Below are 121,896 nucleotides of genomic sequence, written 5' to 3'. Positions count from 1 at the left end.
CTGCCTTGTCGGGCTGAGCCCGTGTCACCCGCCGCCGCCATGGGATGTCGCCACATCGGAGCACCCGCTTCCCCGGGGCTGCCACCCCCCCCGCCCGCTCCAGCTGCCTCGCCGGGCGCATCCCCAGCGGCACCCAGGCATGCGAGGCCAGCCCCGGCCGGCTGCTCCCCCTGCCGCGGAGGAGGAGGAGGAAGAGGCGGCAGCGCGGAGCCCTCCGCCCCCTGCGGCGGAGGCGGGGGGGAGGAGGGGGGGCGAGGCGTTAGGACCCGGCGGCGGCGGCTGGGCGGTGCGGGGCCGGGGCCGGTGCGGTGCGGGGACAGCCGCCGCCGCCGCCTCTGCCTTCTCCCCTCCTTCCTCCCGCAGCCGCCTCTGCCCGTCGAGGCAGCGCTCCCAGGCTCCCCCGGGGCGCTCGGCATGAGGAGGATCAGGGCCAATGCCATCGCCATCCTGACCGTCGCCTGGATCCTGGGCACTTTCTACTACTTATGGCAGGACAACAAGCCCCGCTCGGCGGCCGCCGGCAGGTCCGCCGGCAGCGGCGGGGGTAGCGGCGGCGCCCGGGGCGGGCAGAGGGCGGCCGGCCGGCTGGAGCTCCGCCGGGAAGAGAGGACCATCCCCCTCATCGTGAGTGCGCGGCGGCCGCCGAGCATCCCGCCCTGCCGCGGCGGGGAGGGATGCTCGGGGGGGGGGGGAGGGCGAGCGAAGGGGAGCGAGGAGGGTTTCGCTTTGCCTTCGGGTTGCTTTGTATTTATTTTAGCATTCGTGCCTTGTCGCCATGGCAGCCGTTACAGTCGGGGAGCGGGGTGGGCAAAGCTCAGGGGAGTAGAGTAATGCCGCGGGTAAAGTATTTGCGAGTTGTCTCCGCCGCCGGCTCGCCCGGGCTCCGCTCCGCCGGCTGAGAGCGGCTGCCCTTGGCTGAGGAAAAGGGTGGGTGAAACAGCTGGAAGGTTTTTGGTTCGCGTTAAAGAGGCGCATATACACACACGCGCGCGCACATATATATATATGATCGCAGTTTTTTCCTATCAGGATGAGACAAGAGCCATGGCCTCTCACAAGCCCTTCCTCTGGCCAGCTGGCTGCTGGGCATCGGGCCGGGGGATGCGAGCGGCACTTGGAGTGGGGAACTGTGCAGCTGGTACCAGCCTCTGCCTCGGCTCCCCCTGCTTTGCTGCCAAACGGGAGACCTGGGCTCAGCTCCCGAGTTTTGTCTGTTTTAAGCTGGAGATGGCAGTCTGCGAGTCGGGCTCGGGCAGCGTTTGGGCAGGGTGGGAGATGGGGGAGCTCTTGGGGCTCCTTGCTAACCCAAGGGGTGGTAGCGGTGCCCTGCTGTGCTACTTCAAAATTGCTTTCAAAACCCCACACTCTGCTCACCTGGGTATCTGTGGGCTCAGTAGGGCGATAAAATTGAGCTCCTGACTTGAGGATGATGAGGACGTTTCTGCTCTGTCAGTGGAGGAGGTTTGTGCTCCATCAGCCTGTATCATTGCATCAATATAGCTCTCCCAACTCTAGGCAGTAGCTTCATAAAAAATAAACCAGCCCCTGGAGCAAAAGTGGCCCAGCAATACCATTCCCCGGAGTGATCCAGCTGAAGCAGTTCGGGAACTGCACTGTGTGTCACTCTTTGGCTGCAAATCCATTTATCAGCCGGTTACGCACACATGGAAGCAAACAAAAGCAGCAGCCTGGTCAGAGTCAGAGCAGGGGCCAGGCGCTGGGGCTCTCCGCTTCCCTCCTCGGCTGATGCTGGAATTTTTGGCCTGTGTCTTTCTCTTTTCCACCTGTAAACTGGGGGTGGCAGGTGTGTGTGTGGGGGTGTTTGGGAAGCCTGGTGAACGTTTGGAAAATGCTGCCAGAGCAGCCACAGCCCTTGGGCAGCAGGGTGGAAATCCTTCTGCTAAGACCCCCAGCCATCGCTTGTAGCAGCTGAAACTCAAAAGTCAAAACTGAGGCTCTCTGGCAGAGCAAGGATGTTATTTGCCCTCCTTAGGGCTGGGGGCTGCCAGCAGTTCAGGCTGCTCTGCTGTGAGACCCTCTGTGGAGCAGGAATGGAAATGAATGCAGTGCCCCCCAGGCAAGGAGCTCTGTGCAAGTGCTGTAGACCTTTGGGTCGTGCTGGGAAGCACTCTCGGGCTGGCCAGGGTTGACTCAAACAAACGGAGGATTTGGAGCGCTGCTGCCTGTCGGATTCCACCTTAGCAGCGGGGGAAGCTGCCCCTGATTTCTTGTGCGTGCTTGAACATGCCGCTCTGGCAGTTTTATTTCTCCATTCCCCCACTTATCCCTTCCATTTTTTTATTGCATTTACTTTACTCCCTCTCAGAGGGCTTGTGAGGTTACATGAATCCATACTGCCTGCCAAACACCTTAAAATCCTCCTCGGGAGGAGGATGCTGTGGCAGTGCCGCACGTTGTTCTATCGCTGCTGTTTGCGGGAGGTGGTGAGCGCTCATGGCTAACGACAAAGCCTCTCTTTACAAGCTATAGTGCCGTGTAACAGCCGCTCCAAATCTGATCCTGCTCACAGATCCACATAAAGCATCCCAGCTCTGCTCCATGCCTGAAGTCCCTTAGCAGGGGAAAATAATCATCCTTTGCCTCTCCTGTCCCTCTGTAACTGGGGTCCCACGATGAGCCAGCCTCCCCGAGTAAGTCCTGGTCCCCTTTGGCAGTAGCAGCTGGGATGAAGGAGGACCCTCTCCTGATGCACCTGACAGCAAGGTGTGGTGGAAATACCACATCCTGCCACGATCTGTTTGCATAGAGAAGGGAAACAGGAGGATTTTGCTCTCTACAAGTACCTGAAAGGAGGCTGTAGAGAGGCGGGGGTCGGTCTCTTCTCCCAAGTTACAGATGATAGGACAAGAGGCAATGGCCTCAAGTTGCGCCAGGGGAAGTTCAGGTTAGATATTAGGAAATATTTCTTTACTGAAAGGGTTGTCAGGCATTGGAATGGGCTGCCCAGGGAGGTGGTTGAGGCACCATCCCTGGAGGTATTCAAGAGAGGAGTTGACATAGTGCTTGGGAATATGGATTAGTGTTGGGTGGTGTGGTGGTGTGTGTGTGGGTTGCGTGTGTGGTGGTTTTTGTTTTTGTTTTTTTGTGTTGTGTTTGTTTGTTTGTTTGTTTTTTTTTTTTTTTTTTTTTTCATTGGTTGGACTAGATGATCTTAAAAGGTCCCTTCCAACCTCTGTGATTCTGTGATTCTGTGATTTTGTGGTGTCTGGGCTTCTCCTTGTGTGTGCAGAGCTGTTTCCCAAGGGTTCGGTGAGCTGCTGTGAAAGGGGAGCTGGTAAAATGCAATATATGCACTGCTGTAACTCTGCAGCAGCATGGCTATCGGCGAGCCTAATGGGCTTCACTTCAATTGGAGGTGGGTAATGAGCCATCCTGGCCACAGCCTCTGCCTGCGCTGCTGGGGTGGAAGCAGGGACACGACTGCAGGTGGGCACAGGGCAGGAAGGTCGGTGGGGGCCTGGAGACAGCACCCCCCTGCAGGAGGTGGCATCTGGCTGGGGTCTGAGCAGTTCGTCTCCTGGGCTGAGTTGTCTGTGTGAGCCTGTGGGGCTGGTTGCACAGGGGCTATAGCTGTGCGGAGTGGTCCTCAGCCCACATCCCTACCCATCTCTGGGGCACACGGCATGCGCCGTGGAGCACTGCCCGCCGCCCTCTCCCAGTCATTCCAGCCACCCTGCTGGAGAAATGATGAATTTAGAGAAACGGTTGTCCTTTAGCAGTGCAGAGCCCTCAACCCAGAGTTCATTCCCCGTGAAGTCAGATTACTTGACTTAATATATAATGGCAGTCTTGTGTAAGAGGAGGCGTGCCTATACCCCACGTGCTTCTCCTGTCCCTTGGCCTTCTGCAGAGCCATGGAGACAAGCTGCCCATTTTGATCCAGCTTTTGGTTTCCTCTGCTCTGCGTGAGTGATGGTATTGGGAGTTCAGGTTTGAGCTCATCTGCAAGTAAGGGTGACTCATGTGACTTATGGTTCTCTGGAAAATATTTTTTCAGTTTTCCAAAACTGGCTGCTTTTCTGTCTGGAACAAAAAAAAAAATCTTGTCTTTTGGGTGAGTGAGTCCAAGAGTTCTGCTCTTGTGTCTATGCTGTGACATTTCAAATCCTGGGGAAATTAAGGTGAATTGCCTGTTTTTTAAAAAATGAAGTGTTTTTTGGGTTTGTGGTTTTCTTAATTCTCTCCCAATGCAAAGAATAAAAATCACCTTGGGTAAAAAATATAGTCAATTGCAAGTCTCAGCCTCAAACTGGTTTGTTATTTGTTGACCTCATGTTTATCACAACTTTTAAACTTAAAATGTGGATGCCTGACTCCTAGAGTCAGCAAGGGAAATCTTTGGATATTAAAATTGGGGGAGAGCTGTCAGAGATCAGTGTCCCAGAAACAGCTTATGCATATGAGGGGAGACCTTATTAATGCCTATAAGTATCTCAAGGGTGGGTTGAAGGAGGAGGGAGCCAGACTCTTTTCAGTGGTTCCCAGTGACAGGACGAGGGGCAACGGGCACAAGTTGGAACATAGGAGGTTCCACTCGAATATGAGAGAGAATTTCTTCACGGTGAGGGTGACAGAGCCCTGGAACAGGCTGCCCAGGGAGGTTGTGGAGTCCCCTTTGGAGATTTTCAAGACCCGCCTGGATGCAGTCCTGAGTAGCATTCTCTAAGCAATCCTGCTTCAGCAGGGGAGTTGGACTAGATGATCTATATGGTCCCTTCCAACTCTAAAAAAATTCAGTGAAATTCAGTGAAATTAATGGTGATCCTCCAGATCCCTGTTTTATAGCCAGAAATCTTGACATTTGGGCTCTCTGCAATAGCCTCTCCCCAAGCAGGTCCTACAGATGCTTGAAATAAAAATGCAGAAATTGGTAAAGGGCAGGCCTGACTTGGTGTTGTGCCAAGCCCCTGCACATTTCCCCTTCCACCCGCCACGGAGGGTGGAAGCATGAGTGAGTACCACAGTCCTAGGAATGCATTTTTTTCTCTGGAGTGTGGCATAGTTTCATATCAATTAGGAGGAGCCCTGGGACCTCTGGCAGTTGGTTTGTGTGTTGAGTGTTTCTGGAGGATGGACTTCTTCCCTGGGCTCTTTTCTGTTCCTCCCGGGCAGGAGGTTGCCTCCTCCTCCTCCTTGGAAATTTCCCAGAGGCAGAAACTCTGCAGTGTATCTTTTGGAGGGGCTTTGGCATCATTTCCACACTATGTACGGCCAGTTAATCATTCCCCACATGCTGCTCATCTGCTTTACAATGGCACTGATGGGCAGAGCCCAGGACTCTGGGCAATCTAAAGATTGCAGCGTGGGAAGCTCACCCAGCCCACCAGTGTCCCGCTGAAGAGAGCAAGGCCATCGCTGTCATGTGGGCAAAGCTTGGTAGTCGGAGGAGTGGCTGGTGGGTAGCTTTGAAAGGGGAATTTTGTTCTGTGAGCTGAGGATGTGAGCATTTGCTCCCATTTCCCAGTCAGAAGCTGGATGTGAGGCTGCCTGCAGGCTCCTCCAGCTTGCTGACTTCACTGGGGTGGTAGGAAACACACCTGGAAGATGGAGACAGAAGAGTATTGTTAGTTAAATGCTCTGGGTTGTGTTAGGCTGGTGCCTGATTGCTCTTTGGAGCAGGTATGTTGTCTCTTATCTTTGTCCTGCCAACTTCTGTGACCTGCGTAGCTCCTCTGCGCCCTCCCTAGAGACAGTTTGGCAGCTGAGAGATCCAGTATTGCAATCCTGGCTCATATCCTGGGCTCAGCTCTCCTGCCTGCTCCCTCCCTCTGTGCTCAGCCACGTAAAATGAGTACCAGGGAGATAGGATCGAGGTGTCCTTTTCCCTTGGAGCAAAAAGGTTTCTAAATGCTCTGTGAACGTTGTTGAACGTACAGCATCACCTGCCTGTAGCGAGACGGTGAGCGGGAGGCTCCCTGAGAACGGGAGGTATCTGTAGGCATCGAGCAAGTCGGCGAGGAGGGATGTCGGGCGTTTGATTCTCCCCTCTTGTTTAGCCAGAAAGTAGGCAGTGGCTGGGGTTTACCTGCTTCTCTGAGTAGCCGAACTGGCAAGTTTAGCCACGCTTGTATTTGCTGCCATGTAAGACCACCTTGGTGTATGCTCTTCAGACCCTTGTGGACTTAACTAACTCGGTCAAGCAGTGTGCTCCGCTGCGTTTGTTCTCCGGTGCCTTCGGCTGGGGGTGCCTGAGTCCTGTGGAGCAGGTGCTGGCTGATGTTCACTGTTCGTTCGTGAATGAGTTTATTTCCATCCCTTCGTCGCATTCCCTCTGTGTGCAGCTTTTGGGGGATGCTGTTTCCCTCACAACTGGGATAAGCTGCAGCTTTTGTGGATCAATAGGTGCTACCGTTTTTCAGGGATTTGTATCCCACGGGGCTCCTGTGTGTGTGCCTGCCCGGAGGCAGGTCTTGCAGCCTCGGGGATGTAACTCTGGGAACTGAGGTGGGTCCTAAATTAAAAAAAAAAAAAAAAGCCAACAAGAGGGGGAAGACCACAAATTCATTGCATTGGCATATTGTCAGGCTTGTGAAGTACAGGTTTGATTTCATGTCCTGCTGTGCCGTGGAGAGAGAAGGCCTAATACTTAATGAGATGCCACAGCTCATTTCAGCAAGCCTCCTTACTGCTTGGCTCTTACCAGGTTGCTCACTCTCAAGCCTCCTGCCTTTTTGGGCAAAGATCAGTAATATGGCTATAGAGGCGTCTTTCTGTTCTTAGGCCGGGTAGCCGTGTGTCCGTTTGCACACGCGTGAGCACAGCACAGGAAGCTGTATGGTCCCCCCGAGGCTGCTGAGCTGCCTGTAAGCAAGCCAGTGACATCTCCATGTTCAGCAGCTTGTGAAATGTTTTCTTAAAACACCTTCATCCCTTCAAACTAAAAGAAAAGCGAAGGGGGCTTGGGCTCTCCCTCACGTCAGCCCACAGAGCAGCTCCGCTCCCCGCGGCTCTGCAAATACCTCAGGTGATGGAAACAGGATGGAAAAGAAGCTGCAGGTCGGTTGTGGTGCCGATGCTTTCACAGGGGGAAAGTGCCCCCTCCAAGTGCTGGGTTTGCCCATGTCGTTCAGCCTGGCTCGATCCCCTGCCAAAACCCAGCACCTGCCCAGCTCTTCCCTGTGCCGGTATGGCCTCTGCTCTTCCCAGTTAATTTTAGTGGTTCTGTTGGAGCCGTTCCTGCTGTGGCCAGACCCCTGCAACACTGATTCTTTTTTTATTTTTTGCATCTCTGTGGGATTCTTATAAATGCCAGATGAGAGGCCTGTGCCAGCTCCCTGGGAAAGGACGACTTGGTAACTATTTCTCCAGGGGTATTACTGCAGGAGGAAGATTCAGTGACAGTTCGACAGCTTAATATTTTATTTACTGTGTTGATGTTTTAAAAATGTGGCAATGAATGCTGTTTGCCTAAATGGCAGAAAATTATTTTATATTTAATTTGTCCCAGTGGCCCATGTGGTGCATTAAAAAATAAAGTAAAAATAAAAGCAATGGTTTGCAATAATAATATTAATAAAACCCAGTTGGCAGTGCTGGCCTTAATTGTTAATCTAAGTCACAAGGTAGCTGGGGCTCAGGGAGCGTGGTGGTCTGGGCAGCCTGGGACGGTGTGTAGAGGTGGGGGGGGTGAAATGCAGACCCCCTGGAGTTGATTTGTTTTTACCAGAGCCTTTCCATTAAATTAGTGGGTGAAGCGGCGGCGAACTGCCAGTGTTGGAGGGCTGAAAAATGGCTAACTTGTTCCTGTTAGAAAAACATGCAGCGTAGCAGAAAGGCAATGAAATGAGCAGAGGAGAACACGCTGGGGCTGAAGCAGATGGGTCAGTGGGGGACCCTGGCTCCCCTGTACTGAGCATCCCCTCCCTTTTGCAGGGCAAGCCCCAGCACAGGGCATGGCCGGGCAGCATCTCCTTCTTGCTCTTCCTTGGCTCTCCCCAGAGTGCCAGCTGGTTGTTCCTGTCCCATGGCGTCTCAGTGACAGTCCCAGCACCTCCTTCTGTTTTTCCTGCTGTAGTGGTGAAGACTGCTCCCTCATGCTCCTCCAGCCCTATCTGCCAGCAGGGCTGTCAGCTCTTTGGGGCTCATCCTGTCGGTTGTCTCTGCTGTTCTGCCTAGGCTGAACGCCTGGTGCTGAGGCTGTGATCTACAGCATGTCCTATACTGTCACATTAAGGCCAAGACATAACTAAAGCGAGACCCGTGGACTGGGAGCCAATCTGACTTACAGACTGAGCTGCAAACTCACCCTTCTTACAGGTTTCTGTGCCTCAGTTTCCCCAAAGTCTAGAATGGAGATTTTTATCTGCTTCACGGGGCTCTTGGGAGGCTTAGCTTGCGAGTTTTGTAAAGGGCTGGAGATGAGATAACCTTAGCAAAACATGTGGTTGAGTTCACCCTTCGCACACATTTGAACCAAGAACGGGATTAGCAGAAATGCAGTGGGTTGGGGATGATCTGTTGCCAGAGGAAGAGGTTAAAGGCACAGCACGGTAAGCTCCGTGTCCTGCACAACAGGATCTGTAAGGAAAAGGCTGTGTCCTACCTGCCTCTGTCTTTCACTGTATTTTTGTAAGCATATATTCCTGGAACTAATAGAAGTGATAAAGGACAGGAGCTGGATTCTCCTCGGTAGGTTTCAGGGTCCACGTTGTGCTTGTGGTTGTGGAGACACTGAGATATCTAGCAGTGCATTTAAAAAAAAAAAAAAAAAAAAAAAAGTGGTCTCTTGGGTCCCATCTTTGCAGAGAAATTACCCGTGTTGTGATGTGCTTTGAGCATATGGGTAATTTCTCAGTGTTGGTAGAGCCTGAATTTTTGACAGGCAGCTGTGAGCTCTCTTTGGAGCTGCTTCAGGAGCATTGTCTCTCAGATACCTGCTCCGTCTCCTCCTGTGGTGGCAATGGAGGTCCAGCAACACCTTTGGCGTGTCAGCTCTGTGCTACCCCAGGATGTGAATGAGGCTGCCATGTGGGGCTGCCCCTGGGCAGGGAAGCTGTTTTAGCTGGGCTGATGATGCTTGGTTGGTGGTCCTGCCATGATAGAGCTGCAGGGCTGATCTTTGCTGTCCAGGCTTCAAGGCTGCCATGGTCAGGCTGGGTTAGTGCTCTGACTTCTGACTCTGTTGTAGCATGGGCACTGATGACACTTGGCTAAAGCTGCAGAAAATTATCTACTTTAACCTCTTGTTTTCTTCCTCCCGCTTTCCAAATGTTTCATTTTTTTAAGCTGAAATGTGGTCCTTGTGAGGAGGCTTTGTTTTGAAGTAGCAGAGAGAGAAAAAGCAGCTGTGTTGAAACCTGCTTCAGCTGTTTTGTGGGCCCACGAGGAAAAAAAATACTACATTTTTTTATTTTAGACAGGCTGAATCCTGAAACAGCCAGGTCTTGGCTGGAAAAGTGCTCTTATCCAATGAAGATATCTTCAGAGATTCTCTGAAAAAGTCTTCCTGCAGGACAAAATTGGAAAGGACTGATGCTTTCCATCTGCTCGCATGCTGAGCGCCCCAAACGAAGTATTTGGTGCCAGAGAGTGTCATGCTCAGTAGTGCCATGCTGTACCTTTGTACCTTTTGGTACAAACTATGCAGTAAAAAGCCTAAAAAATGAGGAAAAGCATGTAAGCCGCAAAAAGCGGTGCAGCTCCTTTGGTAACTGGTGTGTTGGTCTCCGAGTGTGGGAAGAGGGATACAGTAGCAGGGCAAATGGAAGCCATCACAGCCACACAATGAAGTTAGAATAATTCTGCACTCCCTACATAGTTTTCCAAAGTAGTTTTAAATTGTAAAAATTAACTGTAAAGTATTGGAGTTAGGAAATGTGAATGTTGCAAGTGCTCACTGCAGACTCCTGTTGCTCAGTGATGTGATCATGCTGTAATTCTCAAGTGCTAAACTATGTATGTGGTGGTGTTTGTTTGTTTTGTGGTTTTGTTTTTTTTTTTTCCTTTGTACCTTTCTGGGAGACATTTTGGATCTAGTTGCATGGTAGGAATTATCATCTACATCAGGCTGCTTATGGACTAGGCTGTATGTATTTCCTAACCTTCTGGCATGTCACGGTTTGGCTGAAGTACCTGTTTTACACCTGAAGGTAGGGCACAGCCTTCCAAAGTGATCTCTGGCCAGGATGACAGGAACAGTGACAAACAGGTAGGGCATAACCCTGTCCCCGGCATAGGGATGCTGACTTGCTGCATCCCTGCTGGAGCTACACTTGCTTCTGTGATGCTGTGGCTCTTGGTTTTGTGTTTGGGAACAGCAGAGCCGTCTCCTCTGGCAGTACCGGGTGCAGGCTGGGGTGAGCACAGTCGTGTTTCTCCCCTCACTGGGAGCGCAATGTGGTGTTTATACTGAGCTTGGGTTGGCAGCAGAAGGATGGATGCTCTCCATGAGGTAACCCTTTCAAAAAATCCGTTAGGGCAAATCTGAGCAGACTTAAGTCTGTTTGCATCGTCTCTGCGTGTGGGTGGTCTTGGTCTGGTTGTGCCGTGCCCTGGGATGCCCCATTGCTGCCCTGTGCCTGCTAGCTGGGGCATTTCCAGTCTGTGCTGGGGAAAACTGGACCACACTGGTTGGGCACTCCAAAAAGAAATTTTGGGAAGGGCTGGGAAATGGGTGTTCCTTGAGGGCTAGCTGTGGTCAGCACAGAGGGGCCGTCGTGTCAGGCAGTGATGAGATGTGGTCCGGTGAGGTCTGGCCTTGGAGAGGCTGCCCAAGCACCTATCAAAAGCTCCCTTTGGCTGAGAGTGAAAAGGTTTTAAGTCAGGGGGTGGACTGCTGGCTCAGGTCAAGTTCTTGAACAGACACAAATCTCATGGTAGATGTTAGGCGAGCCAGGAGGAGGTGGTTTACAGCAAAAGTAAACAATGCTGTCCTTACAGCACAGGATACAGATTGAGTCGCATCAGTAGTAGGGAAAATCTGCTGATCTGCTTGCATCACTTAGATTACAGCGTTATTAAAAATTATTATTGATTGTAAATTATTTACTCATTAATTTTCTTGGGCCGAAAGCCTTCCCTTCAGGAAAGATGTGCTGGAGTTGAAGGAAGACATGGTGGGTTGATATAAATGATTGTGCTTGGCAGGGCTAATATGAAAAATAGGTTATTTGCTACGTTGTTCTTCCTGCTGCCATTCGGCCATTAATTGTGCAGCTCTGCCCTGTGTGGTTGGTACCACTCTGACATTTGCTGCCCTTTACATCTGTGAATCAAAGCAGCTACCTGTGTTCTCCTGCCACCCCCATGGGATGCTTTTAGTCTCAGCATGGCAACAAGTCCTCTTGCCCATCTCCAGCATCCTCAGGGCAGTGGGTCTCACCAGCTCTTGCTTGTGCTTCCTCGCTGAGGAACTGGCAGGGACAGTGCGCTGCGGGGACCTTGTTAGGGGCTGAGCCCTTTAAATCTTGGTGCCCTAGTTAATGGGGTTTTAGTCCTTCCAACCTGTCACAGCCCATCTCATTTTTCCTCCTCTTTCTTTTTAGTTAGAGGATTATAATTGTCGCATTGAGCTTACAGGGGATTGGAATGCTCTTATCTATCTTCTGGCTTTCCTCAGTATCTCCTAAGAGGCATCATAAAGAAGGGCCAGAATGGATAAACAGGTATTAGCACCACTACAAGTGCTGAAGAAGGGGTGAGAAAATTCCCCCTAACCTTTCACGCCTGCCGCCTTGCAGGCTCTGCAGGGGATGCTCTGTGGCCTCCTGAACTGTGGCAGCTCCCCGACACCCTGGTGTTTTTCCGTGTCCCCACATCACCTGGTATGTGGGAGCAGGGACTCCTGGCTCTCAGTTGGGCAGAAGGGGCGAGTGCTGATGGGAACTGGGTATATGAAGGGATCCTCTTCTTATTCTTCTGTGCCTCCTGTACCTCAGGAGCCCGGTCAGGTAGTGTTCTAGTTCCCCAGCTCACAAGTGCGCAAAAGGAAGGTGTTGCTGCCCGTGGGTTGCATGTTCAGAAAACCCAGCATACATATGCCCTCAGTTCCTTCAGCTGGGCTTCAGTAGAATCCAAACCTGTAACATCTAAAGTTTAAATTAAATATCTTGACTTTTTTTTTGAGGGGCAGGTGAGTGATTCTATTCACCATGGAAGAATCCTTCAAAGTGATAGAAAGCAGAAATGCGTGCTGACCATTTGAACTCCCTAGTTTATATAGCAATGAATCTAAGAAATGAGGAAATAATGCAGCGCACATTATTTATTAAACATCCAAGAATTTTCTAAACTGAGTCTTGTGACAGATTCATTAAGGCTAAGTAAATTTTGAGGATCCATGTTGCATTACCAATTTTCTTGCCTAACTTTCTGTTAATGCTTTTACAATTCCACCAGGAATACACCTCCCACTGCTATATTTAACTTGCTGGCCCTGTGTGAATCTTTAATTGTGGTCCACGCCGTTCTCTGTAGCAAGGACAGCCATGAAGCATGTGGCCAGAAGATTATTTTGGATCAGTAAAGGCAATTCATATCTTTCCAGTCTTGAGTAGGTGAGTTGAATTTGAATGGAAAATATTTCTATCTAGATCAGAATTTGCTTTAAGATACCAATTTAATATTTTTCTGCCCAAGGTAACTTCCCATATCGTTGTCATTGTCCCATTCCCCTGCCCTGGCTGTAACTCTGTGTGCCAGGGGAGCGCATAGCCCAGCTCGCAGCTGAATGTGTGTCTCTGTAGCAGACTCTTCTTGTACGTGAGGGACTTGTTTTGGGGCCCTTCTGGGATGGGAGAGTAAGGCAGGGCGACTTGTTGATTAGTAGGGGCTGTTAGGGGCTGCCGCAAGCCTCCTGGGAGTTACCAGTTGCCTCTCCATCCTTTTCAGAGTGATTTGCACATCAAAGTCATGCAGCCTGAGATCTCCTGTACATCTTGCTCCTCACCCAGACCTCACATACAGCCTGCCCTGCTGCGTCCCTTCCGAACTGGAAAGACAGCCTCTGTCCCAGGGAGTTTATAACTTCCATAGGTGTGTAAGATAAAGAGTTGGGGAGAGAAAATGTTCTTCCCCCCCATTTCCCTGATGTAGACCTGAGATGAAGCCTCAATCTTTGCTGAAAGGAAAAAAAGAAAAAAAAAAAAAAGTATGTTCATTATAATCTCTGGTTATTAATTCTGATTGAAATACCAGTGAAGCCAGGACAGCTTGGATATCAACTGTGTACCAATATGAATTCAAAGAACTTTGCACTGGATTCAAGCTACTACAGAGAGACAATTAAAACTCAGTTTGTCCTGTGGTAGCTGCTGTTGTAACTGACTGTACCTCATTCTTGTTAGGGTTTCACTTGCCTTGGTGGTTTGGGTCACCTCTCCGCCCTCTGATTTCTATGTGGTCAGTGATGGGTTGGCCACTTAAAAACTGTTTTGGCACTTCCCATGACCTGAGGGGGCTGAAATAGCTTGGGGGGGATAAATTTGGCCTGTGTCTGGAGAGGTTGGGAACTTTCCGCCCTCTCAATTACCCTGAGTGCCAGCTCAGGTTTTGGTGTGCATTTTTTAGTGTGTGTTCCTTTGGGGGAAGGAGCAGCATTTGAAGATAAGCCACTGGGAGCCAGAGTGGGGAGACAGGTTAGAAAAAGCTTCTAAATGATTCCTGTGTGTGCAAATGCTAATCATTAAACCTGTTACTGCTTAACAGCGTGACGACTTGTCATGATAAGCTGCCCCTCCAGGCTGAACAGGAATAAATCTCAGGGTGTTCGCTGAGCTCTGGGAGCTGGACTTTGGCCTCTCCCACCTCGGCCCTAGTACAGAACAGGGTTTAAGCACTCCTTAGCGGGCTGTGGTGGCAACCCGCGTGGCAGTGGGGCTCCCTGGGGCGGCTGCTGCTTCCTCAGTCTTAACTCTGTCTTTGGAGAGTTAAATTCTCAAATTTATCAGCGTAAAGTGAGGTTCCCCATGTCACGTTGTTTTTAATGCCGAGTGACATCTGTAACCAGCGTCTGGATTCTCGTTCTGCGCTCGGAGCAGTAGCCCGTGTGATTTGCTCCTCTTGGGGGGGGGGGGGGCGGAAATACACCGTAGGCACTTTAATCATTCCCTCTGCAGAAAAGGCAGTGTTTGCATCTGGGAACACGCTCCTGGCATTTGTAGTACGTATTCATTTTTCATCTTGCTACAAAAATCTTAAAGCAGATAGATAACAGGAACGTGAGTGCCTGCATGCTGAAACGCTTATATTCCTGTCCGGTGGCACAAGTTGTAATGGGCAATGCCATCTGACTGGGCATATGGCCTTTTTGCCAGAAGTTATTAATAGTCACATGCAAACACAAGCAGCAGCATCTACTTTTGTAGGAGCAGAATTTTGCAAGGATGAATTCAGCTAGTTGTACTCATTTGCCCCCAAGATAGGAGTCTCAATGTAGGACATCCACTGCTGTGGATGTTGAGAAGGGGTCGGTGACTAATCCAGACTCTAGCAGTCTGGACAACATCAGTTGGATGATGAAAAGTCACAAATGGGTGACTAGGCCTTTACCCCATTGTTTTGGCCAGTGTTATTGCGTAATATTTGTTGCTGGTAATTCTGTAATGCAGGCAGGAGATGCTTAGCAGTCTAAGGCGTGGGGGCCCTGGGGTACAGCCTGCACCTGGGCTGAATAACCCACTCTGCCAGGCAGGCTGGAGACCTTCTCTCCTGATCAGAGAGGTGAGGAGTAGTGTTTCTGGGGCAGCAGCAGCAGCAATATGCCACCTCAAGAAGGCTCCTAACAGCCGCAGGCAACTCCAGGTCCCTAGGGAAGTCTGTCCTGTTTGACCATAGACTTGCTATCGCTTCTTGAATGTCTCCAAACCCAGAGAAATTGTGGATGTCCCATTCCTGGAGGTGTTCAAGGCCAGGCTGGATGGGGCTTTGAGCAACCTGCTCTAGTGGGAGGTGTCCCTGCCCATGGCAGGGGGATTGCAACTCGGTGATCTTTAAGGTCCCTTCCAACCCGAACCATTCTGTGATTCCATATGGGACTATGGGACTGGGACAGAATTGGTTCTTCAGAGTGGCTCTGCACTGTAGGCAGAAAGGGGCTTTTTGGAGTTACTCGAGGGAGAAAAAAATGGCCGAAATAAACTGAAAACCCTGATGATCTAAAGGAAAGACCTTTGCTCCTGAGAAGGGTGGGGGGAAATCCCCACCTGTTTGGTAGGGCTGCTCGGGCTTCCTGTAGGCTGTTCTTCCAGAAGAGCTATTTGCAATTCTCCTGCCAGTTCAGTACCTCTAGCACTACCAAAGCACGTGTGAAAAACAGATGTGTGGCAATGTCTTCAATGTCATTTAGAGGGCAGCTCAGCTCTCTGTCCTCTGGACACACACCAAATCTGGCAAGGAGGAAGGTATTTATACTGTGCTTTACTAAGCCTTGACCTAAAAGAACTTGTTGCTGTACATTTCTCAAAACCCTGTTAATTTAAAAAAAAAAAAAAAAAAGAAGAATCTCTTAGTTTTTCATGAAATTGATTTGGTGCGTTTCTGAGACTGTGAACAGCAATATGCTCCTTGGTTCGCTGAACTAGCTTATGGGAACTTGGAGGAGCTTCCTTCATACTCGCTGCAGATGAGAGAGACGTATGAAGAGGCCTGGGGTGCAAGAACTTTCGTCTTTAGTATGTGTTCCTAGTGTAGGGAGGGTGTGGAAGTATTCAAGTATATTTAAAACATTTGAATGTTTGCTGAAATGTAGAATCTTAATATTATCTTTCTCACCTTGTCATTTCAGCTATTTGAGTTTATTAGGAAAAAAGACAGGGTTTTTTTTTGTATTTCCTCTTTACACCTATGGTGTTGTTTGTGTCAGTCATGGAAAGTGGAGATGTGAAAATAACTGTGTCATCCAGGCAGCCTCCCTGCAGATGCTCAATGCCTCTTGTAGAAAAGGCCCACACTATCTCTTGGAGCCTCTTGCTTGTTTGGGGAAGTTCAGAGACCATCCGATAGTTCTTCCTTCCCTTTGTCCTGTTAAAGAAGTTGATAATATAATATGCAGGGTGCACAATGCTGTGGTTTTAGTCTGTACTGAGCCAGATGGAATGCTCAAGGTCCAAAACCAGAAAGAGATTATCTAAGGATGCTGGGATTATAGAGTAGGATTCAATGTCACTGGGCTGGAGCTGGCTGCTCCTTGCTGTGGAAGGAGCTCAGCCACATCCCCTCCTTTGAAGATGTGTGATTTGGGAGGAGAGGACTGCTTTTAGGGAGGCCTGTCTGCTTCTCCAGAGCCGATTTAAAAGCCTGCCTCCAAGTCAAGCAAGGGAAATGCTATCAGTGGAATTTTTCCTAGTGTATTAAGTGGCCTGGCCTAATGGTGTTACCACAGAGAGCAGCGGATAGAGGATGGTTTTCCTTGAACCTTTTCTTTGCTGCCTAGGAAAGGGGCTGCTCCCGTCTGATTCAGCTGCTAGGCAGCCAGAGTTTTCTCTGCTGGTCAATAAACAGAAAATGCTGCTTTATGCACCAGAACTGGGGTACTGCCTGCTGTAGTTATGACTTAGTTTCTAGTGTCATATTAGTTAGGACTTAGATATTGCACTGAGCCAAGGATCTATCTGCTAAAGAGGCACAGGCTGAAAGTGAATCCGTATTTCTACGTTAAATAGATTTGTAGCGGCATCTGTTCTGCCCAATGATTTTTACAGGGGAAACAGTCCAGAGACAGTAAGATTGAGATGCTTCAATTGGTACTTTTGTTAATAAACATTTTTATTTTTTTTTGTGTTGACATGTCTGGTGCACTTGACTCTTCAGAAATGTGGTAAGTGCTTAAGCATCTTCTTTTACAGATCAAGAGTCTGAGGGAGGCTCAATAAGGTTAAAGTCTTCATCTACACCGATTGCTCAGTCTCTGTTGACTTTCTCTTTGAACGTCTTGCCCACCGAGCATTTGACTGACATCCCTTTCCTTAGAGCTTCAGCACACGTGCAAACAGTCATGGCTATTTTGCAAGGAGGGGAGGTGGATGAAGGAAAAGCGAGGTGAATATACCCCGCTGATGGACACACAGTGCCAGCAGGCTTTGCCCCCCCCCCCCCCCGCCAAGGATGGTGCTTCCCCTCTCGGGGTGTCTTTGGGATGAAGCATCAGGAGTGCTCAGGTCTCTGTTTGCAAGTGTGACATCTTGCAGTGCTGCACGGTGAAGGCCCTTGTAAGGAGCTACTCGAACGAGGCAAACAGTAACGAGTTGTCCAGGGATGGTGCATTGGCTCCTGCCAAGCAGAAGGAAAAGTGTCACTCTGATTTGTGCTTACCTGGCTACGCAACTGAATTTTACCCTTGAACCGAGTTCCTGGGTAAGATAAAACCCCTCGGGTGAGACGCATGCCATTTGCACAGGGTTCTTAATTAGAGGAATTCATCATGAACACAGGCATCTTTCTCTTGTTAATGTGGCAGGGGATAGAGATTAATTACATCAGTAGAAATATGTCTGTTGTTGTTTACTATTTCTATGAAATGTGGCAGTCCTTGGTGTCTGTGGACAGAGATGAGGTTCCATATGATATTGCTGTGCTGCCACTATTATGCTTTTAATTATTTAATGAATTACTGACTTGAGTTGAGGCCGCTCCACAAGGCTTGCTATCTGCTGATCAGAAGATGCTTAAAACTTGCATATTCAAAAATTTCTAGATCTGCAGTGATAAAGGGGGAAAATCATGGCATGTTTAGATTTTTTTTTAATAGCACCCCTCTCCTTAAATATCTGTGTTCTCCTTTCCCATACTGCCAATAGCAAAGTGGATAGAGGGCAAGCAGATAATTTACTATGATAATTTCAAAATTAACAGTTTAGTTTGGGGCACAAGTAGATCTCGCATCCTATTTCTCTCCCTGTTGTCCTTCTGCCCCCTCCAGTTCAGCTGGCCAAGGGATGCCATTTTGAAAGTGTCTGGCTGTGAAGAGTTCAGGAACTGGAGATTAAAATTGCTTATTGAGTTCTTCTATGTGAAACCTAGCTTCCAGCACCAAGGATTGATTGCTTACATTCAGGTTTTGAAGGGTCTATGTCTCTTGCAGAGAATAGCGCAAGAGTGGCTTGCTGGCTCCAAAGCACGTAAGCATCATTTGAAACGCTTGCCAGTGGGGTGCAGCAGGACTCTCCTCTGAAGCTAGCGGGACAATTAGACCACTGGAGAGTTGGTTTTGATGGGGTTTTTTTGACCAGTATTCCCCATCTATCTCCTCAAGGAAATTTTCTTTTAGCTGGTTTGTCTCCTTTCTTCCTCCTCAGATGGGTATCATGGTATGAACAGATTGCTGAGGAGAACTATTTCCTTCCCCTGCCTAAAAACAAAGCGAACGTATGGAAGCTGTCTCACAGAGACAAGTTTTGAGTCCTCTCTTGACTTGGCAAATACTTTGCTGTCACCCCAGGAGCCTTGAGGAGCAATACCAGCATGACAGGCAAAGGCAGAAAGGGACGCCTACTTAGATGGCTTACAGGAAGAAGGGACAAAGCATGTTTTGAGAAGACCCGTGTTGTAGCAGCTGTGTACACACCTATGGTGCGCTGGACCAAATCCCACTCTGGCTCTCACACTAGGTAGAAGTTGTGATTTTCAGCTGCTTCTGTCTTCTAAGCACAAAAGCGAGGAGATCTGTGGTGTTACTGGAGAAGAGACAAGTGTTTGTCCATGTATTTAATCAAGACTCGCTCTTCAGTGAGTGCTTTATTGCAGATGTTCTCTGCACACTTCTCGCACTTTCCTTTTGGGATTAAAGTGTTAAGAAATCTTCTTCGTCCCCTTGTCTTCCGTACTCTCGTGTCATGAGTTAGGGACGAAGGTTCTTCCTCTCCTAAATATGATCTGATGGAAGGTCTTGCCTGGAAGATTTATTTATTTCAGTATGAGGGTTTTCAAGTTCAAGTGGGCATTAAGTTGGAATTTAAAGAAATATCTCAAAATGGAGGAGGGTAGAACAAGCATTTCTGCCCATACGTTTTCTCAAGGGTGCAGTGCCTGTCACTCTCAGAAGAGGAACAGACTGTTGTGGAGTTGTTAAGATGCTTGAAGAGTCACTGACCTGTGGGCTGTACTGCCTTCTCTGTCCAGAAAAAAAAACCCAGAGTAGTTTCTGTGCAGTTTTTTTAAATGTCTAGCTTGCAGTCTGGGGGTCCAGACATGAATGATTTTAAGATCTGTTGCGTGTCTGAGGACAAGAGTTACAGACCCTTAGAAGATATAAGAATTTAGTTGAAGTAGGTAAGAATTTACTGACAATCCATAGCTTACTGGATTCCTCCATGTAAAATGTCTGTACAGCACTGAGGATTAATTGATTAAACTCTTGTCTAGAAAATTTTATTCTTTAATATATGAGTAATGTAAAATTGTCTTACTGGCTCAAAAAAGCATAAAAATAGGAATTTAAAGTGGCTATTGCCAGGCAAAGAATACTGTTATCTGTTTTCAATTATAGAACAATATTTTCCTTTAAAAAAAAAAGGGTGAATCCAAGTCTTTTGTATCTGTATGGTGAATGGAAGCAGTTAATTAAATACTTTGGGTTTGAGATTCACAAGGTCTTTCAGATGAAGGATGTGGGGAAGGATGTGGGTAGACATGGGGGAAGTAGGTGTCTTATGAAGCTGTTTCCTGCTTTGCAGCTCTCCCTTTGAGCTGAGATGGAAAGGAGGTGTTAATCACTTCTCAAGGGCTCCGCAAGACATTGCTGCGGTCTTGTGAACATCATTGATTGTGTCCTCCAAAAGATCTTGCTGGGGCCATGCAGGTGAAAGAATGGATGCACAGCTGTGGTAGCTTGCTGAAAGAAGCAAGAATATTTGATTTAAGTGCTTGCAGGCACTGTTCCTCTTGCTCTGTTAAGGCACTAATTTTGTATTTTGCTCTGCAGGTTGCCATGATCAGCTGTTCCATTTCTCCAGATTTTGCTAGCTGTCAGTAGGGACGGTCCTTGGAAGGTTAAGAAACACAGGAGGAACTGGTCGTACCAAGACATCCTTCCATCTGTCTGCATGTGATGCTTGTATTTCCTTGTGCCTAGGTACTGCCTCTCTTTTGAGCTGTGAAAGGGGCAGAGTACAGCCCCATACTATCAGGAGATGGGAGCTCTGCTGGGTCATGAGAGGCCTGGGGGCATGGGGTCATCTTCCATGAACCAGCCTGAGAAGACACTGAGGGATGCAAGGTGTATTTGGAGGGAGTGTGAGGGGAAACAGGAGGAATGAAAACCAAATTGGTCTCTACCAGATGCTGGCTATGGTCCTTGAGGAAAAGGATTTTTGCTCTGTTGCCGCTGATGTTTGTACTCAAGGTTAATGCACTTGAGCAGAGGTGAAGACACCATTCTGGGAATGTTTTGCTTCAGATGGGTTGACTGCAAAAGGAATTCTTGTTGTTAGCCTGGTATTTACCAGGGGCTATGAGGGGGATGATGACTCTGTTACTTGCCTGGTATCATGGAAGTGTGCAGTGAAGGGTAACATTAAGTCATTATCAACTAAAAGAAGTTGAGGGAGTTCCTTTCTCTCTTGGTTTAAAACTTGTTGCTTCGCACAGGCTAACACAGTGCTCTGGGAAGAGGCTGAAGGGGTGAATGTGTGTGAGAAAACAAAGGATGGGGATGGGTTCTCTGTACCTGCTTTTCCTACTTGCTGCTTCCCTCGGAAGTTGGGAAATTGGTTCTGGCGTATTGCTCTTGATGTTATAATAGAAGGAGTCTGTTCAAGGCACATCTGATGGGTGCTGGAGTGCTTGTATGAGCTGTCACCTGTTAAGTTGTTATCAGGTTAAAGATGGTTGTTTGCTGGGGTGGTTGCTGCACCCCCAGCTCCGGTTCAGCACTGAGTGGAGGGACTGGGAGGAAAGGTGCCATTTGGACTTGTGGTCCTCAGTTCAGCTCCAAGGGCTGCTGGAGCAGCCTCACTGGAAATATCCTTGGAGTTTGAGCCACTGGCCTAAATACTGGCTTCATAATCCAGAGAGTGAATACTAACCTGGGGATGAAGTCTCACAGCCTCTGCCTCAGTGCATCTAAGTGACATGGAATGGGGAGAGCTTGCAGAGGGCCAGGCAGGTTGGATGAAGAAAGTTAATTTGGAGGGGAAGTATATCGCAGCGTGGCAAGGTAGGAACAACTTGTTTCCTTGTGCTTTTTTTCTCTGTACTCTAGACTTCAGAGAACAGCATCAATTTAAACATCCGTGTAGACTTTTCTTACTTTCAGATGGGGAAAGAAAGGGACAATAATTTTTTAGGAAACCTGAGGTATGACTACGCGCACAGTTTCTGAACGGGATTGTCTGGGATATGTGCATGTGTTACTTGCGTGGGTGTATATTGACATCCTTGAGGTTCACGTGGCAGCCCAGCTATGAGTGCATACTGTAATATTTTAATTGTGATAACTTCTGGAGACTTTATTTCAGTACAGAGGATTTTCATCATCTCTGTACTTAGTTTCCTGTTTTATTTAAAGTAGTAATTCAGATCTAGCGTTTCTCCTACTGCTCCGAGTGGTACAAATGAAATGGTGACAGGCTGTTTGACTTTCTGAGCAAAAACCACTGTAGGTCAGAGGGACGCCTCCCCGTATCTACCAAGGGAACTGACATATCTACCTGATGAGAGACCAAACCTGATCACTTTGGCTGGTGCACTTCTGTCCCCACCAAGCAGAGTTCCGTCTTGGACACATTTAGTTTAAAAGGCCCAGGGCCTTCCTGCAGAAAGGGCTGGTAGCAGGCAGCTGCAGGACCCAGCTGCATTCCTTCCTCTCAGGTTTCACTTGTCTGAACCGTCCCTAAGCAGGACTTCGGGCATCCAAGAGCTGGGGACAAGCCAGGTTACAGACCCCTCCTGGATGCGGGTGGGCTTGCCCAAGACTGGATGACTCGTGTGCATCCTCTGATGAAGTCACCAAGGCAGCAGTGACTTGCAGCTGGTGGAGACCTCTTTAGCTGGAGATGGTGTCTGAGCCTTGCAGCAGAGGCTCTGCCAGCTAAAACTAGTGAATCACTTTCAACTCCATTGATTAAAACCACAATAAATGAGCATTTGCTTGTGATGGCTAAGTGAAGTTGTAGTACCTCAATCCATGAGATTTTGTTTGATGTTTCAGTGTTCCCAAGTTAATGAGCCTCCTTGAGATAGGTATCTCTTTTCTCTTGACACCTCTCATCACCTCTCGGAGCTGGCACAGTAGGATTTGAACTGTGTGACACTGGTTAATGCAGAGATACGAATTGCTGTTGCATTACCTTTGCTACGGTGCGTGGTCTGTGTCAGTTGTCTCTCTCCAAGGCAGCCATTTTTGAAGCAGTCCATCACACACTGCAATTACGCCTTTAGTGAGGAAGATCACTTACTTTCTGCAAAAATCTATGATTAAAGATCACTGGACTTTTGAAAGATACCTTTCTACTTTTCTTTAACAAAATTACTCATTTTGTTGTGCTGCATGACTGACAAATATATATCAAAGACAGGCCTTATATCATCACAGTACAAACGTCAACTGCCTGCGTTTAAGGATTGGTTATTCGTTTGCAGGATCAGATTATCCTCTGTGAACCTGCACACAGAAATGGGTATTGTGCAGTCCTAGCAAATCAGGATGGTAAGCTTGCAAAAACTGCTTCATTTTATGATGGATGTACCTTACCAAGATTTGATGCTGTGAGACAGTTTTCTACTGTTTCACTTAACTGCTGCTTTCTAATGAAAAGTGTGCTGCTGAGCTCTTCTGCTCCATTGGTTGCTAAAGGGTCAGCTTTTTTGAATTACCTGAATGTACGAAGTGGTTGGCTCTTTGTGGGGGAAAAAGAAAAAAAAAAAAAAAAAGCTTCTGTCAAAAGGGTACTTTTTCTGCTTCTGGAAGGATTCTCCCTTGGATATTCTTGACTCTGAACATGACTACAGTTAATTTTATTTGTGAGGAGGTAAATGTCTGGCGATCAACTTGCTTCATCTTTTCCAGATTCCTTGGAGTAGCTCGTGAATGACATGCTGGAAACCAAGCTGTTGACCGATGTATGTTGATGTGGAAGTTCTGGAAAACGCCTTTATCATACATGTATTAGGGCTTCTGTAGATCACTGCTAGACCCTGGAAGTAGACGCTAGCATTAAAGTTGGCTTTACATTATTTGTGCTGGTCTTGTAAGCTCCTTTTGGCTGAGCTGTTTAGGGAGGAAGCTGGAAGTGGATGCTCATAACAATCTGATGATTGTTCTGAGAAAAGTTAATCACAAGAGCTCCCCGGGGGGGTAAGGAGGCACAGCAGCATGGTACTCATCAGCGTGGGTAGGTAGCAACACCATGCCGAGTGCGGGCATCAGAAATGGTTTTGGTGAATGAAGCGGGGAGAGCCCTGCAATTGCAGTGGGGTGTGAGGCAGGAGCTGAGCATCTCCTCTCAGCACCCTGCTCCCTGGTAGCATCCCTGCCGCGTCTGCAGCACCTTGTGAGTACTAATTTCCTTCTCACATAACTGGGAAATGGCTCTGTTTGCACTGGATAAGAACCTAGCTTTTTTTAAAAAAAAAAAAAAAAAAAAAAACCAACAACAACCAAAAGCAACAAAACAAACTAAAAATTACTATGGTATTGCTATGGTAACAAACATCTAGAAATGCAGACAGATCTCTGTATCAACAGCAGGCTTAGGCTTTACAGCCTGGCCCTGGTGGTTGCATATGCCTTCAGAGACGGAAATGATGCTGTAAAGGGAAAACAGCAGCAGGTTTATGATACCTTGGAATCGTTCCAAATGTGAGACCTACTGCTCCCTCTGAAGCAGGCTTGGGGGGAGCGGTTGCAGGCTGTTGGTACACATCTGTCACAGCCTGTTTGCTACCCACCCAGGCAATGGGAGATAAGGAGCCAAATGTACTTCACAGCTGAGCAGAAATGGCCGATTATGGGATTGGAGTTGGAATATCCTGCAGTTTAAGAACACCTTGGCCTCTCATTGGGTTTTGGGAGGGCTTTGACTAGTTGGAGAAGACAAATTTATTTTGCATGTAGTGTATCATTTGCAGCTTCCAGCAGGCAGGCCTGGGAGAAAGCAAAGGGAGCTCAGCTTCTTTGCTGCCATGGTGTTTAGTTGTGTGTGGTGGATCTGGGTCTTGGTTTTTTTTCATTCTTGTTTCCCATTTTTCACTCTGTTAGGGGCAGCGCTAAAATCAGTGAAGAAGGAGAGGAGGTGCTAGCAGCAGAGAGCTTTGAGTTTTCTGGCTGAGATAGAGCAGGTTCTTCCAAAGCACCCCTAGAGCATGGGGTGTCTTGGGAACTCAGCCAGCTTCTCTTCCATAAGCATCTCCCGAAAAAAAACATGGCAGAACTGGGCAATAGAGCAGGAAAAAAAGGGAAGGAACTTCCACCAGGGCAATTACAGAAGTGTAGGGGACCCCGCTATAATTGTGAAGGCTGATATTAGGAGAGAAGACCTGTCCTGAGAAGGCCTGGCTTTGAAGAGGAGAACAGACCTCAAGATGTTACCTTCTAAAAGAGGTCTTATTTCCCTGCAGCCCTCCTTGAGGGATGATCCTGAATATGAAAAGGAAGCTGCCTCTTGTAATGCCAGGATTCCTCTGGCTTGCTGCTGCTGCAGCTCCCCTCGGGACCAAGTCGCAGGCTGATTCTTGCTGACTACCATTTCTGGCTTCAAATTAGTTGAAGCTACTGAGTGCGAGATATCACTGGTGACTTGATCTGGACGCTTTTGGCATGCCACTTGTTTCTGTTCTACCTTTGCATGTGATTGCAGGGAAGCAAGGGAAGAACTCCAGGGAGCTCAGTCTTCTGCGTCAGGGCCCATGTTGGCACATAGTTATGCGCGGTCATGCCAATTAGTGATGGTATTGGACGTGCATGGTAAAACTAGCTTTGCGCTGACACTTGTTATTCAAGATTGCCCTCTGTGCAAAGTGCTTGACTCTACAACCTTAAATAGGCTTTTTAATATTGGTTTGGAGTAGAGGTGGCAAGAGAGAGAGTTGAGTGAAGTAATATGTATATTGACAGACAGTTAAGTGCCCTTCAACTAAGGTAGATAAAGTCCTAAAGGATGTGCTCCTGTAAAAGTTCAGTACATCCGCTTAAAAATCTGTTAATTAGGGAGTAATACTGAAAAGTGCTGTCCTGGCGATTGGCTGGATCCTGAGCAGTGAGCATTGCTCAGTGGGCACGGAGCTGCTGTGCACGCTCTGGCTCGCACCCTGTGGCTGCAGAGGTCTCAGTGGGAACTGCCTTTGTGCTAATCAAAATTAAGATTTGAACCGTTGAATGCATTGTATTCAGTAGGAGGTGCTGCTCTGCTGAAGAGTTCTGTTCTTCATTGGCGTTGGGTGTGCTGCTGGTCAGACCACCTTCAGCAGTGGCAGGGACAGATGCCACTACGCAGAACACACCAGTGAACACGCTGCCTGGGTGCTGTCGCTCCGCAGTCCTGCCACGTTCAGAGTCATTCTATAGAACACCTTTTACATCCAGCCAGCTACAGTAAGAAATGCTTATTCCAGACTGTGTAACGCAGAGTTACAAGGTGATTCCTCTTTCACATTCACCTTTTGTCATTTTGGGGTAGGCTTTCCACATCTTGTTCCCTCTCTAACAGTCCTTTCAAGTTTTCTGATGGTTGGTTTTATGGTTTGTTTGGTTTTTTGAAGTTTATTTTGTGATATCTTTGGTGCTGTCTGTCCCCACACTTGCAACCGTAGCTCCACTTTTGGTTTTATGACTTTTTTAAACCTACTTTGAACAAACCCCTTTGTTCGTGTTTGTTCATCTCCATGTTCCCTTCTGGAGCCAGAAATGCTAAAACCCAACAGGAGCGAGCCAGAAATGTTAAGAATGTCTCAACATCTTTTTCTATTTGGGAGAAAATGAATTGCGTTATAGACTTCATGTCTCTAACAAGCTGTATTGCATTTAACCTTTACCTTGCCACCACAACCTCCAGCTAGAAATTTATACGTTTGTCTTCTGGGTAATGAAGGCTATTTAACAACATACTGCCATTTTCCAGGGCAGATGAAGGTATGGAAGAAGGGGAAGGTCAGTGTGTTAATTGTTAAACAGTTTGATTTTTCCAATAGGTGAAAATAAAATAATGAGTGTGAATGACTGAAAGGCAGTGGAAAACTGGAGCCTCTGTAAATGCTCTGTGTGTGTTTGTTTCTCTCTGTTTATATTTTTGTTGCGGCTGAAATCCTGTCCTGCTGATGTCACCGGGAATTTTGCCACTGGATTTCACTAGTAATTTACAGCACACTTAGATTTTTACATTGTGTTCTTCTGAAGACAAACAACGCCTCTGTGCTTCACGCTGCTCGCTGTGGAGAGGAACAAGCAGAGTTCATCCTCGTGAGCAACCCAGTGGCTTTCATGGAGCTGCGACAGGACTGAACGTATCTAGGTTTTATTTTTCATTCATATTTAGGAAGGCTGCTGAAGGGCCAGGCAAGATTCTTTGACCATCACAGCACCGGTGGCTTTCTGGAGCTGTGCTCTCACCTTGGTGAAATAAATCTGTGTGGTGAAAAATGCCCCTCCTCGGTGCTCCAGGCAGTGGGAGGCAGCCGGGCGTTTTGCTGCCCAAAGACATGAATGGAGTTCGCTCAGTCCCACTGGTTATACTCCGCTGTCATACTTGGGAAGAAGAGAATTTTAAAGTGTATCCAATAGATGTTGAGAAAGGAAAACTGCCTTCCTTGACAGCATCAGTTATACTCACACTAGGCTCTTCTGGGAAGCCAAAGCCAGCAGCACAGCCCCGGCTATCAGAAACAGACACCCACGTTTTACTTATGACACATGCGTGAACTTTTAGTTTAAAAACTTGCTCGCAGAGTGGAAACTGCTGAGCTGGTGGCTGGGTCGTGAGCCAGCCGGCCGGGGGGGCTGTCAGGAGTGCAGGCTTTGCGTGGTGTGAGGAAAGCGGGACCGAACTGCAGGGCTCTGGGAGCGTTCTGAAGGTGGGATCTGGGCAAAAACTCACTAGTTCAATATGTGGAGAAAAATGGCAAACACATATTTTAATAAATGAACTCAGAATCAGTGGTTCCTCTGTCCTGGTTCAAGGGACAAAGGATTAATTTCTCTTTCAGTAACTTTACTTTTCAGTAAGGTCTCTTCTAATGCTTGGGAAAACTGTACTTTTAGAAGACATTAGTGTCTGAATTTGTGAAAATATTTACTTTATAGCCAGCTATGGTATGTAGATTTCAAGGTCTCAGTGTTTTCCATCCTTGTCAGGTACAGGGATGAGGAGGAGTGAGATCTGGGCTTTTCATCCAGGCTGGCCAACAGGATTATTTCATACCATGAATGTCACAGTCAATATAAATTAGAAAGTTTGTTGAGAAGTTCTCTCTCTCCCTTGGTGGCGGTGATCTACAGAACTTCTTGCCCTGGTGCCAGACCCCTGAGCCCTTCACTTCCTCCCAAAGCCGCAGCAGTCCCACATTTGCTGTCCCCTGCAGGGAGTGATCAGCTTCCTACTGATAGAATGGGCTGAGTATAATCCTTGTATATTTTATATTGATATCCAGATCAATATTGGTTCTTCAGTATTATTAATTATTTAGTCTTACTCTATTAAATTTGTTTATATTTCAACCCTCGGGTTCCCTTGTTTTCCCTGATTCCCCTTCTTGGGTGGGGAGGGGTCATCGGGTGATAGAATAATTGTCTAACCGACAATAAATTGTTGTGGGTTCTTCGAACAACATCCCCAAATCTGCCTGCTCAGACTTATGGTTTAGGCAGGCCAAAAATCAGCTATATCCTAAGGTTTCTCTGGCGCTGTTGTTGCTGACCACAAGCATTCAAACATTACTTGATTTGAAAATCAAGTTTTGTGTCCTCATCTTCACCTTCTGGGTTTTGAATTTGTAGGTATCCACTTGTTTCTCTTCTGCCCTTCAAAAGAAAAGCTGTGAGTTCTAACACATAGCCCAGGAGCGGCATCTTTATGAGATAGTCTTATGATACGAGACTCACCATGGAGCTGTGAGCACTGTATGTGTGGAGGCAGACGACGGCTGCCCCTTGTACTGAGTGGGGTTTGGCAGAAGAACGGATTTTAAAGATCCTTGCTGGTCATTGCAATAATTGACTTTATTTTTGCTGGAGTTTGCACCTGCAGAATGAGACAAGTGTCCATGTGAGGGACCGTGGGGCTTTGTGCCTGGGGAGAGCTGTGTTTCCGTGAGCTGTGGTTCTGGCCATCCCTGTCCTGAGTGTATTTCAAGACTGTCAGATGCGTGCATTTTTGTGATGCCCGCTTCAGTGGCTCTGCTCTTCCTTATATGCCCAGCTCTTTCTTGGTTGACAGTGATTAAATGGCAGGCTGTTGAGGAGGCCTCTATTAATAATGTGATTGAAGTCTAGAATGACAGAGGCCTGCATAGTGTAACACAGGGGTTTTTCATATTTGACAGGCATATATGAGCCCATTTCATGATTCTTCATTGGTATGCACCATCCTTGATTAAATTTGCTATTGGGGAGGTAAATTTAATGTCTTTGCAAATGGAGACCCAAGCAGAAGCGGAACGTGGCTCTGAGGGTCTTGTCAGTTCAAATTGATTGCTGAGTCCTGGAATTGGAGCAATGCAGTAACTGAAAAATTAATCAATTAAAATGGAATATCATTTGGCTCCTAAACAAAATGCCAACAACCTGATATTCTCAAATCTTCACTGACAAATAGACAATGAGTTTTTCCACTATTAGAAGACAATGTTGCATGCCGCAGGGCTGAATGCACGGCAGAGAAAGTATCTGAGTGAACAAGGTCTTGTGCAGAAGGACTCATTTTTGCAATAAATCGTGGATGCATGTGACCCGTCACTATTGTCACTACAGAAGGAGCACGAGTACAGTCCCTGGGGATAGATCTCCTGGCTTCGAACCTCCAAAATACAAGTCCACATTGTGAGCTGAAGGTCATTCTCAAACTTCTCTAAGAAACGAGGTCATGATTCAGCAGCAGCATGGGGCACTTTGTTAAACGCCAGTTTGGTTATTGGTTTACACACAGGTTGCATTTTCATATTGGGCCTGGCTGACTCCCAACCAGCGAGTCCTGCCAAGAGCCTTTCCGTGTGAAGTTCACAAGCTAATGTGAGGAAGAGCTGTGTGAAGCATCATGGTAAATTGCTTGACTTGTCAAGGTCACGTCCTACCCAGGTGTTATCTCCTGGCAAGACAAGCTCCATGCAGGCTCTGGGGCTGAGGGCCAGCCTCCAGCAGCAGCCTGATGGTACCCTAATCAGCACAAAGGCAGGAGTATGGCTCCCCGAGGCCAGTCTGCCACCCGGCTCGGTCGGCGGGATGTGCAGTGCTTCCCACCTCGCGTGGTGCAGCTCTCTGTGAGAGGCTGTAACAGCATCTCTCTGGTCATTAATATGGGGAGAGAGGAGAGAGAGAGAGTGAAGAATCGGATAATAACCAAAATCATGACTGTTTGAGCAAGACCCGCTAACAGAAGCATGTTAGGGAATAATCTTTCCTCGCTGAAAGATGGGGAGAAATTCCCCTCCTGCTGTGGTGCTGTTTGTCCCTGGTGGGGGTGTGAAACGTCCCCTTGTCTTCCTGGCTCAGCTGCGCATGTGCACAGTATTTCTGCGGAGTGTGAATGTTGGCTAGTTGCAAAACCACATTTTATTCTTAACCTTCTAATCTGCGTTTAAAGCTCTAACTCCCAAGGATGAATGATTAAAAAGGTACTTTAACTTCCTTTCTCTAGCCTTAGCAAAAAGCCCTTACTGTGTGAACCTGAAAGCAATGAAAATGAGCCCCAAGCTTAATATAATCAGGTATTTTAATGCTTTGGGTGAGCAGTGCCCACTCCTCAGTGCTAGCTGACCCCTGCTTATCTCTTAGGTAACTAGTTCACTGCTGACTATGTTAGCGGCTTATGAGGTCTAAAGTTGCTTTCTCTTCTGCGAAAATATCTATGGCGGCATCTGTCACTCCAGACAGTTGTGATTCACTGGGAGGAAAAGGCTGAATGTAGGTCACTTGAGTTGAAAGGGAGTAGATTAGTACATCAGCAGCGGAGGCACATACACACATTGTGTCCGTGCAGACAGAGTAGGTGGGGGAGTGGGCTTAGAGAGACACAATTTATGTGACGGATGTGTTTAATGAAGGCCTAGACCACCCTCATTTGGGCGGTCTTATTGGCTACATAGGTGCTACCAGGTAATCAGGAGGGTATCATCTGTCTTGATACAGGATGCTATGTCAATCTGTCTTGATACAGATGCTCTAAATCGGGGTTCAGCTGGTGACTAAAAGGCTGCTAAGCATCTAATGCTTAGAAGACAGAAAACAAACCATTGTGCCTTTTTCTTCTTTGTTTTAATAATTCAAAATCACTTAGAAATCAGGAACATTCTTCACATATTTAAATGTCTATGGAGACTGGGATATTTTTCCAGAAGAAAAAGTGCAACTTCCTATAGTGCCTTTTTTTTCCACTCTGAAGGATCTCAGAACACACTTCTACAAACTGTGTATGTATAACCTTTAGCAGAGGAGTATTCCTGTATACAGTAAGTAATCTAGATGGTTTTTGCTAAGGAGGTTTGCTATGTGATACTGAACAGATGTCTGAATGCAGTCAGCTCCATGTCCATGTGACTGTCATTTCTGTGTACAAAACCTTAATTCCCAGAGGAACTATAGCCCAGCTACCCATTGGAATCTCTTTCTGACAATGCTCCTTTTTTGGTGGGAGTGCCAGCATGAACTGCCTGGTCCCTTAGGTATTCAAAGAGTGTGCTGTCTTGTCTGTCTTCTCCCTGACACCAGATGTAGTCATGGATATTTATGGGTAAAGAGAGGTATGCTTGGAAAACAAGGGCTGTTTCAGGGAAAAACAACCCCAGAGTCCTCACACTCCTCTCTCATCCTCCTCATCCTCCTCTCTCAGTAATTTTGAAGACCATCCCCTCAGTATTTTTTAGGGTTTTCTCCACATTGTTTTTCTCCTGGAGAGAATTTAGCATAAAGGTTTCTGTCATTAAAAATGGCTGTGTTCATTTGGCTGTATTTGCCAAATAGGGAAAATATGGCTTTGCTCCAGGGAATGAGGTGAAGATCAAATGAACATAGAAGCCAGATGTATGTGTGTCTGGACATGTGGGTGTTTATACAAAATCAATGTATGTGAATGTCATAAATATATTTAAAATAAATTGTAATATGATTTTTCAAATTTGCATAATGGACATCTGTGTGCATTAGACTTCAAACTGAGGGAAGAAATAGGCCTTGGCAACTGCTTCACCTCATCTGGGGTCTGGTTTTCCAGGGTTCTGAGCAGGCTCATTTCCTCAGAGCAGTTTGGAAGAGAGTGCCCTCGGGCATCTATCTTTGAAGACCTTTTGGTTTTCACTGCTTTGCTTTATTCAACACTCCTAAAAACAAAAGACTAGAAGGATGTCCCAGGGCATCATGTCCCCTCCCTTGAATTGTGGGCCATGTCTTCCTGCCTCTGGGCAACTGGGCCAGAAAACATTGCACGATCCAGCCCTTGCTAACTGCTCAAGGTCTTTTCAGCATTACATAGCTGGGCCAAAGATGGGCATACTTCTAGAAGTTATCTCCTGCTATAGGTTATATCTATATATTATATATCTGTCTTGGCCAGCAGTAGCGATAGTGTTGTGCACCTGTCACACATGAGGTTGTGTAGTAAATTCCAGCTTCTCAGGTTATCGTTCTACAATGAATATGCGTCAGGACTGTACTCAGAGGGGAATCCAAGTTGGCATGATTTATGCATGGACTGCTAATCTCCATGGGGGCGGAGAGGGGTTATTTCATGCTGGAGCCAGTCACTGCATGTGGAAGTGACTTGTTTCCATGCAGCGTGATGCTGAGCTCATGTAACCAGCACAGCAGCGAGTACCCTGCACTCTGTAGGGCTGCTGTCTGCAAAATGAATGAGACTGATGGGTGCTGTAGTGCTGGCACCTGTGCTCTGCATGTCACTCTTGGTTGTCCTCCAGTTGTTGACCCATGCTGCTTTGCCTACCTTTGGGACCTGAGCAAAGTGGTCCAGATGTGCTTCCTGGAAGCATCCCTCCCTTCTGCAGACAAGGACATGCAGGATCAGGATGAAATACCACAAGAAGGCTGCTTCTCCACAGAGTCACTAAAGAGATGGCTAAGTAGGATCATTAGGCAGACGCTGCCGCATGGCTGCCTCAGAAGCAAGATTGTGAGCTCTTAGGCATGAAAACAATTAGTTGGAACCATGGTAGGACAGACACCACCTTTCCATATGCTGAGGAGTTGGATGAGGATGGTGGTGTGTGAAGCTATCAGAGAACCACTGCTTGTGATAGACAGAAGTAGTAACTTAGTTGCTTGTGGGGTTTTTTTGCTGCTCCCTCTGTAAACTTCCCCTGCATTGTTTTCCTCTCTTATGTTGCCTACTTTCTTACCCAAAACTGCCCAAAAGACCAGCTTGTCAAACCATGGCAAGTCTGCTTGAAAGGTAGTGGCCAAGCCTTGTCTGTCAACACACTGTTGTGACCTGTAAGTCAGCAACCTCCTGATTCTAAACTCTTCACGCTAACAACCCATGTCTGCTTGTGACAGACATCATAGGAGAGTGTGATGTTCACCTCATCCAGGCTGTGGGCAACAACATGGAAAACACTGTGCCATCTTCTGTGTCTCTTGGAGGAGGCTCTGAAAGTAGCATCCAAAAATTTATGGGTGTGGGGAGAACATTGCTGTGGAAACCAAACACAGAAAAATAATTGCTTCTTCTTCCTTGCCTTACACAGGATTTCCACCTTTTCAGGCCAGATGCTTGAGGATACTTTCCTTGTCAACAGCTCAATGTCTGGCAAAACTATGAGGGAAGAAGAGAAGAACAAAACAGAAAACATTTGGTGGAATCCCATGACTTCCTAGCCATGAGGCAGGGGTGGAGAGAAAGGGTTTCTCGGGGCTAAAACAGAAAAGGGCAGAGATGCAGTCTTGCAGAGCTGGCAGAGAATTGCCTTCACATGCACAGAAGGCAATAAATGCCAGGAGATAGTGGAAAAGAATAGGGAGGTGGAGAGGCAGCTTGAGCAAGCAGCAGTGCTGGAAAGCAAGCCCCAGCAGACTTTCCCTGCTGCTCACTCCCACCATCCCGTGGTGACTACAGCTCTGTGACAGAGAAACCCTGTGAGCTGGCAACCATGGCCTCTTCTCAGAGGGCACTGAAAATAGCCTCTGCTGAGGGCCCGCCACTGGTCTCTCTAGCCTGATTTGGAACTGGCAGCAGGCCTCAAGATTGTCCAGTGCTGATGGCAGTAGAAAATCTCTTGAGACCAATTAGCTGGTGTGGGAGCTAATCAATTCAAGTTGCTTTACTGCTTCCATTGTGTTACTCCAGTTTGTGCAGGCCACAAACAAAACATTCAAATCGGTCTCTGAGCTCCTCTGTCAGCACTTGCACTTCCTGAAGAACAGAGATGGTTCTATTTAACTGTGGTAATTTTTATTAACATTTCATAACAGAAGTTCCATAAGAGCATGGTTCCTAAACCACATTTAAAATGCTTTACACAGTTAAACAAAGCATGAATAAAATAGGCCCTGTGCTCTCAGGCACAGCCTTTTCTTTTAAAGTATTTAGAGCAACTTTTCAGAGAAGCCTACAGACTATTCCACGAGACACAACAAGAGCCATGTGCACACTGGGATTCCTAAACCCAACTGGAAATGCAACACGCCCTCTAAAACAGATGCTTTTGGCAGCAGGCATTCAAGAGATGATACCTTGCAGGTTCAGCTCATCTGGAGTCACTTGCTCCCTGGGCAAGCAGGATCTCCTGGGAATTTATTGGGAGTTGCTGCGGCTCTCAGTCCTTCCCTGTTTGTGCTTTGTGCCATTCAGAGCCCATCCTTGTCCCAGCGTATGGGTTACAGAGCTGAGCAGCCTCCCCAAGCACTGCTGTGCTCCCCAGCATCCGATTGCTGGTGGTGGTGGTGGTGGTGCTGTGCTGTCCTACCCTACAAAGGTGACTTGGCCCTGGCCTTTGCTGTGAGGGAAGAGGATTTGCTCAGCCAGCGAGGCGGTAGCTCAACCCAGTGGGCTGAAGCTGGCATTGAACCAGTTCAGAGGGGAAACCTCTGCTGAGAGGGGTTGGACCTGAAGGGCCGGTGGGACGGAGGTGCTGGCAGGGTTTGGGGTCATGGCAGCAGCAGTATGTGAGGCTGAGGCAGTGGGATAATCAAAGGGGGGCATCGAGCGGGAGGAAGGTTTGGTGAGGTTGTTACTCCCTGGTTTGCCTTGTGTCCATTTTCATCAATTAGACCTTCCTGGTCAGTTAGTTCTCCCAGGGAAGGACACTTACTGGGGATGACTTGTGATTGATGCTTTACTGTCGTGGGATTTGACAGAGCTGCCACAATCATGAAAATTAGCTTAAAACAACAGAGAAGGATGGCAGCCCCCTGCTCCATTTGTTGAACCAGCACTAAACACTTGTAAGAAAGATGCAAGAGCTGCAAAGTATACATCCTATCCTATGAAACTGCTGTTGGACTAACGTCACATTAACTGTAAAACGATTAATTGCACTTACCTTTGAGAGCTTTGCCTACCTTGCTTTAGTTAAGGAATGATTCCTCATGACCTCTGGGGTATGATTATCCTTTTTGAATTTGGCCAAGCCTGCTGTTACAAAAAAATATCTTGGGACCCTGAGGTCCTCAGCTGCTCTGGTTTTAGCGGCTGTTTGCACAATGTTGGAGCTGGTGTATCTGTCTGGTGGCAGACAGTGACCATGCACAGAGGTGAGTGATACTGTCTGTAGTATAGCCTTAGTATTTGATAAGTGATCAGACCTAGAGGAACATCACTGTGCTAGTCAAGAAATGAGGCTCTCAAGTTTTCATAGATATGCATGGTATTAATTCCTTTCCCTTAATCCCTTGCTTACAAAGTTAATTTCACTACTTGAAAAGTTTCTGGTCTCTTGAACCATGTTAAAACACAAATAAGAATATGCTTTCAACAGCAGACTGGCAACTCAGTCCATTCTGTCACTGAAAGGGAAAAGCATATGTGAAATGAGAAATGGTGACATGAGATTAGAAGGTTTACAGTATTCCTGAAATTTTGGTATGTGAATTGCGTTGGAGGTCTCAGCAACGTTTGGGACAAACCTTAATTTGTGCAAACTATTTTGCTAATCCCCGGTCTAGACACTCACAATTCCAGTGCCTATTCATCTCCATTTCTGCTTTCATCTCGCAAAGTTTTTTTGTCTATCACAGAGCATCAGTCAGAAGGAACTGGGCTCTTCTGCTTCCATAATTCCCACTTGTTGTTCTAGCCTCAAGCACGGGGTACAGGGTGTGTGGCTACATAAAGAAGTCACATGTATGAACTGTCCTGTTGATGTGGTTAACTCTGCACTCAGCTGTACATACTGTGCCTTTAATATACCCAGAGCTCATATGTGCTTATATTGACTTCCTCCTGAAGTGAGAGGTGTTAATGTGAAGAGAAAGGGGGTGGACGTCAGTCCGCCCTCCTCAGAGGGTTTGGCAGGGGACTGACTACTATTTCACAGAGAACCTGTGCTGCTCCTGTCAAGTGTGTTTCCAATCAACAGCAAAAAAATGTCCTATAGTCAAACGTCTATATTGTAGGAAAATAATCTGATAAAGCAAGTCAGTCCTTAAAGATAAGCTTTATATTTGCTTTGCCAGGCTCGTTCCTAGCTGTCTGGGCTCTACTCAGGATAGTGTTTGCTCTCTTCTCTATATTGGGCTTTGCTGTTGTGTGCTTTGTAATGAGCTGTAATATCTAGGGCTTTTCTGAGGAGCTTGCTGTTTCTTCCCTGTTTCGTATTAGCACAGACCTGATGAACTGTAGAGGGCTACGGGGCCTAGCTGAAATTGTATTTCTTGTTTTCAGACTTTTTTTTTTTTTTCCATTTGTTGAGATAATTTTGAATTCTAATCCTGTTCCCCAATGTGTCTAACACTTTTGCTGGATTTTCCATGGGTTTGATAAATGTACTCTGTCTCAGTATCCAAGGTGCTTATGAAAGTACTGAATAGCTCTGGATCCAGAACAAACCCCTAAGACCTGCTCTCACCATGGCCCCTCTGCTCTGACAGTGGCTTTCCAACCAGTTACACCCATTCTGCATTAGTTTAATCTAGACTATTATTTCTCTAGATTGCTAATGACAGCATCTTCCCAGCCCCTACCAAAAACCTTACCGAAGTCATGATGTATCTATTTACTGCTTCTCCACGCCCTGATTACTCCATCACAGGAGACAATTAGATTGGTCTGACATGATTTGGTCTTGGCAAAACTCAGTTGGCTCCTATTTATTAGCTTGTTATCTTCTTGGTGCTCACAAATCAGTTGTTTGATTACTTGTTGATTACCTCTTGATTAGCTGTCTGTCTGGAAGCTGAAGCTTGGCCCTCTGAGCAATCATCCCATGAATTTTCCCTTTTCCAGTTTGAAGAGATACTGGCTGAGATAAAAGCAAGAAATGCTCTCAACTGACAATTAATTCCCAGTGCTCTTTTACCACTTTTTAAATTTGATGTGCAAGTAATGTGAGAACCGTTGTATCTAGAGGATTACCCCTAGTAGTTCAAGTTGAAATGTGTCATGGCTCTGAGGGCACTAATGGGCCTTCCTGTCCCTGCCTGCTCCCCAAGGCTCCCTCCACTCTGCCCATGGCGCAGGATCCCATGTCAGCCCTGTGGGGTTCCCTCCACCCTGCCCATGACCCAGGACCCCAGGTGCTGTCAGCCCCTGCCCCAGCGATGCCACAGCAGAGCCAGTCTCCACCTCCCCATAGCCGTGCCCTGCCTGGCCATGGGCAATGGCTCCTGAGGACTTCTTGCTGCTTCCAGCTTTTTGCACAACATTCATGGCAATATAAACCAAAACAAAGCCCGAGCTGCGGTGGTTGGCGTGGTGAGGGGTGTCGGGGGGACAACAGCATCCCTTGCAGAGGGGCAGCAGTGCAGGGGGGGATGGAGGCAGGCGTATCTGCCGAAGCATGTCTGTACGAGTCCTGCACTAGGGTGGCAGCTTGGCTGTGCAGTGGTTGAATAAGTTTCTTTGTGTTGAATATTGTGACACTTTTTTTCTTTCTATAAAAATACGTTTCCCTCATTCTTGTATGGTCAGAAAGGGAAATCTGAGCATCAGGCTGACCGTGGCTGTATTAGGCATAATTTTATGGGCCACCTGCATTTTACTTCTCACTTGATTCATCTTCTCTCCAAATGGAAAAGTCTTAGTGTTTAATTTTTCTTCATCCTCTAGTCGCTTCCTTCCAGAGACTGGTTTGACAAAACTTGTGCTCTGGCCATGGCTGCTGAGCTGTCACTGTTTTTGCATAACAGTGTTCACGATGGTTTCAGTTTTCTCTGTCCCATTTGCAGTGCACTCGATTTGCTGTATTTCCTGTCCCAGCGGACCGAGTGTAGGGTTTCTCTGAGCTGTCCATGGGGACGCTCAGATCTGCAACCTGAGTGGTCATGGTTCATTTGAAATCCATCAATGTGCATGAGTAGTTCAATTTGTTTCTTCTAATGTTCATTATCTTGCACTTGTCTATGCTGAATTTAATTTGTCAACTGTCTGGTTCTCCTAGGGCTGTCTGCACTGCAGGGTAGCCCTTCTTGGAGAAAGACACAGAGGTGTTTGTTCTTCTAAGCGCTCTCCTGCTTAAGGAATTTGCTGCGGTGCTGGGTCTCTTAAGTTGTTTCCCAGCCCACTAAGATGGCTCAACCAAAACGCTGTGTGATACTGGGGAACAGTCCCTGGTCTCTTGCCCTCTAAAACTCCTAAAAGGAGCCTTATAGCAGAGGGAGAAACATGATCAAGCCTAGTATTGGAGGGTATCCAAACTATTTTACACAGAGGGATCTCAAGATCTGGGGATTGTCCAGTGCTTTGGATGAGGTGTGAATGTGCCAGAATCTGCCTTTTCCAGCAGTTTTAGGGAGCTCCAGAACTCCTTCATCCAAGGCTGGGAGCATTTTACGGCTTCGTGATGTGGTCGATCAAATGGCTACCATAGACAATTTGTTAAACTACTTTTATTGTATACACTATCCCGATTCCTTTATAAGCCAATATTTTACAGTTTCCAGGTTGTTTCCAACCAAAATCTCGTATCTAAGAGTTCAGCGTGGGCTAGAACTGTGCCTGTCCTCCTTCCCAGTGGCCCTAGTGAATGGTCTTCAGTTGCTGGCATTGCACTGACTCTGTGGCCTAGGAAAGCCAGAGGTAAAAATTTGGAGAGAAAAGTGATGGCCCAAGTGTTTTTACTCGTGGGTGGGACTGGGGACAGTTACATGCAGCTTCCAACTTTATCACAGACTTTTGTGAGACGGGGCCAAGATGGGCAAGGTGCAGCAAGGAACCTGTTAAATCAGCTGCCTCTGTGTGTGTATGTGGAAAGGCTGAAACTGTTGATCCTCAGAATACTGTGTTTCAACCACATTGGCTGGAGGCTGCTCTCAAACTGGCATTGCCTGGAAGGGTTTCCAGACACCCACAGTCTCGGACGTTCTGCGCAACAAGTGCTAAAGGGAATTTGGCTCTGCCTGTGCTATCAGGAACAGCAGCTTTCATCCAAAACTCAGTTGGTAAGGATAGGGAGGCCTGTAATTTTCCTCAGAGAAGGAATTATAACATCGTATCTGTGAGGGTTCCCTGCTCTCTTTTCCAAGCTCTTGCCTGTCTTGCCTTCCCTCGTACCCGAGCCACTTCCAGATGTGTGGCAACCAACCTGCCTTAGCATACACGTGTCTGAACTTACTACCCATGTCTCAACATGAGTAGGGTGCTCTCCCTGATGCTCTTATGCTTGTCTCTGCTCTAGATGACAAGGCCTCCCCAAGGAGAGAAGAACAGCCGAAAGGGTTTTGATGAAAAGGCTTATTTGTCCTCAAAGCTGCTGAAGGCCGGAGAAGACCCCTACCGCCAGCATGCTTTTAATCAGCTAGAGAGCGACAAACTCAGCAGCGATCGGCCCATTCGGGACACCAGGCACTACAGGTACCGTGCAGCCCTTGCTCCAAGCCATGGTTGTGCTTGGTGTGGGGAGTCCATTGCCCTCCTGTGCTGTTCTGCAGTGATGACAAAGGATGGTTTGGGTTTTTCTTCACCAGCAGTGGTCTGTTACTTCACTGTATTTCGTGGTTAATCTGGAAAGGTCTCAAATGCGCAGAGACCCTTGACTAATTCGGCCCCAGCTTATTGCTTTTCTAGGATCTCTTCTCCCAGGTCTGAGCATCATCTGTGTGTTTCAGCACAGACCCTCCATTGCAGCTCAAATCGCTCATCTGACAGTTGGTTTTTGCACAGCTTCCCTCACCCTCAGGGCTTCCCTCAGCAACCCTCTCTCCTGGCTGCGAGGTACACCACTGTTGCAGCTTTGCTTTATGCTGGTATTCCTCACCTGCTCTGAAGGTTGCTACTCGGATATTTCTCACCTCTGAAGCTGGTTTGGTGCCTTCTTTCCAGCCTGAGCATTACGGTTTGGATGAAGGCTGCCGGGGCAGGGGGGGATGAAACTAACGTGACTGCAGTGAATATTTCATGGCTTGCAAAGTGCTCCTCGTTCTGTCCTTGTTTCACTGGGGGTGAATTTATTCTGCTGACTAAATTAATCTTTAAATTGGTAATAGTGCTCAGGTAACTATTTTGTAGTTTCTGGAGTACAAAAAAAAAATGTTTTACCTTGAAAACTGTAGGTTTGATAGTGTAAACCAACCTACTTCAATGGAGAAAAAAAAATAGAAGAAAACTAACCATGTCCGAAATGCGTATCTGTCCAGGCTGGTATTTAGCCCTTACCTAGGGTTGCAAAGCAACACTTCACAGCTGCTGGGAACGGGAAGCCAGGCATGTAAATTGAAACTGTGAAAGGGATGTCGGGAGACATGGAACTTTGGGAGCCTGCCAGCACTGAGAGCCATCAGGGTGCTTTGTGAACACAAGCAGTTGGGACCTTGGTTGTGAGATGAAAGTCTTGTGCTCCTGTTCCCCAGCATAGTCCTCGGGACTGGCTTTCTAGTGACTCGGAGGCAGCGGCGCCATGTCCTGCGTTATTGACAAGTCTCCCTGCCATGCAGAATTGCTGTTTTCTGTTAATCTGCTGTCCTAAAAACATGTCCAGATGTTCTGGCCTACAAACAGCTCACTTCAAAGGTGAATTATTGTTTATCTTGATCTGTGGTAGCATGCAGAGCATGCTTTTTGTGAAAAGCCTCATCTATGCGCTTCAGTCTGAAAAACAACATGTATATGATTCCCTGGAAATGTATGGCCGTTTCAGCCCCAGCTTTGCAAGGGTTCCTTTCAGCAATGGGGAGTCCAAAGCAGAGTGTAATCAGAGCAGATAAACCTATTTCCATGTTCCTTCCTCTGCAGAGGTGGCCATTTGGGAATGAGGGAGTTGTGTTGGAGTACCTTGTCTTTTAACTACGCTGAAGTGGTTGCTGGGCTGGCAATGTAGGATGAGGACTTAATTCAGCTGATATAAGTCAGATTGTGATTGGAGAAAAGCCCATTCTTGTGTCACAAATGGACCTGGCTCCTTGTTTAAGGAGTGAGGAGTCAATAGGTCACTAACATGTCACTTTTTCTTCAGGCACCCAGGCAGAGCTTGGATATACTTGACTCCACGTCCTACAAGCTCCTTCTGACCTAGCATGTACCGGTTTTTTGATCCAAAGCAAAGAGGGGCCAACTTTCAAGCACAAACTTTGTCCTTGTCCTCTGTGATGCTGTAACAATGCTGAGATCTTGGGAAGACTTCCCCAAATAACACATACACCAATCTCTGCTGCTTTTACACTTCCTGGTGCCTTAATACATTTTGTATGCATTACGTCATGGAGTTATTTTGAAACAATAACAAATGTGGTATGTCTCCTGTCTGGTCTCGGGTTTTCCACTTTAGTCTTTATCACGGTTTCTTTATATGTTTGAACATTGCTGTAAGAAGCTGCTGTCCCCTTAATAAAATATTGCAATGAAAAACTCATAAACCAGTAGGACTGAATGTGATGTTAAAAACAGTAACAGTTTAGTAACAGCCACAAAAGAACAGTAAGTAAATGTGGAAGAACAAGTAGTGGCTGTAAGAACTGAGTTGTATTCCCTCCCAGGACGGATGCAGTCTATGCATGGCCTTGAGTTGTTAAAAACACTAGGCCACAATTTCAGGTGTGGGTTCTTCGTTAGGCAGGGAATTAGTGCAGACTGACTGCTGTTTGACACTGTCTGGAAGTTAAGGCGGCAGACACTCTGGAGAAGCAGAACAGCCCAAATCTGCCATTCCTACTATCTGCCAGAATTGGATCCAGGGTTCACATCTGTGAAGGGTTCTCCTCCAAGAATCTTTGGTCTCCACAGGGTATGAGCAAGCTGATCCTGAGTTAATCCTTGGTTCTGAGTATGAGAATGAATGTATGTACCTAACATTACAAAGTCATGGGTGAGATGAGAAGATGGGAGGAATTCCTTTCCATTACCAGCTGAGGTATTAGTGTTGAACCTCAGCAACTCCCTGATGCAGATCACAGCACTAGCTAGTGTTTTCCTTCCTGTAAAGCCCAGTGTCTAAAGAATCTGAAGTGCTTTATACAGCGATGCCTGGGTGTCCCACCTCTGTGCGTCCTTAGCAGGTGCATGTCCTATGCATGGATAAACATATTACATGAATCACAGCCGAATCCAGGGGCTAGAGTCCACCATGCTGAACCTCTGTTCCCCATGAAACCCACGCGCCTTCCTCAGCGTGCAGCATCCTGAGTTTAGGTGTCACAGCCTCAAAACTTTGCCTTTCAACATGCACAGTTCTTTTTAAGCTCTGGCAACCTTGGTGCAGGAGCTGCTGAGCCCTCCCTTGCTGCAGCTTAGTTGTGCCATTTCTGGTTTTAGCATATTATACTCTTCTCCTTTAGAAATTCTAGGTACACTGCTGCCGTGGCTGTTACAGGGTGATGTTTGGCTTACACTTCTGCTCTCCCCTGTTGCAGGTGCACTTCTGTACGCTATGACGCAGACTTGCCAGCCACCAGCCTCATCATCACCTTCCACAACGAGGCGCGCTCCACCCTGCTCCGCACGGTGAAGAGGTGAGTTCGGCAAGGGCTGCTGGGCCCAAATGATGGTGGCCTGGTGGGGGGTTAGGCATTTTCCAGCAGTTAGCCAAGCAGGGTGGCTGCAGTCCCCAAGTACTTGTGATCTGCCCTTGAGCTTTCCCAGTAGGATAGGTCAGGGGCTTGGATTGGCAGTGTTGGCGTATCTTCAAAGACAGAGCGTATCTGCAGTTAGCTGCTAAATAGCCAGTGTGGGGGCAATCGTCAGCAACAGGAAAGGGGCTGCTGGGCTGTATCTGCAGGTAGGAACAGTCTGTATGAGCTTGGTTTGGAAGAGCGTGGGGGGACCAAAGGGGACACTGCGTGTTGCTGGATGCAACTGAGGGAAGGTGCTTGGGAGGGACTGTGTTCCATAAATGCAATAAGCAGCCAGCCCCCTGCTAGGGCACGTTACAGGAGCTGGGGCTGGCTCAGTGAGAGCAGGGGGCACAGCTGACATGTCTTTCAAGCAGAAGGTGATGAACTCGAAGTCTCGTGGAGACTGAGCCCGTGTGTCTGAGCAGGTGCTCAGAGCCACTTGCTGGTAAAGAGTTGCTGAACCTGATGGCCCACCAGATCCTCCTTGGGGCTTTCTGCACAGACCCTGCTGAACCTGCAGGACACTTGCTGTCTTGTACAAATGTCTCCTCATGTCTGGGTATCATCATCAGTGGCCAAATCTAACCAAGTAAATAGGTGGCATAGGGCCTGTCAGCATCCCCAGGTAGACAGGAGCATGCAGTTATCTGTATCACAAAGCAATGTTTCAGCTGCTCCTTCCCTTCCCCATCAGCCCCATGGAACCCAGGGATGGTCTTTTCCTTTTAGTTTTTACACAAGAAATGCCCTCTGCCCTCTCTGACTTATCAAGTCATTTCTCAAAGGGTCTCTGAAGCCTGCACACAGGTCCAGGAACAGCCTGTGGAGGCTGAAGGAAGAGTGAATTGTCAGGGTAGAAGGTTGAGCTGATGGTATCACTAACATGAATGCATTATTCATCATCACCACTTCTTCCCCTGTCAGATCCTGTGGGCTTAGAGAAATGTGCTTTGTGAATAAATAACAGGCTTTTTCAAGTTGGCCTCATGGCTAGGAGGCTGGGTTTCTGTCTGCCAGGTTTGGTGCTACTGTGTTTCCAGAGACTTGTATATATTGCGTTAACACATTTTGCCTTTTAATCTCTATCATTTCCTTTTCATTTGAACCATAAAATGAGTTCTACAGAACCACTGTTCAGAAAATGAGCAGATTTGTTTGGAACTATGGTGCTGCTAGGGCAACGGCAGGATATTTCTGCCAATTACATCATAGGTCAGACAGTAAATGGCTAGGTGCTCAGAAACCATGGTAGTAGGATCCTTAAGAAAATCTCAAGTCAGCCAATCAAGTAGCCAGATGCCATGATGGTTTGTTGTGGTTCTGTTTTGCCTTAAGCCAGGACATAGCTAAAATGAAGAGAAGATGACACTCAGAGCAGTAGTAATGCACAGAGAGGGAAATTGATATCCAGATCCTATGGAAATGATGTGTACTAATGAGCAGGTAAATGTTGCCAGTGTATCAACAGGCCAGTCTTGCTCTAAGCAAGGTCAACTATAGTAGGTTACTCAGGGCTGGAGTCTCCATGGATGGAGACTGTGCAATCTCTCTGAGCATTCTCTTCTCAAGGCTAAACAACCACAGCTCTTTCAACCTCTTCTCATATGTCTGATGCTCCAGTTCCTTAATTTTCTTAGTGGTCCTTCACTGGACCTGCTTCAGCATGTCCCTCTTTTTCTTGTTCTGGGAAGCCCAGAACAGGACACAGCACTCAAGATGTAGATGTAGTATTACCAGTCTCTCGGATGTGGTCTCCTGCAGCCCAGGGTCCCCAACAAAGACCTTGAAAAATGGATGAACCGTCTGTTCAAATTGGTCCCTGCAATCCTGCTGCCACTGGAGGATGCTGTTGTGAGGGGGCTGGCTGCGCTCTGCTGTGAATGGTGGGGTGGATGGCATTTCCTCCCAGACCTCTGGCTACAGCTGGAGTCTTCAGTGCCAGATGGTTTACAGCCAGTGCATGTGACTGATTTACTCCTTGCTTACATCAAATGTCAGAAGTGTCCGTGATTTATCCCTGTCTGATGAGGGATCCCAAAGGCTGAATTCTTCTTGAGTTCTACAGTATTTGCAGTGTCACACAACCAAGCATTGGCTCGTAGCCTTGTCTTTGAGGCATGGGAAGTTTGTCAGCTATAGACAGAGGTGAAGGCTCAGGTCATGGCTGCGCTGTTAGAAAAGGTGTGGGGCTGAGTCCCATTTGCAGGTTGACACTGTTGTTGTAGAGGGAGTTGAAGATTTAGATTTCACGATGCTTTTCAAGGCCTCTTCTGTAACCCGGGAGTCCTGTCTTTCAGCAGAACACATCTGAATGTGCCAGGCTGAGTTACTGCTGTGACTATAATTGTCCCTCAATTCACATACACAGTCAGTGCACCAAATGCTATGTAATTATTACTTTGCAGCACTTTGGGATAAGTCAAGTACCAAAGGGACAGGGCTGTTCTGTTCTGTTTGGTTTATGACCTGCATGTGAGTCTGCAGAGGACCACAGTGGTATTAAGCAACAGGAGGCATAAAATTGCACTGCCTGCTTACCTGCTGACTAGTCAGGCTTGCAGCCTGTCATTATTTCTATATCCATAAGAGCTTTCTTAAGCCAGGTAGAGCATGATTATTTAGGTAATTAGAATTAACCATTTGAGATGCACCTGGTGAAAGTTAAATATGATTCGACCATTATTATGGGCCTTTTCCCAAGTCTAGTTATCATAATTACACTATGGGGAGTAGAAGAGGACAACTGATGGAAATGAACAGCACTAAGAGCAAAATTTTCTGTGGCTGAAAACTTTTTTAGGGTCCCAATCTTTAGAGGCAAGTAGAATATGTACTACCAGTCGAAGTTTTCATACCTGAGATCTTTGCGAGCCTGGCTGGTGAGTGCCTGAATCTGGGCACTCAAAAGTCAGCTGTAAAACTTTGGGAAATTCTAGGAAGAAATATATAAAACTAGAGAGAGCTTGAACGTGTTCCCCTGGGCCAGGTACCGTCTTACTGTGTTATTCTGACAGCTGTGCAAAGTAACTCAGCTGAGTTGCAATGCTGGTACCCAAAGGTCTTGGGAAGACCCAGGGATGAGACTCCTGCATTGCGGTTTATTTCAGGGTGATCTAAACGTGGCAGCTGTAAGGGTCAGATCCTGATCTGCAGACCCTTCTTGCTAACCACACCTGTATGTGTGCACAAATGGGAAATGGGCTATCCACCAGAACCTGTGACCGTGCCAGTTCAAATGGCTTGTTGCTGGCATGCCAGAGCATTTGGTATAGCAACTCATTACAATGACAATTTAAATAATGGAAAACCAGAAGATTATTTTTGAGCACAGGAAAAAAGAGATCTTCCTCTGCTAACATCTGGAATAAACGAGATTATCTATGAGCTGATGAGGGATGGACAGAGGAGGGAAACTCATTGGCATTGCTGATGTAGCGTCTTGCAACAGAGTAAGGACACTGTTGCTGAAAGAAGGAAGGTGTGAGAAAAGACAAAGGAGGTAGGGAATCTAGGAGTTAAGGGGAGAACAGTCTGTGTTTCTGCTGTAAAAGGCAATTGTCATTTGGATTTTGGACTCCTAATAATACATTTTGTTCCTAAAAGTAATCTATTGTCATGCCAGTCTCTGCACCTCATTGGAGGGAAATACTAGGATTACTGCATTCCTTGTTAAAAAGACAGACAAGACAAAGTGCAAAGAAGATTAAGTACCTTTTCCAAGGTTCCACAGCAAATTATTGCAGAACTGAGAGCAGAACTGGGCATTGAACAATGAGCTGTGAACTCCTCGAGGAGTGTTTTCTCTCTACTGGGGAATCAGTGGACAGGTGAGGAAGAGGGAACAAAGTGTGTGCTTTTTTTTTCCTAGTTATGTTGAGTTGGAAGACCTGAAACTTGTGGAGAAAATGAGAGCACTGCTAATAGTCAGGCTAGTGGGAAAAGGTGTAGAATACTGTTTCACAGCCATTATACTGCAGGATACAGCCTGTCTGGGTTGGTTATGTTTTGCATTGAGTTTGCACAGACAAGAATTTCAGTGCAGGGCAACCTTGTCTGTAAAATATGCAGATAATGCTGGGAGAAGCTGCACTTATAAATGCATGCGAAGAGGAACATCCCCCACCTCCCACCCCACCATGCTGGAGGATCCAGAGAGGTATGAGCCAAGAGAAGCAAATGAGATTCAGCTTTGAAAAATGCAAGCTCAGTCATCTAGGGACGTATAAGCTCAAAATACAAATACTCTCTGAGACATATGAAGCAGCATAAATCTGAAATAGAGTGGGATGTGATACTGAGCAGCAGAGCAGTCAGGATTTTGCTGTGTGAGACAGCAGAAAACTCTCCCAAACTGAGAAAACTTTGGCTCTGTATGCAAAAGCAAAGTGATGCTACTTAGCAAGATGGTAATTTATTTCTCTACAGCTCCATTCCTGAAAGTATGGTATTACTCTTGTTGTTTGTCTCCTGTATAAAACAAAAAAAAAAAGAAAAAAAGCCAACAGTCTTTCTGCAGAATTTCTCAAAATCAGAAGAGTGGGTGCCGTTGAAATGAGACGGGTTGCTAGAACCAAGAGGACAGTGTTTACCTCTGGTTTTTAATATTAAAGTTTGCATGGCTGTCCTCATCACTGGGGTGGCTGAATGCGACTGAGCAATCTGGTTGAAGGCAATGAGGACCTGCCTGTGTATAGAGGCATTGGAGAAGGAGTCTTGAAGGGGGAATATGCTGTGTGGTTGTGGTAGAGCCAGGGGAGAGACTTGTAGAAGTTATGGAAAATTATTTGAAGCATCATAAACAAATGAGAGAGACAAAGAGGTGAGAATCAGACTGCTCTGAGGAGGCATCTGAGGAGCCTCTGAGGAGGACAGAAGCTTTTATCCCCCCTCCTTGTGTGTGAAAGCCCCTGTGTGATGGAAACCCACTGCAGTCCCAAGGGTATTGTGGGCTGGGGTGTTACCAGCCTGAGGTGCTTTCAGCAAGTGTTGGGGCTAGTTTGAAAAAAAGATAAGTAATGAGCAGAAGAGGAAAATAAAACCCAAATCCAGAATATTACCAAGGAAAATTGCCTTCCTCCCAAAGAATGGAATTGGTGAGGAAGCCCCAGCAGGCCTCGTCTGTGGCATTGAGACAGCTCCTTGCTGGGGAAAGTGGCAGCTCTTTCCACTCCCAGGCAGAGATGAACTTTGCCCAGCGTTTGGCAGATGGGAATGGCCTCCTGGCTGCCTCTGGGTGAGTGGTGCTCTCCTCTTTGCCTCTGTGTAGAGGCAGAGGCCTTGCTGCAGCATCCTCTGCTAGCTGCCCCCAGGCAGTCCTGCAGTCAGCTTCCTGGCTGTGGTCCTTGTAAGGTCCAACTGAGGTATCATGGCTCTCTGCTTGCAGTTTGGCTTCTGCCAAGGAACCCTGGTACAAGGGCAAGGTTACCTCTTCCACATCACTGGAGTTTGGTATTCCTGCTGTAACACATAGCATAGCAGATTTGTATCAATCGTTATTATCATTGTCGTTCTTATGGCACCTCACAAAGATTATGTTTTTCTTCCCTGGGTCCCTGCAGTGTCTTGAACCGCACCCCTCCCAGCCTCATCCAAGAGATCATTTTGGTAGATGACTTCAGCTCAGATCGTAAGTATGGACCTCTTTCCCTTGCACTTTTTTCTTCCCTATTGTTTTCCATCTTTTTGTTTGCTCTGTTCAGTCCCCCTACCTCACAGAGATTCCCTCTTCTCTGTATGCAAGAGACAAAGAAAAGAGAGGATGTTTTCCTGTGTTTAGTTTATGTCCATGCGTGGCAGAGGCCAGAGCTTCTTCCTTCTTTCTGTCAGCTTGGCAGTTTTGGCCAGGTTGCCACTTTTGTTATGCACCATTATGAGAGCTGTTTAGCCCAGGTAAGTATGTAGCGATGGTGTACATGAGCAGAGTGGGTAACTACAAACCAAGAGAGGGCAAGAAGATGCAATGGAGCCTACAGAAAATTGCTCCCTGGGGTCCTGCAGGCAGACTGAGGCAAGCCTGCCTGCCTGCCTCCCTGTGTCTGGGATCCCAGGTGTTCCTGTGTTTTGTGGTTTGGGCTGTGGAAGGGTTATTGCTTTGGACAGCACCATAACTTCTTCTGCAGCTTGGCACAGGGATGGAGTGTCTTCTGCATGAGTCCCACCAGCCCTGCAGGCTGGAGGCTGTGGACTGTTTCCGTCCGTACAGTTGCTTTTCCTCCTGGGTGTTGTGTAGTAGTGGTGAGGTGGTGGGGACAGAAGACTTCTTGCTTCTCCCATGATGTGTGCTAAATTCAAGGACAATCTAGTTATGTGCCACTTATAATAATTGATAATTACTCCCTCAGAACACTTTACAGAGAGCTCAAAATGCCCACATTGGCCTGCTGAGGTAAGGAAGCGTTGCTTTTTAGATTTTGGAGCTAAATACTTGTGTAGTTTTGGCTAAAAAATTTTTTTAAAGGTGGATGCTGAGATTAGGCATTTAACTTTCTGAGGGCCTCAGAGTGTGATTTGGATAAGGACTAAGCTGTGACTATCCAGCTGTTTGAGTTGGGTGTTTCTGAGCACCTCCAGCGAACAGTCCTAAATGTCCCATATTTGGCATCTAGAAATTCGGTTCTCAATGGCCAAAGTGTACCAGATTGTCGTGGTTTTGGCCGACTTTACCAAAACCGGACCGACAGATGGCCCTTCCCCTCCCTTCTCCCCCCCCAAAAAGAGGAGAGAGGAGGAGAAAGAGATAAGGAGATTCAGAAGTTTAGAATGAACTAAACTACTTTAATGAAGAATTAATATTAAAATAAAAATAAAGAAGAAAATAATGAAATAGATACAATATATACAAAACCGTATCAAGCTCCCAGGATGACAGTCACATCACCGGCAGGCACTGGGGAAGTCCCAGACTGGACTCAGTGATGAATGGGAACTGGATTCCAGCTCTGGAGTCAGGAACACACGGATCGGGATCAAAGGCAGATGAACAGACAGAGTCCTCTCTGGACGTCGGCCATCGCAGGAAGGGAGTTGACCCTTTGATCCCTCAGCTTTTATACTGAGCATGGGGCAGATGGGATGGAATACCCCGGTTGGTCAGGTTTGGGTCACCTGTCCTGTCCACTCCTCCCCACTGATGTGACCCCTCTACGTTTTTTCCATTTCCGACCCCCTAAGGGGGCAAATAACGAAATTGGCTGACCTTGGTTGTTAGGGCAATAAGTATAAGCAAGTGCCTCCCTGCATACCATTCCTTGGCATGGGGCACAAACATTGGTCTTATCATTCTGAGAATGCGCAGTTTTCTCCACGATATGCCGTTAATTTCAGAGAGTTAGAGGAGGCCTAGCTAGGATGTAAAGTTACAGAACAGAAAATTGGTTTGGTTTCACTTCAAACCGGGACACAGATCAACACTGATGGATCTCTTGGACCTGTACTTCACAGGGCTCAGCCAGAAACTCCCACTTAGTCTCCTAGGTAAATGGAAATTTTTAAAAGCCCCATCCTATGGCAGCTCTCATTTTTCTCACTGGAAGTGGGATATTTGTGGATACAGCTACTCCCCTGAGGCACCTGCATGAAGGCACTTTAGCACATGTTTGAGGTCTGACACTTTGCCACTACAGTTTCTGCAAAGATACAGAGAGTTTCTAAGCTCTGGCAAGTAGTTACAGTCAGAGTGATATGCTCCACTCCTGAAGAGTGAGTGACTTGATAAGGATTCTCGTACTTACCTGAAGTTGTGACTCGGCCAAGATGAGTGTTGCCTTCTCCTGTAGCAGATGTCCAGCAAAATCTGGGTACTCTGTAATTAAGAGCACCTGCCACTTCGCTTGGATGATGCAGCAGCTGCCAAAGTGCCCCCACAAGAGCAGTATTTCAGGTTGCAAGTATCCTTGAGAATGGAAATGCTCCTGCAGGAGCATACGCTGTGGCTAATGGCCTTTGCGTTCTCCCCAGTCTGTGTGAGGATGACAGCAGGAAAGGGGAGGTGTGAGCCATGAAAAGGAACGAGCAACAAACATGGAAACTTGGAGTGGAGTGAGGGAAAAGAGCCAAGTTAGAAATTGTTATTCCTGTGACCTCTGCTAGGGCAGGAATAGAGAGGGGATAATGGGGAACTAAAGACCCAGTGCTCACTGGTACAGCTGGGCTGGAGCCGGTGGCTGTTCCTCTCTTGTCATCTTGCTTGGGGACTGTGAATGAGGGACTGCTCGAGCTTCTGGCAAGCTGCCAGCAAAGCCCTCGGTTAGGCATCCATGTGTTAATGTAATGGTGCCTCCAAGGAAGCGAGTCACATCCCTGTGGCCTTTATTAAATAAAATCAAGCAGAAATTGCCCCGAGAACAAATAGTGGGAAATGCCCAGACGAGCCGCTGAAGGCAAAGAGAGCGGATGAGATCACTTTATATAACAGGACTCTCTTTTACTTGGCACACTGGTGATTTGCAGCCACGGCTCCCCGTGGTCCCTCTGTTTCATCAGTGCTCGGTGCCGCGTTGCCAGCGCATGCTCTTGTGAAGCGCTGAGCACGGGAGGGTGAAGGCCTGGCTGCTCAGAGCATCAGGAAACACAGGCTCAGTGGTCCGAGGAGGACAGCAAGCAAGCAGTGCTCTTCTGTGCGCTCTTTAGACAATCAGGCTGATTAACGGGATATTAAGTGAAAGCAGAATTTCCCCTCCTGTGGAGAAGCAGGAGAACAGTTAATTGGAGCTCTCTGTTGAAGCCAAATAATTCATGCATGTGTGCCAAATGTTTTTTTTTCCTTCCCTAAGCTGAGGACTGCCAACTCCTTACCAAGATCCCAAAAGTCAAGTGTCTACGAAACACCCGGCGAGAAGGTGAGTGTGGAAAGCTTGGTAGGTACAGATTTTGTAGGTTTTCCCCCATGGCCCTGTTTGCTTGCTGGCTGCTTGCATGTTGTTTCTTATGATTACTGTTTGTTTTTTCAGTATAAGAGTTTGGTGTCCTAGTTTGGAGGCTCTGTGGAGGGAGAATCTGGCTTATCAACTCTCAGGCTTCAGGGCTCTCATTTTGTACTTTAAATAATGACAAGTGGTGTCCAGAGGCCCTGGCTAGAACAAGGACCACAGTTTAAGATCTTATGAATATAGATGCAGATATAAATCTTATCCTTTTAAACTCCAGAGTGCAAGATAACAAGCCATCTAGGAGATGTGGGAAAGGGAAAAACAATCATATATCTATCATAAATAGATACAATTAAGGAAAGTTATTTCTTGTATATCTCCTATGTGCATAAATGGTGATGCTGACTTTCCCGGCTGCCCTTCAGTTTGACTCATGTGCTGGCTTATTTCTAAACCTGTCAGGGCACAGCAGGCCTGGAGCAAGGATTTGGAAGGGGAGATGAGAGTCACCGCTCAGTTCACAAAGGGCATTTCAGGTGGTCTGTAAGAAAGTATGGAGACATCTGAGAGACAGCTTGACACCTCTGACTGCAGGGCAGAATAAAGGAAAAGTGGGAATAAAGCAGATAAGCAGGAAGAAAGGCAACAAGCAGGGAGTAGAGCTTGGTCCCATGGAAGCAGTGAGAGAGGCAGTGGGGTGGCTCTGATGGGAGAGACCCTGAGCAGGCAGCAGCAAGGTGCCTGTGGGCAGGGCTGGAAGTGAAGGGGAACGTCATCAAGGCAGGAACCAGATGAAAACTCAGTGGTGTGGACAGAAGTCACATGTGAGGTCATTCTTTGTCTGCTGGGAGGGCTCAGCTGACAGCATGTCCTCCAGGGCATGCCCTGCTAAAGCTGCTCTCTGCTTCTGATGGAGACGTGATATAGGAGAACCACCTGCTCTTCTCCTGTAATGGCCACACAAAGTATTTTATTTTCTGAAGGAGGCTCAACTGTTTTCCTTCCTAACCTTCCTGCTCCTCTGCTGTCCTTTCCTCATCATAGGGCTGATTCGCTCTCGGGTACGAGGAGCTGAAGTGGCTACTGCTGACATCCTCACCTTCTTGGACAGTCACTGTGAAGTCAACAGCGAGTGGCTGCAGCCAATGCTTCAGAGAGTGAAAGAGGTGAGTGCCATCTCCCCTTGTGGAAAGGATGGAGCTGACCTGGCTTGTGCTGGTGGATCCTCTGCCCTCATGTGCCATCAGCAGTGCCAGTGAGGACAGCATTCCCAGTTACTCTTCAGGCAGGCTGTCACAGAGGAAAGTTCAGCCTGAGCTAGATGGGCAAGAGATCCCTGATGGGCTTCTACCTTCTGCTAATGTGGCAGGGCAGGAGGTGCTCAGTGATGGGACGCAGTGGTGAACGCTTGAACCACTAACTTATACCTCGGGTCTCCTGCAGGTGCTGTGCTTCCTAGTCCTGTCCACCTGTACAGAGGACAGCCACTTCCGCAGCACGCACTGTGCAACTTTTCTGTGGTGGCCATCTCCCTTCTTGTTGCTGGACCCTCCCCTCTGCCTTGTCACTGCCAAAACTTTCCTTTTGTCAATGCTCCTGCTGAGCTGCCAAAACACATCACCTGCATGTGGGTGGCTTCCTAGCACAGAGGAGCTGCCTGTGAGCGCAGGGATGTCCCTTTGCTGGTTCACTTAGGAAAGGATTGACATGGGGCTGGAAGAGTGAAAATGCGGCAGGAGTATTAGCAGCTGTCACCCTGGCTGCACTGTAGGGCTGGAGGGGGAGACATATGGCTCCGCTGTAAAAGCAAACTGGGGAGAAGTGATGGGAGAAGTCGCAGCCATGCTTGCAAGTGGCGGAGATTGATCCTCTCCTCTGAAAGGAGGATTCCATGTAGTAATGGGCCCCAGGAGAAGGGGTGGAGGCTCTAGTGCTGCCTTGTATTCATGTCTGCTTGGCTTAATGTGAAGGAGCAGAAGACAGTGAAACTTCAGGATTGATGACTTAAAAGCTCCTGCTCTTTATTCCTGCTCAATATATCCTCCATCTCGAAAGCCCATAAATGTTTTCTTTACTGCTGCTCTTTAAGTCAAGCTGCAGCAGCAACAGCATAGGGGTCCCTAAGCAGAAAGGACCTCACAAGTTTTTTCAGGGAAGGATCTAAGTTCTGAAAGCTTGGGTGCTGATTCCAGTATTATTTAGTGAGCAGATTTCAAGTCAGCCTATTTCTGACCTACTTTCTACATTTCTGATGTGCATCCTAGTTCAGATTGCAGCCTTGCCCTGCCCGGTCCTAGCATTGGCTGGTTGGAGCAGTGGCTGGAGCACCAGGCTGCTGGGTGTGTGCCAGGGGGGCTCAGGCTGGGCAGACGTACTCCTGCTGTGCAGCAATCGCAGCATAAACATGAGTAATCGCTCTCACCTAGGATGCGCCATCCTGGCCAAGTGTGCTACAGCAGGAGGAACTGTTGCAAGGCACAAAACGAAGGTTTGATAGGAAAGGCTGGCAGCTTGTCCCATAACAAGACACTGTTTCTGGCATTGCCAGCTCTCACGAGATTGTCTTTAATGCCCTGTTTCATGATGCTGAAAAATTGTTATAATTTCAACTTCTAATTAATCAAATAATTGCAGAGAAAAACTGTAAATATCTATGCCCTTTAATGCCAGTAAAGTACCCCCAATATCTAAATATTATAATGCCATGTTTTTTTCAGTTTCCGCTATGATTCTTTAGTGTGGGGTCTTGATTCATGGTACTTGTTAGGAAGTTGCTTTATTAGTAGGTTGATAGTATCTAGGCTGATGATAATGTGTTAATTCAAGGATGACTGAGCAGAAGGTATGCTGGCAGTAGATATCTAAAACAAGCACAATACCTTTGGGACAGTGATTCATGCCCCGTTACTTGGGCAGGAAATAAAGAGCTGTTTCTTTGCAGCAGCCTTGGGTGTTGGGGTTCCTGGCTCCATTCCCCACATCCATGGCATGCTGCTAGCTAATACCCTCTGTCTCCATGTTTGGATGCAGTGGCCACGGATCCCTTGTCCAGCTACCAGAACTGCACTGGAGAAGTCAGACAAAGATTTACATGTGTAGCTTTGTGTTTTCTGATCTCTGGCAGCTTTGCCAGACATTCAAGAAAAGCCTGACACTTTTTTTTTTTTTTTCCCCCCCATTCTCTCTCTCCCTCAGGATTATACCCGAGTGGTGAGTCCAATCATTGACGTTATCAGCCTGGATAATTTTGCCTATCTGGCAGCATCAGCAGATCTGAGGGGAGGTGGGTATAACAGCTTGTGTAAGTTAGGCCTGAGGGATGGCGCATGAAAAACAATTGATGTTCTCTTCAGCTTTCTAAGAAAACAGAGTGATCATCTTTTCTGATGGGTTCTCCGTCCTCTTTTTCCTGCAATTTGCAAAGTCAGATCTTTTGCAGAATTAAAAAAAAAAACAACTAGTGTTTCCCTCTTGAGCTTGCATCACTGCCACAACATTTTGCAATTTCAGGGCTTGGTTAACTGATGATATCACCATGCCCTCCCTACACTACGTATATCCTGGAATCTGACAGGCACTTAGAGTTGCTGCTCCTATCTGCCAGGCTACCTCACGGCATCTTCTGAAAAGCATTTTCACCTCTCTCCTGGCAGCTGAACCCCCTTGCAGATGTTCTGTGGTCTCCCACAGTGCCTGGTGCTCTTCTCCCTCTTCTGTGGCTGGGGTTCACTGCCACACTGCTGGCCTGCCAAAGGCTACTTGTTCTGTGGCTACCCTTCACCTGTGCTACCACTAACATGGTGTAACGTTAGTGACTGTGCTGTGCTTAACTATCCACCACAGGCCAACTATAAATGAATGGTATTCTTGAAAAAGGTGATGGTTATGGTCCCTTCCAACTCAAACTATTCTGTGATACTACAATTCTATGATTGTATCTGCAGGCCTCTGTTCCCAGAATACATCACATCCCACAAAGTCCTTTGATTAAAGCCTCATAGCTTTGACAGACAGGGAAGTGTAAGACTGACTGGCCAAAATGCAATTACATCTCACACTGACAACACTCTTCTGAAGATATGGAGTGGAATTGAGCAGAGATCTGTAATACCAAGGCATGACGATGCCAAGACAGAAGCTGGTGACTTCTTAGCTACATTAGGATAGACTTTTACCATTTTGGGTAGAGGGAGGTCAGGGAGGAAAGGCAGGGATAGCCTGTGATGTAAAGGTGGAGACTATCACTGAAGTTAGTAGAAAAACAATAACAAAACCTATTTGATGTGTTTCTTTTCTTCTCAGGGTTTGACTGGAGCCTTCACTTTAAGTGGGAACAGATTCCTATAGAGCAGAAGATGTCGAGAACAGACCCAACTCAGTCTATAAGGTAGCTGTCTCTGATGGACTGTGTACAGCCCCCCAAATGCCTTTACTAAGCCTTCACCTGTGAGACAAGGGACTGCCTTGCTGAGGACAAAATGCCACAAACCCTTTATGTTATTTTCTGAATGCATTGAGGTCTATACCCTGATTCTGAGAGTATTACTCCCTGAATATTGTAAGAATAGCAATTATAGGCTTGTAGGCAAGCCACCTCTACAAGCCACCTCTTTTATATATTATGCATTTGTATAAATGCAAAAGACACAGAATCACTCATGTAGTGGTTGCAGAACCATCTAGCAAAGGCAGGAGGATGATCTAGTGAGGGCGTTCTCAGAAGCCTACTGCAGGTTCACGTCCCTGGCTCTACTATTTTCCTCTTTTAAATAAGATACAATTTGTCAGGCCTGACAAATTGTCCCCCCTCTAAGATAAAGATGCTGGTGCTACATGTACATGTGATCCTTTTGTGTGGGCTTGTGTGTTCTTTTCCAGAACCCCTGTCATAGCAGGAGGCATCTTTGTGATCGACAAGTCCTGGTTTAACCACCTGGGAAAATATGATACTCAAATGGACATCTGGGGAGGAGAAAATTTTGGTAAGTTTAGGGTGTTTCAGGGGAATGACACACTAATGCAGAACCACTTCCCAGTCTTCATCTCTGACCAAAACTCTCCTTTTGAGAGATCTGATCCACATGTAAGGCTAGAGACATGGTCAGGTAATCCCCATGTTGGTCAGAATTGTATCATTGTCAGCTTTGTGCAAAGTAGAGGCTTTTTGTGCTCAGGATTATCACTCTCTTGCAGGCACGTGCACTATTATGCAGGTGCTCCCACAGTACAAGTAAGAAAGAGGAACCTCCTGATACTGAAATTGTTGCTTGTTTTTGGAGAATATTCCTCCAGTCCTTCACATAAGTCTGTGTTGCCCCAGCTCTGAAGTGGACAGTCACTCCTACGCTCTCTTCTTATACCTGTTCCTCTTTCCCAGATAAGTCTGAGTCGCTCTCCCAGCTTGATAGGTCAGAATGATGCTTTTCCTAATAAAACAAGCCTCTTTGTAAGTGGAATTTGGGTACAAATAGATGGAGAATGCAAACATTTAGAAGCAGACTAGGGCATCACAAACATCTAAGGAATTCAGAGGTCCAGGGTAGTCTGTCCACTCAAGGGCTGATATCTTACAGGGCACGGTGCTGAAACTCATCTCCTGATGCTGAAACTCATCTCCTTGCACTTCACGGTGGCACAGATATTCCAGGCATCTCTCTTTGCCCTGTGTGAAGGGATGCTGCAATGTCACTAGGTGTTAGTGACAAAAGGAAGGAGGGAATTGAAAGAGGTTCAGAGAGACCTCGTGTATTCAGGGCATTCATTTAGAAATGATGCAGGTGGAGCTGAAGAGATAAAAGCCTTACTCTGTTTTGCAGTCAACTTAAATAGACTTTCCTGTAGCTAACGCTGCCAAAAAATTATTCTGTTTCTACAGTTTCCATGAATGTCAGAGATTTGTAAATAAATCCCTTTAAAGAAGAATTTATATGGTGTTTTCTAGCACCTGAAGGACCAATTAGAAAGAAAGAAATAGTCAGGAAGAGGAAACTTCTTTCTCTGAACTCAGCTGGGAGAGCTGCCTCTTTCTGAAATGCTCTTTGAAACCAGTGTGAGAACCAGGAAATAATATTTTTGGCTGATAACAGAATATCAAGGTACCACTTTTTTAAAACAAAGTATATAATAATGAGTGCTTGTATTCTCTGTTTCTGAGGTCTTTCTTCACTTTTATGATATTCACAATATTAAAAAGTGATATTAAATGGGGCTTGCATTGGGATCTCAGCAGTGCTAGTAGCATCAGCGAAGCAGTGTAGGCAGAAGTAACAGGCAGCCTTTAGCCAGGCATGAAGATCCCATCTCCTGTGTCCCTCAGACTCCTCTGCATAGCCAAACTCAGCTCCTTGCCGTTCACTAGCCCTGCTCCAGCTGCAGAGCCAGCCACTCGGCCGTCCTGCCAGCCTCGAAGCTGCAACTGTGTGGAAGCTGTAAACCCCAAAGATTGAGAAAGAATATTTCTTTAGGCTTTTGGTTGTCTGCTGCTGCCCGCCTGGGAGCCCAGTGTTATTTGGTGCATACATCAGTACCTTGATGCTAAGCAGAGCTCTCTGCCATAAGTGGCAGTAAATTACCTGCACACCCACAGCCCTTCCTGTATGTAGAGCTGATCAAAACCTCCACAGAATTCTGTCATTCTTCTTCAAATTGTTCTTGTAAAGCCTGGCAGTGGCTGGGCCAGGCTGTGTGGGACTGGGGCAGGTGTGCAGGGCTTGCCAGTTTTGCCTTGTTGTGTGGTTTCCCTGTAAATTCATTATCTCCCATCGCTTGTCTCTTACCCTGCACCTCCACCCTTCATTTAAGAGGGCAAAGCTAAGTGCACAATGCTCTGTTTAATGGGACCTGTCCATGAGCCGCATTACCACACCATCACTGTGATGGTGGCCATGGGAAGGTATTTTAAAAACAAAGTAGACTATTCTTTTTTAAAGCTAACTTTTGTTCAGCTCTTCAGCATAATGTGAGGCAACAAATCAACCAGTGGCTTCTACATTGAGCCTGCTGTTGTTGCATAGCAGAGGGGAAGAAGTCCATTGCAATGGGTAAAAGCCACAGTGATTAAGCAATTTAAAACACATACGGACTAGGTCACATCCTGGAAAATATACAGCAAAAATTTGTCCTATGCTTTCCATCAGAGGATGGATGAAGGTCCTTAATTAGCTATGTTTGATCTCCATTTTCCCTTCTGTGCCCAAAGTCTGCATTCTCTCACCGCTTCTTTAAAGAATTCTGTCATTTCTAAACCTGGACATGCAGCCTGTCTGTGTGCCTAAGATATCAGTACGGCATGAGGAATCCTCTCTTGAGAAATGGATATTGTTTTAAGTTACACATGCTAGATTTAGAGTTTTGTTTTTGTTATAGCCTGGAGTGAGTCAGAACCTCATTCCAGGAGAGCAGATGCCAGCTGGACACACCACCAGACAGAAACTCATGTCTTGGCCTTTTGTTTGTTTTTAAAGCCTTTCCTCTCTTCAAAGCTGAAATTCCCTATTGAAAAGTGACTGAAAATAATAAGCTCTAGGAAGGTGTCAGGGAGGTACAAGAGCTAGTAAGAAATGCTACAAAATACAGTCTAATAAAATGTTTTTTTACTCAGAAGCTAAATTAAATACACCATCTTCCCCCTTAAACACGCTGCTTAAACAAACTTTCCTAGGAGCTAGAGAGGAAAGCTATGTAGAAAGATGAAGGTTGGGAAGATGTTAGTGTGTGTACATGCTTTGAAAGAGCCATTAGATCTGGATACATAATTTCTTTGTAATTTCCAAACATCAGAGCCCCATATTTCAGGCATTACTGGAGGGAGATCCCACTGAGTAACGTTTTTGAAGTAATCAGTCTACACAATCTGAAGCCCTTTTGGTAAGGACTACCAGACTACGCAGCTAATTTTCATTTTCCTTCTTCCTTCTTCTCTTCTCACCGCCACATGAAACGCAAGAGGAAAACCCCTCCGGTGTGGTAGTGATTAAACTTGTGAGGACAGACCCGTAAGCTTGAGCGAGGTCACATCTCTTCTGTGATGCAAATAAGTGCCTGTACATCAAAGCTCCGTGTTCTTCTAATCCTTTAACAAAATATTGAATTTAGCTTCAGGACCAGCTGGATTTCTTCAAGTAGCAGATTTCTCTCTGTACTTTTATAGTCACACTTTTATAGTAGACTGATTTCTGCTCTCAGTATATCCCCTAGCGGAAGCAACTGGTGACAAACTGGAACCCAGTCATCCACTTTTTTTTTTTTTTTTTTTCAATTAACAGAGCCAAACAGGACAAGAACAAGATATTGTAGGATGGATAACATGAAGATATGAGGGAGAAGACTCTGGTCTAGACATTGACTCACTTCCTATACCTTCATCTTGTTCTTTTCTTTCTCCTTGTCTCCTAAACTTTCTTTCTTCCTCACATCATTTGCTTTACACGGTGAATTCTTCTTTTTTTCTTTCATCCACATGCAGGGTTGGAGAGTTACAAAATTCCAAAAGAAGGTGGGTGTGGGGGGCGATGCCAAAAGTCGTCTTGAAGGCCTGACAGCAACCACAAGGACCTGGTCAAAGGGAAAGATGTCTCACTGAAATGGTCAGGGGAGCAAAGAGAGGAGTGGCACTGGAGAAGGCCAGGAAGTGTCTGAGCCACAAAGTTTGCAAAAGGAGGACAGTTTTTCCGTTCTTACCATGGCATCACTTTTCCTGGTTTTGCTGTTGCAAGCAATACATCTAGAGTAGAAGGGCAAGGTTTTGACACACACTGCTGAAGTTGCCCTTCTTGGAAATGCTGCCAAATCTGCCTGCAGATATATGTATGACTCTTGGGGTCTCTTCCAGAGCTCTCTTTCCGAGTGTGGATGTGTGGTGGCAGCTTGGAGATCGTTCCCTGCAGTCGAGTGGGACATGTGTTCAGGAAGCGCCATCCCTACGACTTCCCTGAGGGCAACGCACTGACGTACATCAAGTAGGTGTTGGGTAGTTCCTGGTAGCAGCCAGATCACCTTGATGTTGGGCATGTCTAAATAAGCCTGAATTCTTTGTTGTCTTTCTGCCTGATGGCAGAGGAGAACAGCTTGTGGCTGAGCATCTGTTCTCAAGGGAAGGATGAGTTGCTGTTTTCTGTGAACAAAACCTGTTTTCTTCTCTGTTGTTTGTATTAGTGCATCTTGTTCTTCTTCAGTCTGCAGTGGAGCAGGGGGAGCAGTACCCAAGAGAGACCCTGGCCATTTGTAGATACTGCCCTGACATGTGCCTGTGTATCAGCAGTCCTTAGTTATCCCTCTTGTCTCTGAGCTGCTTTCGAGTCCAGAGATCCTGCTGAGCTGTGTGTTCTCTGAGACAAGCCCTAAGGACCCTTCCACGGCAGGACAGATAGGAAGAGAAAAAAGATGAGACAATGCACTTCACACTGACAGTGGTTAAGGACTGGCACAGGGCCCCAGAGAGGTGGTGAAATCTCCATCCTTGGAGATTTCAAAATGCAGCCAGACAAGACCCTGAACAACATGACCTAACCTGAAGCTAGTCTGCTTTGGGCAGGAGGTTGGACCCGGTGATACCTAGAGGTCTCGCCTTCCAAGCGGAATTATTCCATGGCGTTATTCTAATCTGAAGAAAGGGATACTGTAGAGGAGGGCGATGGCCACAGTCAGTCCAGGTGTCTCTGCAGAGGGAGTGTATTTGAGAAAATCATGGTAAACTATGGCTGTTAAAATTTTAACTTCTGAAGTGTCCTTGCAAGGCTTTGTAGACTTAACACATTCAACCTATATCCATCCGTACTGCCCACTGTGTTTCATGTTTGGGACTGTTCCCCACTGCCTCCTGGCAGAAAGGCCTTGGGTCTGCCCACCCAGTGCCTGCTCGCTGGGAGGGCAGGTTCTCCAGCAGCACTCAGCAAAGCATCTCCTCATCCCTATGCAGGAACACCAAGCGCACAGCAGAGGTGTGGATGGATGAATACAAGCAGTACTACTATGAGGCCCGGCCATCTGCCATTGGGAAGTCGTTTGGAAGGTAAGCTGCCCCCAGACCTCGGTAGAAGAGTTCTGGTAAGCCCCTTGCTAGAAAGATAGTTTTTGGATCTTCTCTGGGTCTGTGTGGGAAACAGAATTGCTCTGAATGGCTGGCTTGCCAGAGAGGTTGCAGCTTGAGTGTCTGGCTAACAAGGTTTGCTTCTAATTCACTTTATTTTTCCCCCAGTAACCCTGCATAAATCATTTGTTAGCAGAAGGCCGAAGGGATCTGTAATGAAATTAAAAGGCCAGACATTTTAAGTGGATAGATAAGAATAGTTTCTAACACAGCATGCAGCTGCTCTGGAAATATGAGCTATGCAGTTACTAGAGCTTGACCCAAAGTTCCTGTGTGGATGCAGAATCCTGGGACAAGCAGAGCTACCTGGCACATGGGGCAGGTTCCACTTGGTGCACTGCCCTCTCTCCTGAGGGTGAATGGTGGTTTGCCTGGTTTGCAGGGCAGGAGAGAGCCAATGGTGAGACATATCATTTAGAAACACAATCCAGCACCTGCTGAGCCCACTTCTGTGCAGAATTGTGCTCCCTTACAGCACCTTTGCTAAAACTGTATCCAGGCCACACAGGATTTGGGCTTAAGCTTTCTTTGTGACCCAGAAATCAGTGATGGACATCAAATCCATTGGGATGAGGGGAGAGCTTGCTCTCTGTGCTAACAAACCTTATTAGTCTCAAATAAATGTCAAAAAATCTCAGGAGTGGTGTATATGTTTGGGTTATATCTGTGGGGTATATGTCCCTGTGAACAAGTGACTATTGTGTCAGCTTAAGGACTTGGCAAATGTGGTTGTATCTCCAATGTGTAGCTACATGCGCTGCGTAACGATGCATCTCCTGCTTATTTGATGACAAGCAGGTTTGGTCTGACCCACACACACATTTTTGTTGTACATTGTGTTTTGTTATCATGATACATTACATATTTTTGTACAAATAGCTTTGCCCACCTCATTTATCTGTCTTTGAGCTGACTGCAGCAGCTGGGCTGGGGCCAAATAGCAAGTAACCCTGCTGCTTGTGAAGGAAACTGGACTATTGCATATTGGACATGGATATATTGCTAATGTGTTTTAGGGCCAAAGCCTGTAGTTCTTGTTCACACAGACTTCCTAGTGGCTTTACTGGCAGCATTGGCTGAATAAGAGCTGGAGCAAAGCTGTAGGATTCCATTTCAGGCAATTTCTTGACCTGTAGTACCAGCACTGTGAAACCCGCATTAAATCTAGATTTTAGAATGCAAATGCCTCTGACACCATCACTGTCAACTGGGCCTGAAATGGACCCTTCTTCCCTACAATTTTGCTGTGAATATAGGATCTAAGTACATTCTCCTGAGGTATAGGCAGTACCATGGCCTCTGTGGGCTGAGGATGGCAAGGAACATGGGTACAGCTGAAAGTCCTTCCCAACAGATAAATATAGTGGTATGGCTTGAAGAGCAGAGTTCCTAGTGTTGGTTCTTGAGGGAAGTCCTCTTCTTCAGCCAACTAAAGCCAAGCAAACCAGCAGTGGGAGGACTGCTGCGACATATGGTTACCGGGATGCTGAGTTAATTTCCCCTTACATTCTTCCTCTTTGCCCATATTGCCCAAGACCAAATAATTATGTTCCTTAGGTCTGAAACCCAACCTGAGCCTCGAGTTGCTGCTGTGTTTCCTCACTTCTAGCACACACAGATTAACCATTTCTATGTATCTGAGTACCAACACTTTCTAGACCTTTTCAGGAGCTGATGATTGTGCGAGTTTCATGGTATGCCTCTACAGGGGCACACAGAGGCAGAAGCACTTTCGTGGTCCTGCAGTAAATATTTTTTCTGTAATGTATTATTTAACACTGTAGGTCCTGGGCCCTGCCATCGTTCTGAGCCAAAGGAAGTACAAGAACTGCTCTCTGAAGGTGTTTGTCTTCCTTTTCTATTTTCTGCCACTTGCTTCTCCTTTTCGCCTCAGGTCACTGCTAGTGCTCTGAGCCCAGCAACAACTAGGTGGGAGAATGAGTAAGGGGGAAAAGTCATATAGTCACCCTCAAACCTCCTGGCTGATCTTCACTGTTCCCCTCCCTCCTGTTCACTACCTTATCCTCAACAACCTACCTGTGTTTCCAGTGTTGCAGACCGAGTGGAGCAGCGACGCAAACTGAACTGTAAATCCTTCCAGTGGTATCTGGAGAACGTCTACCCTGAGCTCAAGTGAGTCAATTCTCTGCTTGTAGACATCTCTGAAGGATCTGGGAGGTGGGTCACAACACGAAGCTGAGCCTTAACAGCAGTGGTCAAAAGAGAGACCCAGCTGTGCCTGTGGCTTCCCCTGCAGTGGGTCAGGATGCGGTAACGCTGTGGCGTTGCTCTGCTGGGAGGTAGTCTGGGTAGAGCCGTGTTGTTGGCACTTGCTGCCTAACACCCTGACAACGCATCTTTAATCTCAGTCAAGCAAAGTCGGTATCTAACATGCGTCAAGGCTAATACATCCAGCTGTAGTCTGGCCTTGACAAACCTTTCTTGTCTGGAAGACTCTGGAAAAGGAGGCGGCAGGAGCAGGATAAATCAGTGTGGATATGGCTTTTTACTGGCAATGGCCTCTTTCAGAAGAGACATCATGCCGAAGTGCTCGGTGTGTACCTAAAGCACCTTATGCCTTCTGAAACAAAAGGGTACCAGCCCTCTGACCAAGTTCTCCATTGACTTTTGCCCCCTCCAGGCATTTCCAGTGGATAGCTAGCATGATATTGTTGATTTTCTGTCAAATAAAGGGGACTATGTTTCAGTAAGGGGCTGGTTATGCTCATCTTAAATGTGTGTGTGCTTTGGATATTTCTGTGTACGAAGTGCCATGCAACTGTCATTTTACTTCAAGGGTTCCTGAAAAGGAGCTGATTCCAGGAATAATTAAACAAGGAGGAAACTGCCTGGAATCTCGGGCACAGGATACCACAGGGAATACATTGGCTGGCATGGGAATCTGTAAAGGAACAGTCAACAATCCACCTGTCACTCAGGTAAGGCAGGTTTCAGTTTGGTGCTTTGCTCCTGCTTCTGCCCTTTTTGTTACCAGTGAATGAAAAAGCATCTCTGGCCTTGGTGGGTTTGTACAGAAGTGAATGAAGGAAGAATTTTGCCCTGATGATGATTTTAATAGTAAGCAAAAAAAGAAGCTGTGCCCATCTCTTAGAGCTCTGTTGGCTCAACAAACCCAGCAGTCAGGCATAGAGTGGGAAGGTTTTCATCACTCAAACACAACAGGTAGTGCTTGAATGCTCAGGAGTGTGACTAGTCTGTGCAGCAGGCAGGCGACCAGGATTTGAGTCATGTAGCTATTCCCACTCAGACCGTTGCTTGGGTGTGCTCTGCTTCACTGTTCAGCCCATGAGAACTGGTCCTGGGGTGTGCTTGGCTAGTACCCTGGCACATGGGTAAGAGATCTTCCTGGTATCAAAAGTGTTGCTTGGTCTCCCAGTTCAGCTGTAGCTTCACAGATGCGTTTCAATGTAAAGCCCAAGTAGAATTTAAATAGCCAAGACCCCAGCTGCAGTAATTTGCAGCTCTCCTAACTGCAGTGGAGCTGTGCTGGTTTATACCAGCTGAGGATCTTTACTCAGCCTCTTCTTTTGGTGACCAAAAGCAGCAGGGAAGCAGCTTGAGAAAGTTAAGGGTCACAGTAGGATATTTTATGCCAGAAAACACATATTCACATCTGTTAACTGTTGGAAACCAGTTTGCAGCCAGCGTTCAACATGCCATTTAATCTGACTCATTGTTCCATGTCATTACTGTTTGAAGTCTCTGAAACTCATTGCATTTTGTACTTCTTCCTTGGGGAAAGTATAATAATAATAGCTGATTGGGTTGGGTATCCATCTAGTGAGAGGAGGGGAAAATGAAGTGGCTTGTGCTTTATGTGTGCTGGTGATATATGTTAGTCCATGGATACGCTTACACGTGTTTTGCTTCACTTGGCAATCTATAGGTCCCGGATACCTGTTACAGAACGTGTCTGCTATGTAAAATATGCAGAAGCAGTCGCATGTCATGTAAATCAGGGGTCGAGGTCCTCCCTGCTTTGTAGGCCTAAATCTGTAGAGCTGCAGAGCAGGGAGCTGCATGGGATCCAAGGTTAATCAGACAGCTGAGATGGTCAGGGGAGACAGCTGCAGGCTTTGAAATAGTCACGATGCACTAAGCCTGAGCGTAAACTTCTGATCAGGTGAAGACTGCTGCCATAGTCTGCCCAGGGAGCCTGTGGAAAGAGTTGAACAAAGGATACAAGTTTTTGAAATACCTGGTAGAAAAAACTTTCTCCCTTATCTGATCACCATTATGATCCTAATGGAACCTTTCTTTTTCTTATGCCGAAGGAGTGGGTATTCAGTGACCCTTTAATTAGACAGCAGGACAAGTGTCTTTCCATTACCTCCTTCTCTACTGGCTCTCAAATCACACTGGAAGCCTGCAATCAAAAAGACGGCAGACAGGTATGTAACTGTGCACGTGTTTTTAATCCCACCATTCCCACATACCAGTGTTCCTACATCAGGAAGGTGTTCCTACCCTGCAGCCTGCAAGGGAAAACTTAGTACTATCAAAGTGTATAAAAGTCCCGTCCATCTTCTGAATCTCCCTCTCTGGTGTGTTTCGTAAGCTCGGGTGTATGAGGTTGCCCACAACCAGAGCGGGGGAGCACAGACTACACTGGTGTGTGGGTGTCTGCTCTGCCTGGGCCCTCGGCAGCATGGTTACCTCCAGATCAGCAGCACCCCGACTTCACTTCTTGGATACATTTATGTTCAGCCAGATCAGTGCATGGATGGAGCATGGCACCAGAGAAGGGTAGATAAGCAGCAAGTGCTTTGAGATACCCAGGGGAGAAGGGTGTTGTGTGCTATCATTTGTTAACTTATTTAGAAGTGAGAGAACTGTGTTCTTTGTGCTAGTTCTGGACATGTGAACAGAGCTTTAAAACTGAGTGTGTGCAACTCATTTGAGAAGTACCGATGACATAAAGCACCATATGTTCCACCCAAACTGCTCCCTGGGGAAAAATACACAGCAGCAGTGTTCCCAACAAAATGCAGCTTTGTGACTCTTATGCTGTTCCAAGATGTTCATCCCTGATCTGTCAGGACATATCAGTCATTTTGCCTTACAGCACAAGGTGAGAGATGGCCTCTGCAATGGCCAGGGCGCCCTCACAGAGTTGTGATGTGCCTTTTTATCAGAACTGGGCAAAATACAACAGGTGACAATCCAGCACTGGCAGACAGTGGACTGTGCTTCCCTCTACATCAAGACAGAACACATTTTCTGTCATCTAAGGCTGTGCTGGCTCTGTGTGTTCTGACACATCTGTTGTTTTGACGGCCCAAAGGTAGGAGACGACCCAGCTTGCTACCAGGCCTCAGCAGCATCCTCTTTTGTCAGTACTTTTTAACACTATACAAATCTCTGAATTTAGTTCTTCCTGAAAGAAAGCGCTGAAATCCAGTCTTTCCCATTTATGGAAAGCCTGTGTTGACTTTCCTCTGGAGAGCTGGTTAATGCAGAAATGTCTTGAAGAGTTGTCACCATGAATATGCTGGGAAAAATCTGAGTTCGGATTAGCCTTGCAAGAATATCCCAGGCGGGCTGTGCTTGCCTTCTCCTTTTTCTTGCTGGTAATCACTTACCCCCTTGCTGTGTAATTAGGTCACTTAGCTTCCCCTTAGGTGCCTTGCAGCATTTTCCTCCCTGGCAGCAGAGAGGACTCAAGCAGCTGCCAAAATCAGCTGTCTTTCCCCACCTTCCCTGTCATGGAAGGACAAGGGTCCCCTGAAGGGGGGTGGAGTGCAAGCCCCATTAGCCAGAAGAGAGATTAATCCACCCTAACACAAGCAGGCTCATTCTGCTGCTGGAATAGGATTTATTGAGCCTTGATGTGTTGATTATATACAGGTTCATTATAGAGACATGCACATACACTTAAGGATGTGAGCTGTTGTTTTCCATTACCTTATGTGAACGAACTGCACTTAAATCAAGGACTTGACCTAGCAGATGATTGAGCCAACTGACTGTAAGCAAGGATTTTGTTTAAGCATTTCAAATAATTAGAGTGTGATTTGAATCACAGCTGCAATTGCAAACCACCTTGTGGCAGAAGGGCACTTGAATTTTTAATCTGATTTGGGTTGAAATGCTCTGAAATGTTGGGGGTTTTTGGAAGTGCCAAACTTCCATTTCAGATTTCTACTTATAAAGCCAGTTTTACTTGCAATGCTCAAGTTTATTGTGTTCTCGAGGAATGTTGTTATGGTCCCTTCCTTCCACAAACACAACAGTAATTGTTGTTAATACTGACATTGGATTTTAATTAGCTCGAAGTCAGTCATCTTTGCAAACTATCCCATTCTCTCTCCTCCGTCTCTGTTCTAGAGGGACCAGCTTCATCTAATGCAATGTTTTCTGCTTAGTTTGGGAACTGGCTCTTTCTCTGCTGTCTCCTAGCTAGAAAGTGGAAAGTGAGCCTAACAACTTCTGTGGGATCTGAGAGGTGTATGTCTGGGTTGGCAGGGCATGTTTCTGGCAACAGAGAGCAAAGACAGAGAGGGAGTCTGGTTCTTCCTGGGATGTCACCCAAGCCTGGCTCCTGATACTTGGGAAGTTAAGTTCCAAGGAGATGGCCACTACTGTAGAAACTTTAAAGTGCAAAATGAAAGAGTAAAGCTGGAGGGAACAAACTCGCCCAGTTGCCCTATGAGTTGCCTATCTCCCCGTGGGTACTCACAGCCCAAAGTGTGAGTAATGGAGGGAGAGCAGTATTTTCAGAATACACATGGGAGTAGCCACTCCTCAGTTCAAGTGGGCTTCTCAGAAAGTCAGAGGGGCAGAGTGGGAGTAGAGGAAGGGAAGCTGAGCAAGCAACAGCCCTGAGTAGGTGGTCCTGAGTAGAAGGGGGTGAGCCTGGGCAACGTGCATCACATACAATATCTTAAGAGGAGACGGTGACATGATGAAAGCCCAGCTTTTAACATCTCTGGTGTCACACTCATCAGAGGTCTATGGTGGAAGACATTTGGACTTTTTAGACTTCATGTCTGTCTGAGTGATGCGAAAGCAAGATTTCTGACGAAAGATGGGGCATGTCATAATTTTTTAGTGTCATCAGAGCAGATTGGCTAGATCCTTACGACAGTGCCATGAAGCTCCTAAAGTTGCTTTCTGCTTTCAAACATACTGAATCTCTGCCCATGCTACACAGCTGTTGTGCATTAAGTGTGTCCACAGGGCAGATAACTTTATTGTTATTTTTGAGTGCTAACAACAGTCCATCTAACATATATGTAATACTCTAGTGGAGGCTTTACAGTATTATGAGCTGTATCTAAAGTATTACTTCAAAATAACTCTAGAACTTTGCAAGTAGGAGGATATGAGACAATGGTCAAAATTTAGATGGTTTTTGTTCTGTCAGACTATTCTCCCTTGGGTTGAAAGGAACCGGGAACAAAATCTATTTGGCACCATGATCCCGTTGATCATTCAACAGCAACAGCTGGCACTGCTAGCAGAAGACCAGCCAAGAGCTATTCTGCATAATCAGAACTAGATTTCAAACCAGATGGATGTTATCCATAATGTTATTTGGAGAATAGCATTTTTTAGTTGAATGCACAATAAATTATTGCCTTTTGCTTTGGTTTTGGCTCTGACTGGCAGTGGGAGTGGTGTTTTAATTTGTATTATAGTGAGGACAAATAGAAGGCAAAGTGAGAGTCAGAGACTAAAACAAAAGAATGAAAATGAGAAACACTGGCACAGTATTTCCCAACAGAACAAGCAGCATGCTGAGAAATCCTATTAAACAGCCATATTTCATTAAAATGTGCTGAAGGAATGTGACCTCAGCCTGAAAATGAGGACACTAAGTTTTCTTGTGAGACAAACAGTATTTGAAGTCCTATGTGCCTTTGGACGTGATTGGGAATTTTTTCTCACCTTGCTTCTCAGTGTATCGTATTACCCGAGGTGCAGACATGCAACTTTATATAGACTATTGGGTAAAACAAAAAAAAACCTGTCTGTTCTGGAAGCACCTGAATTGATTACCCTGAAAAATTACACTAGTGTAGACACTTTCAGCTCTTGTATATATTATGTAGACGAGAACTGGTTATTTCTGATTTTTCTCTTAGTGATTGCACATGGAATGCTTCTACCCAGTCACCTCAAAGTACATTACAATGACAGATAATAAAAATGGAGAGAGGCTTTACAAAAGAGTGGGGAAATTTTTGATTGACATAGGGGAAGAGGATCAAGATAAAATATTTCAAAGAAAATACGGATTCTTATTTTTCTATCTCCACTCCAAACCTGCTGTGACCAGTAAACTGTATTATCTCCATCTGTACAAGCAAGGGAGACCAAGGAAGATCTTCAAGCCAAGATTTTTCAGATTGTGCAATGCTTACATCTTCCAAAAGCTTTCCTTCCAAGTACGGGCCGGTCATAATGTCTGGGTGCAGACCCAGACTCAGAGAGGACTCTCTGTAGTGTTTTGCTGTGTATACATGAGGTATCTGCTCTGTTTGTTTGCTTTTCCTAAAGATGGCCATCATCACTGTCATTTAAAAGTTAGCTGTCCAGGCTCCCCTTGTGGTCTGTGGAGAAAGCTGGGCCCTCTCAGAAGGTGTTTGTACCTTGAACCCCTCCATAAGTATGTCACTGGGTGACTAGTTTGGACCAAGTTATCCAGTTCAAGGTGCGTGACAGGGAGAGATGAGCATCCTATCTCCTCTTCCCACTGATTCCTACTGCCCACCTTCCTCAAGGCTCTGAGATATGATGTGTCCCTACAGGGTTAGGTGTTGGTAATCCTGTGGTCTGGCATTCAGGCAGGGGCATCTTGTGGAAGGTTCAGGTGAAGTCAGGGGAGTTGGTCTTGTATCTCATGGAGGTCAGCAAAGCAGTTTCTGATCAGAAAGGGTAGAATCTCTCATTTTGAAAATTTCACTTCCATGTGAGATGAGGAGCCCTACTTTGGCTTTTACAGTCAGTACGCTTAATAATACCTCCCTGCATGGCAACTCTCTGCAGACCAGATGAGCCTTATATTCAACTCTGTGACCTTTTCAGTGTTTCTTCTCCTCCTTCTCCATCCTTGCCCCACTTTCTGTTGAACATAGGGATCCAGGGTGACTCAGAACAGTGGGATTTCCAGTGGTGTGATTCACTGAGAAGCTGGTTGGTGTAGTTTGTTAGCAGCAGAAAATGTGCTCTGGTGGGTGTTTGCTGGTGTCCCCTGTGCCTGTTGCTGTAGGCTCTCTCTGCAGACATCACAGTGGGTACCTGCTCAGCATGGGGAGATGACGCAGCAGTGGGTCTCTGATCTGGAGGCATAACATGAGTGAGCCTCCCAGCGGTGCTAGTTTTCTCCTGAACAGCTAGAGGGGAGAAGAAAACCAGTGTCTCTTAGTAATTGCCCTTGTCCTCTATCTCAAATCTCATAACAGCATACTCCTTTACAGCAGGGTCTTCTGGTGAGCTATAGGCTGTGTGGGAGAGACGGCCGGCGGGCATTCTCTAGCACATGCACAGAGGAAGGCAAAGGAGGAGGCTGGGAATTCATAAGTACAGTGAGGCATGGAGATGGTGGAGGGCAAGGAAGAGTTTCCCTTTGCACAGTAGATATACTTTGGAGAAGGTCAAGAGGCTCTTCACTGAGGTGTCTGTGGCCCTGGCAAACAGTGGTGGGGAGGCTGTTGTGCAGAGGTTGAACCAGCCAGGCACTGTGTGCTGCTTTCCAGGGAAGAAGACCTCCTGCTTTCCACTCCATCATTACAGCTGCTGCTTTATGGTATTAACTCTTCTTCAGCTGTTTGCAGGGAGACTTCTGCCAGATGAGAGCCAGATGGCTCTGGGACCTGTGTAGGCATTGGGTTGCAGCAGCTGGTGAGGGCATTGCAGTGCACAGACTGCATCATATCTTCCTCCCCATCATCATTACATTCCTCTGCCCCCTTGCCTATTAAAACCAGCTTCTTCCTGCTGCACAAACAGCTCTCCTTTAGTGGTATCCTGTCAGTCAGCGCTAGCAGTGCTGGCAAAGTGATCCTGCCTCTGGTATTTAGTCTTGATGTGAGACAGAAGCAACAGATTACTCAGGGCTTTGCAACTGCCCTGCCCTCCAAGAAACATAACCAGCACACAGATTTGGAGGAGAGCTGCCAGCAGTATATGAACATAATGGGATGTCTTAAGCCACAAAGCATGTGGCAGTCTGTTTGCTGTGTTACCCAAGCATTAAAATGTTGGTAGGTTTTGGCATTGTCTGGATATAGCAGGAGTTTTTGCCTGTCATTTCTGCAACAGCCCTGAGGTCCATCAGTGATGTCAAGCTGCTGGTTTTTTTCTTCATCAGTTCCATGGGTTAGCCAAAACATCCTCCATAGTATTCCTAAGCTGTTTACTGACTGAGCACCCAGACTCTTAATTCTAACTGGGTCATCTCTGTGACTGAAAATCCCCAGAGCCTGGAGCACTCAATCCAATAGCCTGGTGATCTCAGCTGTGCCCCACTGCGGGCAATAGCACAGCCTCACCTGAGACCTCCCAAGTCCACAGGCTCATTTCTACTTTTTTTTTTTTTCTCTGCACTCTCAGCCACGGTGGTCCTAGTTCTTTCCAGCAGGAATGGAAGGTACAGCCCTTTCCCAGCAGAATTTGCAGTTCAAGGTTAGGACATACGTTTTGTTTCCTGGAAAGCAGCACAACCAAAGTGGACCTTCAGGAAAGGGTTGCACGTGGGACCTTGTGAATATGCTCTGAGGGCAGCAGACCCAGAGGGCAGCACTGCAGAAAGCAGGGCAATATGTACCAAGAAGCTGTCAAATGGACACTTATAAACTGAAATGTTGGCAGTACAGATAAGATTACGAAGACGAAGAAGAGGCAGCTGAGAAGGGTGCAGAGCTATGAAGAGCTTTCAGCGTAGTGCTGATAAAAATCTTGACTTTGATGGGAGGAGAGATGTGAGGACATGGGAGAGAGATATATGTGATCTAGTCAAGCAGCAAAAGTGTGATTTTTGCTTTCTGTGGATGGATTGCTTTCCATGTTGGGAGGGCTTTCAATGCTTTGCTTTCTGTGGATTGGAAAGAAGCCATAGAAGGGTTTCAGATCTTGACAGGTATCTGGATGCCTAGAGATGCAGGACAAAGAATGGCAGGGAAATTGCTAATATGATATGCTTTTGAAAATGTCAATTGTTGCTTATTTTTACATTGTTTGCCTTCTAGATGCTTCTGAATATCTAGCCCTATAATTCAGCTAAGTGCAAACTCCAGGTATCTTTAATACAGGAAACCAGTGTTTTGGCAATACTGCCTATACGCAGATTTTCAGTCTCCCTACTTGTTGGGGTTTGCTTAAGGTTTATGCTCAACCTTTCACCTCCAGCTTAGAGGCACGGTTCACAGTTCTGTGGTGAAATGGAAATAACAGCATGTTTCTTCTCTGTCTTCTCACAGAAGTGGAAGATGAAAGGCAGTTTCATTCAGCACTTTGTCAGCGGTCTCTGCCTGGAAAACCAGACTGGGAGAGTGGTGACAAACCCTTGCCAAGCAGATGCACCTGGCCAACAGTGGGAGCTGCTACAAGCAACATGATGGTAGCACAGAGATCTCCTTGTTTCTTTGTGCATGAGACTTTGGGAACAGAAGGGGATCGGGAAGGGAGGAATGGTTTTGTATGTCTGACCCTAAATGTGTTCATTGTGCCCATCTGCAAGCCACCATTTCAGCTGAGCACGTGGTGTTTTTGAGCTTTTCAGAAAAGAAGCTGGGGGTGAGAGAGGGATGAGGAGAATTGTTGAAATTTTCCCATCTGTTCTAAGTTCTCCTTTGTAGCTGATTTCTGTGCACAGCTGCATCCAGAAAGGGGGGAGGACCCAGCCCAATACGTGGAGTGACCAGAACTGCCTTGCAGCTCTCCCCATCCATTCCTTGCTCCGCATCCAGAGTCCATGACCTCCAGTCCAACAGTTTAAACAGTGCTTATACAAACATTGGTAGCTCTTTGGCTTCCCTGACTTTTCAGTCTAACATCATGCATCATTTATGCATGCATGTCTCTCAGTGAGAACTGGCCAGAAGAGTCATCATGATGAGTGGAGGGGTTGGGAAGGAACTAGCAGACCCAGGGGACAGGTTTGTAACCTCTTTGTGGTGGGCCCATTCCTTCCTCTGCCCGCAGTAGCTGCCCTATAGCCAAATGTGCTGAGGTTGGGAAACGGGGCACAATGCTGACAAGAGAGCTGGAAACGGGACAATCTGTTTTACCAGCATAACCAGGGATTGTTTTGGGGACTATTCCCTCTTGAATTCTTACTTCCATTTTTTTACGGGTGGAAGGCCAGCCCTGCCTCCGTGAGTGATCCAAGCCCGCAGGCAGCCCAGCTGGACCTGGGTTCAGGGTACCACGCTCCTGCGGAGGTGGTCAGAGACATTTTGGGATGGCAGGGAAGCTGACCCCATTCTCCGGCTGCTCTTCCTGGTGCTACCCAACACTGCCACTGCACCCCACACCAAAGGTGATGCACAGAGCTGCTGCCCCACAGAGCACACTGACAGTGGCACTGCACTTGGGTCAGGCCTGTGCCAGGAGCCCACCCAGTTCCCTGCTGTGAGAAGCAGAAGGGGACAACCCCTAGCTCATCGCAGGTTTCCAGCTGCTGGCTGAGCAGGAGCACAGCCCTCTCTCTGGCTCTCCAGCTCCACATGGACCTTGTGAACACAGCCCAGGATGACAGGCCACCCAGTCCCTCTGTCTAGTTGCTTTCCCCCGTCTCAGAAAGAGGAGGTGAAAAGGCCTGGGGCTGCTCCACTTGCAATGCCCAGCTCTCCTCCCAGTGGGCACCTTGGAGAGGTTGGTTGGTGAAGCTGAAATTGCCCCCCACACAAATGCTTCCCTTCTCCTAGAAAATCCCCACAACATTACCTTTTCCTGCTAGATCTGTTAAATTTTCCTCTTGGAGCTAGGTTTTGTAAGCCAGCCCTCCTCTCCAAGAACCTGGCAGGGGAACCAGATGGTGGGGACACCTTCAGTAGGCAATTGCTTGCCTGGATCCTTTCTGATCTGGTGTAAAAGAAAGATGATGATCATTTGGATTCTGAACAGCTGGCTGCTTTTGATCATGCTTTTGTATCCCTTTTTAATTCTTTCTCCTACCTTGGTATTAGCCCAAACAGTTGACAAAAGAACAGATAACTGTTCTTCGTATGTTGCATGTGCTCAAAAGTGCTTGTGTTGTAACTGGACGATTTGTTTTCTGTTCTTGGATCTTTTATTTAAAAAAAAGAAACCAACCAGGTGGCAGGAGCTGTTTTCCTGTTTTCCCCTTCCCTTTGACTTCAGCTCACCGTCTCAACGCTGATTAACTAGGTGAATGACCTGTCTGCACTGTGAAAACTCAAGAAGCAGTTCCCTTTGGTGCCAAGCTTACAGCATGGTGCAGCCACACTTCTGTGTGGGAATGGGGGGCACTGACTCTGCAGAGATTTCTCTTTCCCTTTGTAGAGATGCTTTGGGCCTGAACCACTGAGGCCAGGAAAGAGCAGAGAAGGAAAGAATATAGCGTAGGAACAGAAAGAGGGCAGGGCAGGCAGACCTGTTGGAGGAAGAGATGCCATCCTACTAGCAATTGCTTTTTTTAAACAAGAATATGCAGGAGATGCTACTTCCAGAACATCATTGTTAGGCAGTAGGAGACAGGAGCGGTCAAGTTCTCACATACCTGGCTTGAAAAAAGTTGATGCAAAGACAGACGAAAGGCCTACCTGCACGTAAGCCCTGTATACAATAAGGTGCTAAAGGATTACATCTTTTCATCAAAATGCATCCTAAGTGGACCATCTGAGCTTCCCCCATTTCACTCTCCAGCAGCTTAAGCGTGGCAGCTAACAGCATGTTCACTCCTCCAGCAGGTACTGCTTCCTTCCTTCTTGCTCCCACTGTGTGTGTGCAGCTTTCTTGCAGTTCCTTCTTCATAACCGTACTGGGACTAGGACCCAGCTCCTCTACAAACAATTCTCCTGACTGCTGCAGACCACAGGAGTCCTGCTTACATACAGTCTCCAAGCTTTGGGCCAGCCCTGGTTCGAAGGGCTCTTGTCAGCTCGCTGGCTACTGCCCTTGACTTTGTGCTTGGCTCCAATGCTGGAGGTCACCGACTGCTCCTGGAGCAGAGGTACCTGGACTAGCTGTGTTGATTTGTGCCTCTTCCTGCTGCTCACTACCTGGCAGAGTGTGAACTGGTGCCCATGCGGGGCTGTGAGCTGGGGCAGCTTGAAGCTTGGACACTCTCCTTCTTCAGGTGCTCCAGCCTGGGGGAGAAAAGGGAAAAGGTGGGCATATGCTAGATGTCAATAACTTAAATTATCCCTGGAGTTAGGGGCTACCAGAGCCCTAATGCTACCTGGTTTTGGCCGTGTTCTCCTGAGGTCACCTGTCCACTTGTCACACTTGACTGTCAGCTAAAGCACCTTCCTGTCGGCCCAATGCAGACCTCCCCCGACATCATCTTCTGGAAGCCATTGGTTTCCAGTGGCTTTTAGCAATTGCTGAAAAGGGGGGTGCACTACAAAAGACTGCTTTCAAGTGTGGGCAAACTAAACTTCTCCTCAGAATAAACAAAGTCTTGTCCAAACTCATCAGTAGTATACTTTCAATTTCCCTTGCACTGAAGGGAAGGAGGAATTATGTTATCTGTGCTTTTTCCCCCCAAGGTCCATGCAGTGCCATGTTTTGGAACAGGACTTCAGTGAGGTTTTTGAAAGCAACCTGACTGAGCCCTCAAATTTGGCCTGGTGATTTCTCTAACAGTCAGAACAAGCAGCTGCTCACCCTTGTTTTCCTGTTTACTTTAAGCAGCCCCCTAGACTGTCAATACAGAGCATTTGCATTGGTAATACCTTTTAAAAAAGCTGCTGTTGTATCAGATCATCCAATGTAATTTTGTGTGCCGTGAACCAATGGGGGTTTATTTAAGCGGAGCTGAAACTACTGTTGTACAGAAATCAATTTCAAAACATTTATTTTCCCCACTCACTTGCAAGTTGCACTTTGCCAGATGTAATTTATGTGGAGCCCAGATTTGTTTTCCCTTTTCTTGAAGAAAGCATGTGCCAGAATCTGTTTAATGCCTGGAATAAAAACCACTTTGAAACAAGTGTTTCAGCCTGTTCTTATTCCCCCTCACTTCCCATCAGAAAAGAGCCTCCATGCTTTCTTGCCTGGTCCCCGCCTCTGTCTCTCGCTGGGTTTGTCCCCCCAGACCTACAGACCCCAGTTCTTTGCATGGGTTCTTAGGTAGCTTCTAGAAAGATACTGCAGGAGCTGGCAGAGGCATTTCTAGGGTACGATGGCATATCAGTTCAACACGGCTGAAGAAGCCCTCCTTAGCTGGCTAAGCAGCAAAGCATCCTTTCTGGCAAAAGTTAAGAGCAGTTAATGGACTGCCTTTTAAATGCTGAAAGAAGTAGTTGGGTGTGGGGGGAACTAATTCTTCCTGTAACTCCCTCCTTGATCTTTTCCTCAGGCTATGAGCCTGCCTATTCCTTAGTGAGCCTCCCAAAGGTCTTTCTTCTGCTTCTGGCTTGAGGGCAGGGAAGCGTCACCACCCACAGATGCCTCCTAGCATGTGCATTGCTGAGCCTCAAGTACTGTGACTCCCCGAGTAAGCTGGTAAGCCTTCCTAATCTCACTTTATTAAAAAAAAAAAAAAAAAGAAAAAAAAAAGCCCAGCCAGCAACGTCAATTTGGAGGCTTTGAGTTTAAAATCAGGGCTTAACTGCCTGCTACTTCACCCACGGAGGCTTTTTCAAATGCGGATCAGAAAAGCAGCTGTGCCAGGGCCTCCCTCTAGGGAAGGAGGGTGAAGGTGTGCTGGAAGTTAGCTGGTGTCGGGGAAACCAGCGCTTCCCTGTGCTGCCTGGTGATAAATCTGGTGTTTCAGCGCTGTGGGAACTCGATAAAAAGGAAAAGAGTTGGGGTTCTCTCTCTTGGTGCTGCTTCTGTAGCAGGACATCAGTTGGGCTGTGTCCCTGGGGTCCTGCGGTGCACACCCTGAGTGATGACCACAGTATTGCCCTAGAAACCAGGAGATTCTCAGGCTGTAATGATGGCTGGGAAGACTTTAATTAGTCCTGTCTAGGAAGATGAAATATTGATCTTTCACAGAGCCAAATGGGAGAGGGGAGGAGAAATGAGTGAGGGACGGGTTCCCCTCTGAGGAGGATAGGGTCGGACGTGCAGAGTGATCTGGCACATAAATGAGGTAGAGAAGAGATTGGAGTAGAAAAATCAAAGGGGACTAGAACCAAGTATAGGGAAAATTGTAGGGGAGTAATTTCTCTGCAGGGGGTTAAAAACATAGCAGCACCACATCCACAGCGGTGACGCAGTTGGGTCAAATTTGGTAAATGCTTTGTGTCAAAAGGCAAATCAACTGTTGTTTGGATTTTTTGTTGCTTTATTTGTTTTTTTATACTCAAATAGTTCATTTTAGCACTCACAAAGCAGATTATTTTCTTAGAAACAGAGATGTTCTCCAAGCTACATTCAGTAAGAAAGTCAGGTGCTAGGAGATCTCCTTTTTCTGCAGTCTGTTAAAACGGACGTGCTTGATACAAATGCCATACATGAGTGTCTCTTCATTCTTAAAACCCTCTGCTGTTGGGCTGCAGGTGGTGCTGAGGGGGATACCTCTATCCCTCTAATTGGACTTCTTCAGCACTTTAGAAGTAAATACTAATGGCAGAAGAACCTGGAAACCTGACTGCTGCTCTTCCTTCAGGAAAGCATCCTAATACACTTCTTGCATCCTTTCTCTTTCATCTTGTACTGCTTGGCCAAAGCAGCTGAAGAGCTCCTGTATCCCTCCCTCTTAGGGGGCCGAAGATTCATACCCTCCTGGTGACTTGTGCAGTTTAAACAGAAGCAAAGAAGCCCCAGACAACTGCAAGTGTTGGAATTAAATGTTTAGCTCTACCTTGAACAAAACTTGTTTTCAGTGTGTTTGTTCTGCTGCTATGGTAGCAAAAAAATCAGCACTGCACTGCCCCGTGAAAATAAATGTGGTGGTTGCAGCGTGCTGGGCTTCTGGCTCCGCTTCTCCAGTGGAGAACTCTGTGCCCGTGTGTGGGCAGGAGACATTGCCCCTCCACCACTCTCCTAGCTTGGGGACAAGGTGGTGGGGCTGCCATCCACGTTTCTAGGGCTTTGTTTCCGTAAGGTGCTGTGCAAAAGTGTTCCTGTGCCACAGCGTGTTGCAAAGGTGCCGCTGGGCAGTGGGAGGCTGGGTACGGGAGGGAGCTGAGGGAACTGATCTGCATCTGTTTGAGAAACGCTGCTTAAATCTCACCTGTGACTGACTGGTGATTCAAAACAGGCCAGAGCAAGACAGTACTTCTGTGCTGGAAATGACACTGGGTAAGCATTCAGAACTGCCTGTCTTTGAGTCAGGGACATCCCATCCGAATGGAAATAGCGGCTTCTGCTTGACATATCGATGAAACTTGTGCTTTACAAATCTGAGTCATTAAACCAAATTAAACCCTCTTCATCTGTACTGCATGGTGCAAAAAGAAGAATGAGAGAAAAGATAACAAAATAATCCACTTGGGACAAAATTGTGTTTTAACGTGATTTTGGTGGAAACCAGCTTCTCTGGTTTTGATTTCCATGGAAACTAGTACAGCGGCGCTGTTACCACTGCCTGCAGCGGGGCTGAGCTCGGCAGTAACCAGAGCAGCGGTGCAGCGTGCTGGGTGATGAGCTGGCTGGTACCAAGGGGGATGCTAAAATTCAAGAGCATGAACTGAAAAAAAATGGGGTCACTGACCCAAAAAGCCACCCATGGGTCCCTCCGCACCTCCTCATCTGTCTCAACTTCCTTTTCCCAAGGGCTTTTCTCCCTGAATTTTGTGGTCAGAGCCAAGACTTGCTTTGCTTTCTCCCCATCTTGGTATCAATTGACGTGTGGATCTCAGGATCGCCTTCACTGTAGCTGCCTGAGTCCCCTGTAAGTGTGGTGACTGCTGGCTCCTGGGGTGGTCATGAGCTCTGACAGGCCTCAACCCGGCTCTGGAGATCCCTCTGTGCCCTGGCATGTGATGTCACATCCCCGTGGGGCCGCCAGGAGGCCTCCTGATTGTTATTTAATTTTAACCTATAGACATGCTGCTGTCTGCCATTGGCTTCCCTTCAGCAGCTGAGTGACCAGAACTGGTCCTGCAGTATGGCTGTATTTTGGAAGTGACCTCAAAGGTTCCAAAGAAGTGGGGCAGCTGCATACAAAGTAAACAACTTATTTGAAGAGGTGACATCTTTTTACGTTTTGCCAGAGTTTGTGTGAATTTCTTTACCCACCAAAACAGCTTGTTTCCCAGTCCTCCCCATAGGACAAGACGACAGTGGATCAGGCTCTGAGGACAACATAGACCCTTCCGTTTCAGGGGACAGCTTGACCTGTGCCGGGCAGCCAGTGGGACTTGGAAGAATGGTGCTCGGGCTGTGACTTTCAAGCCTGGCTCCCACTGGAGGGACGTTACGCAGCCAGCAGCAGGGCTGTGCTGGTAAGAGGGTATCTGTATCTCAGTCTGCAGTAGAAAGTGAGGCACCACTATGAGCTGAGGCCCAAGTCCCAGTGCAGATGTTGGACCCAGTTGCACCCTCATCTGCTTCTCTCCTTGGCTGTCTCTGAAGCATGTCTCCTGAGTCTTGTTTCTCAGGATCTCAGTGAGGATCAGACAGTCCACGGCTCGCCAGGCCTGAACTAGAAGATCTTTTCTGCTCCTCATCCTAGTGATTCCTTCCCTTTTAAAATAAACACAAGAGCTACCAGTGCTACAGCTGGAAATTCAGTGGAGAACGCATAATGGGGACAGTTAATTCTGAGTTTTGCCTCATCTTACCAAGGGACAGAGCAAAAAGGATGTGTTCTGCTGTCAGCTATGGTCGTCAGTGACTGCAGAGCAGTCCTATCAGCTCCCAGTACTCCTTTCCCTTCTCCAAACTGGGAACGGTTCCATCTGGCTGCCACATGAAGTGAGCTTTGATTCAGCCACTTTAGAAAAGTGCTTTCTCCGTGGCAAAGAGGAACCATTTTTGTTACGGGTGTTTCCTAATCAATCTTCTCCTGCAAGAGTTATTCATTAGTGCATACACTTGTCAGATTTGGGAAACAGACTCAGTCTAAATCATTGTTGCTGCTTGGGTTACATTTCTGATTGTGCACTTTATTACCGTTGGCTTTAAGAAATGTGAGTGGGTGGGAGAATGCTGCCAGTCAGCAGTCTCTGGCTTGGTGGCAGAAGTGGCAGTAGAGAGCTGGCCCAAGGCAGCCCTTCCCTTTTTCCCCCCTTCCCAGCTTCATTTTGATCTTGTTTAAAAAAATAAATAGTGTCAGTGCACGACACCAACCTGGCATCAGCCTAAGCTGGGTCCCCAAATCAGAGATGAGCTTAGCACTGAGTTTGTGAGGGACAGGGTGGTAGAAAACCTGAGGGCTAAGGGGAAGCTCGGGGGTTATCCTGCTTTTTTTTTCTTCAGCTACAGCAAACCAGTAATATAATATTTAAATCTTGAAATGGCTACAAAGAAGGAGAGAGATACAGGTAGTGCTTGCAGTGGGTCTGCCTTCAGTACTGGCACTGCTCAGGGGATGCTCTGTACAGATATTCCCTTGATGCCCAGCATCACCTCTCTTCCTCTTTGAAACACCCTGCCGACCTCAGGCTGTTCATCTGCAGTGCTGCTCAATACACTCATACTTCTCCCCATTAAAATCAGCTTTATGACAGCTGCTGTGTAGATGAAGGCTTGACTTTGTGGGCTTTGTAATATCAACTGGACTGTTTCTGCTGCTGAACATGCTGCAGGGCAGGAAGCGTGTAAATGGCATTTCAGCAACATGGAGGGACCTCCTTGAGGCAGAAGTTGTTTTTCTAGGTCATTTCTCAGATTTTTTGAGAAAAAGTAGTGAATTGTAGCAGAGACTTGATTCCAAATTGCTGGATTTTCTCAGCCTGGTGTATTAGGCTTGCAGGCTGCTTTGTCCTTTTGGTCAGCCCTGAATAGTTTTAAACTGTCCCCTAGGCCAGGCTTGCTGGCACAGGCTGGCACAGGGCAGCCTGGCTGTGGGCTGAGACGCTCAGCTGCCACTGGAGAGTTCAGTCCTTGGCTCAGCAATTGCTCTTACCTCCTGCCATATCTGGGATTTTCATGGGAGCCTCCACCTCCAAGAGTTTTGTTTAGTCTAAATCGCTCAGCCTCTGAAAGCTGGTGATGCTGCAGCTGTAAGAATCTGGTGATGAAAACGGGCATTAAAAATGCGACAGAGCTATTTAGCTCTGTTTAGAAGCTAAGTTTAGAAGCATACCAAAGGGCCTTCTGCTTGGGGTTAAATTACAGAGTGCAAATGTTCAGGCTGGTTCTCGGCTCCTCTCAAGGCCTCAGTGCAGCACGTTTAATCTTTTGTATTTTTAACTCTCTTAAACTCTATTGTGTGAGATTTGTTGTGTGCGTTTTTTTTAACTAGAGGCTACGTGTGGTAATGCTGTTGACAAGGACAACCAAATGATGTCAAAGTCCTAATTATCCCAAGCTGAAGTGTCACCTCTGCTTTCTGTCTGAGTAGATGAAAGCAACGTTCAAAGGGATCCACTTAATACCGGAGCATTTTTCCAGGCAATCAGCTGCTCCAAGCTCCTTTTCCCCCTAAGCAATCTAAATGCTAAATAGATCTTTAAAATAATTACCATATCTAAGACGAGGAGCCATTTTCCCCTGCAAACACCTGATGCTCATTAGCAATATTTAACGTGTCACATATCACCTCTGTTTACTCTAAACTTTTTTGGCAGGAGTTTGTCAGGTGTCTGCAAGCGCTGAGCTTATGCTGAAGAGCTTGAGGAAGCCTCTTGAGCACAAATCCTTTGTCCTGAGAGACAAGGGATCTAGATTTTTGCAAAACTCTTCCCTTCTCCCCCCACACTCCTCCCTCCCAGCTTCATTTTGATCTTATTAAAAATAAATAGTGTCAATGCACAACACCAACCTGGCGTCAACCTAAGCCGGGTCCCCAAATTGGAGATGAGCTTAGCACTGAGTTTGTGAGGGGCAAGGTGGCAGTAAAGCTGGCTTTAACCTGTCCTTGCAGTTCCTCTTTCCCAGGTCAGAAGAGGACACAGCTGGCTCACTGGTGTCACTTGCAGCATCCAGCAGCCCTTGGCAGGACCAGCGGCTGCCAGCATGGACGTAGCCCCTTTGCCCAGGAACATCTTTAGCACAGGCTGAACTATGAACCCCAGGGGGCTGCCACAAGGCTGTTGTAGCAGCTTTCCCACAGCAAGAGGAGCCTCCTGCCAGGGGAAATCCATGGATGGGATCTGCTCGCTGCACCTCACACAGCTGCCAGGAATCACTCCCACGCTTGTACCCGTGCAATATATTAATGAAGGAACAGACCCTCTGGGAAACTGGGGTTGCTCAAGGTGGAGGCTTTCTTAGCTCTGTCTGCTAAAGCTGCTCTACTTTACACCTCGCATGATAATAAAGCTTAATTTGGACAAAGGATGTATGATTGTAGCCTAGTGGTTCAAGAGCTTTCCGTCTCTGGAGCAAGGCCTGGAGCCCAAGATTGCTTCAGGAATTACTTTGCATTTTGATCCTGTAACCATTTAATTTCAAGTTCATAAACAGCCTTTGGAGCAGTGCCTGGAATGCAGGACCTTCCTGCCATGCAAATGCCCCAGCTGCTGCTAGAAAACTGTAATTACTTTCCCTCTGGTGCAGGTCATCCTCAGATATTCCATACCAAGGATTTCAAAAGAGCCTTACCGTAAGACGGAGTGTTTTGCCCTCTAATCCCTCCTGTCAATCCCAGAAAAGCCTGTACAGCTTGGTGAAATAGAGAAAGCAGTGACTCTTCTTTTATTTTGGTGTTTAAGGAGGAACACCTTGTTTAAGAGTTCCCTTAGCACTTGCTCACAGAGATGGTCTGAACACAGATGAGACTAAAGCGCTTCTGGGCAGGTGTTGGAGCAGATCCTGAATTGTGAAGACTGAGATGTACATACTTGAGGTGAATCCAGCTTTGGATAACAGCTGAATAGAGGCTTTTTAGATTCTGGTGTGAGACCTAACAGTTCAAATCCCAGCTACACCCTTGGGATCTGGGCTTCTGGACACTGTACATCATCTGGGGTACAGCCTGGAAAAGAATCTAGAATCACCTGAATTTGAGCCCTATATTTTGGCTGGGATGCCATTCATCCATCTTAATGCACACTTCCCAAAGTTCTTATTCAAATGTCTCATTTGAATAACGTGTGCTTCATTACCAGAGGGGTTCTTTATCCTGTAATATACTGCAAACAAGGCTGCAGGTCTTGAGTTAGTGAAGTTCACGGGCCCCTTTCAGGGGTGTGCTGTGCATGGTAATGCTATCACCTACGACCTCTGTGAACTCAGAGCCTCCAGACACCATATCCATTAGTAAAACAGATTACAGAATCTCAAAGGGTTTTTTTTTTTGGTGTTGCTCAGAGAAGAAGCAACTGCTGCTGCAGAAATTTCCTCTGAATTAGATAGTAATAAAACCTGACCCAGAGGACTGCGAGCATGTGTGAGAAGGGTTATCTGGGGGCTCTTCCTCATACCCCAGGGCCTCCACCAGCCGATCTGTTCAATCACATCTTAATCTGACCACAACCCCAGCAAGTTGATGAAAATGAACAGGCAGGAAAGGCTCAGTGCCTGCTGTAGCAATGAGTGACCAAGCAGATCCTGAAAGCTGTAAAAGGTTTTTAAGGGGATCAATATTCTCTGTGCTCTCATTTCTAATTGGGCTTTATTGCAGGGCTCTGATTCATGTAGTTCATTAAGTGGACTCAGATGGAGTTTCTATAACTGAGTTTATACTCCTAGGGCATAGGATCAAAATAGCAGCAGCAAGCAATTGCCAAGGTCCCCAGAACTCATCTGGAGAAGTAATTGCAAAAGTGCTGAAGCATTGGACTTCAAAGAAACATAGATGCGGCTAAATCAGTATTATTCATTGCATTTAAGTTTACAAAAAAAGTTATCTGCCATGTTAAGAGTCACTTTAAAAACCTCTCAGTGCCCTGAAGTAGATATTTCAACTAATTTTTAGTACCGCTTGCATTCTGGGCCAAGTGTTTTCTGGGTCTTCATGAAGCCCATGAGCAAACAGCTCCTAAACAGCAACCGTATCAGCTAGAGTTAACATCATCTCCAGTTCTTTCATTCTCATGACATCGTGCCCAAAATACCAAACTAATGGAAACAAAGAGAAAAATACACAATGGAGAAAGATGCTCTATTGCACCTCCTTATCTACCTTAGGTCTGCATAGACACTTTGAACTTTCCTGCAGAACATCTATGGAAAACATTAGTCAAGTAGAAAAAAAAACTCCACAACCCTCAATAAAATACCCCTACATAGAGCGCTTATGTGCATCTGACCAAAGTGCCAGCTGGTGCATTAGTGTCTTTCTGTCAGTGACCCAAACCAAGTGTCTAGGGGATAAAAATGTGAGAAAAGATCAATTGCATGATACTACTCTCCCAAAACGCTCTCAGGGTCCTCAGTGACTTCTGATGTATTGACCTCCTGAGCCAGGGATGGCATCTTTACATTTAACAACCATTGATAGATTTCTCTTTGCGGGCCTTGTCTAAGTAAGTAGGAGGAGGGGTGTGGTTCAATTCTTAGAGGATTTTCTGCATTAACTAATTAGCACTACTTATTGCTAGTTAGGGTGGGTGGCAGCATGTGATGCAAAGTAAGGCAAGAGATGTCAGTTAGGTCAATGCATGTGTGAGGGAGGGAAAGGGGGGCTTGGACCAAGGAGCTCAGCGTGAAGCTGGCTCAGCTGGTATGGGGCTGGGACCTGCCTTTCACTGTTAGATTACTCCAAGAGCTGGAAGGGAGCCTGGGCAAGTCACACAGATAGTTTTTCAATCTGAATTCCATGTCAAACACCTTTGAGGCTGGACCTCCGTTCTCCCTGCAACTACATTTAAGTAATGTCTAACTTCTAATGACAACATGCCTGGAGGTAGTCATGAATTTTCTACAGAAGCAGTTTAAATGAAGAGCTCAGGTTTATGGAGCTTAAGCTGTTTTATTTGAGGTGTCTTGGGGGGGCAGGCAGAGGTTGATAAAAATTCTACTGGCTGACGTTCCCCACCACCCAGGAGGAATCTGGGGCTCTAAATGAGATGCTCAGGCTTCCCCTAGTTAGGGATGATTGGGGCTAAAGAGTAAGACAGACAGAAGCAAGAGTGCTGAGCCGAGCTGCCGAGGTTATACAATGTGCTAACAAGATGATTACTCCATTAATTATAAGATGGAAGGAGGTACCACTTTTTCCTTGGGATTTTCTTAAGGGAAATATTTCCTGGAGCTGTGGCTGACCTGATTTGGTTGCCTTTCTGCTAAGAAACAGAGCAACACAGTTTTGTGGCTAATGTGGCTCCTGCTCTGCTTGCTTCAGATGGGCTTTGAGTCCTCTGGAATATCCCAGGTGAGTGTCCTCATTAAGATTCACTGCTTGGTTATTCTCACATGTCTCTTTCTCAAGCTTTCTAGCTGAAGTTGTTTCACTTTATACGAATAATGAGTGCTTTTACTTGGAGATGATAGAGGAAAGGGATACAGGGTGCACTGAGTGATCACTGAACAATTAAGTGTGTTGTAAACACAAAACCACAAAGAACACATGCAATTTTAGGAGGTATTAAAGGATTCATTTTTGGTTAAGACTAAGGAGATATCGCTACCATAGTATGAAAGATTGGTAAACATCATTTAGGGCTGCAGGTACCCAGAATGATAATTATGTTCAATCGAAGACAAAGTTAGACAGGAAAAGATGCAGAAAGCTGCTAAGGTGAGCAGGAGACAAAGCAACTTCTTGTATGAGGAGAAACTACAAATCACAAGTTACTAATTTAGCAAAACTGAGATGGGGAATGATTGCCCTTCTTGGGAGATGAGGGGAGAAGTACTTGGAGAAAGAAGACAAAAAGATGCTACTAGTATAAAGTGGATATGAATTGAAGTTAAACTCACTTAGCCCAGAATCTAGAAGGATATTCATGAGTTGAGAAGTGCGTTCTGGAACAGTGTTACAAGCCAGGCAAGGGAAGCTGCATTGGTTTGGCACTGGCTAAACTTCTGGAGATGATGGGGATGGAGAAAAAATAATTCTGGAGTTGAGAAATGCACTTCAAAGAGAAGACTTGAATGCTGACTCTGCTTGCTACACTCTGGTAATGTCTTGGTGCTTCTGCTACATTCCAGTGCTACAGTGGAATAGATGTACAAGCCAAGAATTCCCTCAGAGATCGACTTATTTTGTTGAGAGATAAGCGATTTCTTCCTCCCCTACTTCCTTCCTGCGCAGAACCTGAGAGTAGGCACAGCTAAAAACAAAATGTGAAACAAGGTTTATTTCTAGTCCCAGCAGCACTGACTTTCCTCTTTCCCCTGCAAGTACGTTTCTGGATGCTGCATGAGGATGCCTTTGCCTACTGATGGGATTAGCAGGGGCTGTTGGGGCAGGGGCTCAGGTGTGATTGCTTTTCTCTCCATTGTCACACACAGCTCATTTCTTACCTTCTTCTGGTATTTTGCCATGTCCTTGAGCTTTCCCTATCAGTAAATCACAGATTTCTGAGGCCTTTTATCTCTAATACAGATTTTTCTTTTTTAATTCATGGAGGGCTGGAAAGGCTTGTGGGGTATGCGAGTGTATGGAGGAGAAGGGGGGGGCATTTGGGTGGCAGCTCTGAAGACCTCGCAGGACTAAACCTCTACAACGAGGCATTATTCTCAGTGTCCCATGTGAACCTTCTTTCATTCGAAGAGAACACCAGAACAAGAGCAAATCTGACTATTCTGCACCCTGCCTTTGTCACTGGGGTTTAGCTGCACTTTCTCCAGCGTGGTGACTGCTACTGTTGTGTCACGCAAACCCACTCGGGACTCCTCGCTAGCCCGCTGTTTGCAGCACTGTCCCAGGTGGCCTGGAGAATGCTGAGCTCAAATATCAGCATGAAATTGGTCGGAGTAGGGACTCAAAGCTTAGGTTTCCCATTTTTCATTATATAGGATGCTCCAGTAGCGAATCCAATAGAATGATGGATAATTTAGGTTGGAAGAAAGATCCGTAAGTCATCTAATATCTGAAGGGAGCCTACAGGAGAGCCGGAGAGGGACTCTTTGTCAGGAGATGTAGTGACAGGACAAGGGGTAATGGTTTTAAATTGGAAGAGGGGAGGTTTAGATTAGATATTAGGAGGAAATTCTTTACAGTGAGGGTGGTGAAGCACTGGAACAGGTTGCCCAGGAAAGTTGTGGCTGCCCCATCCCTGGAAGTGTTTAAGGCCAAGCTGGATGGGGCTTTGAGCAACCTGCTCTAGTGGGAGGTGTCCCTGCCCATGGCAGGGGGCTTGGAACTGGATGATCTTTAAGGTCCCTTCCAACTCTAACCATTCTATGATTCTAATCAACTCCTGTTCAGAGCAGGTCTAACGAGATCTGGTTGCTCAGTGCTGTGTCCAGTCAGGCCTTGATTAACTCCAAGGGTGGATATTCCCCAACCTCTCAGGGCAACAGGTTTGTGTTGGGTGCGTGTGTGAAACCCCATCCTCTGGAAAACTGAGAAGTTTAAACTTAGGAGCCTGTTTCCCGCACAGTCACTGGAGTGATGCAGAAGCTGTCTGACCAGGGAATTAGAAACATGAGATGGAAGCACCGGTGCATTAGCGACCTGGGCCATACAAGTGTCATACTTAGCCAGGGGCAGAGACCACAAACACAGCCTCTAAGTGCACAGCCCAGTTTGTCTCTTCTCTGGGTCTTGCTGGCTTACACGGCACAAACGCAAGGCACGCAGCAGCTACACAGAGTTCCAGAAGCCGTGTGCATGTCACCCACGGCTGACGCTAAGACGACAGCGTGTAGTAACACTTTTAGTTGGAAGGACTATGGCGACACTGCAGGGGTGCGTACAAAATTAATAACAAACCCCTTGCTGATGCTCCACCAGGGATGGCACGGAGCTGGGGTATGCAGCCTGCAAGCTCTACGTGCGTGTCATGTGCAAACTCAGCACAAATAGTACCGATAAAAACCTACGAATTGGAGCCGTGCCCAAACCTCATCCAGATAAACTGTTCATACAGGCACAGTTTAGATTACTGTAATGAGAAAACTAATTGCTAGAATATCATGTTTCCCTGTAACAAATCCCGATGGGTCTTACTTTAACTGCAGTCCTTCTCAGACACAGTGAGGATGAAGCATTTGTTAATGGGTTGGAAGAGAGAGCTGCCCTGTACTGCGCAAAACCAAACATCTCCATTCGGTCTGTTTCAGTGGCAAATTCATTCCTCTGCTGTTTCAGTGAATGGAACGTTATATTCAGCCAACACTGAGGAACACTATAGCAGACAAGACACTCGGTGTAGAAAACCTGAGAGAATCGGCCGATATTGCAGCGCTTTGGAATAATTTTCTATTTCAATGGATTTACTCCTGCAGTTTATGGATAGCTGGGAACCTCAGCCTCAGCCACAACCCATCTCCTGCTGGAGAACTGCTGAATTATGCTCCCTGCACCCCCCCAAACACTCCCTGCCCAACAAATCTATGATAATGGTAAACCAGAAAAGCTATAATTTATTTGTTTTAATGCTCTCCAGGGTCTAGCAGGCACTTAACAGTTTCATAGCAGTTGAAAAACAGGAGCTTGAAATTACTTTGTACTTGTAATCCAGCTACCCTTGATTTTTCCACTGTTTATTAGTTTTCTTGATGGATTGTTTGAGTTTCCAGCACAGCTGAGTTCCAGTACAATCAGGCTGTTACTCAGCGGGGATTGCAAACCTACATAACTGTTTATATGCTCTAAGCAAAGTAGCTGGAGCGTTCCCCTCCTCCCTATGAGGGTAAGTCATCTTAAGGAGTGTCCTTGCTTTCTGTGCACGACAAATTAGTTCTTTGCTTGGTGTGTGGTAACGAGATCACAACCAGCAACTTTCCTACCTCTTCCTAATACAGGTGAAAAATCTGATGGTTCTTCCAACCTAAAAAAAAAAATCCTATGAGTGGTGAAGCCTCCTCTTGCTGTAAGCAGTTTTCCTTCTGAAGTGCGGACGTTGGCTACTAACAAAGACAACAAGGTGGTCTTGGCTTTCCCTGCTGTACGTGACAGGGTTAAACAAGAGAACAGGCTGATAAAATGATGGGGATGCTACTTTCCTGCTGTGCTTATGATGTACTGTGATGGATGTCATGATTTCAGTCTATTTTAAAAGACTGTGATGCTGGAAGAAACTGTAGACAAGCATTTTAGCTGCCTGGCTTATTTCGCCTTCAAAGCAGGGATACAAACTCGATTTTGCTTTTCTTGATCCCCTTCAGCACACTGATGGAGGCTGCAGAGAGAGAGATTCTTCGAAGAGAGTGTTCCCATTGTTACTGTGGAGTCACATACAACTCAAATTCTAATCCTAGTGGGGTTACATCAGACCGAGGTCCTTGAACTGGCCACAAGACTTTTGACTTGTACCAAAGGACTAATTAAAGTAAGCAATCAAAGGTCCCTTCCAAACCCTCCATTCTGTGACTCCGGGATAGAATAGTATCAGGCATGCTCCCCCTGGGCCCAGTGCGTTACTGACTGGCAGGAACACGTAGATAAAGTGGTCCTTTATGTATGTGTGTGTATATATATATATATGACAATTTATCTACTGTTTTCTGCAACAGCATCTACCATCTTGACCTTGTTCTCAAAGCCTCAGGTGAGGTTTGGGTGTTTTAAGTGACCGGCTACTCTGCCTGTTGGTGCTGACTGGCCGTCCTGCCCACATCCTGGTCGTGTCTTCCCCACAACACCCAGCGTCTCCCATATGTAGCGTGGGGGGAGCATTATGCCTTTCAGCAGCAGTCAACCGTTAGACGGGCTCGGCCACCTCGCAGAACTGCACCTTACTATTTCCTTAGTGAACAGCCACGCCAAGAAATGAGTTGTATCGGTCTGGTCATGCCTCAGCCTGCAATCACAGGCAGGCAGTCCAGAGACTGCGTGAGGACTCGTCAATTCCATGATTAGATGTTTTACAATACTGTACCAGTCTCCTGCAGAAACAGACAATATAAATTATTTTATTGTTTATTCCCCCACTGTAGCAGGTCTGTACCAACCTGCTATGCAGGAAGCACCAATCTGTCACAGGCAAAACAGGCAGGGGACGACAGATCCTTTTCTGACATACTTCTTGTAATCACGCAATTTATGGCTTTACTTGCAAAATGCTGCTGAGAAACCTTTTTTTCAAAGTAGCTGAACTCAGGCAAATGTTTGCTCTCTCTTAGTAGAAGTGCTACCTTATGCCTCTAAGGACAGGCACACCACGAGAAAGTCCTAAACGTGCTGCTTGCTGGAAAGGAGACAAGAAGCAAACTGAGGTAATTTTTCACCTGGCCTGCTGGAGCAGCCCTGGGTGCCAGCAGAATGTCTGCTAGCATGGTACATGTTTCCAAACGCTCATAACCCTCTTTACTATATTTCTGAAGGCAGTGATTAGTTGGAGACAGCTTTCCAGATTCCTCTTTCTTTGCTTTTCTACTTGTTGTGGTTTTTGGTCTGTGTCCTCTAATCCAAACTCTTTTAGCACAGAAAAATTACAAGGACATCAGCGTTCAAGATGTCTGGGGCAGATATAACTTTTACAGTGTGTGCAAACAGTTAAGTCCTTATCCTTTCTAAAGAGAAAATGCAGTTTGGGGTAGATTCCCATCCAAACAACTTGCTTTGCCTATTCCCTTATCAAGGGAATGGTGGAAGTAGACTAATTTGTGGGGTCCGTGAACATTCAGCCTGTTCTTAACCATCTAACCATCTTATGCCACAGAAGACATACTTTGAATATAAATGCCTGGTAGAAAGATTGAGTTTAGAGTGTGAGAGGGTTGCTGTGTTTCCCGAAGATCCCCAGGAAAGACAGAGTAGGATGGAGAAGTTAACTTGGCAGGCCAGAATTTGAGCTCTTCTGTAATACAGCAGACAACTGTTGGTTCAGTCCACGTAACCTTTCAAGCCCTGTTCTCTGGTAAACAGGCAAGAAAGATCGAACTTGTAGTTTGGCAAAACCCACCAAATTCAGCACTCAAGTTTAACTAAAGGGTCATTTTTTATTCCCCATTAAGACCGTCTCGAGGACATAACTACATGTTGGAAACCCCACAGAAGGGCACATACAGTGAATGTGGTGAAGTACAAAGCGAACAGCCCCCGGGGTTCAAACAAGGTAGGACCATTAGCTAACCAGAGGAAAAAAAAAAAAAACAAATGAAAAAACTGCTGAAGATGTTGCACTTTCTTCTCCATTTACACTGAAAAAAAGTCAAATCCAACAAAATCCTTGCATCTCTAACAATACATTCAGTCCTGGCTAAAGAGTTAGAAAAATGGCAACAGGATGACTATAATACAAAACGTTCACTACTACACTCTGTACACACCTGTTGTCCAAGCCCTCCCCCAAACCCATGTCATGATGGTGCCCACATTATTTGCTTGCTTGCTGGGCCTGCCTGCGGAGGAGGACGTAGATCTTCTCCTTTATCCAGTCTTTATTGTAGGGTTGGTATGTCTGGGTATCAGCACGGTAACTAGAGAGAAAAGAAAGAAATAATGTAATATCAGTCTGTCCAGTAGAACATCTGCCATAAGAACTTCACAAACAATTAAGCATCCTCAAGTGTATGAGGCAGGAAGTAATATCAAGTAATATCAGAAGTAGATGGGAATTGCCCAAGAGATTTATCTTGTTGCCTAAAAAACAGTTACCCAGCACATCAGTAAGAACCTGAAATAAAACAAGATGCTCCAAGGACTACTGAATGACTGGATCACAGTGTTCACATTTTAATTCATGAATATAATTACTTATGGGAAACTACAAATGGAGCACCTTAATATTCTGGAGCTCAGAATGAAAAAGAATAGTTCCACCAGGAAACAATCTAATCTATTTGAATGAGCCAAACACTACTTCAAGCACGTGTTCATGTCAGTTTGTGTTCCACTTCTGTTTCAAATTTTTAGAAAATGAATAAAAGCATAGTTTTCCAGGAGCAAAGGTAGACTTGTAGATGAGTGACAAAGGATTCTTGCCAGTTGGCAGTGATGACAAGCCTACATCTAACAAACAAAGACACTTTGTAAAAAGCAAACTGGAAAAAGAACCCCCAGATGCATTCTCTTTGCTACTCAGGGATAGCCGATAAAAGTAGTCCACTAGCATGATTTCTTGCCAGGACCAGAGAGCTCAGTTACTCAAGACACTGTTGAATTGAAGCAGAATTAGACCAAAAAATTAAAGTTGTGTGAAGTTATTTGTGTAGGTTCATGCCCTCCTTTCCCCCTTAGTCGTTAAGTTTAATGTTTTTCTGATGAAGATGAATGATGAATTTCAGTGAACGCCTCAAGAGCTACTGAAGTCCTGGTCATTCTTTAAATCTTGGTACAGGTATTTCTAATCAGATAAGAAGGGTGAGATGGTCATTGGTAAGAAGCTAAGTAAAAATCCAGAGTTAACTCCATCCAGAATAATTTACAGTTCTTACCTGAGGGGAAAAAAAAACCAACCTAAGCATAGTTTCTATGAAAGCCTTGTTATTTAAACCACAACATGATTGGTTCATGGCCATAGAAAGAATTTCAGTGTATATTGATATAGTAGTAGGTAGTAGTAGTTCCAGTGCAGTATAAGAAATGTTAGTTTCAGGAAAAGTTACTGATTTCCACCCCAATCCATTCATAGTGTTACACCGCAAGACCAGATAGCAAGTACTATAGGAATGTCCACGAACACAAGCCACGCCTGGTACACTACGTGCTACATGTGCCATCTGGTGGAAAACTATAAGCTGAAGTAAAATCTGGCGCAACTCTGAATTTACAAGCCTAATTAAGAAAGGCACAAGACCGTACTAGAAAACAGTTGCTACTTCCTAAAGCAAGTAGCTAGCTTCAGGCCCTCAGATAAACAAAACAAAAGTGTGTCTTTCAAACTGCATGAGGCCAGAACTATGACACCCGAAGATCAAATGAGGCAGAACATCTAGGAACAAGGTAACTGCAGAAACTGTAATTCTGGTTTATTTATTCTGTTGAAAACTTTGGTAAATGGCATTTGTAATAAGTCACTATCAGTAATGTAGATTCTGTATGTACATCAGAATGCAAAGGAAATGTATGTAAGGTCACCTTTGCTTGCCCATAACTACAATACACAGATAAGAACTGGAGATAATGTATTCACAAGAACACCCAAACAATTACCTAGGGCTCTCTGGAGGATTGATCTATTCCTCAATCACTTCATTAGGATTTACAGAAACTTGCATCTTGCTGTATCTTGATCAAAATAAACAATTGGCTGCAATACATTTCTCTGGACTTCTATCCTACCGCTCGTACAGCCCTCAGCTGAATAGAATTCTGTGATCATTCTGCCTGCTTAAGAATTGGACCAACTGCACAAAGGTAGATACAGCCCTAATTTAAACAGATTCTGGCATTAATAAAATATGCAGCTGTAGTAAACTGTAGGAATTCAGTATTTGAAATGTTGGGAGCTTCAATGTGACTAAAATCCAAGTGGAACTGTCAATTTCTAAGCTTTCTTTTGAAATACTTTATTCTGATACAGTTAATTGGAGTGACCAACATGGCATGCCAGCTGCAATACTGCTGCCGTACCGACACAGTTATTGCAAAACACCCCACAATCTTACCAGGTTTCACATAAAATGTGTAAGAGTTTACATGGAAGACTGCTGACTTCTCTAAGGCACTGAAATGGACTTGTACAACCAAACTTACACGAGACAGCTGAGGTCTGCCAAGTCATCAATGAAGTCAAACAACTGGCTGATATCGTATGTAATGGATGGACTGTTTGGATTCATTCTTTTCAGATGCTCTTCATACATTTTACAGACTCCTACAGAGAAAAAAAAAAGATTAACAATGCAGTATTAAAAAACCAACAAGTGTATTTGCTGAAACTTCTTCAGCTTTTGAAACACAGCTATTGGGAAAGTTTAGAGCTGACTGCCATGAAAACAAACTTCTTACTCAGATTTTGCAGAGTGATATGCTTTTTTTCTGGCTATTTATTTGCATTGAAACATAATACTAATACTATAAAATCAGGTAAGATGCATGGACAGAAGCATCTAGAGTAAAAAATTTTAGTTCAGTCAAAGATGTAACTTTCCATGCAGTTACTGCTCCAACGGAAACCTGAAATTCCTTCTGATAATTTTAAGGCAGCAATTGCAATGTATGTTCCTACTGTACAAGCACCTGAGAAAGAGAAGAAGTAATGTTAAATAAAGCTATTCAAATCTCAGAAGAGATCACTGTTGATGAAAAGAGTCAAACAGGGCTACTGAGGTAAGAGTGACAGCACAATGTCACAATATGAATTTAAATCAGTTTTATTTAAGCCAGCCCATAAATAATTCAGATACATTTGACAAGAATATAATATTAAAGTGAGCACAGAGGCTTTATTATGCTTTTGTTTGCCTCACAAAACTTCCTGGAATTAGAATTTTTAATGTTAAGTGAACTTCCACATTTAAATCATACAGCTGTAGTAGTTCAGTCTTCTTTCTCAGCTCACCAAGTGTTTCTTAAAGTCATGCAGGATTTTCTTCTCTGGCAGACATACCACGAGGCTGCAAATCATGTATCAATTGCACACATACTTTTATTTTATGTATTAACTCCAGTAGCAATCTTTCCTCTACGTGGCTAGCACAAAAATTAGTGAGTTAGGCTCTGATCCTGTGACAAAATGCTTCAGACAAGTCTGCTGCATGGCCCCGCCAAGAATACTGTCTACTCTGATGAGTTGAATGTGGTTCAATCTAAGTTAAATCAAAGAGACATTTAATAGAAAAAGGAAGTTTTAGAAACAAAGAATAGATATTTTTAGTTTGCTAAAACATTAGTAAACTAAAAGCAGGAGACATTTTTATATTCTCTTGTGAATTATCTTGGGAAAACATGAACAGCAACTTATTTTCTTACTGAGTAAGTTTGGGAATATGTCAAAAAAGGGGTTTTACCATTTTTTGTCTACCATGTCTGCACCCACCTTCCATGCACTCATTCACCGATTCATAATCAGCATATGTTCTGCCTTCTGGCCGCTTGGTAGGCTGGACAAGTAGAATTGTGTGAGACTGAAAAACAAAATGAACACCAAGAAAATAGGTTACTTGCAAAATTTGAATGTTTTTTGTTTGAATTAAGCTATTTGAATGTAGTACTAAAAAGAAACATAATATTAAAACACTGAACCAGCACTCAAGGACACACAGACATTTTCGTAATAGTACTTACCGTTCATATAAGCGTTTTTGTTTCTAATCAGTCCTATCACTCCTTATATAGTTTAAATGTGTAAAATCACCAGTAAAGGAGCTATTGTGTTGAAAAAAAATGTATAAAAGCTATGCCATTACTGCACTTACTTATTTTATTCCAAATGCAAGCTGTTAGTATGATTTCAAATACCCCAATTAAAGAGCAAGGAGGGAGTCAAATAACTTCACTGTCAGTCTCACCTTAAAGATTTTAACACAAATAGCTACTTTTGTGTTATTCATTCAGCTTCAAGGGAACACAAATTATACAACAAATCCACACTTAGTATTCAAGATTATTTCCTGCAAAACAGATGCACTGATTTTTTCATACTTCAGTGAGTCTACTAAAACAGTAATTATGGCACAGATAACTGTTCCAAATGTCAGAGCCTGTAAGCTTTTTCTTCTGCAGGAAAGACTTAGATGATTGCACAGTCCGTGGCTTGCATTATTGCTTTAATATTTTTCACTTGGCTACAGCAAATGATTTGAGCAAACAACAAGCAAGATTTTTGAAGTGTACACAGTAATCTGTGATCTAATTAACAGGTTACACAGCACACAAAGTTTGCAAGCAAGCTACCAAACACCATTTCCAGTGCTGCTAATTGGATCCAACATTTTCAATGCTAATATATGAGGTGAGTACAGACATGTAATATTCATGGAGGCAACTGCAGAGTAAGAAACATTGGAAACAAATACCAAAGTGTATTATTTGGCTTAAATTGACCAGTTGCTTGTAGAAAAATCCTGTCCCACACTTTGGACATATCAATGAAGATACCAGTTCAGTGTTCGAATGCAGGGACAGAAAAGAAAAATGGCAATTATTAGGATTTACAAAGAGCATACAAGAAAATAGTACAAATTTACCATGACTGATAGTGTTCCCATGCCTGGAATATATTTTTCAGTTCTTTAAATTGTCTCAAATAACATGGTAGAAGGAGATTCAAAGAATCCCAGAAGAACAGTTGCACACAGAAACAGAAGCAGCAAGACTTTTCACAATCAGAAGTGGAAAGAGAGGGGAATTCAGAGCTACACACTGTAACAAAAATCATACAAAGGAGACTAGACCATTTAAGTCCACTTCCATGTATGCCAGAGGACACTAGATTTGAAACAAATTCCCCAAGGGGTGTGTGTGTGGTATCTGGCTGTTCCTAAGCAAATGCTTGAACAGGTATGTCTTACTGGGGAGTCAAAATGACTCTGCTAAACTTCATTATAAAGTACTTTTTCCAGCACTGTAATTTTTATTTGCTGGTTGCTAATGACAAGGCTTGCTTCCAGGACTTGTAACTCTGATTTCCTGGGAGGATTTGACTAAGGATCCCTTACTAACAATGGATGAGATGCATCAGCCAGTTCAGTCAGTGTGTTCTAAAAAAAAAAAAGCTGCATTACTTTAGCATCAGAATGTCTTGCAAATTACATTTTTTGGTGTCCGGTTATGTACACATATTTGCATCTTTCAACTAAACTCAGTATTAAAAAAGTTGGGTCTATTTTATAGTTGGGTCTATAATCCTGCTTCGGCAGGGGAGTTGGACTAGATGATCTTTATGGTCCCTTCCAACTCTAAAAAATTCAGTGAAATTTGACAAAGCCTAAAAGAGTATAGATAAAACTGTACTGACCAGGAGTTACAAAACTGTGTCACAATTGAGATTGAGTCTCCCAGAATCTTGCCTGGGAATCATTTTAGGCTTTCTGGCCTATAAATAACCAGGCTATCCCTCCCATTGTTTGAGCAATAAATGAACATGTATATATTCTGAAATTATCCCAATAATCAGATTATAGAAAAAAAGTATCAGTGAGCCAGATATGTAAGCCAGTTCTTTTAGAACTGTAAGGCAGAAATTATTTGGGCTTCTGACTTTAAACCACTTACCACTTTAAACACTCTAAAATACCTGTGTCAGATACTGGCCTGGAATTTATTAAAATTAATGCCACTGGGACTATCTGTATTGTAGAATTAACGCACTACATCGCAAATGTTTCCTTGGGAACTCCCTATTACTTTACCTTAAGGGAAAAAGAATAAATTGCATGATTTTATAAAATTGCTCTTCCTCTCCTACCACAGAAGTGCAAAAAAGTGACAAGTTCAGAAGCCTGAGAAAAGTTTTCTCCAACTATTACCTGCCCTACTGAATATGTGCTTAGGTGACCAGACAAAAATCAGTGTGATTAATAACTATTATGTTTTCCTAAAGATATAAATCTTATTATTAGGAAAAAGAAAACCAAAACAATGTAAGATCTATAAACCTTCATGCATTAGAACCAGGTTATCTGGAAGAGTCTAATATGTTTTATTATTATGATGATGCATATGTAGGGTTTTCTTGTATTTTCTTTAAAAGCCCAGTTGTACTGGCTGTTGTTAAGCAAGATGCTAAATGACATACCACATGGTTTATATTTTGAACACCAATTTTAAACTTCTAGACAGCACTTTAGAAAGCACTTCAATTACTGAAAACACAACCCTGTAAAAATGGTTAAGGCAGCACTGACAGCCAAACCAGCTGCCCAAAGAGGCTTCTACCAACTGTAGAGTCTACTCAACAATAAGGTAAAAAAAAAACAAAACAAAAACCCCACCAACCCAAAAAAATCCCCATAAACCAAAAAAAAAGGAAGATATTATAAGTATTGTAAGAGTAAGATGTGCGGTGATGTGAATACAAGTAGTATACCGAACACCCAGTGGTTCAAGTGTCCTCTTTCACTTCAGACAACAGGGACAGGGCTCGTGGCTGCTCATCCTAGCAAAAGCCAACTGCTTTTAAGCAAGCACCACACAGATGTAGAACTTTGCTGCAAACCCAGAAGCTCTTGTCATCCTACCGCAGGGCGACAACTTGCTTCGGCGCATTCAAATTTATTAGATGAATGCAACGAACTATCGCGACTGGTAGGCCTTTGTACTTTAGCGTGCCATTCAAACTGCTAAACTCCCCCTCCTGGAGAGCAGCCGGCCTGGCGGCACTTCGTGAGGCCGCAACCGTCGCTCTGGGCCTGGGCGGGAGGCGGCCGCCTCCCCCCCAGGCCCGGAGCGGTGGCCGCGGCCTTCCCCACCACCCGCCGCGCCTTCCCGCCCGCGGTGCCTGCCTACCCCAGTGGGAAGGGAAAGCCAGCCCGCCCCGCTCCCCTAGGCCGCGCCGGCTCCCCGCTAAGTAGGCGCGAAGGGGCGAGGAGGAGCCGCCGGGCCCGGCCCGCCCGCCCCGCTCACCATCACGGCTCCCGCTCCCTCAGCACCGCCGCGGAGAAGAGGCGCGCGACGATTCCCCCCACAACCCCCCGCGCCCGACCGGAAGCGCCGCGCTAACGGCCGGCCACAGGGCGGGGGCGCTGAGGATGCCGGGAGCGGCCGTCCGCGCTAGCGCTGGGCGGGAGAGGGGTAGCGGCCATCTTTGCTGAGGGAGTCGCGCCTTCCCGCCGGGGCTCCGCCCCGCCATCTTGAAGTCGGGAAGCGCGTGGGATCAACGCAAGCCCCGGAAGGGGAAGTGCTGGGTCGCGGAGGTGCCACTTTGGCCTCCGAGGCGGGGGCGGGTGGCGGCGCGTTATCTGTCCCGTAAGGTTCCTCTCGCCCCACGGACGCGGCCCGCCTCAGGCTGTCCTTCTGTGAGGAGCCGCCTCGGCGCCCTCTGCTTTCCCTCCCCCGGGGACACTGGGGTGCTGGGTAAGGCCCTGCTGCCTCAGGTGAGGGCTAGGCCTGCCGCGGGGCTGGGCCGCTCCCTCCCCACAGCACCCACCCGTTACCCTTCCCGGGTGGCCCCGGCGGGATAGCGGCTACCGCATGCCGGGCCCAGAGGGGCCGCCGCTGGGGGCTGAGCCGGCCGGAGTCGCTGGGCGAGAGAGACATGGCTGAAAGCCTTTCCTGGGAGCTCGGTGTCTGCACGGGTTAAGACGTGTGGGGCGAGGTGGAAAAGTTGCTGTTGAATTTCACTTTAAGGGACCGGAGAGAAAGCGGTGAAATGGATGACTTCCGCTCCATCTGCCTGCTGTCTCTGGCCATGCTGGTCGCCTGCTATGTGGCAGGAATTATCCCCTTGGCAGTTAATTTTTCCGAGGTAAGACAGCTTCGCCAAACTGCTCGATGGGTGCTAAGGAAGAATAGCAGAAACTAGATGGAGAGATCTACGAGGAGTTAGTGCTTTCCCCTTTCAAGCATGGCAGTACTGTTGGGGCGATGTTGTAACTTTAAAAGATTTTTAAAGAAGTTGTGAATGTGATATTTTCATTCAAAATTGTGGTGTAAAATTATACTCATTCTACAATGTGTATAAAAGCCGTTAAAGTGTACCAGATTCAGTCCAAGCATCTCAGCTTCAGATAAAGCAAAGTCTGAGCATGTGACAGAAGGACATGATAGGAGTTGGACATTGTTATTCTTATAAGCTTGTGTCAGAAACTTCCAAAGTAAGGTTAAGTTTTATTTTGTGTCTGTGGGCTATTCAAATTAGGGCTTTTAAAAGCAATTCAGATAATGTTTTCAGAAAACTTTGGTTTGGTTCACAATTTTGTTCATAATTTCTGCTACCTTAGCTCTTTGATTACAACAGAACATCAGGTTGTGCTCCTGTCCTGTGTAACTTAAGGCATTCTTCTGGAAAATTATCTTGGATACAGAAGGTGGTGTTAAAGGAGAGGAAGACTTTGATGGATTGAATGAGTTCCCAGTTCCAACAGGAGCTCAGAAGTGAATGTATTCGTGTGCTTCTAAGAGATGATTGCTGAGGTGTTGATGATTACAGTCTCTGGCAGTCTTCTAATATCCTCTCATGCCCGAGGGGTTTTTATCTTTCTAAGTGATGGTTGTTGTGTACGGTTGTGGTGTAGTGAGCGTTTAGTTGTTCTGAGGTGGTAAGAGCTCTCCTATGAGAGGTTTCCCGTTTCTGCTGGGAGCAGTGCTACTTTTGGAAAGTTAAGTGCTGGAAGAGAGATGTGACTTGATCTTCCATCGAGTCAGAGAGCTGGTTGCACCTGCCCTTTGGTCCCACCATTCCTAGGAGGCTTTGGGAGCAGTAGACTGAACAGCAAGGAGGGAAGGGCTGTCCATTTTGGTAACAGTACCATTCAGCTAAATGGATTGAAACATGACCATATATTCTGAAGGCTTTACATAAACATTAGCGTAGTTCTGTTTTGCCAGTGCTTCATCTGATGCTTTGGACCTTCCCTTATATGTCTTCAGTGCTGTTGCTTCCACCGTCTTGCTTTTCAAAACTCCCTTTTTCCCTGAAGCCTACAAAGGAATTTTTTGCAGACTTGCTGAGAACACTTCCAAGCACACTAGCATTGTCTCTTTTTGTATTTAATTTTGCATTTCCTCATGTATGTGCTTGGTAGTCGCCGGTTGTCTCCGACTTTGTATTTGGTGTGGTTTGAAGGTAGAGTTCTTGATATGTGTTTATGTGGCTTATTTATGTTTATATAGACAAATCAGGAAGCTCATAAACGTTTTGGGGCTCCCAATAGCTACAGGAATACAGATCTGTTGTGGATCAAGAAAAAGAAAACAAAACACTCTGCATAAGCAATAAACACACATTTATTAGTCTTTTGTGTATGTGCTGTATTTTACGGTACATACACATGATCAAGTTTATTGTGATATCTCAGACATTCTTGATACAGTTTTACACAAGTTAGATATTTTTAAGGATCCGCATGCTATGCTGGCTTAAAAGAGGAGCTGAATCGCTCTGCAAATTACATGCAAATACTATCTAATCCTGGAACTGTGTAATTAGATGTTGGGATTGTTTTGTTTAAAAATGATTGCTTAGGCCTGTGCAACATGGACAACTTCAAACTGAAATGACTGGACTGTGCATTCTGTCATTTGCAAAAAGTTTTGTAGGTGGCCTTGGTGAGAAAAAATGCCTCCTCCCACTGGCCACTTATAATGGTTAGAAAACAAAAATGAATGCTTTGCATAATATACCCCAGATGCTGGAGAACAATAAAATTGTTCATTAGTGTTAATAATACATTTCTTCAGATGAGTTTTTTTGCTGTGGAATCTATTGGTTGTGTTCTGGTTTCACACTGGTTTCTGTTCTTTTAATTATATTTGGATATTCTGGAAAGTATAAAACTCCAGCAAAGCCAGGTATGACTAAACATTGGTGGTAAAAAGGTTGAGATTGAACACAACTTCACTTTATTTTTGTATGCAGATGTACCTTTTCACCTTAATCCTGATTTACAGTACTCTGTTGGTCTAACTTTGGTTACTCTGGAAACAGCACTATCCCAGTTCTTGAGACTGTCTCCTGCGTTGTAGCCTAAATGCGCGCAAAAAAAAAAAAAATTAAAAAAAAATCAAGTTTTAGCACTTGAATCTTTCCTGGCCTAACACAGCCAGTCAGTGTTGACTGGAGTGGAACTGCTTGCCACTGAAAGTAGGTGTGAGTTTTTGCTAGGTCCAAGTAAGAGTTTCAGTACTGTGTAGATCTAAAACAAACGGTGAAACGCTGAGCTGGGGATCAGTTTGCTAATTTCAGGATTTAAGACTTTTCCTATGCGTGTTTTTTTTTTTTAACACTGTTTACTGTATTGCTCCTGTTTTTAACGAGACAAACAAGTGGTTTTTGTAACTGAAATGGTTTGATTTCTTGGATCAAACTAGATGACTTTTGCTTGTCTGGGTAGGCTGCAATTATTAGATGCTGTATTCACTGTCTAAATATTTTGTACTGAAAAGGAGAGGAATGGTTTTCTTGAAACAGTAACTTGTTAGTATGTGTGATTTTCGTGGATCTTTAAAATTCATAGATGCCCAAATGAAATCAAGCAGTACTCTGTATTTGCGGTTGTAATAAAACAGTATTACTTCTGACGCATTTTCCCCTGTGTTTATGGATGTATGCAAAAGAGATTATAGTGCTACAGTATAAAAATAATCTTGTTTTTCTTTGTAAAACACTATATTTTTTCAAAACGACTTTATGAACAGTGGGTGTTGAAGATTATTTTTTCATGTAGATTGCCACTGTATAACAATTTACGAAGTGTGATTGTTACATGTGCCAGTATACGGTGCGTGTTGTGGAAGCTTTACAGGTGTTTACATCTCTTGCATAGTACTATTTGAAATTTCCCCAGTAGTGCTCTAATTGTTTCCATATGGTCACATTTGGCTTGCTTTCAGAAAGCTTGTTGTGCATTTCTCTAGAGCCTCCTATTTCTTCTATGCATGTGTGGCCTATTTTGGGGAGATGAAACAATGTGTGTCACTATGGTGAATGAGAAGAATGGATGGCATAATAACGGTACACGGCAAGTGGTTTCCTGTTAGTTAAACACTGACCTCTGTCTCCAGGTCCTCAGTAATTAACATTAGTATTTTGGTAGCACCCAGACATCTCATTTTGCATGGAACAATGTGATGGTTCTGCCACAAAAAGTATGCTACATAGTTATGAGCATCTAAATTCTCATGGTTGCTACATATGATATGATAAGGGCTATTACAGAAATTATGAGAAACAATCTCTGCAAGTTGTCGTATTTTTAGAGTCTATTAGATGTTTATATAACTGGATGTTCAGTATATGGCTTTGACTTTAGCCTGTCAATGTTGTAGTTGCAAGGAAGCAAAAAGTAATAGTAAAGTATTCTTATGTTGGTAAAACAGAATTCAGTCAGTTTGGGAGGGGCGATATCTCTCTTGTTGCCCAAAATTGGAATATAACTAGGAAGATAACTCTTACTCATAGTAGCAAGCACTTATAAATTCTTTGTGGGTGTAGAAATTTGTCCTGGAATATGCAGTAAACTATTTTTCTTTACTATAAAAACATTAAGTTTGTGTATCTTTTGTTAAAGTTTAATTGCAGATTTGCAATACTTATGTAACAAATATATATTAAAACCTGTCTTTGCAGAGAGGAGAGGAGATTGCCATGGTCTGTAATTACCTGCAGAGTGGAATGTAATTTCTATTGCCCTAAATGCCTTTACAGTCTTTTAACTCCTTTTAAAATGCCACCGGAAGGCTTAGAAATGGTTGTAAAAACAATAAGCACTGGTCTGCATTTATGCATCTCATAATCAGATTAAAAAGAAAAAAAGACTGACATGAAATGTGTATTAGCACTGTTACCAGTTTGATGCAGTTCCTTCATTCAAACTCTCATTTGAGTAAGACTTTTTACATTTTTTTTTTTTCCTAATTCTGGTTTTGTACCTATTTTTGGGATTCAGTCCCCTCTGCCATATTTTGTAGCTACCTGACATTCTGCAAGTGCTGTGATACTGTGGTTCTGAAACTTCACGGGACACCTTGGTTTTGTTGTGTGTGTTTTTTTTTTTTTTAAATATGTGGAACAGCATCAGATATTTCAAGTAGGAAAAAAGTGTCTTTCTCTTGAATTACTTTTTTATCCACAGTTTGATGTTTTTAAAAAAAGTCGGTTCTTCAGCGATACTCTACTAGAAGGCCATTAAAGTATGGCAGTTTTAAGGACAAGCTTCTGCACAAGAGCAGCTGTTTGGTTTAGAGACTCAAATATAGTCCATCTATCGTGTAACAGTCTAATAACAGCTTAAGGTCATTTCTTCTGTCTCTCTAAACCAGCAGGTGGTCCTGCTGCTTTTTTGTCTAAAAATTCTTTTTTTTTTTTCTTTTTCTTTCTGTAGTCCTAAAACTTTTATTAGCCCTTTTCTGTGTTATATAAATACAGTTGACTTGGCAGTTTTCATACTCAAGCAATGTATTTGTTTCTGTAGATGCATTTGTGTTAGTGGTTCTCTTTCTGGGTTTGCTTTTGGTAATTTAGTTTTCTTTCTTGTATTTTCTTTTTTATTATTTAGATTGGCTTTTCTGGCAAACAAGCAATTTATCTTGTTCTGTGCCATACCTAACAGATTTTAGGGAACTTGCATGTTTAAGTATGATTTCTAATAGGAAGGATATATTTGAAAACAAACCTAGAATGGAGTTAAAATATAGAGTTGCAAATGTGCTTCAAAATTCATGTACTTTCAATCTTCCTTTGTCTCCGCAAGCCCTACAGTTTGAGTCCCTAGAGAGTGAACTAGACCCCAATAATCATTAGTGCCAAATACAGTAATTCTTGCTGTTTTGAAGCATGCACCACTTCATTTCTTGTCTGATATTAACAGTCAAATGGAACATCTTTAACTTTCATTTCCTACTTCACTTGATTGCATCAGACACTGCATATGTTCACTTTTCAGAAAGTTAATCGTTAGAAGTATAGGGCTATGCAACTGGAGTTCTTGAATAAAAATCAACAAGACGTTTTGTGGATCATTCGCTCTCCCCTTTTCCTCTGCCCCAACCTTTGTTAATGAGGGAGAGTAAAGAAAACATTTTCTTTCTTAAAGATAATACTTGTTTTGTACTTGCTTGCAGGAGAGATTAAAGTTGGTGACTGTTCTGGGCGCTGGGCTCCTGTGTGGAACTGCCTTGGCTGTCATTGTGCCAGAAGGAGTACATGCACTTTATGAAGACATTTTGGAAGGTAAGAATCCCGATGGCCTTGTTCAAGATAACTTAGGTCATGGTGTTACGATATACTGGGGCTTCTTTCTAGGGCTTTTAACATGAGATTGGTGGGAAGGTTTCACAGCAAATCCGGCATAGAATCACAAAACTGCCATAGGCATGATACTGCCTCTTAGTGATCTGACAGAGGGATGTGATCAGGCTGTGGACTGGATAACTCTTGATGAGTGATCCAGTCATTAGCAGGTCCAGGTGCTGTTCTTTTCATGGAACCACAACCTTAATTGCCAAGCCATGTGTAGTGCTCCTTGTTCTGGGGAGAGTTAAACTTTAACTGGAACTTCAAAGGAGGTATAAGGACGCCTTTGGCAGAGAATGAAATTGTGGACTATTTGCTGTTGCTTTTTCTAGTTTAGATTGCTTCTCATTAAAGCAGCTGCAGGAAGTGTTTTATAGATCCATATGTACTTGCCTTCATAAGAATTTCCTCCTTTGAAGCTGAAGAGCATCTTGGAATTAAGCTACCTTAGTATACTTGGCTGAAAATTATGGTTATATAGGACTAATTCACAGAGTAGGAGACATTTCTTTCTTGGGTGATATTAGACGTAGAATCTGCACAGGGTTGTTGCTAGTCTTCAAAACCTCACAGGCTCTGATTAATAGCTTGAAGCTAATGGCAATTATGTGTCTTGTAGAGACATGAGCATGGAGCACATCTTATACCCAGAAGTTTAAGTAAACCTTGATTTGAGGTTTTGACATTATTTTAAATAGTCAGAGCTCATTGCCTCTGGAGTGCGTTTTAAATCTTGCTTTAGCTTGGGGTCTTGTGATATTACATTGCCATTGCATGTATGAGATTTTTCCAGTATGATCAAAATCAGAAGTTTGTCTGAAGGTGAACAGCAACTACGTAGTGGTCACAGGAGAAAGGACTATCAAGCTGAGGCTGTAGAGAACTTTGCAAGTGTCTGATGTAATGTTGTTGCTGATCTGAGATTGAGAGATAATTGTAATACTCTGCTTTTCTTCTTGTTTCTACACTGTTTAAAATTTCTTTTTAGTAATATGCTTTAATTTATCCTTTTTAGCTTCAACTAAATTTTTGTTATTCTACTTAAATTTAAAGTAAACAGAAGATTATATATAAAAATCATCCTTTATCAAGAAGTGAAAGAACCTCTGATTATGCTTTTATACTATACTGTAATTTGTGCACTCTGATGTCAGATGTCTCTAATGAGCTGTAGTTGCGGGTTTGCTCTCCATTCAGTTTTAATTCTAAGTAGACTAAATTTTTCTTGTAATGAAATGGCTAGCAGTAAATACAATTGCTGTAAATGTTTGCTTTTTTTTCCCTACTAAATGGGGCATACTCTTCATGTATGAAAACTACAGTCTACTGTTTAGAGCTATATGCTATAGAACTTAAAGTTTAGTATGTGGAGGAAAAAAGGCACTTCCCATTACTTCAGTAGTGATATCAGTAGCATTTACCTAGGTAAAAAGAACTTGTTCTGTCTGAATGAATCCAGACTCAGTTCCCAGCTCCCAGTATTGTGACTAAAGCCAGTCTGTCTGTAAGGACTTTTTTTGTGTGGGTTTTTTTTTTTTTTTTTTGCATTGCAGAGAGGGAAAATTAATGGGTACTACAGATTTAACTACAAAAAATATTTCTAGTATTTAGGATATTCAGAGTTAAACTTAAGATTCTGAGACCTTAACAACTTTCAGTATATTTTTCCTGCAACTTCACTCATCTAATTAAATGGCACCCTAGAAAGGTGCCTAAAGAAACTTTGAGGTATATTCATGTAACTGGAAGGAAAAAAAGAGGGAGAGAGAGGTGTCTGCGTTTGTCCAGTTCCAAGTGTAATTTAACTCGGACTGGTTGCTTGTTATCAAAACAGGTGTTTGTCATTGATATAAAAGTCACTTACTATTACTTCCGTCTTTTCCCATAGGCCTGAGAATATATTATTTCTAATTTTTGACCTTGTAGGTTGAGACCAAATAGCATATCATGATTCAGATTATTATTTGTTTGTAAACCTATGTGTATGTGTAGTGAAGCTTTGATTTGAGTATTACCAGCAAATAAATTTCCTTTGGCAACTTCAGTCCATTGTTTTGTGTATTGTCCAAGAAAGCTTGAGGAATGCTTTCAGCAAAAGAGGAGAAAAGTGACCATTCCGTGTTTAGTCCCCTGTCTCCTAATCTGTTTGCTTGCCTGCCACAGGGAAGCACCACCCAGCGAGCGAGATGCAGCGTGTGATGGAGTCTGAGAAGGTAGCGGAAATCCCAGTTGTACATGAGTATGGCCACGACCATTCCAGGTTGCATGCCTACATTGGTGTGTCCCTTGTCCTCGGCTTTGTCTTCATGCTGCTGGTGGACCAGATAGGCAGCTCTCACTTGCACTCTACAGATGGTAAGTAAAGGTTCACTTCAGTTAGACTCCCCAATTAGTCTTGATTAGCAAATTGCAATTTTCTGGACTGCTACTGGGATTTAATTTGACCAGTCACATCCAGAGTTTCAGTAGGTGCTTTATAGACATAAAGCAAGGTCTGTGTGACATGTTTTTGCTGGAAATCTGTCCTGGAATTCAGCATAATTTGAGAGCTTGCTTTGCTAACATGAAGTAACTGTATGAGCACATATGGTGTGGAAGTGGAGGGTGACTTGACCCTTGAGTTATTGTCTGTTTTACAGTGTCACCCATAGGGGATTACTTTGATTTTCCAAAAAACTTCAGGTTAGTTTTACCTTCGTTTGTTTTTCCTACTTAATTGTCATACATGTAGGCAAAATTTGCAAAGAACGAAACGTTATCTTACATAAGAATGCAGAAATGATTAGATGTAAGCTCTGGTCCTTAACTGTAACTGCACAGCTGGATTCCCACACTAGTCTGGAACCTCACTTACTTCAAAATATTTCCTGCTTGGTCCAAAGATTTCTCAGCTTCATTGCAAGACTCTCAAAATGCCTACAGTTGCCTGTTTTTCCTGCCTGTGGCTTCATGCTCTAACTGTAGCTTGAAATGCACCAAAGGCTTTTTGTCCTCTGAAAAAGGTATTTTATTGCCTTTTGCTGCTCGTTTTCTCCCAAATAATTTCCTCTGATGGTGGAATTTGGCCCTCAAAAATGGAGGAATTGATCTTGAAGGAGAAGTAAAACACACACTCCAAGGAGGCGGGATGTGTTTTGGTTGGATCCTTGGCAGTTCATAGCGCTGCTGTGTAAATGCTTACATGGGGTTAGTGTGGTGGGATGGATGGGAAGCCAGTGCGGGAGCTGTGTTGCATTTGTGCTCCTAGAGAAGCGTAAATGGAGCCACAGCCGCGGCTAGCTGATTTTTCAGAGCTTTTCAAAGGAAACAGTGGCAGTGAGGATGACAAGGGGATGTAGGTAAGCAACTGCCAGGAGTATCCTTGGCTTGTACAGATTATGAGCCTTTCCGATGTTTCTGATCAGAGCAGATATCAGGAGAAAATTGACTGTGATCTGTGTTAGAGAGAAACACTATAAATTAGGATATCAAGTAAAGTTTTGTCTAGTATCTCTCTCTGTCACAGGAAATGTAGTAGTGTTATTGTAATGTTTTTTTAAAGCTACCAGAGAAAAACGTTTTTCTCATTTGAACCAATGTCTGCTAGTTTTGTTATCTCCAAGCGGCTAGGCTTTACTTTCTGTAAACTAGAAAAATTCTGTAGGTTAGAATGGAGGTATGAAATGAAATGTGACACACTATTTGAGTGTGTTTAGTTCTGGTCAATCCAAGACAAATTTAAAGGAAATGTTCTTTGTGAATGATCTCCTCCAGTTTGACGTGAATAGGCTATCACAGTCATCCAACAGGAGCTTATGCGATTGACTGCTGTAATAGACTCCTCTTGATTCAAAACATCAATCTGACCGCAGAGAATACATTAATTTTTAGCCCGCTCACTTCCCTGATCTGACTCACTGGGCAACTACGTGGGTGCCTGGGCACCAAGAGGGAGACTGGAGGGCAGGGAGACAGGCAGGAGGAAAGGAACAGGACTTTCCCTTTTGGCAGCCATGCAGACTTATTCAAGTAGCTGTGTAAGTGTGCTTGTAGTCAGCTTACTGACCACTAGTATAATTAAATAACAGCTGCTCAACTGTTTGTAATTAAACAGTTGAGTAATAAGATTTCCATACTTGTGTAGGACTTACCTGCCCTGTTCGCTGCAGTGGTTCTTCATAACAGTTTCAATGCCTGTTGCCTTGTGGTGGATATTGTCCTGTTGTGCTGTATGAATTGTCAAAAAATTGCAGTCAAAAGGCTGGCTCTCAAGCAGGACTGGCTTCATTTCTTCTCTGTGGTGTGTAATGTTGGAGGGAAATCTTTCCACTGCTGCCAATGATAAGTAGAATTTTTTGCTTGCTGGGAATTGCTGGAGAATGAGTACAACAGAGACTGCCCCAGACTGTCACCTGAAGGAAAAAGCTGACTCTGGACTATATGGGGAAAAATCGTCCTGATTCTTGGAGCAGCTCTGGATTCCAGGGATGCAAAACTAGCTTGTCTTGCTCTTGGTAGCACAGAAGTTTAACATTTGTTTTCAGGAAGTTAAGAAAAATGACTGCTTCTGCTTATATCAGTCATCCTGTAAATTGCAGGGAATTGTCTGTTGCTTGTTTTTTGGTAGAACTTCAGGTAATTTGAAGGTGTTAAGTATCAAACTATTTTATCATTAATCTAATGCAGAAAAGCGGATAGTTTTGAATTCAACAGCCTAAGATGCTGGTAGGGACACAATGATACTTAGAATTTTTCTTCTAGCACAATTTGTATGTTTGTTCTATTTATGCTAACTTTTTTCTCATAACCGTTTCAGATCCAGAAGCTGCAAGATCAGGCAACTCCAAAATCACCACAACGCTGGGACTAGTAGTCCATGCTGCAGGTAAAGTGGGACCTACTGTTAGCAGTTGACAAGGACTTCCACTGCTCTGTGGCTCATCTTTAGATGTGTTAGAAACAGCTGTTTTTTGGTTTTGAGGGTGGCTTTTTTTAATACAAAAAAAAAAAGTGGGGAGGAGGAAGGAAGAACTAAGGGTTTAAAAAACCTAAGTTTTAAAAAAGAATATCTTGTGGAGAAAGGAGATTATAGGGTGGAATGCAAAGATTTGAAACAGATTTGGGATGACTTGCGAGGACTGAAAAAGTTACACATGTACAGCAGTCAATCTATGTTCATGTTGTTATTCTTCACTATATATATGTAGTACAAATATGATGTTTTTACTCTGCTGCTGAAAGTTATTGTCTAGATAAGTCGTAAGATTTTGATCAAATATATTTTTTCAATAAACAAAGTATCTGTATATTAAAGACTAATATAGTATCCATTTCCTATTTTGTTTAGACAATATATTTATTTTAAATGGTAAGAAAATAGTATTTACAATAGTATCTATATTTTTAAAAATTTAAAGAGGAATAATTAAGATTTTAATGCTTAGAATCTAAAGCAGATTTTTAAATTTTAGATAGGAACCCACTTCCACTATAGAAGACTAAAATAACTTGTTACCTGGTTCTAACAGTTCTGAATGTGTGAATACTGAGTAGATTCTCAATATGGTTTTTATGGTCTTGGGGAAAAAAGACAGCTCCTGTTGAGGGTTGTCTGAAGTCCTGAAATTGTTGTGGCTTAACGAAGGGAAGCGAATCGTGCTGGATTGGTGTAGTTAATGGCATTTTGAATAACAGGACTTCTCAAATCAACGTGTTTTGTACTGTCAGCCACTGGGGGGGGTGGGAAAGCTGAAACTGCTCAGGATGGAGGAATAATCCATGAATTTGCACTCCTCTTTCAGCTGATGGTGTTGCATTGGGTGCAGCAGCTTCTACTTCTCAGACTAGTGTCCAGTTGATAGTATTTGTTGCGATTATGTTGCACAAGGTGAGTCATCATCCAAAAATTATTTGTTCGTTAAAAGACTGTTAAAGCATACAGAAATTACTAAAGACCTTAAGTTTCCTTAGTGATGTAATATGGAAATGTGTAACACCACTGAAATGAACAGATTAATAGTACAAGCCTCAAGGACTGAAAGCACTGGTATGGTGTATGACAGAATAACAAATGTTGGATGCTAAATCTGAATGAGGCACGAGCGAGAGAGAATTCCAACTGCCTACCTTGGGTGCAGTGGTTGGGAAAAGTCTTCCAAAAGTAGGGAGAGAATAATAGCTCGTGAAGAAATGTGGCAGCTTCACACTGATTTATTTTTTTCTGAAGATAGTGAGGTGGTGTGTTTTGTGGGTGGCTTTTGTTTGTTTTTTAAAAACCCAAGTAAACAAACACCATGGTCCCACGGTCCCCCCCCCCCATGGTCCTGCTGTAAGAGATGTATTCAGAGAAGTTTTAGAGGGTGAAGCACAGAACGATATGCTAGTGTATTCCAGGAGGACAAGCAGTTTTATGCTGATTCCAACAGTTTTTTGGTTCTGTGATGTTGTCAAGAAAATGGGAAGGATATTTATGTTATAAAAGGTTTTAGTATTTAAAGGGTTAGTCTTTTGAAACCACCTAATACTAGAGTACTAAAATATAATGTCCAGTTACCTCTGTTATTGTAGTAGCTTCAAGGTCAATCACATGCCATTTTTGCAGGAAAAACTTTTAAACGTTGTCTGGTAACAAGCAAACAATGGCTCTTGAAGAGGGGAAGGTCTTTTTTCCTTAATTCCTTTGTACAAAGGTATATATTAGCTATATAGGTTCTAAGCATATGTGTGCAGATGCATATTTGACTTATGCCAGCACAATATATATATTGTATATGTTACAATAATTAGTCACACGTTTATCCAAAAATCTTGCTTCTGTAATTGCATGTCCAAAATGTTAGGAAATACAGATCTACTACTTCTTCACTGTTCGTACAGTAAACTAGGCTTTACGTAATCTTCTTCAAAGGTGACAATCTCACGTCTTGCTGTGAATCTTAGTTTATGGCTATTGCCAAGTGAAACTTATTTTTATTATTCTTAATGTTCAAATTAGAACTGTCTTCTGAAATTGTACAATATCAGATCTCCTATGAAAGGTTGTCAATAAATCCTTGGTATCGACAGGGAAATGTATTTATTCTCTGGTGGTTTTTTTTATTCTACTGATCCTATTTGATGCTTTTGCCTTTTTCATTGTTTTTCCCCTCAGTCATGGTTTCCTCCTTCTAGGTTTAAAACAAAAAAGATTCTGTGTATAAAAACTGATCGATATATTTTAGCTAATGATTTATCTCAAAATTGTCAGAATGGACTGTTACTGTCTTTGTGTGAGCACAATATAGTCAATTTCATGAGTAGCCAGACAGCAATGCCTTGTGGATGAGAAACTGGATGCTAGCAGAGGGAGAGGAAGGAAGTATTTGTTTGCTTCCCAGTGGGAACAGAAAGGGAACTGAACTTGAACTAATCAAAAGAGATTTTAAGTCTTTGCTCATGCAAAGGCTGACAGCTTGTCGTGGTTTCGGCCGAATTTACCAAAACCAGACCGACAGCTGTATTTATTTGGGAATGTTTTCCTCTCTATGTTAATTGTAGAATTTTTCTGCTGTAGCTATAGAAACTGTCCATCTAAGGATCCATAGTATCAGGACAAAAAAAAAGAAATTACAGAAGTTAATGGCGATTTAGGGATTATAGTAACCACTCAAGTGAGAATGAACATTTGAATACTTATGATGACTACAAATGTGTACTCTGATAGAGCATGGGTTTCCATTAGGTACTGTTCTTAAGGTAGGGCATTCTGCAGAATGCTATTGATTTGGGTTAACTGCAACATACTAGTGCTTTCCCTGAATTTCTGCCAATTCAATGCATTTCATACTAGTAAGTTGTATTTGAACTTTATCTCAGATTTCAGGGGATTTTAGAAGGGATTATATTACCAGTGAGTATTGTTTTTTGCAGGCACCAGCTGCCTTTGGCCTGGTTTCCTTCCTGATGCACGCTGGGCTGGAGCGGAATCGAATTAGAAAACACTTGCTGGTCTTTGCATTGGCAGCACCTGTTATGTCCATGGTGACATACTTAGGGCTAAGCAAGGTAAGTCTGTGATATTTGTTCTGCCTAAAATGTAGCTTAGTGGTGGAATTTGGGGGGAAAAACCCTAACATACGAGGTCAATTGAAAAAAAAAAAATACCCAAACTCTGAAAAAATTAGCAGAAAGGAGATGTTTAATAAAAAGTAGATAAAAAGGTAGCAAAGTGAATGCGTGGAACAATAAGTCCTTCTTTCCATCAGAACCAGTGATATAGATCCTCTATAATTATGTATAGGTTTGTGGTTTTTTTAGAAGATTGATTTGTCTTTTTTCCTACCTCTTCCCTCTGAGAATTTAACATATTTACTCACATACCACATTTTGTCCGATTACTGCGTAGTTATTTTCAGTGTTGCTCCATGTATTCTCATTTTAATATGCAGGTAGACAATCATCTTGGCTAGTTTTCCCCACCGTTCTAGAACTGGTCATCTCTCACGCTCCTGAAAGCATAGTCTTGCCTTGGCTCTATACAACAAATGGTCTGTGAAATGGGCCACTGTGCATGAGTTTATTATGTGATGACACTCCTGTATTTCTCACTGTTGTGGGCTGTGCTGGTGACATTTACGATGTTATCGTAAAGAGTATAGCATGATCTCATAAAACTCAAGGCACAAGAGGAAAGATTAAGTAAATCATCTAGGCTAATCCCTTTACTTGTGGGAAAGAAGTTATAGTTGATAGTGTAGCACAGGAGACAGCAGAAAGGGGTGGGAGTTGTAAATAGAAATGAGGATGGTGTTTGAGAATTCTTTAGGTGTAGGCTCACTAAGAGTAGGGTTTGCATTTTGCACTTCAGAAAGAACACAGAATTGATAAGATGCAAAAGCTGTCGCAGTGGTTAAATAGTTCCAGAGCAGAAGATGTATTCCTGCTCTTTGGAAAAGTAACCTGAGAGTATACTGGAGAACTAACATCACACATGAGCTAGAAATTGTTTAAGAAACATTTTGAAACTGATAGGAGGAGGTTTGTATTTCATTACATTCAATGATATGTAGCACAATCTTAATCCTAGCATGAATGTGAAGAGGTGCTCAAGTTTTTGATCTAGAAGATATGGAATCTTCTTATTTATGGAATTTGCATGGAAATTCTGGAAAAGTTTGGGCTCTTGTACATATTGAAAGACTGATGATTTGGGGCTTAAATCTAGCAAATCTTGCTCTCACCAGCAGGGGACCAGATATGTAAAGGCTAACATCTTATTTGAACTGGTTGAGGGGGGGAAGTCATTCCTGAGTGTCCTTCCTAAATTTTGTGAGCTTGCAATCTGAATTTTATATTTTTCAAAGCACATTTTATCATTTTGACTTTTTTTTTTTTATGTTGCTGTGAAATGGTCAAACAAGATGCTTCTGCGTAGATGATGGCTTTTTTCTTCTGTAAGGGTTCCTAGAAGTCTGAAGTGACCTATCTGGGCTGAGAGGTGTCTTTCTGCCCCTCACATCAACTTTAGAATGTCAGTTGATACAAGTAACGTGCAAGACATTAAACAATACATTAAACTATTGTCATTACGGAAGAATGAGAGTTGATAGAAATCCTACTGTGTCTGGACATTTATAGATTTTTGGTTTTATTATTATTGTTTGAAGAGCTGCTTATCCTCATTTTTGCTTTTTCCATTTTTTCCATTTCAGAGCAGCAAAGAAGCCCTTTCAGAAGTCAATGCCACCGGAGTTGCTATGCTGTTTTCTGCTGGGACTTTTCTTTACGTTGCCACAGTCCATGTCCTCCCAGAAGTAGGAGGAATTGCTCATAGCCACAAACCTGAATCAACCGGAGGAAAAGGACTCAGTCGTCTCGAGGTGGCAGCCCTAGTATTAGGATGCCTTATTCCTCTAGTTTTGTCCATTGGACACCATCACTAAATGTTCGAATTTCACTGTTCTCCTTCTTGATCTGACATGAGCAGTAAATGTGGGCTGCTCCCTTTATCATTGTCTCTTACCCATCATCCATCCCATCCACTTTACGGAGTTCAGAGGGAACCTTGATCGCAAAATGAGGAATACTGGGAAAGTTTTTAGTGTAGCAAAATGTACTTTGGCAGCCGGACATAAATTCTATGTAACTTTCTTTTCTGAAGACATTTGCTATTTTAATTGTTACTTCTGGCCCTATTCTCAGGGAAGATGGAATTTGGAGTTAAGAAAGGTGAGCGGGGAAGAACATAAGGATTCATCACGAATTTGCAATCACCAAAGTATCCTGCAATTCAGCTTTCACAGCTGAGAGCAAAAACAAAGGATGGCTGCCGTGTGAGAGGCTGAAGGTCTTACTAATGAAGAAGGGGGCTTTCCCCCCATCGGTTCTGTGTTGTCCTGACAGCGTGACTGGTCTTGTAATGTTTGTCACTAATTGTATTGCAAAAATGGGCTGCACTTGGAGTTCTGGACAACACTGCTATTGTCACAAGTGTCACTATAAGAAAGAAGTGATGTAGACAATTTGTAGGATTAGAGTAGGGAATCAGCTGGTTGAGACAGTGCAAATGAATTTTGTGGCGTATTCCATTATTTAAGGCAAAGGATAGAAGTAAGGAGAATATTGATTGTTTATGCAATTGTTAATAAATTTTAAAAGGCAGTATTTCTTGGGAGATGGTCTTCTGCCAAGTAAAGCATAGGCACCAGAAATGTTAGCAGGAATTAGGTATTTGGTACTGTAATTACACTACTGCTACTGTTGAGAGAGAGAGAACCATAGTGTCTTTTGAAATCAAGCTGTTTTGGGCTCTGAGGAGTAGAAATCTGGTGGAGACAGCTGTTGAGGGACCAGAGGACTTTGCTAGCTCATTTTCAAAAGTCTGAACTGCTGAAATTGGAGGAGAGGGGGGTCATTAAATAAAAGATACTAGGGCTAGCAGAACAAGATGTTTAGTTAAATACTTATGCTGCAGATAGAGTACAAAGTGTTTCTAAAGCGGTTCTGAAAAAAAACCAAACCCAAATTGTGGGTTCCCAGCAGACCGGTTAGGCGTTTTACTTTGGCGATTGTGCATTTGCCTCTTACTGATAAGTATTAGTTTTAGTGAATCTACTGGAGGCCTTGTTGCCAGCTGCTGATACCTGAGAGGTGACTGTGAGAAGAGCGAGACTGCAGAAGAGTAGTAAAAGATCCCTCCCTTTCGAAGACACAGCCTTCTCTTGTCAGGCACCATTTCTCTTATGCAAAATATATTATACTCTAATAACTGTAGTGCATTGGAAAGTCAGAAATGCTTGACATGCACAGACTCAATGTAAAATTCTTTCTTTAGGGGAAAACTTTTCAATGGTGTACCCTTTTTAATCTAGACTCTATCTGCACTTTTTAAAAGATAACATTGCCAAATACATCTTTCTTTTGATTTTTTTTTTTAAATGTATTTTCAAGGCTTGAAATATCTTCTTAACTGAAGTGCTTCTTGTTTCCATTTGAATGAGTGTGTCTGTTTTTCATAACACTTATACTACGCAGGCCATTGTGCCTCTTAACATCTTTACATTTTTGTCATTATCCTGTTTGTCTACTAGTTCAATAACGGGTATGGCCTGGCTCTTGGACTAGTCATTGCCTTGTCTATTGGCTTTGTAACAATACAGGTATATCCCAGGGTTGAACCTAGTACTGATCCCCAGGAGCGCTTGTTCATTTGTGTGTTTTACTATATAAAAATCAATGCAAAATCATCTTTTCCCACAAGACAGTATTTTCAGATAGAATGAGTGTGTCGGGCCTAAACAAGCATTTTTGACATCAGACCTTCAAAACTTAATTCTGTTCCGAAAAGCCACTGCAGAGTTAATGACATGGATGAGCTCTTCTCCTGCACATACTTAAACTTTTTTTTTTTTTACAACATACCTATGCAACTAGTAAGTTGCCTGTTTAAAAAGTTCAGTGAAGCAGGTTACTGACACATGTGAATGATACACAGGGATGTTTACACCAGAGCTCCCAGTGTTTTTCCTGATTGCCCCCTAATTACCTCCCTCCTTGATAATCTCACTATTTTACTTTGCTTAATCTTTCCATTAACTGTTTCTAAAAGCAGGAGAGTTTGCCAGATCCACAGCAGAAGCAGGAGATAGCTTAGTGCAGCATCAGATGCTTATGTTTTATAAAAAGGTAGGTGTTTTTTCTTTAAACTATCACCTGTCACTTGCACCCCACCCCAATAGTGAAGCTGTTCTAGGGAGATACCTGCGCCAGGTCCCATTTCATGCATTTTCTTTCAGTGTGGGAGCGTGTGGATAGTACCCAGTGGGGTGAGTGTGTACTGGTGAGGATGTGACAGCCTTTTCACTGTGGGCATCACCTCTGGCGTGTTCATCACAAGAGGTGCCATTGCTGAGAGGACTTCTCGTTTGGCTTTTCTCCTGGCCCTCACATCATATTTCCAATTTCTGGGGCAGCCACCAGTTTAATGATTCATGAACACAAGAGGCCAAGTTATAGCAGCAGGTGCAGGATTTTAAATGAACACATTGGAACTTAAAATTGGCACAAAAATTCTGATAACAAGTATTTTTAATTTTGGCACTTGGTTAAGTGATAGAAGACTCATGATTTTTGTTTTAATTTTTTCCCTTCCCTACCCATTTAGAAGTAGCAACAGCATTTTCTTTTGGCTGCCTCTGTTACCTCTGTATTGAGCTATTACTTTCAATTCTGTAGCTGAAACTGCAGTGACCAACGAAACTTTGTTATGCGATAAGGAGAATATACAATTTTAAGTGATCAAACCATTCCAAATTGTTAGTTCCACGTGGAGGATTATTTTCTTGAGGCAGAGTATTTTAATGAGTTAAATAAAATGGTCCATTTTATCATATCCCCTTTTTTTTACCTATCTCCCCATCTGTTACAGCAAATCCAAGCACCACATGTAGTCAGAGCCATCTGGTATCATTTTCTACTCCTCAGGGGACCTTGGTGCAAACAAATTCCTCTTGCTCTCTCTGTAATAGCCATCTCTGCCTGTCGTTTCTCTTGTGAGGTAGGTGGCAGCAGGTCTAGCAGGTAATGCTTTAACCAAGTGCCAGGCACGTCCCCCTTTCCTTCTGTAAGTCCCTCTAGGAAATGTATAAATCTTGTCAGCTGTTTTTTCAGTTAATGATTTCTTAACTGGCAATAGGAATTGGACTAAAGCTTTTTCTCTTGATCAGGGTATGTTCAGGTACTTTCCCTACTGTTCTGATTCTTTTGTTGTTCCTTATATAAAGAAGGGAAATACTCCTTTTTCAGCACCTGATGACAGATGCAGAAGCTGCACTGACACTAACCTAAGTGAGGATGGCAGAGCTGTCACACCAGGATAGATGTTTTTGATAGCTGTGGGATGTCAGATGGCTGGGTGTTAAACACAGAAACCCACCATTGACTTTAAAGAACTATTTCCAGGCAGGTTGAATAAAAGGCTAATGTTATCCAGGAGGCCTAGGAAAACTACTGTGTTTATTCAGGAACTAGTTCAGAGCCTTCAAGGAGTTATTGACAGTAGCAGATGTGTCTGTGTGGTATCAGGTCTATGCAGAATGAGGGAGAGATGCTGTGGAATAAATGCTGCTGCCTTCCTGTTCTGTGTTGGGACTTGGGGAGAAGAGGAGGAAAGCGTATTTTTATTCTTTCGGGGGTGGAAGGAGGAGGAGTGGTTGCAGTATGGTGGGAAAGTTTATGATGAATTTCAGATTCCTGTTCACCTTGAACTTCTTTTAAAAATAAATTTTTTTTTTTCTTTTCTTACTGCCCTTTTATTACATCTCTCAGCAGCCTTGGCTTTCCAGGGAAGAACACTGCGTGGTCATTGCTGTTTACCTGACTCCATGTATGGAACTGTAATTTTGTCTCTTTCCAAACCATTTGTACACAAAATCATTCCATGAATGGCTGCCTTATGATTTTTTTTTTCCACTTTAATTGTGAATGGTTAAAATAATGTTGCCGTTTTCAATTTGTTTTATTATATTAAATTTTTACTAGGTGCAGTGCTTTGGAGTTGGCTCATCATTTACTGCATGGGGTTTTGTGACAGCTCTGACAAAGAGAAATGACAGCCTTAAATGGGATGCAAGCAGTGCAGACAGTACATTTAATTTTTGTATAAGTGCGTTTGCTGCTTTTCTTCATGTCTGAGCCCCCTCCTGGAAAGCTGAAGTGTGAAACGGCATGTTGGGAGGCAGTCTAGCAGGTTGGTTTGGACATGGGTCGGAATGGACTTGGAGGTAGAAATACAGAAATGATTTGACAGCTCTGCTTGAGAGGGGCGTTGGACAGCTTCTGTCTCCCACAGGGTATTCAGGAGTTGGTTTTGCCCTGAAGCTCTCTTCTCCTGCCCTGGGGAAATCTCTGGTGCTTACAAGGCACAGACCTCTTTGGAGAGCGGTAAGGAGGTGATTGACTCAGGATTGCTCCAGGCCACTGTTAAATGGGTGGAGGACACATTGGGGTTAAGAAAATTGAGAGCTCGGGATGGAGTGAAAACAACCTTGTCAGCCCCAGCCCAAAATGCAAACACTGAGTCTCTCTGTTCTTTTTGGAGACTGTGACAAAGCAGCCTTTGCCATTTATACGTGCCTGTGTGCAATTTGGGTTAAAAGTCAACATTAAATAGGCATGCAAAGATGTGAGTGTCTCTACTTCGGAGAAAACCCCTCCCTGCTTTTTCTTCTTGTGTTATGGGGGGAAACTGCTGGTGAAATCTTTCTGGCCCTTGCTCTGTTTGGTTTATTTTTTCCCCAGCTTCTTTCTGTTCTCAGGCACAGCATCACTGCTCAGCTTTCCTTGTGACTGCCCCATGATCCTGCTGCTCACCTGTGGTCAGCTCTTCAGGGCTGGTCAGGCTTTGCTATTGACACAGCTTTCCCGGAAGGCAGCTTGCCCTCTTCCTGCAGGGTATGGGGAAAGGAAAGCCTGTGTTAAGCTGTAGCCACCTACATCCTCTCTCTAATGCCGGCAGTGGTGGTCATTGTAACAGAGAGCAGATTGTGTTCTTGCTGCAAAGAGAAACTGTCTTCTCAATTTCTCTGGAAGGGTTTTATTCGCCCCAACATAATTTTGAGTTTCAAAGAATAGTTGGAAATTAAATTTTAGAAGTGATCTTTATGAGGTGCACAGGCAAGGGATACGAGGAAAGCTTTGAAAATTAATTTTGTTATCTGAGCAAAAACTTGCAGGTCAGGTGTTTTGTTTTTTTTTTTCATCTACAGGCCATATTTTTAGGGTTTGCAGGTTTTATTAAAAGATTCTTAAAAATCCAGTGACTTGCACATTGGAAATGTTAATGGTTTAAAGCAATCTTGGAGAGTGAGGCAAGCCCTTAAGCAGCTTGCAGATCGCTAATGAAGGACTCGCCTTCACCTCCCTGATATGGGGATGATACCCTGCAGTGTGTGAAGTTCTTTAGCATGTGGTGGGAAAGCACTAATTGAATGCATCCTAGAGCACTGATTGCAGAGTGGTGGCGGCTGAAGTGGACCTCTGGAGGTTGTCTGGTTCAACAACCCTTCTGCTCAAGCAGGGCCACCTAGAACCAGTTGCTCAGGACTTTTGAGTATCTCCAAAGTGGGAGACTCCACAACCTCTCTGGCAACCTCTGCCAGTGCTCAGTCACCCTCAGAGTGAAAAGCTTTTTTTTCTTCTGTTCAGAGGGAACCTCCAGTGTTTCAGCGTGTGCTCCCTGCCTCTGGTCCCGGCGCTGGGCACTGCTGGGAAGAGGCTGGCTCCATCCTCCTTGTACCCTCCCTTCAGGTACGTGTATACATTGATGAGAGCTCTCCTGTAACTGCTGAGTTGACACAGTTCATAGATAATCTTGCTTTCCAAACTCTCCAGCTGCCCTGTAAGCAGGGTAGGGATCCCTTCCAACCTAGACAATTCTATGATTCTATGACATATATTTTTGGAAAAGAGAAAGGGGAATGATTGTGCTATAGGATGGGCGCATCTCCAAAATCTTCATGCATCCATTTAGGAGATACCTTTGATGGAGATCATTTTTAAGCAATTCATTTAAAAAAGCAACTGCAGGAGAAAAAAAATAATTCTATCTACAGATTTATCTAAGATCCTGTCATATTAACAGTTAAGTGTTATAGCTATTTCACTCAAGCAATTTGCAATCTTCTCAGCTAATGGCTTGCTTTTCATTTTTCTGGTAGCTCATAGGACTTCTGGGGTTAGGAAAAAGTGTGATCTCTTTATACTGGCTTAATCACAAGAGAATATGATTAATATAATGTTAGTAGAAGACCTGAAAGAAATGGCAGTGTTGCTGTTGTAGCTAGTACAGGCAGACGCAAGGCAGTAAGGCTGGGAAGCCAGTACTTTCCCAGATAGGCTCTGTTTTTTTCCACAAGTAAAATTTATTTTTAATGATAAGCATAATGCAGTTAGCATTCTTTTAGTGTGTTTAATAAAAACGTCGTCTCAGTAACTGGAGACTTAACCACTGCAGTCTGTTGTAAATCCTTTTGGAGATGTGAGGAGGTGCTTTGGATGCATTTGTGTTACCAGATTTACCACTAAAAACTTAAATATTGAGGACCTGTGGTGTTGCAGGCTTCCTGATGGTGGCTGTACAGCATTCCTTCATTTGTTAAGGAAAAAAAAAATTCATCAGCATTTTTATCAGAGACTCAT

At 44.9% G+C, this 121,896-nt stretch overlaps 3 protein-coding genes across 5 annotated transcripts; 2 read left to right on the top strand and 1 right to left on the bottom strand.

Moving 5' to 3' along the window:
• Positions 1–414: 414 nt before the first annotated feature.
• Positions 415–72,780, top strand: GALNT16 (polypeptide N-acetylgalactosaminyltransferase 16). Its single transcript, XM_074148510.1, has 16 exons — positions 415–628; positions 11,795–11,813; positions 38,910–39,053; positions 42,044–42,142; positions 47,803–47,870; positions 51,016–51,081; positions 52,156–52,277; positions 54,307–54,394; positions 55,414–55,498; positions 55,990–56,093; positions 59,942–60,068; positions 61,028–61,120; positions 63,248–63,331; positions 63,996–64,137; positions 65,494–65,610; positions 72,643–72,780. Exons 1-16 carry the CDS (start codon positions 415–417, stop codon positions 72,778–72,780), a joined length of 1,710 nt encoding a protein of 569 aa, XP_074004611.1.
• A 16,077-nt stretch (positions 72,781–88,857) lies between these two features.
• Positions 88,858–99,157, bottom strand: ERH (ERH mRNA splicing and mitosis factor). The gene is made up of 4 exons (XM_074148751.1): positions 98,916–99,157; positions 95,389–95,476; positions 94,104–94,224; positions 88,858–91,885 (listed from the first exon to the last, which is right to left on the bottom strand). The coding sequence occupies exons 1-4, from the start codon at positions 98,916–98,918 to the stop codon at positions 91,783–91,785; spliced, it is 315 nt and encodes a 104-aa protein (XP_074004852.1). The 5' UTR covers positions 98,919–99,157; the 3' UTR covers positions 88,858–91,782.
• On the top strand, positions 99,039–119,239 carry SLC39A9 (solute carrier family 39 member 9). Of its 3 annotated transcripts, XM_074148748.1 has the most exons (7): positions 99,039–99,756; positions 105,072–105,180; positions 107,407–107,598; positions 110,039–110,107; positions 111,024–111,109; positions 113,131–113,265; positions 114,912–119,239. In XM_074148748.1, exons 1-7 carry the CDS (start codon positions 99,661–99,663, stop codon positions 115,140–115,142), a joined length of 918 nt encoding a protein of 305 aa, XP_074004849.1. In that variant the 5' UTR covers positions 99,039–99,660; the 3' UTR covers positions 115,143–119,239. The 3 variants fall into 3 exon arrangements, with proteins under 3 accessions (XP_074004849.1, XP_074004851.1, XP_074004850.1); XM_074148750.1 differs by lacking the exon at positions 107,407–107,598 and having other exon boundaries at positions 99,661–99,756; XM_074148749.1 differs by lacking the exon at positions 110,039–110,107 and having other exon boundaries at positions 99,661–99,756.
• The last annotated feature ends 2,657 nt before the right edge of the window (positions 119,240–121,896 follow it).

Source organism: Numenius arquata, chromosome 6, assembly GCF_964106895.1.
Source record: "Numenius arquata chromosome 6, bNumArq3.hap1.1, whole genome shotgun sequence".
Lineage (NCBI taxonomy): Eukaryota > Metazoa > Chordata > Aves > Charadriiformes > Scolopacidae > Numenius > Numenius arquata.
The sequence above is the reverse complement of the archived record's forward strand: the minus strand, read 5'-3'. Positions and strand labels throughout refer to the sequence as shown.

What these genes read in the sequence shown, in the direction of transcription:
- GALNT16 (XM_074148510.1), top strand. Translation starts at nt 415, where the DNA reads ATGAGGAGGATCAGGGCCAATGCCATCGCCATCCTGACCGTCGCCTGG. An exon ending in TGCTTCAGAGAGTGAAAGAG is followed by an intron (nt 52,278 to 54,306) that starts GTGAGTGCCATC and finishes TCTCTCCCTCAG; the next exon opens with GATTATACCCGAGTGGTGAG. An exon ending in AACGCACTGACGTACATCAA is followed by an intron (nt 60,069 to 61,027) that starts GTAGGTGTTGGG and finishes ATCCCTATGCAG; the next exon opens with GAACACCAAGCGCACAGCAG.
- ERH (XM_074148751.1), bottom strand. An exon ending in GGTGAATGAGTGCATGGAAG is followed by an intron (nt 94,225 to 95,388) that starts GTGGGTGCAGAC and finishes TTTTCTCTGTAG; the next exon opens with GAGTCTGTAAAATGTATGAA. An exon ending in GCAGACCTCAGCTGTCTCGT is followed by an intron (nt 91,886 to 94,103) that starts GTAAGTTTGGTT and finishes TTTTCTCTCTAG; the next exon opens with TTACCGTGCTGATACCCAGA.
- SLC39A9 (XM_074148748.1), top strand. Translation starts at nt 99,661, where the DNA reads ATGGATGACTTCCGCTCCATCTGCCTGCTGTCTCTGGCCATGCTGGTC. An exon ending in TGGCAGTTAATTTTTCCGAG is followed by an intron (nt 99,757 to 105,071) that starts GTAAGACAGCTT and finishes ACTTGCTTGCAG; the next exon opens with GAGAGATTAAAGTTGGTGAC. An exon ending in TTATGAAGACATTTTGGAAG is followed by an intron (nt 105,181 to 107,406) that starts GTAAGAATCCCG and finishes TGCCTGCCACAG; the next exon opens with GGAAGCACCACCCAGCGAGC.